The sequence below is a fragment of the Pinus tabuliformis genome, chromosome 3_2 (assembly GCF_031772625.1).
Source record: "Pinus tabuliformis cultivar Carrire ecotype Pingquan chromosome 3_2, CPIR1, whole genome shotgun sequence".
Classification (NCBI taxonomy): domain Eukaryota; kingdom Viridiplantae; phylum Streptophyta; class Pinopsida; order Pinales; family Pinaceae; genus Pinus; species Pinus tabuliformis.
Window position 1 is genome coordinate 629,098,972 of NC_142302.1, and position 144,179 is coordinate 629,243,150.

Here is a 144,179-nt window from a genome sequence, read left to right on the forward strand (position 1 = left end):
ACACTTTAATGTTCCTAGTTGGTAACAGTTAAAAATAGTGTACCATTTATCCCAAATAGGTTGATCAAGATATAAGAGAATTTTTTTTATCAAAAAAAAATCTAATTGGACACTCGAAGAAGGTGCACAACATTTCATCATCGGCCTGATAAAATAATAAATATAAGCTAATCAACAACCATTTATTAGCATAATGTCTAACTATTGTAACAAAGTATAAATTAATTATAAAATTGTCATACCATTTAAATATTTTGGTGTCATGTTTCTTGAACATTCTTTTTCCTTGGATGCTTCCTTTGGATTCTCACTAGCTTCATAGTCTATGGTTTCTGATAATAATAAATAAATAAATAAGTAAAAAATTATTAACATAGTTTCGAATTATTGAAGAAAGTATGAATTTATAAATACTATAACTAATCACATCATTGTATGTGTAACAAAAATGAAAAAGAACAATAACAAGTGTAGAACTCACAATAATAGCTAATCATGGTGTTGATTAGATTAAGGGAACCCCCAAATAATTTATTATATTCTTTTAATCGTGACTATAGGCAAGTCATCACCTACTAGCTTTCCTTCTAGCACGAGCATAAACACATTTCCAAAAAACATTACATTGTGAATAAATAAATAAAAATGTAGAGACTACAACAACATCATATTTACAGAAAAATTATCTTTTATAGTCATGTATATTCTTAGCTTGCTTTAGAAACCATAAAATCAAAACACAATGAAAGAACATTAACTATGGCAATTATTAGATTTTCTTCTAGATCTTCGTCTAGCACAAAGAAAAACACATAACAACATTGCAAGGTGAAAGAAATAGAGAATGTGATAGAATTACTTCTAGCAGAAACACAAGCATATTGCCAACAAGAATGTTGCAAAGAAAAAGAAATATTTGTATCCTAGATTTCTTTTTATCACAAACACATGGATATTGCCAATAAAAACATTGTATGGTGAAATAAATCTAGCACATGCTAGAATTATTTTGAGCACGAACACATGCATATTTCCAAGAAAAACATTGCAAACTGAAAGAAATCTAGCACAAGCTAGTTTTCCTTCTAGCACAAACACAAGCACATTGTCATTAAAAATATTGCCAAGGCAATGGAAATGTAACACATGCTAGACTCCCTTCTATCGCATAAAAGAAGATTGCCAACAACAACATTGCATTGTAAAGTAAATGTAGTGCATGCTAAATTTCCTTCTATCACAAACACAAAAACATTGTCAATAAAAACATTACAATAATAATCTTTTTTGAAACATCTCCATGCTTATGTAATTTGACATTGCCTTTTAGAGACAATGAGGTTTTAGTCCATGCCTACATAAACTATTGTTACAATATAAAAAATGTTAAACCCTAAAATGATTAGAAGGCCCTTCATATGGAATATGTGGCCTAAGAATGGGATATGGTACAAACATAAGCATGTTTCGAACAACAACATTGCATTGTGAAAAAAAACATTCTATATTACCCTCTATCACAAACACAAGCACATTGCCAATAAAAACATTGCAAGGTGAAATAAATATATCGTAAGTTAAATTTCATTTTAGCATAAAAACAAACACATAACAACATTGTAGGGTGAAATAAATCTAGCATGAGCTAGAATTACTTTTAGCAAAAATACAAACATGTTTCCAACGACAATATTGCAAAGAAAATTAAATGTAGGACATGCTAGATTTATTTCTAGTACAAACACAAGCACATTGCCAATAAAACATTGGAAGGGGACATAAATTTAAGCATTGCACACTTCCTTCTGGAGGAAAAAAAAAAAAAAACTCATATCAGCATTGGTAGGTGAAAGAAATCTAACATGTGCTAAATTTGCTTCTAGCACAAACACAAATATGTTTTGAACAACATCATTACAGCAGGGTAAAGGAAAATCTAACACATATTATATTTATTTCTAGCACAAACCTAAGTAAATAAAATTACTATATGGCTAAATAAACCTAATACATGTTGGATTTACTTCTAGCACAAACACGAACATATTACCAATAACATAATTGTAAGGCAAAAAGAATCTAGCACCCATCTTCTAGCAAAAACAAAAACACATTGCGAATAATAACATTGTAAGATGAAGAAATCTAATGTGTGTTATCTTTCATTCTATCATAAACACAAGAACGTAACAACATTGCAAGGTCTCATAAATCTACTATGTGCTAGATTTACTTCTATCACAAACACAAGCATATTGTCAACAACAACACTGCAAGAAAAAAAGAGATCTAGCGCAAGCTAAATTTCCTTCTAGCATAGATAGAAGCATATTGCAAAATAAAATTATGCAAGACAACATTTGATTTCCTTCTAGCACAAATAACTATATTGTCAAAAATAATATTGCATTGTGAAAAAAAATATAACACGTACTAGATTTCCTTCTAATGCAAATTCACAAACATATTGCCAACAACAACATTACTAGACAAAACAAATCTAACACATGTTAGATTTCCTCCTATCAAAAACACAAGCACCTTGCAAATAAAAACATTACAAGGTGAAAGAAATATAATGCATACTATATTTCCTTCTAATGCAAACATAATCACATAACAACATTGTAGGGTGAGAGGTGAGCGAGAATGGAGCTAGGGTTTACTCTACGTGCAAATGGATCTCAGGTTTCGACAACCACTTTTGGCTGCTTGGCGAGCCCGAAGAACAGACACGAAGACCCCTGTGCAAGGAAGAAAGGACTGGGTCGGGCCTGTGCGGCCACTCCTCTTGACTTACCCAGCGAGCTCCCTATGGACTACCCCCCGAGGTCATCCTCATGCAACCTCTCATTGTCCCAGATGGTTCCGGCTCCCTGACGACTATGGCAGACATCAAAAACTGGGCAGCTTAGAACACAAGAGATGGATTTTGATGGGGTTCTGCTTTTCGATTACACAAACAAACAAGCTCGGCCTTCTCTTGCCTGAGGCTGACTGCAAGGGGTTCTGCGGAGGCCACAGGGTGAATTTAGCGCTCCTTTCACCCTCCAAAAGGTTAACTCCCTTGAGTTCTCTGTGGCGGTAGGGGGACTGAACCATTGCAGGCTCCCCAAGAAGCTACAGTACAACCTTTGTTGCGATGAAGGGTTTTTGGCATACCCCTGCTCGGTTGGGCCCAAGACACTCTGTTTAGTCCAACTCTTAGCGAAGATCGACCCTCACCATCCTCCACGAATAGTCTCTACCTTTAAAGGTGGAGCTGCCTCCTCGCCCCCGAAGGATTAGTCGGGACATATGAACCAGGTAAGCCCATTCTGTTTTCAAATTTTTTTAAAAACTCTAGATGGGGTTTCAGGCATAGTTTGGGTCAAAAACATAGACACAGTTCTAGATCTGAAACAACGCATCATGTCAAAATTCAAATACCCTGGCCATTCACAGAGCTTGATTTTTGAAGGAAAAATACCACAAGACCAACAACCTTTGTCGCTATATCATATTCATGTTGATTCCACCATCATTCTAAACCTGAGAATGCACGAGGGGGCTGCATCCAAGGGTAGAACAGGGCTGGGAGGCAACACACAGTTAGGTTCAGGATCAAAACAGAATCAAGCACATGAGGGTCTATCATTCAAGAACATTCTACAGTGGAAAAAGAAAGCCCCTGAACCATCCAAACAGGCAGGAAACACTCCAAACCCCTATATAGTGAAGCATCTGAATTACAACCCAGAATTAAATATTTATTTGCCAGAATCTGATGAGCAATGTGCCTCACTTGAATTTCTAGCAATTATTTGTCGATTTGACTATTTCTGGCCAAAACCAATAGAGCTCTTCCATTGGATTTTAACAAAATGGTAATTAGAATGTGACATCCACCTATGCTCCAAAGGATTCTTTGTTGTAAAATTCCAATCCCCTAAAGCTAGAGACAAGATTTTGCAGGAAGGACCATGGTTCTGGGGTTCAACCAGCCTGTTTAACACTCCCTGGTTCCCCGACTTCGACGCAAACACCATGGTCATCTCCAAAATGCCAGTCTGGGTCCGAATGGACAACCTTCCCCTTCATTTATGGGAGGACAGAGTTCTGGCTGGTATTGGCAACAACCTTGGACAGTTCATAAAAAAGGACTCCCAAAGAATAGAGGAAAGGATTTTCACCTACGCACACATATGCGTAGAGGTAGACCTCAGCAAAGGACTTTCGGACAACATCCGATTAATTCATAATAAGCGAATTTGGACACAAAACTTGGATTATGAGAACACAACTTTTAGATGCAAGAATTGTACACAAACAGGGCAATTACACAACATGTGTCCAGAAGCCAAAAAGGACACCAAAAGGAAAAGGAATCTTAGGAAAAAACCCAAAGGTTGGTAATACCCCCCACCTGAAACTGAAGAGGAGCATGAAGCTGTGGATGAACCATCCCACAAGAGGAAAGTCAGAATCCAATGGAACCTGTTACACAAGGGGGATCTCCACAAGACTAATCAGATGCCAAGAACCACAGGGTGCAGGCCAACTTGATCCCTGACGAGGGGGACATCAGTGGGAATAAGCACAACCACACATCAGATAACTCAGATTCTGACAAGGACATCGCCAAATTTGAGGCAGAAAACCATCTTGCTCTTGTCTCTTCGACACCATCCCAAGGGGAATGGCAGAGGGTAGAGAGAAAGCTTAGCTTCCCCCACCATGTATTTTTATCTTGTTTCTTCTACTTATCTCTTGCCTATCATTTGGTCTCCAACTTGATGATGCGGTTTCTAGCCAGTACAACATGTAATTTTGTTATTTATTAATCAAAATTACGCTTTTTTTCTGGAAAAAAACATTATAGGGTGAGAAAAATTGCAATATATTTACTTCTAAAACAAACATATAAATATTTCCAATGACAAAATTACAGGAAAAAACATATCTAGCACAAGCTAGGTTTCATTTTAGCCCAAACAAAAACATATTCGCAATAACAACATTGCAAGGTAAAAAAATCTAACATGTGTTAGATTTCCTTTTAGCGCAAACACAAGCACATAGCAACATTTTAGAGTGAGAAATCTAGCATGTGTTAGATTTATGTCTACAACAAATACAAGCACGTTGCTAACAACAACATTGTAGAGTATAAAAAATCTAGCCTATGCTAAATTTTCTTCCAACACAAACACAAGCACATTTCAATTTGCAAGAAATCTAACACATGCTATATTTTATTCTAGCATAAACACAAGCACATAACAACATTGTAGGACTAAAGAAGTATAGTGCATGCTGGATTCGTTCTATCACAAACACAAGTAGATTGCAAGCTAAAGGAAACAAAACACATGCTAAATTCCTTCTAGCACAAGCAACCATATTTCCAACAGTAACATTTCATTGTAAAATAAATCTAGTGCATGCAAGATTTCCTTCTAGCCCAAAGATAAGCACATTTCCAATAACAACATTGCTAGGTGAAAGAAATCTAATGTGTTTTAGATTTCCTTCTTGTATAAACACAAGCAGACAAAAACATTGTAACATGAAAGAATTATAGCACATGATAGATTTACTTCTAACACAAACACAACCATGTTGACAACAACATCACAGGGCAAGGAAATATAGCACATGCTACATTTCTTTCTAACACACAAAAGCACATCACAGGATGAAACAAATCTCCTATGCTAGATTTCCTTCTAGCACAAACAGAGGAACATAACAACATTGTCCCTAGGGTTAAAGAAATATAACACACACTAAATTTAGTTCTAGCACAAAATGAAGTATATTGTCAATAACAACATTGCAATAAAGAAATCTAACATGTGCTAAATTTCGTTCTAACGCAATCACATGTAAAATTCCAATAACATTGCAAGGTCAAAGAATTCTATCATGTTTCTTTCTATCACAAACAACCAAATTTCAAACCACAACATTGCATTTTGAAAGAAACATAGTGTGTGCTAAATTTCCTTCTAGCTCAAACACAAGCACATAAAAACAATGTAAGGTGAAAAAAATCTAACATGTGTTATATTTACTTTTAGCAGAAATACAAGCACATTGCCAACAAAAACATTATAAAGAAAAGAAAATCTAACACATGCTAGATTTCATTCTATAATAAACTCAAGTGTATTCTTAATAACAACATTGTAAGATGAAACAAATCTAACAAGTGTTAGATTTCCTTTAGCACAAATAATAACATAACAACATATAGCTTCAAACATATCTAGTTCTTGTTAGACTACTTCTAACATAAACATGATCATGGTTCCAACAACACTGCAGGGAAAAACAAATCTAGAATGTGCTATATTTTCTCCTAGCACAACCACAAGCACATAACAAAATTGTAGGATTAAATAAATTCAACACATGTTAGATTTACTTTTAGTACAACCACAATTATATTGCCAACAACAACATTCCAAGGTAAAATAAATTTAACACAATAGATTTTCTTCTATCGCAAATATAATCATCTTAGCAACAACAACATTGCAAGGTACAATAAATCTAACATATGCTATATTTCCTTCTAGCACAAATACAAGAGCATAACAACATTGCATGCTAAAAGAATTCTAGCACATGATGAATGACAAATATTATTTTTTCCTCCAAAAACTTATTGAGTTTCATTTTCATTTGTTATTATATTGTTGAATACCTATCTAAGAATGTTTGTTGAATAAGATCATAAAATTATTGAATTATATCACATCCTGAATGATTTTAGTGTCATGGATCTTTGAATCAATGTAAATCTAGGAGAAAAAAATCTATATATTCCTTGAGGAAATGAAAAATGTATCCCTCTCAATAGGCATGTATCTAATACCTAGATTAATATTTGTGGATATTATTTGTTATAGATATTCATTACCTGATATTGCATTGCGTAGGTATTGGATTTATAGTTTGTTTCCCCCTTGAACTTATTTTCCGAGTCATTATACTTCTCCATTTGAACCACATATTTAAGAAATAAGTTCTCACTCTTTAGTTTTGCATCTAGAGACAATGTATTAATTTGATCACAATGTCAATTTTCATCAAGGGTGATCCCCTAAAAGTATCTCCCTATGTGAGGAATTCTAAAATAGGGGCATCATCATGAAAAAATATCTAGTTTGTAATATTGTTTGGTATAGAAGGCCTAAAAAATTGTTCATTAGAAAACATGTCCATAGAAAATTTTCCCAGTGGTATAAATATAGGAGTTGTGTTTGAAAGTAAATTTGCATTTGCATTTTGACTTCAACGTACATAATTAATATTGAATGTATCAAAATTAGAAATAATAATCCATGCCTCATCTATATAATTCTTAAGGTGATTAAAATACAGTGAATTGAATTTCCTAAATGTTTGATAACTATTTGTAAATCCCTATCAGTTGGAGCTATTTAACTTCCAAATCTATCACTTTTTTAAGACCTTGTATCAAAGCCTCATACTTAGTGACATTATTTGTGCATGGGAAATCCAAGCGACAACGCATCAAATATTCGTATCCTTTAAGATCTCGAAGAGTGCATCTAGACCTTTCACATGAACTCGACTTAGAGCCATCAAAAATAAAAACCATACATTCTAATTTACATCAAAATTTACTAATTTTGAAAATAACTTTGTACATGTTCTTGCATAATATATAGATTATTTACAACAAGCTAATTTGAGTGAAAGATCTTAGATTGATTACACACATCTACAAAAGGTGAACATTCAACAATAAATTTCCAAAAAAGAGAGTCAAACTAGTAGTTTGAAAGTGTAGAATTAAAGAACACAATGAACACATTTGAATCATTCAAATCAGTGATCATGTGCTTCATATACCTCTTGCTTGTTATTTTAATTTGATTAGTATTGTCATTATATGGAAGCCAAAGATGTGACCATTCTATCAAAAAAATATCCATTTATTTTTTCAAACCAATCGTAGCTTAGTAATAAAGCATATGACTCAACCACTATTTTGGATTAGAAAAAAGTTTGAGAAGTGCACACTTTAATTCACTAGCACTTTAACATTTGAGCATTCTAGCTGAACTTTGGGTGCGCTGCAATAACAGGTAAACTTTCGCGACTGGATCTCTGAATTGTGCTACTAGGTTTACACAAATTCGAAGGTGTAAAGTCATGTTGTTCACAACTTTACAAAATAACAATGACTGGAACCCAAACATCCAATGTTCACATTACACGGGCAAGGGTTGCAAAGTCCATGTTGAACAATCCCCTTCAACCTCTTCTACCATCCCAAAGTAAACCAAAAGGAAAGCATGTAGGAATGGAGTAAAATAATTATCGATTCAGTGTTGTTGTTGAACTCCTTAAACAATGTGCAGTGTTATCAAATGTGTCTAATATCTCTAAGGAAGCACCCTTGATTGATTGCTTGAAAAAACCAAAAGCAATTAAGGTTGCATCTCATAATGCTAATGCCAAAGGGAGAGGCTTAGGATTTCATCGAAATAACAAGAAGATTACTCGAGAGTCAAATATTAAAAAAGAGACTTCACCAGCTATTTGTAATGTTGACAATGCATTTGCTGGTAATGCAATCGGTATTGATAAGGAAAATCTTGTATCTCTCTCCAGAAAGGAAATCATTTTCCTTTCCTATAGGGAAATCCCTTTACTAGTGAGGGAAGGATATTCCTTTCCTCTAACTCAAGGAATCACCTACCCTGTATAAAATGAAAGACCCTTTTCTTACAAAAGATTAGAGAAATATAAATCTCAAAAATAAATATAAAAGTAATTTGAAGAATGAACCTAAGAATTGGATGAAACATGTGCTTGAGAGGATATCCTAGAAAGAAGCAAAGCATAGTTAATCATTAAAAAAGAATGACTTCTGGAGACAAAAATTATAACTACTGCTACTACAAAAAAATACTTTTGGGGGGTCGTAATCTGCCTCCAAAAGTGGGAATTAAAAGCAATATTAACATAGCTGCAATTTTTTAAAACCTCCATCACACCTCCTCCCCCCTGCCCCTAAAAGCATCACCTCTAAAATTCAAGCCCTTTAGGGGCGGTTTTCTAAGAGGTATGAATTGCCCCCAAATGTGTCACTTTTCAAGGGGATTTCCAAACTTGAAAAGTGACTTTTGGGTGGAATTTTTTAGAACCCCCCTCCCTTCAAAGCATCACCTCTAAGTGTCAAGCCTTTTAGGGAAGGTTTTTGAAGAGATAGTGTTGATGGGTAGCCAAAATGGTTGGTTGAAGCCTATCTACCAAGTCATTGGCCCTCTGTTATGAGGCGTTGGTTCAATTCTCCTTGGCTTCGTCAGGGTCAAGCCCCAAAAGTTGGGTCGATTAGGCATGAGGGCCCTTCATGTGGGCTAGACTAATGGCGTTGTGAGGACAAGCAAAAAGGTTTTTTAAGAGATATGAACCAGCCACAAAAGTGACTTTTAGGGGTGATTGAAATAGCCCTCAAAAGTCATCTTTCAAGGTTGGTTGTAAATCGCCTAAAAAAAGTCACTTTTGGGGGCGATTTGAAACCCCCTTGAAAATTGACCTATGTGGGCAATTTAAAATCCCCCTCATAGCAACGTACAAGGGCGGCTTACAACCCCCCTTGTAGCAACTTATGAGGATGGTTTAAAACCACCTTGTTGCAAAGTTTGGGGACGTTGGGCGCCCCCCTCGTACTAACTTTTGGGGGCGTTAAGAGCCCCCCTCGTGGCAACTTGTGGGGGCATTAGAAGGCCCCCTTATAGTAGACTTTACATACTTTCACATTTAGATAGGCCCCCTTATAGTAGACTTTAGATACTTTCACATTTTTAGATAGGCCCCCTTATAGTAGACTTTACATACCTTCACATTTTTAGATTGTGATACTTTCAAACTGTTATGTTGGGCACGAGTGAAGAGGATCAAAAAGTTGGGTAGTTGTATCCAATTGAGGTTGGCTTACATGATGCAACATTGAATTCATCAAATCAAGGAGAGTTTGCAAATCGCATTGAATCAACTTTGCACAAACCTTCATTTGAGCATACAATCATCTCTTTGCATTCACTCCATAATGAAAGCACTGATGAAAATGGATGATGTCATTGAATATAGTGTTGATCGTGATGTATTCTATGGGAATTTTAGGAGGTGTTTAGGAATGTTCTTTCTATTTTTTTTATTTGCACTAAAGGGCATGGGATTATCAAAGCATGAAGGGGAAAAATAATTGCATATTTCCCAATAACAACCAAGAAAGTTGAAGGACCAATCCCTCCTAGCCTCATCCGATTACCTCTTTGTGTTATGTTTCCTTGCCAACAAACCCCTACGCTTTATTTCGACAGCCTTTGGCAGGGTATCACTGGTAGTAGAGTTTGTTTAATTCTCAAGGAGCTTTCTCTCCTTAACACAAAGACATTCAGGTATATTTCCATATAATGAATTTTCATTTAGTATCCCACAGTTGGTTTGGTCTCTAACTCTTTGAGTTTGTAGTCTATTGGGTTGTTAGTCCATCTATCATATTTACTTTCCCTCCAAGTGCAGCCCTCAAGTCCAATATTTTCCCTAATGTTTTTTCTCCTCACTCTTTCGTCCCGAGGGAGAAATGCAAGGGGTGGTCAAGGTTGTAGCCAGGGCTAGGGTTGTGGTAGTGTTATAACTCAAGCTCAACCTTGAACTACCTGAAATCAAGGTCGCAAAAATAACAATGATTTAGACTTGGAAGAAACTTTGTCTTAGCAAACTAATGCACACCCACATGCTCGTCAGATTATTTTGGGTTGGGAGAATGAATTGAAGCAGGAAACATATAATGAATTGGAGCTAAATGAATCACAGGATCTCATCCCTAACCCAAGCCATACCAAAGGCCGATACACCCAGTTCCGCAGACATTAATGTTCATAATGTTAAACCTTGTGACTTATTTAGCTGAAAGTCTAAAGTATTGCTCAAGCACCCTACTCCCAACAACTAATTTTACTTTGATTATCATAACATGATTGTTTCTCATTAATTATCACTTCCCAGTTTTCTTTGTATATTGAACAAATTCAAATGGAATACAAGACCATAGCAATCTCAATTCTGGATTTGAACATTTAGAACTCACTCTTTTTGTTTGTTTCTCGCCAACTATTCCAAAGCCATTAGATTTCTATGCTGAAGTTTTAAATATCCCATAGCTTCCGTGAGAGAAAATAGATTTATGTACTGAATTTGCCTATGGATTTTAAAAATTGAAGTTGCCTCATCTTATCAAGCAACCTAGCCATGTCTTCCACCTCATACCCTTCTCAGGGAACACTCAATTTAGGCAATTTCTTCAGTCTCATAATGCAACAACAAATGTCTTTCTCTCTTCTCATGAAACACACACCTAATTTAGGCAATTTTGTGAGTCTCATAATGCAACAAGACAAATAGATGTCTCTCTTTCACCAAGTTAAATAAATAAAGAGGTAATCCAGTTTGTCCAAGTGTCTAACTTCAAACTTCAGGGATTAACTCATAGTGTGTCATCCTTATCTCTTCACATACCCTTCATTGCAGTTAAATCAAACCAGTCTCAAGCCATCTAGGAGATCTTGGAGACACACCTCCACCCACTGATCCCTTTGGAATTCCACATGCTTTGCAAAAAAAAAGTGTTTCCTCCAACCACTATCATGATTCATGGGTTTTGGCAAGCAGGCACCTAGGAGAGGACATATGTAATAACAATCCATTTACCACACAATAAAGCATGGAAAGAGTACTATGATCAAGCTTCACAGTTTTTTGGTGCTAGCAAAGGAGGTTTCCAATAGTCTACTACAACTCAAAGTGCATTAGAAAATTTGATATATGAATGAACCTATGCTTCATAGATTTGCATACATACATAATCAATTATAGGCATGAGGTATACAAATCAATTTACAACAACTCAATTTTGGATACATAAATTATTATCTTTGGATATTCAAACGAATTTATAATTCCTTGTGTATATGTTTTCATAGTTATTCATGTTCTTACTCTAATTTTTTGAAATATTTTTGGATGTTCCAACGAAGTTACATTGTAATTTTTCACAATTATTCATATTGTTACTCAGACTTTCTCAAAACAAACTATATAAAAAAATTGAAACATCAATATTTATAGTGAACACTCCACTTAGTCAAAAACAAATAGACAAAATATCTTACCCTTGCCTACAGGATTGGAGGGTGGGGTATTTTCAAACTTTGTTACATGGGAAAAAATGACATCATACTGCACATGGGTGCATATTCAATTTAAACCTGGGTAGTTATTCACATCACCCTGGTTAAATGCAAAGCCTAATCAACAAGAAATGTTGCATCAAAAGTAAGTGCAAAAAACCCAATCCAGATTCTGTTATATGAGGAGAGATAGAATCGTTCCATGTTAGGAATAAATGATAGCATCGTTGATCCAACAAGTGGTACACTAAGCCCAAGATAAATACCATTACTTGGAAATTAATGGTGACCATAAACTTCAAAGGGGGAGGTTTAAATCTCTAAGATCAAGTTCAAGGATTTGCATTACAAAGGAAGCTATAGTACAAGACATTGTGACCTTGGGGGTCAGTTTGCAAGTTATATAAATCAACTTCTGAAAAAACATAGTCCTGTAGGGTGTTACTGTAGGTTTGGAGAGTAAATTTTTGAAGGTACAAGGTGATGGTTTGCAAGTGGAAAATGTGTGATTTGTTTCAACTCTTGGAGAAGGGTTTCTTGCAAATATTTTTCATATTCTCAACTTCTTTGCATTCAATTGAATCTTCACATATATGATATGTCCATAGAAACAACCTCAAAACCCTGTGAAAATGTTCATACTAATGGTGAATATCATATTTAAAATCATGTTACAAGTTTAAGATCCATTGCGCGAGGAGATAGTGGGGATTGGGGCTGCAATAAGTATAACGATGTCTACTAAGGGCCTTACACCTGCACAAGGGAAAATTGTTTGCATATACAAGGTAACGGTGTAAACATGTGAATCACATTTGACCCCCATGTTCCCCTGTTGTGTAACACAACCCTCCCCCCCACCCAGGTATTTTTAATGTAGTTTGACCGAGTCAAAATGATTTGAGGACATGATAAGACAAGACATTAAAACATCTCTACCATGCTGGTCTATAGAGCGGCTCTTAAAGGAACTAGAAATATCAGGGTTCATGTGAAGCACATCTTAGCAAAAATAGGGCTTTCCCAAAACCCAATTTCCCAATCCCATACATTTACAACGATTATCCAAATTTTCCTATACTTTTCACACATATATATTCCCATCAAAAGTTATGGCATTCTTATGTAGACCTTGCACATATATAACAACAATGTACTTTCTATATCTAATATTTCTACTCTGACTTCTCTGTAATTTCAACCTATAACAATATAACTTTCCCCTTCCTAAACGTAACAAGTATCCCCCTTATTTGGATCTGCTAGTGGAGGTATGCTCAATTTGCCAAGCCCTTTTGCTTTTAGTCTCTCCCGGCAGCGGGGATTTGTATTGCTTGAATCTCTGTGAATTTTGCATCAACTAAAATGAAAATTGCACCCATAATCTTCCCAGAGGTCTAATTTGCTATGGACTAGGTTCACTTTAATTTTATCTTTGCATCCCCTAATAGTTTCAGCACTAGGTAGTAACACTAACTTGTATTGATTGCACCTCCATTGTTCTTATGCCTGAGGAAAGTTTAACCAAAGATTGTCACCAGTATCTTCTATCCAAAATTGTAAGCATCACCTAAAACTGGAGGTGGTCCCTATAAAAGTTCACTTATTGCTTGAAGGTGTCAAAACAAGAAACCCCTGCCACAAATTATAAAAAATGGAGCACACATTGATAGAACAACATAATAAACCCAACATAACACATATATTTATGAAATAACAATAAAATGGCATTATTTGTGAAAGAAAAAGTGAGATAAATAATGATTACATAAACAGTGGGAGGAACGACTTCCAAAAGAGATGGGTTGCATGCTGCTTGCCTTGGGAATGTAAAGAGGTACCCTACTGTAGAAAATAGGTGTGATACTATGATAATAGTTTTCAAGAAACTAAAGCATCAGTGTCCATCATTTTATTGCACATATGATGGCACTCAGTGTACAAAAAGGTTTTCCCTGTCCCAACAATTTGGATAACCACATATAAAACATGTAGATTTAGATTGACTCTAAATAAACCTGCCAAAACAGTACCCGTGTATAGCACATATCATGGAAAGTTTGATTAATGCCCAAGATTCGCCATGTTGACTTCAGGAGTTCAAGGATTCCAATTAGACAAGTTTTAAGCAAACTAGACAGAGAGACTGATCAAATACAATTCATCCTATGTAATGTCTATTAAGAGAGATTGGTGAACAATGTATGCGATTTCAAAAAATATATGTTTATATCACATCCAATAGCATGTCAAGTCTTGGTAGAATACAAAATAAATTGAAAGCATCGAACACAATATGGTGCCTAGGTCAATAGGAGCTGGACAGGAACTCACATCATCTTTACCAGTACTAAGAAACTGCTAAGGTTTATTGACATTCTCCAGCTTATATATATACATATATGGGACCTAACAAGCCTTGTAAGTAGTTACTAATCTGTAGAACATGATTCTCCATAGAATCATGAGTTCTAGACCTCACAGGAAAATAACCAATCATTTCATAGAAGTGACTCAAAACATTTGTTACAAAATTATGTCTGTGTAACCTCAACTACCTTAAAAATTAAAACCATCTAGTATGGGTTATATGTTATCAAGCTTGCCATGAGTAATATTACACCAATTTATCACTACCATAAGAACAAAGGTCATACTTCTTTCTAATATGAAGCAAAGTTTTGAGAATTCAGAACAGCAGGATAGAGCAAAGCACACATTGAGAGATATATTGTCACCAACATACACATCAATACAACAACACTCATAGATGTATTCATATATGCTATATCACACAGTTGTATACTTTTTTTTTAGAAATCTAAGTGTCATCAAGACGTGATTATCCTTGCACCTTAAGAAGATGTGTCTCATGCCGTCATTGGACACAATAGCAATTTCAGGAATTATAACATAAGGTCAGCTAGAGTAATAGACACGTATCTATGGGCAACTAAGCCAGAGACTGCAAATCTCCTCCCAACCTTAGATTGGATTGCACAGTGGTCCTCCTTGCAGTCCAATAACCCCCAATCCAGATTCTAGAGCATTGTGAGAAACCTGATGATGGTTTGCTTGGCTAGAACCAGGTCCCGATAGGGCTGACCCCCTCCAACCTCCAATTACATCATGATACTTAATTATTCGATCTCACATCCATTTTTGAGACCTTATAAAAGCTTCTACACTCCCAAGAGCTATATGTCTAAGTGTCATCCAAACCAGGCTTGGATATACTGTCATGTCAAGATGAATGAGCTTGCCACTGCATTTTCTATTAATTTTTGTTACATTAGCTCTGCATTCAAATACTTTCCAGTGAAAGTAATGTAGGTTGACTGCAATTTTAACCGGGACTAGGAAAATGGCTGCAAGGCTGCATTTATTTTCCATATTCGAGTAAATGGAGGCATGGCTTGACCCTACCCTCCTCCTTTAGGACTCCTGATATTTCTCAACAAAATATGGTAGTGAAAGTTTACTACCCTTGAACAATGAATGAAACCAATATCTAGTGGTAACAACAACCTCCAAACACATTAGAAGGCAGTGAAGTTACAGGGCTAACCTTGGCATGACAAGGGTCTCTAAGATGCATTTGGTGTGGTGAGACTCCCACAACATGTGGAGATATTTCCTTAACAGAGGCTGATCATGATGCTAGCTTGGTTCAAGGTTCATATACTTACTCTGTTTGTTCTGCTGCTAGGTATGCATATATATGCTCTTAGGTATACTACTAGATATACTACTAGAACTAGAACTGCTAGTGTTGCTTCAAAAAAATTAGTGAATTAGCAATAACATAGTAGTGAGCTTGAGTAGACCCTCAGGGGGACTCTACACCAGTTGGGATTCGTCCAAGTTAGATATCAAGCACACTTTCACAACCCATCACTGGATACTCTACACCAGCTAGGATCCGTACAAGTTAGATATCAATCACACTTTCACAACCCAACACTGGATATTCACTGAGTTTGGAAGGAAATAAACTTTAAATAGATTGCAGATCTATTTGATTGAGAAATCTTCGAAACAAAAAGCAGATTTAATTACACTACAACACATTCCTTGTTGAAAAATGATCCTTCAAATAGAATGCAGATCTATCTTATTCCCCACTATTTTCACCATCTTCCCATACACTATCAACAACTCGCAAAACAACAAGGAGATCAATACTTTTCATTTCCAGAGAAATACCACCTACCACATTATCAATAGTTTCAAAAGGGAATTAGTTTTTTTACACCACAGATGGCAAAGTTCCTTTAACAAGTACTCCTTTGGGGATCTTATTATTAGACTTTGTGGGCGGTCCATTTATTGGAAACACCAAATGAACCCTATCAAACATGCAATCTATGCCTCCTCCTTGTAGAGTTATATAAAGTGTTGTAGAACCTTTCTCATAATTCAACCTAGCTAGTTTTCTGCCACTGCATTTCTACCTCAAGATATCACTTCTTTGGAAATGGCTCTAAGGTTTGCATCAAATTATGAACCCATAGCTAAATAGGAACCTCCTATATCTCCTAATGACTTCGCATCAATACATGTATCCCATTGGATTGGAAGTACCACCGAATTGTAGGGGTTGGTTGACAGAATTGGATTCCAAAATGTCATTACCTAGTGGAGTCCCAATTTCTGGTAGGCCTTTATCATTAAGTACCTCTATCATATCATGCCATGAGTGAAACTTGATTTGATGTGCTTACCCACCATTACATGGGGGTCTTTTCCAAATTCATATACATTGTTGCAACCCTTTGCTCAGGCACAATCTACTCCACCACTTGTTCCAAAGATTCTTTCATGGTGTCATTTGTGCCATTAAACTCAATATCTTCTTAAGCTCTGCACTAATCCACCTAACTATTTTCAACATCATGTAATTGAAATAATATTTTACAGTCTATTCAAGAGTGATTAAAATCTATATTTATCTTTTTCCATAGATCAGACACTGACACACAAGACAGAGTTCTGAGTCGTCATTGTGCTCATACAAAATAAAAATTCAACCTTTCTTAGACAAAGGCACAAAAAGAGTTGACAATCGCAGGCATAATAGAAGACATATTAACATCTAGGATCACTTTTGACAAATGAGGTCCATTTGCAGAGTTTAGTTACTATCCATAAAGGAGTACACTGGTGATAAAGCTCAGTATAAGGTCATACTGAGTCATTAGAAAAAGCCTTATGGCTATCTCTCTGGAAGGAAGTACTTTTGAATGCATCCTTACTAGCACTGGAAACTTCTGCATCATATGTAGGTCCATATTTTATAAGTGCCTTTGTACTTTTTCTAGATGGAAAGAAACAATTTGAAAGTCAAGGCTATGTGCTAGTTTGTGCATTTTTTGTGGAAATGGTAATAGGATCCTTGTCACAATGACAATGGCATTACAAACAACACCAGTTAGCCTCACAGACTAAAGCAACATTAACAACTATTATATACAAGAAGGGATTGTTGCTCTCCAGTCAGTCAAGGCAAAGGCATAAATGTGGATAAATTATGAACTACAAGAGTACAAATGTTCAAAATGTTGGAGATTTTTGTTGGCATATGCATGGTATTTGGATTTTACCTCTTCAAGTTGTTATGACCTTCATTATTCTACATCAGAGCTTGGACTTGACAACATTTTCAGGGTTGGCAACCTCATTGGCAGTTACGTTGCCAAATTTCCCAGTTACCAAATTGCAACAAAAATTCCAAAACAGAATCATGGAATAAAAGGACAAAAGTACTAAGGCCACATCAGAGACATTAAAAATTAGGAGGATCTTAAAATTGCTGGCTTGGGAGACAAGATTTCTTTGGAATCTAGAAATTTTTAGGCAAGCATAATGTAGTTGGCTATAAAAATACGTTTACGCATCAACTATCACAAAATTTCTTTTCTCTGTTACACCCACATTTGTCTCTGTTTCAAATTTTGGTACATGTATGCTTATATGAGTGCCTTTGATAGCAGGGAGAATTCTTTCTGCACTTCAAACCTTTGAGAATTCTTGAGTTGACTGATATGTATACGAGATATAATTAGATATGTATACTTTAGAAAACTACAAAAATAAATATACTTCCATAAGTTACAGAAAGAATTCCCCTTGTTGTATTGACTGATACATATACTAGATCTACTCTCCACAATATTGGTGCCTATGAGTGTCTTGGTATTTGGATGGATTTTCTACAAATCTACAAGTCAGGAGCATTCATGTTCTGAATGCTAATAAACCTAATAGCATGACAGGGGCTAGTGAACCAGGCAGAGAGTAAACCCCGCAGGTCGAATGTTAAATGCTTGGTATGTTCTATGCTTAAGAGCAATTTACTTCAATTTTCTTGTTAGCCCAATATCAATTTCCAGTTTAGCAATCACATCAGCATGATAGTAAAATGCAGATAGAACATAAACACAAACATTAGAATACAAGCCAAGACAAGAGGACACAAGATATGGCACCAGCCAGGGACAAACCCCAATGTGGGGAAACCCTTGATCAATTTTTCTTATATTCTTCAATAGTTCAACACAGAGAGAGATGGTACTAATATACAAATCTGATATTTTATGACAACAACAGTAAAGCCTTCACCAGACAAGTCAATGTTGGTCAAACAGGACAGAATCTTCCTCTGAAGATCATTCATATGGCACCAACAAGATTCTCATTAAACTGAGCCAAACATGTTCAAACCTTGACCAAATACATCTCCCAGAATGTTGTTGTCTTCGTGATGAACTTTCTGTCACTTCTTCAAGAGTTAGGGAATCAACCTTCAGCCCTCATTCTTCACACAATCAATAATGCAGGCCTTCTTAAGCTGCAGTGTATCAAGGTGAAACTCCACCACTGCCACGCTTTCCAAGTATGGTTTGATTACCCTTAATGCAACCCTTCGAACAAGATTTGTTGTTGGCTATGGCCTGCGGCCTAGCCCAGCAGCAAGTTAGGCCTATGGTCCTCCATCAAACAACTTACAAACACCATCAATGTAGTAGTATCTAGCGGCTAGCCTACAAGAACTCGACTTGCTGTCAGCACATTCTAGCACCCAACCCGCATATGTATCTAGCCCTACGCTGATCTGTTCTGAACCAATAGGGAAGATCCCTTCAACATACTACCTCGCCTTATTCCTGCAGCTCCCCTACCTTGCAAACAATCCTGAAACCATGCCTAGGAACAACCTATATCACTGCGCTGTAACATTAAACTGTTACACCTTTCTTGTTCTGGTTCATGGAAGCATTAAAATGTTACTCATCAATGTTTGACTCTCTAGATGCTACACTTAAAAGGAATATCATAGATCATATGAATATTGAAAAATAATGCCTTGCCCGAGATATAGTGAACATAATTTCTTGTGAGAAGGAAGAAAGTATTCAGAGGTATGAAGCCGCACGAAAATAGGGCACTAGAATGACTATGGCAGGATTTAGTGCATATCCTCTTAGCGCTAATGTTAAGGGCACAGTTAAATCTTTTCTCCATCACTCATACTACAATAGCTAAAAGACTAAGGAAGAAGAAACTATGTATTTTGGATGGTTGGACATCTGCTTGGAATTGAGAAGCAAGGACTGTTAGAAGGTTCTTATACAATAATTTCTTACAATTTGTCAATACCATTGCAGAAACTGCATATGACTTTCATGTGTGTCAGGGAAGAGTTCAGAAATTTGCTTCCTTACAAAGGTAGAGAGGAAAATTCTAAGGCTTGCTAAAATCACCGATATGCCTGTCTGCACAGTGGGAAACAAGATAGAGACAATTACTATTTAACATTCAAGAACTTATGTTTGACTAGCTAAAAATTATTGGATTTTTTTCTCATCATCTTGAGTACAGACTCTCATAATCAACTAGATGAAAAATAAATTCTATCTTTCAAATGTTTGAACCAATACTATATCATTGATATTACATAAATAAAATAAATAATTTCAGTTTATAGAAAGGTAGCACAGTGCGAACATACTTGAATTTTTGGGGTGCTTGGAACAATGTTGTCGTGAATATATGATTCCAGGTTGTTTGCAATTTTTAATTGGCGCGATTAGCTCTAATTTTGAAACTTTGTTGGTTGTGTTGCAGGTATCATTTTGCATCAATTCTTCGCCATGCATTTTTATTGGACTCGCTAAAGGAGTCTCATTTTCCGCATTCTTCATGTGAGCAAACCTTTGATCCAGCACTGGTTTTCCATACAAACTTTCAAAGACATAAACTGGAAGTTCAAAGTAGGTTACAAGACCTCCTTATATAACAGACACAGGTGATAATGTGGCAAAAGTTTTGAACTTCAGCCGACGCTAAAGAAAAAAAAGAGCTTATGCTTGAAATCTATAACGACGTGCTTGGACAGCCTATTCCTCTACGTTGCTATCTTATGAAGGATAGTGTTTCCCTCCATTACTAACCGTTCCGATAGCCCCTGTTTCCTGGTCCATTGGTTTTGGCTTCTCCAGACACTAAAGAGCATTAGAGATTGTATTCCATTGCGCAAAGATGCGTTGAAAGAGAAAATCTGCCAGAGCATAGTATTTCATGTTGAGGTCTCAAATTCTTGGTTCCATACAAATAGAAACCGCCAAAAGATATCTACGAACCAACTGAACATTACAAATTTTCAGTCTCACAACGTTGAAGTAAATCTGTAAAGAATGTGGCATTAGATTTCTTAGCTTAGTGAAAGCCCTAATGTTCTATCCTATTTGTCAGTCATAAAAATCTCACGAAATCCTGTAAAGTTTGTGCCATTGTGTATGCTTAGCCTCTAAAATCCATAGCTTTCTATCTTCTTCTATGTAATTTGAACATAACACCATCAAATACTAGAATAATCAATGTCCATTCTCAAATAACATTGAAATGTGGAGAACTGAGGCATAAATCATTCAATCAAATTACAAAATCATGATCCTTAACACAATGCACTTCTTCCCAAACTCTGCTGTTTTTTAAACAAATTTGAGCACAACCTCCTCTAGACCGTTTATAGAGAGCCTTAATTTATGAAATCTTGCCTGTAATCCAAAATAGAGTCAAAAATTTCCATTGAAAGCTCATAATAACTGAACTAGAAAGAACCCTTGAACATATCTTAATGATATTTTTTTATCTCTGATTCTTCCACTTAAAACACTGTTTTGAGCATGGCCTCTTTCGACAGATTTAGTTTAGAGAATACAATGGATTATTTAATGAAATATTTCCAGAAATCATAAACATGGCCAATTTTTCCAATCAAGAACTCAAAATAACTGCATCAGGAGAAAGCTTATACGATTCATGACGACGACATGAAAAATAATGGCGCTTTGCAATTTTAGCACCCTTTTGCAGAAAATTACCTTTTCTGAACTGTTAACGGGAAAAATGTCTACTCAGAATGACCCTATCCCACTAAGGTGTGACAGTGACCTTAGAAACAAACAAGGAAAACTACTTTCGTATTCTTCTTTATGAACTATAAACGAAGAGGAATAGGATGAACCAACCTGTGTCTTGCGCTAGTCCTTTGATCCACTCTCTCCTCTTTGACAGCTTCCAGCTACCTGCTCCCTTACTTGCCCAGCTTCACCAAGTTCCTGTAAGATCATAGAAGAAGAAAACTACACAAAGACATGGATTTATATTCATAAATAGCTTAGGATTAGATTTAAGCTAAACATACAAATGTAACAAACATCAATGAAACACAAGCATGTAGGAGAAACTCAAATAGTTTGATTGATATAACAAGAAGCTCCAGGAGGAGTTACAACCGATGATTCTTGATCCAGCATCAACCTCCCAGCAAAGGAATCCCATATTCACCACCAACAAAGCATAAATCACCCAATACTCTGATATCTATCTCAAAACCAACAACAATTCTCTGCAATGTACAAAATTCCAGCCTCTAGATCTCTGGGATGAGGGATCCATCTATAGATGTATGCAAAGAGGATGAGTCAGCTTATGATCTGACTAGTGGCTTCTCTCTGTCAGTTCTTGCTTCCACTTGGAGACTGAGAGACTCTTACTCATCCTTGGTCGAACTCAGTGAGGCAAGTGTCATTGGGGAAGATTCTGGAAGCTTCCATTGTCTGTCCACCTCGCGGAATGACACTGACATTTGTCATTTCCCGCTCAACTCACCCTGGTAGTGCATTTAGGTGTGTTGCAACGCACCTAGCTAGTGTACTTGGGTGCTATGCAACACATCTAGCTAGTGGAGCAGCTGAAATGATCCTGATTTGACTGATTCTGAGCAGTTTCTGGTGGAGAACTTCTGGGAGAAGCTGTAATTTGTTGACCTTGTTCCTTTAGGGGCTGGAACAACACTTTTAGGGACTTAGGATCCCTTGGTTTATGGACATTTCATGCTTAGAGTTGTAAGGCACAAAAATTTCTATAACAGTTGCCCCCTAAAGTATGAGGCCGTTTATCGGGTGAAATGCTTTATTAGGAGGATCCGAAATTCTTTCAATGCTGGGAGGAGACATGTAATAAGATACAATACAATACATTATCTTCATACTATTTTCATGATGTAGCTGAGGCGGGCATTCCCATGCTCAGCTTTATAAATTCATTTTCATGTACATAGGACAGACAATCGTCTGATGGTAGGCTGATGATTCTGATAGAGCCATCATCCTTTTGGTAGGATGATTATCTGTGCTGCAATGCTGTACATTTCAATGTTTTTATTTTCCTGAATATATATTGCAGCCCGGATGGATGAAACTAGATCCGGGGTCTTCAATCTTGTCCCATCTTCACTCGAAGTACAAGTCGATCCATGTGAGAAATGTTTTGAAGTCCAACATGGAAAGACATCGCTTGATTACCAGTCAATGATGTAAACTGTTAACAAGCGCGAGAGGAATCACCGATAATGATGATGACCCTCAAGGTACTGCAGTACAATTCACGTGGTGTGAATAAATGACTTGGCGTCGAACACCACGCAAAATCTTTCGGTCGAAGGTCATTGATGTATACCTGTCGTTGGAAGTGAGAAACTTTCCATTGAGGCATGCAAGCTTCAAAGTACTGAATCAGGTGTTCCTAGATAAACTTCTTGGATAATGAGCTGGTGTTGACAAGAAGCGATCCGTCAAAGGAGGGCCTTAATGAATCCCACATCAATGACACAGAATGGAGCAAATGATTTTGATGGCGGTGAAAACAATCTGATGATATACGGTTCAGGGTGGCGGTCATGAAAAATGAAGTATAATGTATGGTAGTGGATGGGACACGGGTGACTTCTCTGGATGACTTCTCTTGAACATGTCGGCGACACTTTATGTGATGGATTGGTAGCATTTACCCCAAATGTGGATGGTATGGCGTGACCATGGTGATGTGACCGGTTATTGAAACAACCCAACCCGACTCAGGCATGGAGTGGAAGTGTCATGTTCAAGAGCGACTTGCTACCATTAAAGATTCTTTGAGTTTTCCTCCCAATTTTTCCCTAGTCATTGCTAACCAGTACCTCTTTATTTTTGTCAAGCTTGAGGAGGATAACATATGCTTGTTCTATAATTTTCCCTTCGAGAAAACCCATCGCTATGTTTTAACGAGCCTAGCGATAGTGAAACTCGTTCTCGTCTAAAGACAAGTTTGTCGCTATTAATATTTTTAATGAGTCTAACGACAAAGATAACTCGGCCCTTTTCATTTTTAGAGAGTATGAAAAGGTACGTAAAGTTAACTCCAAAATTCCTTTTTCGTCATCTAATCCCTTAAGTCCGAAAAAGTATAAAACAATACAAAAGGGATGAATTTTCAATAGTTTTAACGAGCCGAACAAAACAAGCGCTCGATCTTTTTGTGCAATAATCCCTCAGGTCCAAAAAGATTAAAATCTAGAGGGATAGCACTTCTGGTCGCTTTAACGAGCTGGAAGGCCAAAACTCGGCAATCTTTTCATATTTTACGAGTCAGTTGAAAAGAGCTTAAATAAGACTCGTCTTTTGAGGAACGAGTGATAAAATGGGTAGCAGCTGATTCCAGGTAAGGTTTGGAATTTTCCAATCACGGCAGTGTCACAAGGATGGCTAGTGAAATCACTCTTCGCAGCTGTTCCTCAAAATGGGTAAACAATCAAATGGAGGTGAATGATCGGCCAATGGAAAAGTGGAGGTGACGATGCAAACACGACCAAGGCTTTAATGGTTGAAACGCTACATTCACGGTGGTTATTTACTGGGGAATAGTTCATTTTTTAACGAGCTTAAACGCGGGTGGAATCATTTGCTCATGTCTTATGTTTATTTTTTAACGAGCTTGAACTATGTGCTAAAACTGCTCGATTAGATGGTCTCGTTTTGATTTTTTACCATAAATAGCTTTGTCCTTCCAAAGATAGTACTGTATTTTTCAACTGCTTTATCAAACTAGTCAGAAATGAACAATATTTGCTTGAAAATGAGATTAAAACACTAATATTTTACTTTGAACTACGTAAAAGCAATCAAAAAGTGTTTTTTACCTCTCATTTTACCATTTCATTTGAACTTGGTTTGTTGGAGATTTGGAGGTGCTTTTCCCCCTTGATTTTCATCAGCTGATTTCAGGAGATTCTGTGGATGATTCTCGACGCCGTTTGGACCAGGTAGGAGCTAAACCCAAGCTCTTTCATTTCATGGTTTCCTTTTTGCATTCTGTGCTTCATTCCCTGCTTTTCTGAGCCCCTGGGGTTTGAGGGATTTGTTCTGCCATCAACGCACCCTTAGTACATCGAAACCTGCGCTGAATGCTGGCCTGTATGAAGGTAGTTTGACATTCAACGCAGCTGGAACACTGCTGCAGGTGCGTTGGGCGCAGAAAGGGAATTTGTTGCACAGTTTTTGATGGAATTTTTGCCTGTTTCTCATCAAAATCAGGATCTAAATCCTCTCTTGTTTGTTTTTCTAGAGATCTCGGAGCAAGATGACCCTTACATGGCGAGAACGAGAACATGAAGAAGAGGACATGATTGCCCTACATGATCCAGTTACAGTGAATGCCCTGCAGAATTGTGGCTTGCTGAAGTTCTTCCGCATCTCTAGCATGAGACAACAGATTAACTTACTGCAGTATTTTCTCGATGCTTGGGATCCTATCAATCAAGTTTTCCAGATTAGGGGCAAATCTATCCCCTTAATTGCAGTAGACATCTATTTCTTGACTGGCTTGTCGAGACGGGGTGCTCCCATCTCTTTGTGAGGTTCGGCCCGAGGAGGTGATTCTGTGAGAGATTATGTCCGCCAGTATTGTAGGGAAGGATCTCAGCCAAGTAAGGACGGCAAGATCATCATCCGTGATGTCGCTGACAGGTCCCTTGGGACTATCTTGTTTACTTTTGGTAGGATGGCCGGTAGTGCATCTCTTCATGTAGCCAACAGATCCTATATGCAGCATTCCTTGGAATGCCTCCAACCGAAGGTGTTCAACTGGTGCGACGCAGTACTTCTTGTGATGAAAGAACAATTGACCAAGATAAAGAATGGGAGGTTGAAGAACTTTGGGTTCGGTTCTATTTTGACCACCTTTGCCTTGGAGAAGATACCGCTGATGCAGCCGCAGTACATTGCACTTGACTTACCTTCTCCTACTGAACCACGTATGCAGAGATGGGTTGACCATATGTCTAGGCATGCTGGCCAGTCTTAGTTTTTGTTTTCTGATACCTTCTTCAGGTGGTTTGATCATCAAGAGATGGTTTATGCCGAGTATCCATATGCTGGCATGGACTTCCGGGGTGATCCAGATTTAGTACTGCCGGATGGCGAGCAGTGGGGTGCTATTGGTAAAATCTCTGACCATATTTTTGTTTACTGTTTTTGTTTATAATGTCCTTGTGCTTTATTCTATCAAGACTTTAATCAAACTCATGTGTACATGCAGATGTTGGTCCTGTTCGTCCAGTAGTTCGCCTGAGAGTACCAGCTGTTTCCCCAGCAAGAGAGGCTGCCGGAAGAGTTATTCTTCGTGACCTTGATGTGGCCGAGACTCTCACAGCTGTGCAGGAGCAGGTTGAGAGCCTTACTCTCGGTATTCCAGATGTGAGGATCGACGAGCTACCTTTGCAGTTACAACAACATACTATTGGTGTGCCTAGACGATGGACTTGTCTCTTACGCATGATCACACAGGTTGTGACTTGCTATCACGAGCATCATTAGACTAGGGTGCCCCCTAGCATTTTGAGTTTTTGGGTCATGTGACCGATTTTGTCTTGGTTACAAAACATTATATGTAAACCATAAACAGCTATATATATTTTTGATTTTCGGGGTTTTATTTTGGTTGAGCTATATGATCCACATGTAAAACACTTATGATGTGTTTTCTTTTTATAAATGTTGCAAATGTCTATATAACACATAGTTCGCTAATGAGTCGGTTAATGTGTTTAAGTTTCTGGAAATATGTTGGTATTGAATAAGATCAAATTGTCTTTCCAAAATCTTAACCCTTAGGAACATGCGATAAATAGCTGGGTTTCAGATGGAATATATACCATTGAGTTGTAGTATTACGAGTTGTGAGTCTAGCCTGACAATTAGTCGGCGTATACCATGGGTGATTGCATCAGAGAGAAGTTCTATCAACGCGCTATACTCAGCGATGTTATTCGTTGATTGACCAATACATACACCTCTGAAACTTACTAACTCGTCGCTTGGATCAAAAATGGCCCAGGCTGCAGAGGACAGGTTCTGCGAACTACGACTCGCTCCATCGGCATATCCAACACATGGCTCCAAAAGGTTTGACATCTGCAATAAATGTAAAAAGGTGGATTACTCGACCAAAACAAACACTTTAGCGAAAACAAAAATATAACAAAAGCATATTGGTTACTATTTATGCATAGTAATGCTTGAGGTACAACCCATTACGAGGTTGTGCCAGTGGAATTCTGTCATAATCCATTAACTCGTAGGCTCCTTTTGCTAACACTCGTTTCACAATATAGGGGCCCATCCATAAAGACTTAAATTTACCTGCTCCCAATTTATCGGATTCTTGGTCGTAAAGCATGACCAAGTCAGCTTCCGAGAAGACACGGGGTTTGAAATTTTTGTCGAACTGCGCCTTGACTCGTTTCTTATGGGATTCATTAGCCAAAGCGGCGTCACAACGGGTTTCATACAATTGGATTAATTCCAAGAAATGAGCCTCTTCTTCTGAAGTTCCGGGGAGGAGATCAATTGCAAGTTTGAGAGACGAGATTTCACTGGACTGCTAAGACTGCTTCCAGGCCATATACCAGTTGGAAGGGTGTGAACCCGGTTGCATTCCTTACCGAGGTTCGGTAAGCCCACAAGGCTGAGTACAGGATTAGGTGCCACCTTCTTTTGTGAACTCTGATCATCCTTTGTAACATGCGCTTCAGGACCTTGTTGATCGCTTCAACTTGTCCGTTGGCTTGCGGATAATACGGAGTAGAGCTATCGTGAGACAATCCTAGTTTGGCAGCTAATTCGACCATCATGTGATTGCGAAAATGCGATCCATGATCTGTGACTATAGCCTGTGGTACGCCGAATCTGGCGACTATATGATTGTAAAAGAAAAGGGCAGCTGTTTCACCAGTATTATCTAATGTAGGCATCGCCTCGGCCCATTTGGTAAAATAGTCAACTGCGACTATGATATACCCATGCCCCCTGGTCGAGGTGGGGTTACATGTCATGAAATCGATGCCCCATTTGGCGAACGGCCCAACATCAACTATTGGCTGTAGAGGTGCGTGTGGTCTTCTGGTTTTGCTATCAAAAATTTGACAAGCATGGCAGCTTCTGACTGCAGTTATGCAATCTTTGAATATTGTTGACCAGAAGTATCCTGCTCGTAAGATTTTTTGTGCTGTAGCATATCTAGACTGATTCCCCCCACAGGCGCCTAAGGCACCTTCTCAGGACTGTATCGATACCACGACGGTAAAGTGTATCACCGACGATCATGTAGTCTTTTGCTTGGTATCGAATACATTTTTGTTCAGAGTGTGAGGTGTTTGGCCTAAATTTTTGGGTTTGGAGATAAATTATTATATCTCCATACCACTCATTTCTTGTAGATATCAGAAACAAATTCTCATCCACGATTGATTCTTCGGATGTTTCATCGTTGGACAACGATGGGAGATCGCATAATAGTTCTGCAAAAACTAGAGCTTTCTTTGACTTGGATTTTACAAATTCCAGATCAAACTCTTGAAGGATTGCTATCCATTTTGAATATTTGCCCCCCAGCAACTGTCTCGACAATATATAAGTCATGGGGTTACAATCTGACAGAAGGGTAGTTTTCTGAAAGAGGACATAGTGTCGAAATCTTTGTATCGCTTGCACAGTTGCAAGCGCTAGTTTTTCAACATAAGAATATTTGTTTTCTGTATCATTTAAGTTTTTACTTAAATAATATATAGGATGTTTAATTCCATCGACTTCTTGAACTAAAACCATTGCGATGGTCGTGTCTGTTGTAGCCAGATACAGGTTAAAATCTCTTTGATAATCGGGGGCGTACATTAATGATGCTTTCATTTGGGAATCTTTTAAAGCATCAAAGGAGGCTTGCGCAACCTGATCCCAGACAAAGGGTACCTCCTTTCTCAAAAGACGTGTATAACCTTTAGCAAGTTCGGCTTAATTTGGAATGAACCTCCTCAGAAAGTTTGCTTTCCCTTGGAGTTTCTGAATCTGAAGCAAATTTGAAGGTGGAGGCAAATTTATGATTGCCTGGACCTTACACGGGTCGAGACGAATCCCATCCTTGGAGACTACGAAGCCAAGTAAACGACCAGAACTGATGCAAAATACACATTTGTGCGGATTGAGTCATATCTTGTAGTGTCGGAAACGTAGAAATATCGCTCTTAAATGCTGTGGATGATCATTCCGTTTTCGCGAATGAGCCGGAAGGTCGTCGAGGTATGGTTGAACGATGTTTTTGATGTCATGGAAGGCATAATTCATTGCCCTCTGAAATGTCGCCCTTGCGTTCTTCAAGCCAAAGGGTAATTTTCGATATGCGAATGTGCCCCACAGACAAATGAATGCAGTCTTTGACTGGTCCTGTGGGCGGATATTTATTTGATTATACCCGGAGAATCCATCCATGAATGAAAAGATTTCGCATCCGGCGCATTCATCAATTATCTGGTCGATGAAGGGTGTAGGGTAGTTGTGTTTTGGACAAGCTTGATTTACATCTCTATAATCGACACACACTCTAATTGTCCCTTGTTTCTTCATAACAGGGACAATATTCGATACCCAATCGGTTAGAGGAACCGGGTAGATGAAACCAGCATGGAGAAGTTTTTCAACTTCTACCTTAATGGCAACGACTTTCTTGGGGTGCACCTACCTTAGCCGTTGTCGTACTGGTTTGACATCTGGATACATATTAATTTCGTGTTCAATGATACTCGATTCGATGCCTGGCATTTCACTGTATGATCAAGCAAAGGCATCTCTGAATTCGCGAAAAAGAGTGTTATATATTTCCAGCTCTGAAGGAGAACAACATTTGCCAACATAAATATTCTCTACAACATTTGTTTTAGTCGAGATATTTATGGCTATAGTCTCTTCAATGTTGGGTAAGTTTCGCTTAGAATCCACCGTATTTACAGTATTTGATAGAAAATCAAAGACTGAGGGATGATAAAGGTCACTTTGAGTCTCTCCTTCACAATCCGGAAGAAGGGAACGATGGTGGGAATCATTCCATGGTGCTCCTTCAGTTACCATAGATTGGAGAATTCCTTCGTCGGTGACATGCACTTGCGACCAAGGATCTGAAGGAGTACCATATTCTCTAGACCTATCTATCCAAACGCTTGATGAGTGTTGATTTGGGTTTTCCTCCCATGCAAGAAACATTGATTGCTATGATATTTCTATTGGGCTTGGGGGAAAAACCATTGTACGATCCATGTTGATATCGTTTTCTAAGATCTTTGTGGAAGATATCATGTTGCATGTTCCTATTGATGCTACTTCCGCCAGATTGATTGGAGGTGGAAGAGCAAAAGTTCCCATTAGTATAGGATCTTTTAGTAGGCCTACTCCGATATTCTGAAGTGCATGGGGGCTTCCATGCATCATGGGAATGCTTCCTGTAACTTGAGAACCATTGGGGAGGAAGTTTTGTTGATCGACAATTGTAATTCCTCCTGGAAAGGGGAATGCAATCTTTCTAAAATAGGTCGACACAATAGCCGCCATAGCATATATCCATGGTCTTCCTAGAAAGATGTTGTAATCAAGATTCCCATCGATGACTTCAACATCTATCTCTACCATTTTTCCCCCTAGTTCAACTTTCAAGTTATTTAGGATACCATATGGGGTATATGTCCTTCCGTCGAATGCTTTTAATGTCGTTGTAGATCGCGACAAGGTTGGAGATCCTAAAGTTTTCCAGCAACTCATTGACATAATGCATGTATATGCCCCCTCATCAATAATTGTTCGATGAACAGTTTTGTTGAGGGCTTTCACTTGAACAAGGAAAGCTAGTTGAGTCGGTAACTGAGGATCGTATCCTTTGTGGTTGAAGGATACAAGATTGGAATCCTTAGGATCAATCCCACCAATGGCTGATAACAAAGCCTGCCTTTGGGATGGGCAATTTTGTAGTACTTCAAGAGTCGACATAGCGGATGGCGATTGGGCCAAATCTTCCACTATGTTATAATGCCGTGCTGCTCTAGTGCGGGGATTAAATGTCGACTTGTGTACTACTCCCTTCGGCGGTTTTATTGTCAATTCAGGAATGGTGGGTGGTACAACTTCTGTCGAAGTTGTTGTCGAACCACTTGGTTGATCTTTATCCTTGTTGTTCGACAGCTGTGGATTCCCATAATCTTTGTTCCTTGTCGAAATCAAAGCATCATTCTGCTGTTTTGAAATCGACAACATCAGCACTTGCGATGGGGAAGCATTTCCACTTTCAACCAGATTTGTTCCTGGATTCAGAAACGGATCAGTTAGCACTGCTGAGGTTTTCAAACTTTTAAAGAATTTCTTAAGCTCAGATTTGTACGGACATTCTTTCGTCCAATGATACTCATCGCATATATGACACCCCACAGGGGGTTTCCTATTTCCAGGAGGGTTTGAAGAAGATTTTTCACGTGATGATTCATCCTGTTTCTTCTTTTTCCCTTTGCCTTTCTTCTTGCTTCCTGGTTGTTTGGTTTCTTTGCCCTTATCTGTCGATACGGCATTTACTTCCGAAGTAAGAAGTTCATCTTTTGCATTTTGATCTGAAACCTTACGGGCCTTCTTGGATGTAGCCTTTGTCGATTTCGTGTCTGTTGTGCCAATCACGCCGTCGCCGACGTGAGAGTCATTGTTCGATTTAGGAGGAGGAGAAATTGAGAATTCCGGTCTAGGGGCGTCTGGTATTTTGTCGTAGAGTGTGCCAGACTGAGTATAGATCAAGTCCAGATATTGTGCATGAACGATCACTTGCTCTTCTGTTATGACTCCCCCCTTTGCCACATCTTCCGTGATGGAAGGCAGTAATGACTTGATAAACCATTCAGCTAATAGCTGATCGGGAACACACATTTTTACCATCCTACGACGACGTTTCCACTCATGTATATGATCAGATATGTGAGTGGCTATTGTCTGTTTGAAGTTGGTAAGGAGTTATGTTCCCGTTTCATACCTTATTGGCAATTGAAAATGGGTTAAAAAGGTTGTGGCTAAGGTAATGAAGTTGTCAAACAAAGCTCTAGGTTATTAAATGTACCATTTTGCCGCCGGACCCGTTAACGTCCTCTGAAAGATGCGAAGCCTTATCAAATCATCATTTAGGGTGTTTGATGAACACCATAGATGAAATGTCATCACGTGATTCGATGGATCTTCACCCGGATTTCCATTGAATTTAGGAATATCTGATGGAAGTTTATGGGGAATCGCTGGCCACCAAGGGGCATAAGCAATTGGATTGTTTGTTAACCGGTTTAAATCAGGTAACTCTAAAGTTGCCACGAATGGTAACTGTTGATTCAGATTAGGTGAAGCATACCCAGGGTAAGATGGGATTGCCTGAGCAGTTGGTCTTTGCATGCCAGCATAATGCATTTGATGCTGGTATGACTGATAAGGTTGGTGGACATGACCATTGTAAAATGGTTGATTTTGACTGTTTTGAATGTACGGCTGTCCGCTGTTCGCAAAGATTTGCTGCTCAGAACCTTGGTATACTTGTTGGAATTGTGGTTGTTGGTATTGCACCAGCCATGGTTGAGAAGCCATGTGCTGTTGCGCTATACTAACCGTTGGACCAAGGTGTGGGGTAATTGTACCCGTCTGGACCTGTGTCGCCCCACTAGTTGGCGATTGTGGTTGAGTCACAGGGTCAAGGGGATGTTGCATTAAAACCTGAGAAATATGAGGTTGGCATACAACAGGCAGCGTTTGAACTTGTGACACCATCACAATAGCTGGTGTAGTCGGGATATTCGACATAGGTACACATTGTTGCATTGAATACACAACCCTTGGTTGTTGAGGTAGTATAGGTACCCAACCACTTGAGTTAATTCCAGTATAACCTGAATATTGTTGTGAACTCCCGTATGGATATCCTCTTGGAGGGGATAATGAAAGGGCATACTGCCCCCCATACGGTGGTAATGCAGAACTCAAGGGGATTGTTTGCCCTTGGGGACCGGACTGCCCAAATTGACCTCAAAACGGATCAATTTGTTGAGACTCAACATAAGAGTTTCTGGATGAACAAACAGGAACGGACCAGACTGTCGAAATAGTCCCTGAGTGGGCTCCTTCTAGCAATTGAGAGCTAGTCGGGACAGATGGTATGCCGACGAACATTGTCGGAGTGACAGCAGGGAGTTCTGCTGTCGCTGTGTCAGACGACACCATCCTAGATGTTGACGGTTGTTCAGACATTTCGAGTCTATCCAAAAGATTACCTAGCGATTCTACAGGAACTTCCATTGGTGGTAGACTAACTTTTGATGAAGAAGGATATAGAGTGATCCCGACTCCAAACTGCGTTAGAGTACTTGTTTGAGGATCTTCTACAATTTCTTCAATTGCAATCAGACCAGGTGGAAGGGGAAGACTGTCAGGTCCGTAAAAAATTTCTGGTGCCGAAGAAGCGGTGGAATAGACAACGACAGATGTTTTAAGAGAAAGACTCTCCGAACCAGTTGCAGATAGAACTGGTTCGGTAACACAAGTGTTTACTCTCAGACTAGGATCAGTATCACTATCCCTCTGTGGCTATTGAACTTCTTCTGTAGAGGCAGGGATTCCAGAAATGTTTGGAGTAACCGGGATCTCGGATGTCATTGGAACACTTGTTCTAACTTTAATAGGAGATTTTGAACCGGTTAAACGAGTTCGCTTTGTCCGTACTGGTTTCGATTCCGGAGACAAAGATGGTTGACTCGTAAGGCTCTGCGAACGACAGGGTTTCAATTGACTTTCTTCCACGATTGTGGATTACTCGATCAACTAAAATAAAAAGGGGAAGTATGTTTCCAAATTAAATGAATTTTAGACGCTTTTGACACAACTTGTTTTTTCAATTTTAAAGAGTCGAGAAAAAACAAAAGATGACTCTAGTCTCCTTCGATTTTTAATGAGCCTGAAGTGACAAGTGCTCAGATGGACCTTTTCCGTTAAGGAGTCTAAAAAGGAACGAAAGGAACTACTCTGGAGATCTAGGTAGAGGGAGTACCAAACCAATCGCGAAACTGCAGAATACCTTTTACGGTACGGCAGTCAATCTTCCCGAATGCTGTGTTCGGTGCATTGCGATCAATAGGGCGGCCGACACGGCTTCCTATGGATAAACGTTTTTAAGCCTATAGGGGTCTCCCAATATATACTGGACGGTACGTGGGAGCACAAGTCCGTACTGGCACTTATCGTCTCAAAGTGGAGGAATCACCCAACCATCAGTGAGGACAACAGTTACCAGGCTTTACAACGCCGGAATACGTCTCTAGCCTAGACCTCTAAATGTTGTGCGTTAAGTTCCAATGCATTGTTAGATTCATTCAATTTATTTTAAGTTGATCTTTCTTAGAAGTTTGCCTTTTGGGATCACCACGAGATGTAGATGTAATTCCTAAAATGCAATCTAAAGATGATAAGCAAACTTTTATCTCTTTTCAGCAATGAAAATCCTAGCTACAAGGGGAAAAGAAAGACACAATATTTTCTCAAAGAGCAAAGAGCACATAGTAAATGCACTTTTCCTAAATCAAGCCAAACAGACTCTCAATATGCAAATGCACATGTGCATGTATTTGTTTTTCACTTTCTTAATATTGATGCCTAAAAAGAAAGTTGATGTACAAATTTGAATTTGATTTCAAGTGACAAACACAAACAAGCTTCTTTTCGAAATCAAAAGGTAGAGATGATTACGACACTTTATGATTTTGAAATAAATACTCGTTTCGACACTAGAAAGTCACAAATTCAAACCAAAGGCAAAAGTAAAAGCATAATCGACTGTCAACAGCAAATAAACTTTCTCCTAAGATCAAAATCGACACTTACGATAGATCTAAATCAAAGGATGATAGCATGACTATTCTACTTTTCCAATGGAAAAACCGTAAATGATGTAACAAACACACAAAGAACATCTACAGTCTTTTTGTACAAAGGAGGCAGAATTAAGGCAAAGAAAAGGGGTTTTTTAAACAGACACATACACTGATTACAGGCTGGAAAAATCAGAGACAAAACTGAAAAAATGAAGCAAAGAACCTCAGCTGCACAAGGCTAGGCTGATTAGCGCACCTGTTACACAGAGAAACTGGATTGCAATGCAGGTAGCCCTCTCGGGAACTGCATTGAAATGCAGAATCTCTTCACAGAGCCTGTGCTGGGGCAGAAACGAGAATTCTATCCGGGTTTTGGGTCACGGTTTGCAGTTTAATCTATGGTTTTTGGCCGAGTAAAAGCAATCAGTAATGCATAATAAGAGGGTAGATTTAAAGGAGGCCTAAGAGCTATCACAAAGGGCAATCAGATCATTTGTGAATCAGCTGTTCAAATCATAAACAGATCCAGTGAATGGATTGAAGTAGCAGATGTCTACTTTGCATTTGTTAATGGCAAATGCAGTTCGATTGCTACTTCTATGTTTATGAAACAAACAACAAGAGAGACACAAACAAACTAATTAGACTTCCTCCCCAGTGGAGTCGCCATTTTGTTAACGGGAAAAGTGTCTACTCAGAACGACCCTATCCCACTAAGGTGTGACAATGACCTTAGAAACAAACAAGGAAAACTACTTTCGTATTCTTCTTTATGAACTATAAACGAAGAGGAATAGGATGAACCAACCTGTGTCTTGCGCTAGTCCTTTGATCCACTCTCTCTCCTCTTTGACAGCTTCCAACTACCTGCTCCCTTACTTGCCCAGCTTCACCAAGTTCATGTAAGATCACAGAAGAAGAAAACTACACAAAGACATGGATTTATATTCATAAATAGCTTAGGATCAGATTTAAGCTAAACATACAAATGCAACAAACATCAATGAAACACAAGCATGTAGGAGAAACTCAAATAGTTTTATTGATATAACAAGAAAATCTAGGAGGAGTTACAACCGATGATTCCTGATCCAACATCAACCTCCCAGCAAAGGAATCCCCTCTTCACCTCCAACAAAGCATAAATCACCCAATACTCTGATATCTATCTCAAAACCAACAACAATTCTCTGTAATGTACAAAATTCCAGCCTCTAGATCTCTGGGATGAGGGATCCATATATAGATGTATGCAAAGAGGATGAGTCAGCTTATGATCTGACTAGTGGCTTCTCTCTGTCAGTTCTTGCTTCCACTTGGAGACTGAGAGCCTCTTACTCATCCTTGGTCGAACTCAGTGAGGCAAGTGTCATTGGGGAAGATTCTAGAATCTTCCATTGTCTGTCCACCTCGCGGAATGACACTGCCATTTGTCATTTCCCGCTCAACGCACCCTGGTAGTGCATTTAGGTGCGTTGCAACGCACCTAGCTAGTTTACTTGGGTGCTATGCAACGCAGCTAGCTAGTGGAGCAGCTGAAATGATCCTGATTTGACTGATTCTGAGCAGTTTCTGGTGGAGAACTTCTGGGAGAAGCTGTAATTTGTTGACCTTGTTCCTTTAGGGGCTGGAACAACACTTTTAGGGACTTAGGATCCCTTGGTTTATGGGCAATTCATGCTTAGAGTTGTAAGGCACAAAAATGTCTATAACATGAACTCATTTTGATGGTGAAGAATAACAAATGAATTGTTGGAAGCCATGCATGAAGAGATCTAGTGGCTCAGGGATCAATTCTAGGCAATTCTTATGCGATTGCAAGCCAATATTGTTCAGATGCGGGCTTTTGAGGTCGAGGGATACATGCAATGGCAACAAACTACAAGAGGTTTTAAATCTAAGGGCAAGATATGATGTTTACTGTCCAATGATGTCATCGATGACCATAGATTTGTCCTTTAATCAAATGGATTTTCAAAGAATTTGGAATATTTTACAAATTTTATTATTTAAGCGGAATAATTTGCTTAGTTCGATGTTTTTTTGTTTGGGAATTGGACATTGCACATTATTTAAGGAGAAATACCATTGCCATACTAGGGTTTACAAGTAGTTTTTAAGGCTCAGCAATAATATAGACTATGAAAATGTACAAAACCACCATTAAGTGCTTTTAAGGTGAATAGTTGGCTTAGTGATGCTCATGAAGACCATTTAAGGGATGATTTTTAAGGCCTTAAACATTTTTCAAGGATGAAAACTGGTTCATGAGGGCCCAAAAGAGGTGTAACATAATGTTCATGGTCCATGTATAAGTCCCAAGCCACTTTAATACAACCCCTAAAAAGAAAATATTTTTCATAGATATGTTGTATGGAAAATGTTTAATATTTTCCTTCAGTGACTAATTCATATTGACTATTATAGATTTGGGAATATATAACATGAAAAAGTGTTCAAAAATTTTCATGTTATATGTTGATGCCTATTGCTACACTTGTTATCTTGCAACCTTTATTCTTCTAGAAATATATAGTTTTCTCAGATAAAACCTCAAGCCATAGGCTTGGTAACAACCTTCAAATAATCTTTACTCTCATTTATTAAATATTTTGTATTTCCACTTTTCAACTTCATTCACAAAGAAATAAAAATCTAGTTAACAATGAGTAAAATACATCAAAAGTGCTACCTAAAGTCATCGTTATTTTATCTATTAGATATGATGAAACTATTTACGAAATAGAAGATATCAATATGTGACATAGTAATCATGACCATTTATGGGAATTATTACCTATAATTATTCATCTCATACATTAGTTTGTTTCAATTACAAGAGATATTGAATAATCAACCCATGTTTATTTACCAATGATATAAAAAGTAAGATGAGATTCTACTTTCTTCTCTAGAAATTCTCATTTTGGATAGTCTTGAGTAGTGGTGTTTTATTTGAAATTTGGTATTGTTTAATTTTATATTGTAACTTCTCTCCTATACATACTTATTTCTCCTAAAATTGCAAAGAGGATCTTTGGACTACATGCACATAATTGAAATGGATGAAGGTGTCAAATGGGAGGCTGGTGAAGAACTTATACTTGCAACTTTAATTGTGGATATTAACCATGAAAGATTGAGTGGTTAATATGTTGAGAAGTATCTTTAGTCATTGGAATTTAATCTTCAAGTCAGAGGGGCCATATAAGAGCTCCACCATTTTCTATTGCACATGTTTAGAGATATTGAATTCTACATGAATTGAAAATTTTAAAGATTTGTGTCCAAGAGATCTTCAAATAAAAGAAAACGACATAGTTTCTTTGCAATGTGAGCATTTATTCATCTATAATTAGGCTAGGTTGGCATAAGATTTGTAGGGAGGATATCTCAGAGGAGAATGTTGTGAAAAAGGTCTATAAAGAACTTCAAAAGAGTGTCTTGTTAAGCTTATGGATCCCAAACTTCAAAACCCCCCAAAGAGAAATTTTAATCTCCCTCGATAGTAGTGTGACCCAAGTGAATGGAGGGAAGCTTTACAAAAGAGAGATAGAAATATTATCAATTCAAGTAAAGATTTTAAAGGTTTAATCAATAGAAAGACATGTCCAGGACCTCAAATTAAATATCAACAAAGATTCCTGAGTGAATAGACTAATCATATTTTAGGCTAATCAAAACCAACATTTCATCCTGTGACAAGGCCCCCTAAATGGCCAATAACATCATTAGATAAAAACTCCCAATGAGGGAGAGAATTCTATAGTAATTGGATCCCCTTTTCCCCATCTGCCATTGATTCTTGTATAATGACAATATGAGGGTAGTGAACTTGATTAAACTGTTTATAGCTAAGTTTTTTATATGGATGGCTAGTGCCTTGCAATTCAAGGATAAGATTTTCAATTTGAAAGAGATTCAATGCTTGAAGCTCTAAGGGGAAAAATGATATATATATATATATATATATATATATATATATATATATATATATATATATATATATATATATATATATATATATATATATATATATATATATATATATATATATATATATATATATGGAGCAAATTTCAAAGTTTGCATATTTATGGTCCATTGACAAAAAGGATTTTCCCCTTCTCTTGGGGACATTTAGATGATAATCGCTATGAGGTGCTAACCCTCTACTAGAGTCTAAAAAAGGAATGTTTGATGAGTCAAAAAAGGGGGAAACAAAAAGGAGAGTATAGCATCATACACTGTAACAAGGGGGGAGGCTAAAGAGGAGGAGGGTAGGAAGGAAAAAAAAGTAATAGGGGGAGAAGGGGGAATATAGGGGAGGGAAGGGATGAAGGAGAACATCAAGGAGGAAATAACAAAGGATAGTTCTGGGAGAAAAATTAGGTTGTCCCTAAGATCGAAGGGCAGGAAAGTGATTCATGGAAGGACACTAAAGCACAAAAACACAATAAGAGATAAATAAGGAACTAGAAAAATGAGGTTGTTGCTTGGGGAGGGAGGGCCCTACTATGAGGTTGGAGGAGCTTATCTGATAGTGTATAACAAAATCGATTGAAGTTGAATATCAGGAGCACTCTTCATTGCATGACACAAGGGAGAAAAAGAGGCTCGAGATTATGATATTCGAGGAGTCGCTTGAATGTGTGGAGTGTTGAGAGGTTTGTCATTGATGCCAAAGAAAGGGCCATTGATGGATTAGAAGTAACCCTTAATATGTTGCATGTCTCATGAGTCTTCTTGAGAAATGTTCAAGCCTTCTTAAAAGACTGTCACCAAGGAATTCATTATCCCCTGAAGTTGACTATAATCCCTTGCCTAAAAGAATTAAGGATCACACAGTGTGCTGAGCAAAAGCTTCAAGGCTCTCATAATTTGTACCTTATATGAGTCATCTACAAATTTGTGAGCATACTTTTTAGATTTATGCATAAACCATGTGAGGGACATTGGTTTGTTGCAAAAAGAGTCATGAGATACTTAAAGGGGACTCAAGATTATGGGCTTAAGTACACCAAGGTGGATGACTTCTGTGTTATTGCACATTCTAATTCATACTTCAATAGGGACAACGAAAACATAGTATCAACTTCGGGATATCTCATGAGTCTTGGATCAACAATGGTCTCCTGCATGGGGCTTCACTCAATGAACCTCTCACATCTCACATGCATTCGTGGCATACTAAATGATACCCTTAATTTTATTACATATTGAAAAACACATGTATAAATCACATTATATAACCCCATTATGAATGAACGTGGTATGGTATTGCTCCCCAAATGAAGCCCTCGTGGTCTCCTAGAGGCCATGTAAACAATTAGTTTCAATAGATTCAACAACAAAAGCAGAATATGTGGCATTCATAGAAGCAACAAAAGAAATTGCGTGACTAAGGAAAATAATTGAAGGCTTGCAAGAGAAACAAGTGAACTCAACTCCTTTACATTTAGATAATAATTATGCAATCAAGTTGGCCAAGAACCCAAGATTTTGATTGAACAAAGCACATCAATATGAAATATCATTTGATTCGATATCATGTAGAGGCCAAAACTATTCATCCAATACATTGTTCTACGACTAAGCAAATTGTAGACATATTCACAAAAGCTCTAGGAAGAGAAAAAATCGAAAAGTTAAAAATGATGCTTGGGCTAACAAAAACTCCTTCAAATTAAAGGGGAGAATGTTAGACATTGAAATCCTTCAAGATTATAGTTTAAAATAATTAGATGTAAAATTAGGTGAGGTAATGAATAATGGGTTGGGTTTTAATAATTGTCTTTTTATGTGATAAATTTGTTTTCATTTCTCTGTTAATGACCATTAGAACTATTCAATCCTCAAAGAGTACAACCTTTCAAACCCATTTCCTTTTTATCTTTCCTAAAAAAAATATCCTTCCTTAAATGACAATGAGCTTGAAAATAAATAAATAAAAAATAAATAAAAAATACACATAATTTTTCCAAAATTTAAATTTTAAAATTTTACATTCCCTTGCACCTTCCTTGTGTGACCGCAATATCTCCACAATCTGAGTAAAAGAAAAATAAAATATATTTATGCAAAATAGAGAGTATAATGATTCTAAATTATTTCCTCCAAATTTACTAATTTGAATTATTGCCTCCAAATTTATGAATTTGGTCAATTTTTCACAAATCACTAAATCACTGTGCAATCTGAATTAAACCATGTGAAGAGTTTCATATTTTTCCCCAATGAGGGAGAGCATTCTATAGTAATTGGATCCCCTTTTCCCCCTCCACCATTGATTCTTGTATAATCGCAATATGAGGGTAGTGAACTTGATTAATATGTTTATAGCTAAGTTTTTTATAGGGTTGGATAAGGACTTGCAATTCAAGGATACGACTTTCATTTTGAAAGAGATTTAACGTTTGAAGCTCTAAGGTGCAATATGATATATATATATTTCTTCATGGAGAAAATTTCAAAATTTTCATCTTTATGTTCCACTGAAAAAAAGGATTTCCCCCTCCCTTAGGGAAATTTAGATGATCATTGCTATGAGGCCCCAACCCTCTACCAGAGTCTAAAAAAGGGATGTTCGACGAGTCAAAGAAGGGGGAAACAAAAAGGCGAGCAGAGCATCATAAACTGTAGCAAGGGGGGAGGCTAAAGAGGAGGAGGGTAGCAGGGAAGCAAAAGTGATAGGGAGAGAAGGGGGAATAGAGGGGAGGGAAGGGACGAAGGACAACATCAAGGAGGAAAGAGAAAAGGAGAGTCTTCGGAGAAAATTTAGGTTGTCCCTAAGATCCAAGGGGGAGGAAGTGATTCATGGAAGGACACTAAAGCACAAAAACATAATAAGAGATACGCAAGGAGCTAGAAAAAGGAGGATTTGCTTGGGGAGGGAGGGTCCTACTATGAGGTTGGAGGAGCTTGTCTGATAGTGTCTAGCAAACTCGATTGAAGTTGAAGATCAGGAGCACTCTTTCGTGCATGACACAAGGGAGAAAAAGAGGCTCTAGATTATGATATTCAAGGATATGCTTGAATGTGTGGAGTTTTGAGAGGTTTGCCATTGATTCCAAAGAAAAGGTCATTGCTGAATTGGAGGTAACCATTAATATGTTGCGTGTATCATGAGTCTTAATGAGAAGTTCTAGCCTTCTTAAAAGACCGCCACCAAGGAATTCACTATCCCCTGAAGTTGACTATAATCCCTTGCCTAAAATAATTCAGGATCACACAATGTGCTAAGCAAAAGCTTCAAGGCTCTCATACTGCGAGGAAGAAATTGCATAGTAAAAATGAAATAGAGTATGAATAGTGTAAACATGTGTGTAGATCAATAAATAATAAACATATGTATGTCTATGTGTTGATTGTATGCATATGGTATCACAATCTCAAAGATGTGTATGGTGAACTCTTATCTAGTGGGTATTTGATCCGACCTAGTGAAGGCAGAGGAGCATTAGTCATCATGGTTGATCACATGACTTAGAGGCTTCAAGTGTCCTTGAAACACTTTGTACCTTACACGAGTCATCTACATTCTTTGCATAGAAGATGACAATTGAGGTAGTGAACACATTATCCGATGATGGTTGGATGTGATTGTCCAAACATGGGCTGGGGGATGTCACTATTTGTATAAAGTCTTTGTCAAATTACATAAACCTATATCATCGTTAAATAGCCTATGTTCAATAGACATGAGCATCTTGAGTGTAAAATCTTCCCTACTTTTACAAGAGGTTTATATGGTAGACATCTTGAAGGAATGATTTTGATTAAGTTTTTGTTTTGTTTTTTTTTTTTGTTTTTTGTTTTTTAAAGTATAGTTAAAGGCTTCGACCTAAGAGGATTGATGTCCTCATATTAATCAGGTTGGTGCTTGGATTGGCCTAAGAGGTTTTTTGTCCTCATTCAAGGTTGGCCACCAAGGAATTAACTATCCCCTGAAGTTGACTATAATCCCTTGCCTAAAATAATTCAGGATCACACAATGTGCTAAGCAAAAGCTTCAAGGCTCTCATAATGCAAGGAAGCAATTGCATAGTAAAAATGAAATAGAGTATGAATAGTGTAAACATGTGTGTAGATCAATAAATAATAAACATATGTATGTCTATGTGTTGATTGTATGCATATGGTATCACAATCTCAAAGATGTGTATGGTGAAATCTTATCTAGTGGGTATTTGATCCGACCTAGTGAAGGCAGAGGAGAATTAGTCATCATGGTTGATCACATGACTTAGAGGCTTCAAGTGTCCTTGAAACACTTTGTACCTTACACGAGTCATCTACATTCTTTGCATAGAAGATGACAATTGAGGCAGTGAACACATTATCCGATGATGGTTGGATGTGATTGTCCAAACATGGGCTGGGGGATGTCACTATTTGTATAAAGTCTTTCTCAAATTACATAAACCTATATCATCGTTAAATAGCCTATGTTCAATAGACATGAGCATCTTGAGTGTAAAATCTTCCCTACTTTTACAAGAGGTTGATATGGTAGACATCTTGAAGGAATGATTTTGATTAAGTTTTTGTTTTGTTTTTTTATTTTTTGTTTTTTGTTTTTTAAAGTATAGTTAAAGGCTTCGACCTAAGAGGATTGATGTCCTCATATTAACCAGGTTGGTGCCTGGATTGTCCTAAGAGGTTTTTTGTCCTCATTCAAGGTTGGCGCCTCGAAGAATTAAAAAACTTATATTACAAGTTGGAGCCCATATTTATAAATGAGAATGAAAGTCCTCACTATATTTAATACAATTATTATTTTTGTTCTACTTCTTATGTTCTGGCTTAACCTTTTAATGAACATAATATGACAATTATAAGAAGTGTCAATTCACCCCCCCCATATTTCGAACAAGGGTTGAGACATATTTGGGCATACCAAAGCCCATGATTATGTTGTTTATGTGATAGATACGTATTTTCCACTTGCATGTCCGCTGAGACCCTCTCTCTGGCACTGTAATTCTATAATGGTTAGAAATGGAAACAAAACTACATGTACAAACTACTTGCAATATGTTTCAACATATATTTTTCTAAGTTGATATTCAAATCTGTCACTAGGTAATTGAGAGATTTTGCACTGATTTTTTCAAACTATTTATCATTCATAATTTCAAACCCTCATCATATAGCCTATATCAACAAGCTCATCTGCTCTCCAGGGTCACCTTCAAATAATTAGGAGGTTGAGAATAAGGGAGTGTTCTCCAAATAGATTTGTTGACCTGAGAGTGCAATGTACCAATTGTGCTTTCCACATACTCTTGAGGTGGGACATTCCTTCAACCAATCTAACAAACTCTTCAAATTAGAAACATGTGCCAAGATGGTAGCTCTCATTTAATAAATCCATATCTATTTATAATGAGGTCATGATAAGCTCATTAGATTATACTTATAATGGTTGTTCCAACTTAAACCTCAAGCCTTGAAAATGCTCTTTCTAAATTCAACTTAGCTCGTAATCCTCCAACCATTGCCTCAATTATGGTGGATGTTTAAGGGTTTAAAACATGTCTAGATTGGTGCATTTCTATTCTTAAATCGCTTGATTCATCTTCCAACTTATGTTGAATCCAATGATCAATACTAGCATAAATTATTCCCTCCAAAAGACTCCCATAAATGTACTTAAAGCTGGGCTAATGTTTTCATTCCCTCCAAAATTCTAACAATTTTGAAAATACATCTCAATTTTTTAATTTATATATTTTACTAAAAATATATTTATATTACCAAGATATTTTTTTTAAAATATATATAATTAATATATATTGAATCAATAAATTTTGATTAACGCATTAAATTAAACAAAATAAAATAATTAATAAATATTAAATCATTAGATCCTAATTAACACATTAAAATTATGTAATTATTACATAAATCAAAATCGATCGGGCACTTTTCAAACAATTTGGTGGGAAAATTTCAAATTTCAAGCGCTTATGGAACAATTTGGTGTTGAAGCATTTTGGGACACTTTTCAGCAAACAGATAAACTGTTCGAGGAGCATTAGCTGGTGTACACATTTACAGGTAGATGATTAAATTCACTATCCTTGGGAGTATTGTGGAGAATTAATAGGTGAGGTGCTTTTGGCAATAACCCTTCCACACCGTAAGACATGTTTACAAGCTATGTAGTTACAACCATTCCTTCTGTGAGGCCCGATCTTCCATCGATTTTGCAAGGTGCGATATTCCATGGTTTTTGCTTAAAATAGGTATTTTTTTTCTTCTTCTCAAAAATTAGCTCTTTGAATAAATTATCATCTCCAGTAGTGAAAATGGAAAACATTTCTCCAGTCTTTCCTTGATAAGGATTACGCTTTTTCCCTGCATAAAAAATAGGCAGTAGAACTACAGGGCACTTCAATCGACAAATTTTCCTTTAAGTTAGATTGAATACACAATCAATTGCTCTAGAAATGGGAAATGTAATGCTCGAGACAATAACAGGGGTCAAACTAATTGACCCGAAGTTTAACCTTCAAAACTAGGACACCAGACAACCTGAACTTTAATCCTACTTTTGGAACAGGACACCACGCAGAAGGCACACCGGTCTAGATATGCTCTTTAGTAGTCGATGCCAGCCATACCGTCTCTCATACCTGGGACTTCCTTCTTATCCTTTAGAATCACAACAATGATGCACTCTATTGTGGTTAACCATGAAGACACACTTGCAGCATCAACCAAAATAGATCTGGTCACTTCCAAGGGATCAATAATCTCTGCCTTCACCTTATCAATGTATTCACCTTAGTCAGCATCGTAGCCAAGGTCAAGATTATATTGCTCAGTAATTTCCCAACAACCACTGCACCTTCCACACCAGTGTTTGCAACAATTGTACATGAAAACATCTTCAATCGTATATGCAGTTTGACCTTCCTGAGGCAGAGTTCGTCATTTTTTCTGGAGGCATGGTTTGGACCCTTTCCTGAAGTAATTTCGGCCTTCACTTCCTTATTTTTATGTGATGCCAATTCATGCAGATCTATAGAATGAATTATAACATCCTTGACAATCTCTTAGAGATCGTTTTCTTTGAAAAACAATGTTACCTTGGCTTTTGATGACACCTATCTGGAGGCACCATCTAATTTGTCCTCAAATCTGAGACTTGATGCTGCCATCTCTGAGATCTATTTTACAAACTTTGCAGATATGAAAATAAAAAAACAAAAATATACCTGCGAGAGTGGTTAGTCCTTCAAGCAACCAGAATGAAACCCTCTAACTGCTGGTCTTTGATTTTGGTAGTTGATCTATTGTTGTAAACCCTTGAGAATTTCAATTAGAGATGATCCTCTTATACCATGTAAAATTTTTCTAATTCAAGAGGACAACTATCCTATGTTTCTTTCTCAAATAACTCAGATCTTGAATTACTTTAATAATTGAATAAAATTCTGAACATGCAACAGTCACACATATAACTGGAAAACCTAAATAGTGGACTCAGAATAGCTTTTCAAGTACACACCTATTTCTGTCCTTCAAATCAGCTTATCATTAATGATCGAAACTTACAAGGAGATGTCAAAACTGAGGTTTTCAGCTTTTTGGACACTTAGATCTGCTCTATCTCCTTGTTGGATACTCAAACCCACACTTTACTGAATTGCTGTACAACACTGTTCAATATGGATTCTGATGTGACCTTGGCTCCTCTCCTGTGCTTTGAATCTGCTCAACTGATCTTTCTCTGATCTCGTCTTTTTGATGTTCAAAAATGTTTGCATACAACTTCTCTCATCTTGTTCTATTTATGCTCTCAGACTCTAATTGAGAAAATTAATCTCCCTTATCTTAGCAACTAATCTCTTTAATCCGAGCAACCACCTTTTCTCAACAATTATGTCTACAACTAAGATTAGATCAAATATAAATCACTAATATTCCAAAAATATCTAGAATATTTTATTTATATTTTTAAGAGTTAGGAGATCTAGTGAAATTATCTTTCACTTTTATTTACTAAGTGAAATTACAAGATGGTATTATTTCACAGTTTTACTAGGTGGTCACCAAAAGTTGTCTTGAACCACTTCTCACACATGCACACCTTACATGTGTAAGAAGTTCCTACATGAGTTACACTTATCGACATACCCTGTATACCTTGTACCCAGTTCTAAATCAAAGCAAATGTCTTAGAAGAATGCCATTTCTCACATGCTGCTGGTCACATTGGCTTCTTTAAGACATATAACAACAAGAGTAATTTTTTTTAGAATGGGCTCTAATAAGAGGTGAAAAATATTTGTTGCTTCATGTGAGACTTATTAGAGGAATAAAACGGAGATTGTGAGAAGTTCAAGACTAATGTATGCCTTGCCCATTTTGAATAAAAGGTGATAATGATAATCCATTAACATTGTCTTTAGAAGTTTGCCTCACGCTGGAGGGAGAATCTCCATCTTTGTTATTTCTAGGGTGCTACTGACAAATTCTCACACGTTGTTGAACTATTCATGCCACATGTTTATAGGCTTCATGGATTTAAGAAAAATCAGCATGGAGTTAGAAGAGCCAACTAGGTTTAAAGAGAAATTTAAGGCTGAATGGCAGCTTTAGGGTAACAAAAATTAGTGGTATTAATTTGAAATTTTAACAAAATAAAGTTTATTGTGTAAAATTGGTTATCCCACGTGCAAGAGATAAGTGAGATTGCTTGAAGGCTTTAGACGGGCTCTTAAGCTTGATACAAAATTATATTTGGGAATGTTTTCATGTGGGTAATTTGTGAGAAACAGATTCCTAGGTCAAGTGCAGTGTCCATATTCCTCTTGGACAGGCATGGATTCACATCTAAACCTATCTAGGAAATCATTTTGGGGTAATGCTTCAAAAAATGTGCCTCAAGTGGCTTCACCATGGAGCAAACTTTCATTAGTGTAAGGTGTGAATTTTGAGGGGTATTTATTGGTGCCTAAGTAATCGAATTCATTAAAAAGGGGCCATGTGTTCGAATCTTGCAAATCGGACACGATTCGTTGGGGATTCGAATCCCAGAAGGGGACATGTCGTGTCCTAACGGGACATGTATGAATCCCGTACGTGTCCCATTAGAACACAATGTGTCCCAATTATGGGATTCGAATCCCCAAAAATGAAACCCACTTAGGTACACACGCAAGCTTAGGCAACTTTAGCAAGATAAATACAACCAAATGGATCGTTCTATAGTGTTGCAAGTTAACTGCATTCCATTGTATTGTTCCCATAATGGGGATGGATATGCTTGTTGCACAATGATAACAGGAAGCGTCTTGTCAAAACAAAATAAAGTTCACTATGGGTGGCTATTGGCCAAATAGACCACTGACCACAAGCTAGGAAATCAGACTTGCATCGATACCACTTGTGACATAACCCTGCAATATCATAATACGCCATGGGGAAAAAGGGCAATATTATAGTCCAAAGGTTAAAAAGGAAAGAAATTATACAATATTTGTAAAAGATACAACATATTACATGCAGACAAGAAGATTATTGTATATATAGGATATGACAAACCCAGATATCCTAATGGATGCAATTCTACACAATAGTTATTTAAAATAATAATAATTATTAGATATATTGCATCAAACTAAGAACTATCAATGTCAATTTCAATAGGTTATTATATGACAAGGAATTCAAATGTTGAACATAAATCATACTTGAGGTCCTCAAAAGCTCTGTCTAGCCTAAGTCCACATCTATATGCATGTTTGCTTTTGGTGAATTGATTAGATGGATGAGCACTATTCAACACCTACATGAAGTCCTTTAGAATTTATTAGAAAGGCAATGATAAGAGATTAACATTTAGCTACAAAGATATTGGCCTTGTTTCCATTCATCCTTACTGGGAATTAGCAAATCCAAGGAACCATAAAGAGAAACACTAGCTTGGATTTATCCTTCATCCATCAATTGAGTTATTTGCCTCTCAAATTTGGAATTCTCCATGATGGAAGTACAGTAAACAAATACATTAGGTTACTATGAGTATCATTAATGAGAATTTGTGTAAGAAATATCTAATTTTTAATATATATATATATATATATATATATATATATATATATATATATATATATATATATATATATATATATATATATATATATAACGAATCCTACGTGTCTTGTTTTGGGGGGTCAATGTGTCCAAATCCGACACTTGAATCCCCGTATCGTACAAATCCTGAATCCCTATGTCAGGTGACTTAGATTGGCACAAGGTGTGAAATCTTAGGGGTATTTATTCTACCAAAATTGCTCAGGACATGCACCATGGAGCAAAGTTTCATTGGCGTAAGGTGTGAATTTGAAGGGTATTTATTCTGCCAAAATTGCTCAGGACATACACCCAATCTGATCCCTTTAGATCAAAGTGAGAATGGAACCCTGGTGGACAACAAAGCACTTGTTCACCTCACCAGTGAGTCAATCGTCCATTGGTAGGAAAAGCCATTTTATCCTATATATTGTTGAAGCATTTTCTTTTTCATATTAATAAAGGCTCTGTTTTGAGGGTTTTCCACAAATATTTGAATGTCGTTCTTCTTTATTGTCAAATATTCAATGTTTTATTCCAGAATTTAGAATTTTTTGTTTGTTTGTTTGTTTTATTTAGATTTCAGGTATTTCAAAACATTTTTTTTCCTGGGGAAATGTATCATAATGTTCATTATCAAGGAAAATTACATGTTGTAAATGCCATAGGCATATGCAGAAAAGTGACTGTGGTCATCTAAGAATTGTTTTGTATTGTAGAAATCTATACAAAAAACCCAAAGAAGGGTGTGTTGATAGTATCTGATCATATACATTATTATTTACATATTCATTTTTTTTTCAAAATTTCACCCATGGTGATTACTGTTCTATAGACAAAAAATAAATAACATGAATATATACGTTAAGGCTTGTCAACCCTCTGCAGTACCTGATCCATGTATGGTCTATGGAAATACTGGTAGATCTGTTTTGGTGTGTGCTCCCTGATCAACCATTCCCCTCTAGGATGATGCGTTGCCACTTTTGAAAGCCGGTCCGCAGGTTCATTGCGCTCCCTGTAGATATGAGCACATGAAACATGATCAAAATATGTTTTTAAAAACAAAACATCATCCAATATGGTTCTTAGTGTATACACATGGCATGTAGAAATTCATTGAACTAGTTAATAACAATCTTGGAGTCCCCATAAACTTGTAAATATCTACAATTTTTGTTTATAGCAAAATATAAAAGATGACGAAGTGTAAGGAGCTCCACAAAGTTATTTGTGCCACCCCCCAACCCCATATAAATATGGAAGTAATGTGTCTCAGATATATGGAGGATAATTCCACCACCACAACCCTATTCCTGTGTTGATTTGTTGAAATAGGCCCAAGGGTATGCTTTGTCTATGACCTCCGAGATGATGGTTCTAATCTTGGCAACTTGTTAATCAACCATAATTTCCATATAACAATTACAAATCTTAGGAATAGTCAAAGGCCATACTATATGCTTCCCACGAAATATGTTGTTGTTCCTGCTCATCCATATGTGCCAGCACACCATTAATGGAAGATTTCGGGATCTTGGCTTTGGAGCTTCAGCCCACCATCGGTTCCAGGTATTTAGTATACCATCGCCAATCAAAGTAAGTGATAAATTAAGAGTATGTAACACCTGCGCCTAGACCTGTTGTGTTGTAGGGCAGGAGAGAAAGAGATGGTGATTTGATTCCTCCTCCACACGACATAATACACACCATGTAGGTCCTTGAAAAGATCATTTTCTGAGATTAGTTCCGATTGGGGTTTTGTCCATAATGATGTTCCACATCAAAAGAAGAGTACCTGATGGGCCTTTTAGCTTCCATATGCTGCTCCACCAGTTATCCAAAGAATCAGGTTTAAGGCTAGCATGGATAATAAGATATCCATCCTTTGGAATATAGATCCCCTTCTGTGCAAAACCCCAAAGCAGTTTGTCATCCTCATCTGTTATGGAACCAGCTCACAAAAAGATAGAAAAGAGAGATCCACGCCTTAGAATTCAGCCTCTTCGAGGGGGCAACCTCCTTTACATTACATAAATGAACAATTCTTGGATGATACAAATGAAAATACCTCCTTTCTATATATAGGAGTCTAAGTGGTCCCAATACAATCAAAGCCTACATAACAATAATATTGTAGGGCACAACAGTAACAATGGTGGGCTTCTATGTGGCATAATAGTAACAATATGGGCACTACATGGGTACATCAATATAATAAGTGGGTTATACTAATAACAATAAGGGGTTACACTAGTAGTATAGGGGCCTAACATCATCCCTTAGTCTCACATGGGATTCAATTAAAGCCGCCGAATATCTCCTCCACTCCATATGCCACTGATCTGGTATATCTAGGTTCTCCACTGTTATATGTAGTGGTGTTGTATCCCCGATCTGTGTGATGTTTGCCACTCCATTATGATTTAGGAAGACAATCAAGCCAGGAGGGAGATGGTGTGAGTTGCCGCAACCAATCCATGGATCAGTCCCAATGCGGATAGACATGCCGTTACCGATTCGCCAAGTAAGACCCCTTCTTATGATGGGAAGGGTATTTATAACAACCCTCCAAATCACTGATATTCCTTTCCTATTCCAAGTAGTTAATATTAACCAATCCATGACTGTGCGCAACCATACGTATTTATAGGTAACCACCTTTAACCAAAGGCTCTTGTGCTTCAGGAGAAGCCATCCTAATTTGGCTGCAAGTGCTTGAGCAAAGGTAGAGAGGTTCTTGAGGCCCCAACCCCCCCATTTTTTGGGAGTTGCAATTCTACTCCATTTGACCCGCACATAGGGTTTTCCCTCCTTGTGACCCTTCCATGAGAAGTGGCAGCAAACTTGCTGAATCCTTTGTAATATACCTGGGGGATCTAGGCCAGAGACATCCAGAAGACTCGTGTTGCTTCTAGAACTGATTTAATGAGCACCAGTCTACTTGCTCTAGATAGTAGATGAAGGCTCCAAATATTTAATCTTCTTTCCACCTTGGCAATCAACCGGTCCAATCTGCAATTTTGTATCCATCTGCTTTTATCCTGAAACCCAAGTAATTCAATCGATCCTCCATTGTCAGGTTTTGGAAGGGGATGTTTTGGAGTGCATGATAGGTCTCCTGTTGAGTACAAGCTGAGAGAGATATAGCGGATTTGGCCCCATTTATTTCCATCCCTGTTGCGATACAAAAAACATTCAGCACTTCAGAGAGAGTGTTGTTGTCTTGAATGCCTCCATCTAAGAAGATGAGCATGTCATCCACAAAGAGCAGATGTGTTAGAGTGCATTGCTCCATGATATTGAGACCCTTGAGCCTCTCGGCTCTTTTTTCCGACGCAATCAGCTTGCTTAAGCTTTCCATCATAATAAGAAAAAGTAGTGGGGAGAGAGAACACCCCTGCCTGATTCCTCGCTTCGCCTGAAAGGAATGGGAGACTGATCCATTGATTAAGGTTCCAAAGGATACAGATGTAATGCAACACACTATCCATCTAATAAAAAATAGTAGAAATCCCAGGTGAGTAAGGATCATCCTTAAGAATAACTAGCTGACCCTGTTAAAGACCTTTGAGAGGTCAATATTGAGCATCACCCCTTTAAGCTTCTTTTGTTTGATGGAGTGTAAGGCCTCTTGTGCTGTGTCGATGGCCTCAAATATTTGTCGATTGTGTAGGAAGGTAAACTGTTTCGAGGAGATGTTGCCTGATAGGACCATCTTGATGCGGTTAGCAATGATCTTCGCAATAATTTTGTATAGGAAATTACATAGGGATATAGGCCTGAAGTCATTGAAGGATGGCTGGTAGTCCATCTTGGGAATGAGGGCTATATAGGTGGAATTTATAGGTTCATACATTCTGCCCGATGAACGTCATTCCTCGATCACATCGGGTAGATCCGGTCCAATAATGTCAAAGAATGTAAGATAGAATTGCATGGACCAACCATCTGGCCCCAGACTTTTTTCCTTCTTAAACCACTTCAGGGTGCCCTCCAATTCCCCCATAGTAAGAGGTTTTATGAGATCCTCCACCAAGTTAGGTTCCACAAATCTGGGAAAATGCCCTGCAATGCGAATGATATCAGCTAGAGGTGTGCCTGGTGGGGCTTTGAACAACTACTTGAAGTTAGTGTTACCCGGCCATGCCAGTTGATTATAAGTTTTAGCAATTAGACCCTGTTCCGTAGGCATTTTCTAGATAATATTGTTGGATTTCCTTCCATTTGAAAATTTATGGAAGAATTTTGTATTTCCATCCCCCGCTTGTAACCAAATTGCCTTGCTTCTGAGTCTCCAAGTTTCTTCCCGATCCAGCAGAATCTTTGATCTCTGGGTTTCCAAGTTCACAAGGTGTAGTTTTGCTGTTATAGAGGTGTACCCTCTTCCTTGTTCATCCGTTAGAGTAGCCAGCTGATTTTTAGTGTCACCAAGGGTATGTTCCTCCTTAGCCTTTTTCCTTCTGGCCCAATATATGGATAATCGCTTGAGTTTGATCAGGTTACTATAGAAACCCTCAGCCTTCTTCTGGACATTTGGTAAGGGATGGGCCTTCAAAAATTCTGAAACCAACCTGACATATTCAGGGTCCTTTAACTAGGTCGAATTAAACATAAAAGGAGCCCTAGGTTTTTTGAAGGAGCCAGCCACTTCCAGATAAATAGGGGAATGATCCGATATTCCTCTAGTGCCCACCCGCTGTCTGAAATTTGTGAGGGAAGTAAGCAGATCTTCATGAATGAGATACCTATCTAGTCTCCTCCCTAGAGTTGCATCTCCAGTCCTTTTGTTGTGCCAGGTTGGCAGCTTCTTGTTCATAGGGACATCAATAAGACATGTTGCTCCAAAAGGATGCTGAGTTGATCCGAGAGTGGATCTAGTTGCGAGTGGTGTCCCCAGAATTCTTCATGTCCGATGGAGAAATTAAGATCTCCCCATAGAATAGTGGATTGGTATATCAGGGGATTCTCAAGGAGCTGCTGCCAAAAATCCAATATATTGTGATTGGGTGCATAAATGTTCATAATATAGAGATTTTTTCCCAATTCAGCGGAAAATATATCGATACCCTTGAAACCTTGACCTCCCTAAGCCGATGTAACGTTGATGGTTTGAGGGTTTATCCTGAGAGCTAGACCCCCGGATCTCTCAGCGACATCTAGGGCTTGAAAGTGCCACCTTGGCATGATAGTTAGAAGGGTCTTAACAATCAGCTTAAAGCTACCTAGGGTTTCTTGAAGAAAAATAATGTCACAAGGCTCACAGCTCAAGAGTCTCTTAAGGGATGATTTTTTAGAGGGACTAGCTAAGCCCTATAGTTGAAGGAGAGCCACTTCATGGGGGAACATTGCCAAGGGTGTTTGGTGCTCTAAGTACCCTTTCAATGGTGTTTTGTCTGCCCTGAGCTACATCATACCCAACAATATTAATGGCTTTGGACATCTTGGAAGGCATCCCTTGAGTGGGTTTATGCTCAACATTTGAGGGTGTGATACCCAATCCAAGCGAATAAGGGATTGCCTGGTGGCAGGAACGGAGGTTGTAGGAATGTGAACCCGAAGCAGATGGCGAAATAGGATTGTGTTGGAGCCCGTGTCCAAGGACAGTTGGGGGGTGGTGGAAAAGATAGGCAATGGGTGATCAAGTGCACAGGTAATAGGAGAGGTAACCAAACAAGGTGAAGATGCAGATGATGCCAATGAGAAAAAAATATTGATTAAAATTCAGTGCAGAGGATAAGGGAGAAGAAATTCTACCCGATGTAGGAGCAACCTCCGCAATAGACCAGGATCTAGTCATAGGAGGGTAGATTGGAAACATCTGGGAAGCGTTGGATGGATGAGCAGTGACCCCAACCACATCCTTTGGAATATCTAGACCTGTGGGCTACTCATCCATAATTGGGTCTTTCTTCTGGCGATGTTTGGTTCCCTTTGTAGCAGCCGGAATAGTAGGCATGAGTAGTGGGAATTCTTTGAAGAGATGCCCAACCTTATGGCATCATCTACACCTCAAGGGAACACCTTCATAACCAATATTTTTTCAGCGAGAGAAATGCCTTCAATGTAGGGTAATCTTTTCCTCCAGGCCTTCTTTGGTGTCCAAATGAACTAGGATGCGAGCCATAGTCATATTCCCTGACGTTTCATAGGACTGATCATGTTCCAAATAGGTACCTAGTGCGTTGCTTATGCGCTTAAAAAAAACTGGAGTCCAGTATTGCATCGAAAGGCTTGGTAATCGAACCCAAATCAGCCAAACTCCCATCTGTTCCCTCTCAGGATCAAATAAGGGATCCCATCTTTTCAGCAGAATAGGGGCTAATTCGATATGCCATAATCTAGAGAGTATCTAGTCTGTGTACTCTTCCCTGTGGAAACGAAGGGCAAACCATCCTCACGCAAGCACCTGCATGGTGGGTAATTCTTTGAGTAAAGAACCCCAAATCTCGGAGCTCTAGAGACGAAGTCTCTCCACAGTATAGTTTCACCCCCGAACTCGGCCCACCAAGACCTTTGTGGCTGTATCAGCAACTTCCCCCATCGAGAGGTCTTCGCCCAAGGATAGGTTGATGTCCATATTGATAGCTTTTAGGCACCTTCCTTTCTTTAGCTTGCCAAATCTGCGAGCTGTCAGATAGTCCCAAAGATATCCTCGTATGCCCTGGTTAACCGTCTATGAGGTGGATGGGGTCGATTTAGGGTTTGGGACCGGGGAGCTGAAGCATCCAGAATGGTTAGGGGTGCTGAGAGATGGGCCACCAGGGTTAAGGGTGCTACTAGATAGTGTAGGGATAGGGTAGGTAGCAGTCCCAGGAGTGGGGATGCCAGAGGTGGAAGGGTTGTAGGGTGGGGCAGAGATGTGGGGTATATGGGGCAGTGGCACGTCAAAAGTGGGCAATGATTGTAGGCAGGTACCGAGGAGATTCAAGGTAGCCGGGGAAAGCGGTGGGCAGTCCAAGCCGGAGGCATCTTCGATGTTGATATAGGGTGGAGGATGGGGCATAGATGGCCCAGGTCGGTCCAGTGCAGAGCTAGGAGCTGACAGAGGTCATAGAGATGCGGCAAAGGACCAAAGCTTGACACAGCATGATGGCGAGACGAAATGACCTCATGGTGATTTGGGTCCTCAGTATAGCCCACCTTGTCTAGGTCCATTGCAACCGACAGGAAAATGGTCGATGGTGGTTACAGACTGCGAGGAAGGCAGGAGGACCATAGAAACGAAAAATGCTAGAGAGCCTGCAGGAAGGAGGTAAGGTTGGACGGAGTCTGGCAAGCTGTGGAGGTAAACCCTGACTGTCAGGTGCCTGGCAGAAGTGCCACATTAACTCCATTATCTCCGACCATCAGAGCTCTGCTAGGGTTTCTTTTCCTCTTCATTTTCCGCCATCTTCAAAATAATTATTTGTTTGTGTTCTTGTCTATATTTTTGTTTGGAATAATTTATAAAGATATAACAGTTATGTGGTTTCATATTTTAGTTGTTTCATCAAGTATATTCCAGTATAATACTGTATTCCAGCTTTGTTTATCAGACAATATTTGTTCAGGAACCTAACATGTCATATTTGGCCATGATATAACTGTTTACTATTTTACTATTATAGTGACTTGATCAATGGACATAGGGTGCTTGTAAGAGATTAATTGCATACATGAGATACATTGTGGGCCTGTTTGGGTACACCAAACTTTATTTATAAGATATTCAATACCCATTCAGGTACACCAAACTTTGTGTATAAGATCTCCAATAAAGAGAGTTACTTTACTTCATTGTTACTCCAGAATGAAGTCTTTTCTCTTAACCTGTCATTAACTCTGTCAGTGTTAACTATTTAACATGTTCTTTAATTTGTTTAAACCATCAGCAGATTGTTTTTGTAGTTGGTGCATTTTTAGTGGGAAGATACCATTTTGTTTGAATGCTTTATTTAGTTTATTTTTTACACAAATGTTCTTATGAACAGTATTCGATAGATGTCATGGTTTGTTAAAAGTGAGGACTCATAAATAGTGAGCACCTTATTCACATCCACCTACTCATTATTTAAAATTTATATTGAATCACAATGCAGGAAATTCCAGGGATGCTCCTCATTTTAGTGCTCTATTTTGATTACCAAAAGAACAGGGATCTTGGCAATGATACAAAATTGCCTGTTATGAGGAGCTGCAAGTATTTTTGGCATGCACTTTCAGGATATATGAATGGTTTGATTACTACTCTTGCTGCAGGAATCTTAACACGATTACCACAACCTGCACTTCTGTATTTGGTATTGATTAGCATCATGCACTTTAAACTGGATAAATTGCAAGTTAAAAATATATTTCTTTGGCATCTTCATTGTGCTCTCGTATTCCTCAGTTACAAACTAGAAAGTTTTCATGTCATTGCCTACTTTGAGAATATGAATGAACTTGCATAGATTCACCTTGAGAATATCTTATTGGGAACTTGTTTTAATTTTTTCTTGTCAGCTCACTCACTTATTTCTTCCATTTTCTTTTTAGTATCCTTAGATGAAATGGAATTTTTTTAATTTTTGGAATGGGTTATAGTTGTTAGGAAGTATTGAATAGTTCAGAGAATTCCTTCTTTCATGTATGAATGTATTTGTTTACCTTTGGACACATATTAATAGAAAGTGTTAATTCTGTCTCCAATTAAGAGATTTTTGGAATTGCCTTGCACTATATTATAATCAGTATTTTGACCTTCAATCAAAATGAATGAGTACATCGACTTCCATAATTTTCCAGGGTTCTAACATTAGAAAATACTCTGACTGCATTTGATTTCATGTATAAAATGTATTTTCCCATTGGATGCTACATGGTATTTCTGATGCCCGCCTCTGGTATTGTTGTCATTTGCAGTCAATGAGTTTACACCAGATTCTTTGTTTAGAGACTTGAGGTGTTTGGATGTTTCTAATATTGTGTAATTGCAGTGATGAATGGACCGATAAGTTTGACCCAAGTAATGGTAGAAAACTTTTGTTTAGTGTCCATTTTTGTCGATTTAACCTCATCCTATTGCCATTGAAAAATTAGAGCCTTCAAGGTCATGCAAATTTGATCCAGAAGACTAATAATACCCACAAATGTCATTTCTCATTCAAAATTTGAACACACAGTGAAGGGAATTAGAAATATGGAACCTAATTGTTTTATAGTGGTCCACTATAAGTAACGTCTTAGAGTCTGTTTATGAAATATAATGCCCAGAAATTGACACACAGACACAACACTTCATAACGGTGCTTGTATCACCATCAAACCCTAAACCCCATAAGTTGAGTGGTCAGAGCAGCTAGATCTTGTTTATGACTAGGTTGAGAAAACGTCCTCTTGCTAGTTTCAAGATAATTTTGACCTATATCATCGATCATTCCAGAGTGCACCTTTTCCAGGCCCCAAAATTGTCCCTCAGCGTTGAATTCATGTGGATTTGTTAGAGGTTCGTTGTCTACATTTCCTTTTAAAAATCTAGTGCATGAATGATTTTCCACATGTTCATGAAGAAGAGAACATCTTTGCATTTGATGTGGTCCAAAGAGAAATTTTTTATTTGGTCAAGTCTGTATTCTTCATCAATTATTTTCTTGACATCGTTTTCATTCTCGGCACTGTAGTTGTATATGTCATCTAGGATTTCATTACAGGTTTCATCAATATTTTGGGCTGTCCAACTTTGCTATTGTCAACAATAGAGCCATCTAGAGGTGGAAATGGATATGTATGACTGAAAGCTTTAATAATTGTGTGTTTATAACATACCCTTTGTTCGTCTACCAAGGAATATCCAATGGATCTGTATGACTGAAAGCTTCAATAATTGTGTGTTTATAACATACCCTTTGTTCGTCTACCAAGGAATATCCATCACATATGTCAATAACATTTTCTTCCAGATGAGTATTGACAGTAAAAGGAAGAGACTTCCCTATCCCATCAGGCTTGAGGAATAAATTCAGATTGTATGCATAAAAAATAGCAGGACTGTCGGATTCCATGATATAGGATCTTTGAGGATTGAACTATAATATTAATTGTTTCTTCACTCAGATAATAATAATAGTCACATTATTACTTTGGTGGCTTTGAAAAACCTTGAGTTTATTGACCTCAAACTATAGGAAATCATGATTACTTCCATTTATTTCTTATACGATCATGATTAACATCAAAGTGCAACGTGGGGGTTACATTACTCCTCAAACTCAAAATGAAATGTCGAGGTGCCAAGTATATTACCATGAAAGTCTACAGCTCCCTTAATTTAAGTGTCTATGAAAATAGAATTAGTGTGATTGAACTATATTTCTGTGACCTCAAAAGTGTTTTCAGGATTTAAATTATCAGCAAGGGAAGCATGATCTTCATCATCCTTTTCATATGGTTGATATTTTGGGGTAGAAACATGGTTTCTACCTGTCTAGAACTACATATGGGTTGTATCATTGGTGGAAATATTAAAAAATTCTTCATTTCCTCTGTTTATCACTTTGTCATGTAGGAAATCATGACTGGCATCCTCACAATGGTGAAATTTTTTATCATGCTCCTTGTTTTCATGCAAGTCATTCATAGAATCTAGGATAGATACATCAACACATTGTTGTTCTTTGATGAGGATGGGGTTTATTGTGGGGCCATGTTGGTCACAAGTAGCCTGTCCATCAAGAACTAATCTTGTGAATTTGAAGTGTCTTTTTCAGTGATACTATTATCATCTTCAAGAGAGGTGGGAGCTTCTTCTTCTTGTACGTCTAACACAAGGTCTTGAAAGGTATTTTCATATCATCGGAACCCAGGGCCCCAATGCTCGAGAAAGCCCTCAATTAGAGGTCAACAATAAAATATATTCCCTTTGGACTACTGGATCTAACCCAAGCCTTCTGTTTTTCCTCAAGATAGTATAGAATTAACCTCATGCATAATGTATATATATTCTTTTGAGAAGAGTATATATATTATTTTCAATCCATGTCCTTGCCTTGCAAGACCTTGAGAGGGGTATATAGATTCTTCTCAATGGAAAACAATTTCCGTTTGTATGATTTTTTATGATCTAATCATCTTCAGAATATCATAGTGCAAGGATTGTTAGGGGATCTATATTCAAAAGAAGGCTTGAAGATAATATCCACTATCAAATCAACCAAGGGTAGGCTTAAAAGATGAAATTGAAAAACATTTTACTTCTTAATTCTTCCTAAAAAATAATTTTCAATTGCAAATACTAAGCACAAATAATATTGTGTGACTAGTCTTTAACCTTGGGTAAGCTAGCTGCTACCCTCTCAAACATGATCAATGATGATGGTAAGTCTTGGGATTAGACAGATTCCAATGTGAATTCTATAATTCTACCTAGTACTTTGTCAATCCAAACATGTTGTATAGGTTTACAATGAATCCATCACAAGAGCAATCATTGAGAACCAATAATTTAAGTTATTGATGTTATGCATAACAATTGTTGTTAAATTCGATATTCTGCCAACATGCCATGCAGATTTTGTTTCTCAATGTGTATTCATGTATTAATTCAACTGTTTTCAAACTATTTTATGTGATCAATAATATGCAGAGGCACTTTCATGGGTGCTTCAGATCCTAAAAGGCTGAACTTGCATACACAGGAGTTTATATATAAAAGTGAAGATATGAGAGGAAATAAATTATGTCATGCTCTAATAACCAACTAGGGTTTTGGTGAACAGCCTTTTGAGAATATAGTCTAATGGTCCTTTTGTGTATTTGTATTCCTGTAGCAGGATAGTTCCAACAGGATTTGATTTAGACAAATTCCAAGAAAGCCATTAAGGTAATTTTTACATGTATTAGTTACAACTACAAACTATTTTAGCACACTTTGTCTTAATGCTCTTTGTTTGTCACTAAGGATTAATGAGGATCACTATTTCATTGATAGTGTTGTGCACAAACATTAATGATTAAATAGGTTATTTTAATGATACCACATTTGTGCATATTTGTTGTGATTACCCTTTTGTTCCTAAAATTGGTTAGATCTCACCAAAATCATCCTACACCTTATTCATCTTTCCACTTTATTTTCCCCAGCAAACAATTCCCTATCTAATGCATAAGGCTTATGGTGGGTCACACCATCTTTAATGACGTGAATTTGTGTCATACATTATGACAATACTGTTTCTTGTGTCACTTTAGCATAGGTGACATATCTGTCAGAGGTTGACTGCAACCAGGAAAAGCCATTTTGGGATATTGTGATTTGATGTGAGCTATTATAGGAAAGGTCCTCAAAGGCTTGCCTTGGTTATGTTGTTAAAATGTTAGGTCATTAAAGTAATGGTCAAATTTTGAAATTAGTGTACATGAAACAATTGTGTGTGGTGTAATTTGAGGGTCTGTAAAATGGCAAGTCAATAAGAGGACAAACTTGGCTACATATGTGGTGAGAGAGAGATTATAGGAAGTGAAAGGTTATTGGGCAAATAAAGAGTCATAGGAATTGGAATGTTTAGTGTTAAAAGCTCTATTATGTGTTCATGTGTTTCCAAATCCATTTTCTTTTGCTGTCTTTGTAATAAAATTGTCAGTGTCTCATTTCATAGTGTTTTTTTCTTATTGAATGATCTATGTGATCTAGTTCCAGTGATAACATGATGCTAATTTGCTTCAATTTTGACCCGGCGTCAGAACTAAAGCATGTGTTTTTGGAAAGCAGAATATGGATAGCTTTGAAATATCTAAATTGAGAGAAACACAAATCACGAGTTAATTCATAGTGACATTTGTGGTCCTATCAAAACAAAATCACTTTGAGGATCAATCTACTTAAGCATCTCTACCATGTGAGCCCTAGAACTCTTGTTTCTAGGAAAAAGCAAACTGTAAAAAATACCAGTTTCTAGGAATCTATTGAAACTGACTCTGTAGCAATCCCTAATCACTATAAAGACCTAGATACACCTGTCATCAAATATAGACCCTGAGATATATTGACTGCTCAACAAATTATGAATCTCAACAATAAATTTTATTCAAGGTTGAATATGCCAGATGAACGTATTATACTTCTGGAAAACTGAAGCCCATACATCATCAAGATGTACCCTGACAGTCATACATAATCATACTAATAGTAACATATTCTGACTTCCCAGGATATCAAAGAAACTGCTTTAATATTCTATACAGTTGTAGACATATGGCAAATACTTTGAAAACCTTGGTAGCTTTGCTTAAGCTATTAAGCAAGCCTTCGAACTTCTGATTAGCAAGTCTTCCATCTTTCATCTTCTTGCACATGCATCTTGTCATATGAGTTATCAATATTTTAAATCAGCTATACAGAATTTTGACAAATCTCACTCAAATACAAACCCTAGGCACCACCAAGAACATCGACTCTCAATCTTGATGTGCATTATACTACCCTGTAATCGTTATTTCACAATTGTGTATGCAGTAGTACTGACTCATGTATAGTGATCTCAATGTCAAGACTTTCACAATTTTCAGCCTTTGCAAAATGCATACAACACCTACTCTCAACAAATGTAACTACCTGAAAGTATTGTCAATAGAATATCTGGAGAAGCAATTGAAGTGACCTTTTGAGCTATTTCTTTAGAGAAAATGACTTGATATTTCAATCTCCAGAAGGGATATAGCAATATTCAATAGTAGTAAGCCACCAATCAATTATGATCAAGTGAACAAGGTAATCATCATAGTGTTCCAAGGGTGATATTCACAAGATGAAAAACTGAGGACATACTACCTCAAATTATATTCTTCAGATTTGAGCCACAAAGGTATTTCAACTAATAAAATTAGATCTTCAAAGATTGACACAATACAAGGGTGTGATCAACTTGAACCCCATATGGTGCTTCTATCATTTATCTTCATCCTGACGATTGTGCCATTTATATTTATATCATATACCATCAGCTACAGGGTTTACTGTGCTAAAGACTTAACCTTGTCAATGTTACTTCTATGCAAGGTTCTTGTCAATTTATAACCTAGATCTAAGGAGATCCATCATAGATACTGATTTCAGGGCACTGAGATAAGGTCGTATTATTGGAGCAAGCTATCTCTGGCTAGATTATAGTTCAGACTACTTCAAATAATAATCACAGGTGAAAGCTTGATTAGTAAAAAGTTAATGAAATTTGAATTATGTTATACTACGAGGTTACAACAGTACAAATATTTTATAGATGAGAATTGTAGTCACTATCATGGGATTTGCAGAGTATCAATTTCCATGTGTCATACCTTATCCATCGTATCATGGCCAATATGTAGTTTGAACATACCATTTTACATATCAAAGTGTTGTGTAGATATAATGAGTCATTGTCATGTGACTGGAGAGATTTGTAGTGATTCTTATGAACACCAGGCGGGCCAGGGTTTATAGAATGCAAATCATAACATGAGTCATAGAAACAATGCAGGTCGAGGATCTGAAAGGGCTGAAACACTTCTGTAATGATGAACCAAGATAATGCCAATTATTGAGAAGGTTTGATGGCAAACTGTTACAACCTTGTTTATTTTCTCCTAGACCCCTACCTGACTGTGGCCTTCCGCCAAACACCTCTGTTCCAATTTGCTAATGGTTCGGACTATTATTCAAAAAAAAGATAAGAGTCACAGTTTCCCATCCAAGAGATCCAAGGCCTGTGGCCTCCTGCCAGCATTTCAGCCTCTTGTCCAAGGCTGTCAAGGCCTACGACCTACTTTTAACACACAGCTAGGGCTGTGGCCTACTGTAGGAGAGAAAAATCCAACTATGACAAGCCCAAACATCATGCAGAACTCCCTCTCAGATACATCTTCCTAGGCTGAGTGACTTGGTGCAAAGTCACTACAATATATGTCATTTATAGATCAAGAAATGTCAAAAGATTTGCCTTGTATGGATCATACTAGAATAACTGAATTGTTTCAGAGATATGGGAATGACGACCTTATATTTTTTGACCTATCAGAGATAGCATACCAATGCCAAGCAAAGAAATTACACATTATATATGATAAGTGGGATCACCCATGACAATCTTTACTTCAACCTAATCTAGGTGAATTCGAGGGGCCTACTCTCATAATTACTTTTGAAGAGATTGTGCTAAGTCTGGAGGAAATATGCATTCTCTATCTTAATCCTCCATGGAAACTTCGAGGTCAAACCCTTAGCTATGGCTTAGGCTTACTGAGTTGTTACTTGCTATGTGACCTTCCATTGATAGTTTCTAATGGATTTATTTATTTATTTGATCCTTTGGGTTTGGACCTTAATACGTCTTCAAACCTTGGTCATTTTATACCTTCAAGATCACCAAGTGAAAAAATGTATTATTTACGAGGTAAAGATTTGCTTGGGAGGTTCCAAGATTAATTTCTTCCACTTTCTGTTCTCAAAACTCTTTCTTGGGGCTCATCTGATTCTACAATTATTTGTATACCTTCGAAGTCTAACTCTACAAAAGACGCTGTTGAAAGTGGTGATCAGAGAATCAAATGATTACTTAAAAAATTTAAATATCATGGTTTTGTTGTATTGTTGGTTTTTATGTCAGTTGAATAGGTGTTATTGTCAACTCGGGAAACAGGATTATCATTTCCATGCCAGAAATATGCTGTCTCTGTGGGTCCCATATTTTCCATTTTAAGGAGTTTATTTCCAGAAAAAAAATGGAGAAAATTTCAAATATCAAATCTATTTAGTAGCTCAAGTGTAGCGACAAAATTGCATACTATAGATGTATGCATAGTTGAAGATGGGAGCGAAATTACTGATAAATGGCTTGTTGCCATTACCCTTGGCTCCGGAAAGACAAGTGTGGCATTGGACAAAAGGTATATGTCTTACAACTTGGCTCAAATTGCTGGTGTTGCTACAAATGTGTCCCAGAATGGAAAAACTACGAGGTTTTGTTCAGATAATTGCATCTTATCCCCACTTCCATTGAATTTCTTAGTCAGCATGCTAGTGACGATCATTGTATGTTTTCTTATATGCCACAATGCGGGGCGATATCTATTTGGAAATGAAGCCTTCGTAATTGCTTTAGGAAATAAACATGACACAAAAAATCAACTTATTGCCTCTTGGAATAAGGAATTGATGGCTTTTGTTCACGATTCCTATGTGGAATTAATGGTGGAATTTCAAAGACTTAGAAAGGATCCTTTAACTTCACGTGTGGACTTATCTATTGCTCAATTTGTGAGTGGGATCTTGCAATTATCTACTGATAAAGTTTATTCATTTTGGCCACAGGAAGCCTAAAATACTATCTCCTAATCAACTTCAATCTATTGAAGGTTTTATGAGTACTTCGAAAATTCCAAATGTTGAGTGGCAATGTCTGATAAAGGGAGTTATAAGGCCTTTTTACTCACGTCTTGTTGAATTACTTATTTGGAAAAAATGTTGTTGTTTGGTTGTGTTTGTGCTATGCATAAATCTAACACGTGTTAGATTTTCTTCACCTTGCAATGTTATTGACAACATGCTTCTTTTTTGGCTCCAAGAAATCTAGCATGCATTAGATTTTTTTTCACTGCAATGTGGTTGTTGGCAATATGCTTTTGTTTGTGCTAGAAGTAAATATTGCCATGTGCTAGATTTCTTTTATCTAGAAATGTTATAATGTGTTTGTGTTTGTGCTAGAAGGAAATCTAGCATACATTAGATTCCTTTCACCCTTCTATGAGTTTATTGACAATTTGGTTGTATATGTGTTAGAAGGAAATCTAGTGTGCACTAGATTTCTTTCACATTGCAATGTTGTTGTTTGCAATTCAATTGTTTATGCTAGAAGGAAATCTAGTATGCGTCACATTTCCCTCACCTTACAATGATGTTATTGGAAATGTGCTTGTGATTGTGCTAAAAGGAAATCTAGTATGTGTTAGATTTCTTTTGCCCTAGAATGTTGTTGGTAATATGTTTGTGTTCTTGCTATAACAAAATCTAGCATGCGCTAGATTCTTTAGCCCTACAATGTTATGTGTTTGTGTTTGTGCTAGAAGGAAATATATCACACATCAGATTTCTTTTGTCTTGCAATGGTGGTGTTTTTGGCAATATGCTTGTTTGAGCTAGAAGTAAATCTAATATGCAATATGTTTCTTTCACCGTACAATATTGTTATGTTCTTGTGTTTGCGAGAGAAGGAAATCTATCATGTGTTAGATTTCATTCACCTTGCAATGTTGTTATTGGTGACATGTTTGTGTTTGAGATATAAGTACAAATAGCATGTTAGATCTAATTCACCTTGCTATATTGTTATTTGAAATATTATTATGTTTGTGATAGAAGAAAATGTAGCATGAGATAAATTTCTTTTACCCTACAATATTGATGTCGGCAATATGTTTGTGTATGGTGGAAGGAATTCTAACATGCACTAAATTTATTTCACAATGCACTATTGGTGTTAGAAATGTACTTGTGTTTGTACTAGAATAAAATCTAGTATGCAATAGATTTCTTTTGCAATGCAATATTGTTGTTGGCAACGTGCTTGTATTTGTGCTAGAATGAAATATAACTTGCATTGGATTTTTTTTTCAATGCAATATTGTTGAAAATGTACTTTTGTTTGTGCTAGAAGGAATTCTATCACGCATTGGATTTCGTTTGCCCTACAATGTTATTGTTGGCAATGTGCTTGAGTTTATGCTAGAAGTAAATCAAGCATATGCTAGATATCTTCCACCCTGCAATGTTGTTTTTGACAATGTGATTGTGTTTGTGCTAGAAGAAACTCTAGAATGTGTAAGATTTCTTTTACTTTACAATGTTTTTTGTGAGCAATATGCTTCTATTTACGTTATAAGGAAATTTACCGTGTGGTGGATTTCGTTCACCTTATAATATTGTTATTGGCAATGTGCTTGTGTTTGTGCTAGAAGGAAATCTAACATGTGCTAGATTTATTTGACCATGTAATGTTGCTTCTAGCAATATGATTATGTTTTTAGTAGAAGGAATGATATTGATTGTTAGCTTTCATTTGAGGTGCAATGTTGTTGTTCGAAATGGGCTTCTACTTGTGATAGAAGGAAAGCTAGCACATTATATTTCCTTCATAATGCAATTTTGTTATTAGAAATATGTTTGTCGTTATGCTAGAAGGAAGGTTAGAATGTGTTAAATTTCTTTCATCTTGCAGTTGAAAATGTGTTTGTGTTTGTGATAGAAGTAAATCTTGCATGCGTTAATTTTTTTCACAATGAAAAATTATTGTTGGAAATGTGCTTGTATTTGTGTTAGAAGGAATTATACAATGCATTAGATCTTTGTTCTTGTGCCAAAAGGAAAACTATCAAGATTTCACCCTGACCAAGGTTAGTGCTATGATATTGTTCTTGGTAGTGCATTTATGATTATGCAAGAAGGATACCTAGTGATTACTAACTTTCTTCTGGACACCATTACACTTATGCAACCAATGCTCTATGAGTGACATTGTTTAAATAATCACAATGGTTAGAGTTATAGCTTTTGATGTGCCTTTTTATTGAATTTGGAACAATTTATGAAGATCAATGATAGTGCAAAATAATCGTATATAAATATATGTTATTGTTGGCACTACAATTGTGCTTGAGTTGGAAGGAAAGATAACGGTATAGCTTTCCTTTTGGTACAAACACAATAATCCAATCATAATTATTTGATCCATGGAGAATAATGTGAGCTTTGTATAATTTTGAAGTTTATGAATAAATGTCTTATTGAGGTATACTATATTTTTCTTCCAATGCAATTTCTTTGCTTTTAGAATAAAAATGAGAATTATCTAGTATTTACAGTAACAAAACTTTTTATTTGGAAGGAAACCTCTAGTTTGGCTTTCGATTATCAAGTTCAAACATCAAACATCTTCACTAAGTGAAATATAAATATAATTTCTCCTTCTCATGGGGATTTTAGACATCCTATGTAGCATCGATCTTGGAATTTCTTATATTTTCCAAAGGACCATGTTTTGGTTCTTCAACTTCTACAAATTTCTTGTGATCATTATTCATACACATGCATCAAGACTACAAGTGTCATTTCTAAAGTTGAATAGGAACTTGGTGGTTTGATATGAGGTTATATTTTTCATTCTATTATATTATCTACATCTCTAATTGCCCGGTCTTCATATATATATATATATATATATATATATATTTGTGTAATTTGTATGCAAAGTAATTTTTGGTAGTAGGCACTAGATGGTGGGAAACAATGTTTCATTATATATAATATGACTACAATACTATTTAAATTATTGCATCTATATTACGTTTTTGTAAGTTGTTTTTTTGTGAAAATATAAAGTCACACTTTACATGGTTCAACCTTTTGATTACATGTTACGATTTAATTTTTGTTACACAATTGATACAAGCTACAATGGAAAATATAATTTTGGCAAAAGGGGACTATGTTGATCTCTTTATTAGTGATCAGGTCATTGGGCTAGGAAGGGTCAAATTTGCAGAGTCTAGAACTTATTATGTTGGAGAAAGGGTTAATGTAGGTTATGTTACAATTTTGATAATTGGTATCACTCAACCACATTTGATTCATGAGGATGTTAATGAAGGGGACATACATCCATGGAAGATCATAGATTTGAGACACAACATAGGTAAATCAAAATATTGAGGCATGTGTTAATTTGTTTTTTTTTTTTGTATAAAGACTATTCTATTAAGATAAAGGGAAAGAATATTTACAAAGAGGTTTGAACCTCTGAGGGGGCTGTAGCCTGCCCTCTACCAAAGACACTGTTGCAGGTAGCACATTGCCTTCCTTTTACAAAAATGAGAATCATAGAAGTGAGAATTATGGTAAGCTTGAGAGACCGAAAACTAAATTGAGCTATATAAGATCGAAGCTTCAGAGGAAGATGATCTTTTACAAAAATGCTGTGCTTTACAGTCACTATTACAAAAAGATTGAAAACCAAAATTATGTCCTGGAGACTGTAAAATTTCATGCTGATAAGAAAAGAAGCCATGCACATTGGGAATTTCACACCAAAACCAGAAATCATAAGATAACTTGCTGTCATGTCGTTGAAGCCAAGAGTGATTAAACCTACGGTGGAGAGCCTGTAGCGTTCTCATTTGCCTGGTTGGGGGAGCTTACCCAGGTTAGCATCAAATTGTGTTCAACTTCCATCATACTGCCTTCTGGAGGAAGAACAAGGTTCAGAACACTTCCAGAGAGGCGCGCAGGCTCACAAGCAATAATTTGCTCTTGAGGAGAAGCTGGCCGAGGTTGAAACTCTTCTTGTTGGCCCTCCTCGTGCAATGCAACAGAGTCATTGAGGACGACTCCAGCCAAGCTACCCTGAAAATCACTAGAATTTTGAGATTGATATTGATCCCTGGAGGTTTCATCCGAGCTTGTAAGCTCATCTTCCTCCTCCGAGAAGATAACAGTTATAGTGGCTGAGATGAGGGGCTTATTAAGCCTGCTTCTGAATTTGAACCGGGTCGTTTGAAATGAGCTGTTCAGGGTGGGTCTAGAATGGTCAGAGGGCGGAGAGGATGGAGAGGCAGAGGCTAACAGAGTTATGCGTTGAGGGACAGAGCCACCACGACCCCGAGAACCTCCACGGGACCCTGAATTACTACCACGCCTGGGGATGCCGCGACGACGGGCCATTACAGTATGAATCTGCGGATTGAAGGAGCAGGGAGACTGAAGGTGAGAGTGAAGTGGCCAGACACAGGTTAATTGAACCCAATTCAAGGACCATACCTCTGTATAGAAGACCCAAATGCAGAGCTCACAGTAGATGGAATAGACCACATGAAAAAACCAAGCAAAGACTGAATAAACCCAATGCATGAACCAGACACTTTCAGAAAAGACCAAATCGATAAACCTTACAGAGACGGGAAAGAAGAAATCAGTAGACGGGACGCAGATGGAAAAGACTAACTCAATACACCGGACACCGGCGGAGAAAACCAGAACCATATACCTGAAGCAGGCAAATTGAGACCAGTTATGAAGCCAGGGGGGCTTCCAAATTCTCTGAGCTGCACAGGGGCGCTGAGGCCATAACCACCAGAGGAGAACCAAAATGCCAATACCTGAATAACTTGGAGCAAATATGACGTGATGAATGCGCGCCATACTAGAATTACTTGCCTGCAGACCTCGAGCCCGATGATCCATTAATGCCTATAAATCACATACCCCGAACCGCCAGAGCCAGCTAAGTGGAATGCCAGCTGCCCAAGTCGCATGCACTGGCATTAACATGTTATTAATGCACCCGCATCCGGGTGCATGTGTTAAATATTATTGATAATATAGTAGATGTTTTATTGAGTAAATACTAAGCTCATTTACATTCGTTTATAGGTGCAAATGTTTCTTTTACATTTTCTATTGGAGACAAGGTAGATCTTCTACAACATGGATTGAAGTTGGGTGAGGGCTCCATATTAAATACAAAGCTTGGGCATAAAGTGCATAGAAATATGGTAAATAAAGGATGCATAGTGGTTAAAATTGAGAAGGTGTTAAAACATGATGCTTCTCTACCACATCCAACAGGATTTGAGCATACATTAAGGGGTGCATTGGAATCTTATGAAATTTGGCTAGAATCAGATTTGGAGCCTCACTATCATGATCATGCCATAAATATTCCCCAAGATAGGGTTAGATTCATATGTACAAAGGTTTCTCTTACACATGAATGCATGGGAATAAGCATGTGCATTGCTAAAGGAATGCTAGTTAATGTCTGCGAGGAGCACATTGTTGAGGGTGAAACACTAGGTGAAATGGACTTGGTATTTTTTTGGAAGAGATAGATGGAAATTGTGAGATATAAAGAATTGGGGATAAGTCTATATACTGTTTGGTTAGATGGCCAATAAATAAATTGGTGGACAACAAAGATGTGATATTAAGGGTGAAGGAAAAGTTAAAGGAGCCACCCAAGGAAATGGTGATATGGGATGTTATAGAGGACGCAAATCCCTTAAACAAATGGGATGGGTATCTTTGTAATGAAAAACATATAAACTCAATTGATATTCATGTAACAAGGAAATATAAAAGGAATAAACAAGTTATGGATACAAAAAAAATTGCAAAATGTCAAACAAAAATAGATGAAGTGAAGGCAATTTGACTTTTGGCAGCAGGTGTATGTTGTAGAAAATAGTCTCCAACATGTGGATAGGAAGGCCATTGCAGGTGCTAGGAGAGGTATGAGATAAATAAATAAAAATGGTATTAGGGAGTTTGTCTTAACTTCACTCATGTCAAACACATTCATGTGAAAGAGCCATGGCCATGGCCCTCCACCTATTGCTAGAAATGTAAAGGACATGAGATTTAATGGGAATATTATTTGTAAGAAAGCCTGGTATATGATACATAAGATTCCTCAAACCACATTTTATAACTACCAACATTATTTCCAACATGGATAGATAAAATCTATTCATGGTAACACCAACACATGCAAAGCACGAGCTCACACAGAGGCAGCCATAGAAATATTGCACAAAATTGTAATGGATAATTTAGAATTCTCACCAAACCAAACACATCAAGTTGAAGAAGATGGAACATACTCTCCTTTAAGATTGCTTCCTTCAACTTACACACAAAATTCTTTGTTAAAAGAGATCAATGAGGCTCTTCAAAAGCTCAATTACCCATCAATATCACAGTCAACAATGAGCAAGATCTGGGATACTAAGTTTCAAGAAGTGGCATTATCAAAGAACACCAACTTCAGTAAATGTGGTGAATGTATTGTGTTGAAAGCACAAATGAAGTCAAAAACTACAAAAGAGTTGGAAGAAAAGGCATGAGGTAGGTTGAAAAAACATAACAAGATTGTTATGTGTGGAAGATAATGCTACTATGCCCACATAATTATGTTAGACAGTTTCCAAAGGAGTATATGAGCATTATCCATGATAAAATGGATGAAACAAAGACTTCAATACCAAGGCTACGTGTCAAATCAAAATATATTGTAGGAACAAATTTAGGTTTGTCATTGATAGGTATGCTGACACATGGGCATAAGACAAGAGGTTTTGGTCATTTCTCTTTACCATTTGTACATATGGGATCACAATTTACTATTACATCCCTTGCAAAGTGCTTAAGGGACCTTGAAGACCCACAAATGGATATGTATGGTGATATACTTTACGAAAGTGGAAGTTCAAGAAACCCACTTACAAATGCATTACTTAACACCTCTATTTACTCAAAATGTCAAGTGTACAAGGATGATTTTATATCTCATGGAAGATCAAAAAGTCAAAATATTGATTTTAAACCTCTTCCTCGACATTAGTTGTTACAGTTGGACAATGCAGCAAGTGATAATAAGAATCGCTATCTTTTCATGTTTCTATCACTTTTAACTGCACTTGGTGTCTTCATCACTATTGAGGTTGGGTTATTGCCTATGGGGCACACTCATGAATACATAGATGGAACCTAAAGAATAATTCCTTCCAACCTAAAAAGTAAAGATATATATTCTTAACCTGAAATGATGGATACATATTGCATAATTGAAGAAAATCGAGTGTTTCCACCTATACTTATTGAAAAGGTCTATGACTTCAAAAGTTTCCTTAATGGATACACCAAGGAGGGAAAAAATGCACTAGTTGGACATCTTAATGTCTAATACTTCCAATTTCTTGTACCCAATGATGTTTCAATACTAAGGTACAAAGAATCAATTAGAGATACTCAGTAGTCAGAACAAGTTGAGTTATGGAGATGATGAAGGTTGACCTATAATTCCCATAAGGAAGACATATTTCTAAGCTTCCAAACATAATGATTATTTAAAAGAACTAAACGAAGGGATAACATCATACATAAAAATGTGGAAAGACACTATCGGGAATGAGGATTCACCAACTGTTATAGAGGAATGGAAAAATAAAGTAGTGTATTGGGAAAGAGTTCTTGATACATTAGATGGAATCTATAATGATCATAGAATAATAGATGTAAGTGATTCATCTTCTGAGGATTTCTGGCCCAAGAGAAGGCAAAGCATTGATGTTGATTGTAATACACTCCATGTAATCTCAAGTATTATTGATGGAGATTTTGATAATGCGATAGATGAACCAATATATGTTGGATCCAAATGAAAAACGCCAAAGCCAACATTCAATCCGATGATTGATGTTGAGAAAGGAAGGATGTTGCTAGTTAGATCAGGAAATGAGGATGCATGAGAAATGATTTAGATGGAAAGATCCATCTCAGATATCTTTAGGGATAATGAAATTGAGAATCTTCATGTAAAGGTTGACTAGTGGAAGCCTATGTCAGGGAAATACAATGGAAATTTTTTAGAGCAATATTGGATACCAAATCCTGATGACACAGAACTTGGTTCTATTCTAATTAATACCATAGTGTGGGCATGGATGCCAAAGAAAGAACATTGCAAGAACAAATATCTTAAGATTAGGTTTATGTGATTCATGAATGTAATTTTTTTTGAAGGATCTATTATATACATTCAAATACACTTTTCAATATTTGTTGTATATAAAATATTACCTTCATATTACTTTTTGAGTTTTATATTATTTAGTATTTCAATGTAATCATGTGTTGATACAAATTACATGACATTGCCATAAAATATTTAAGTTTTCAAAGCTTTATTTGACCAACATGACTTCTCACCATATCAAATATGCATAATCAAATTCAATAATATACTTAAAAACATCTTCTAAACTTGGTTTACTAATACAATAGTGGGGTACCTAGTTAGTATTTTATTTAATATAAATCATTTAAACACTTAATGAATAGATGCTAGACACTTGTAATAATGTTTGAAGTGAGTTTTCCTTAATATTCCTTATTATAATTGATATAAATCAAATTTGCTATTTTGTTGCACATTAATTTATAAAAAAAAATATTTTGATCATTGAACAACAAAACTAGACTTATAAAATATTTCCTCTTATAGATTTTGAAGTGGTGCCAACATTGTACTATTATAATAAATTTGTACTCAACTTAGGAAAAGTAGCTAGTGTCAATTTAAAATGGTCAATAATAGTAAGAAAAACAATATTAATATATTGTTAAAAAACATTATAGGCGAGATTTCTTTTACAAAATCTATTATTCATGAGTCAAATTTAATACATAAATATAAATATTAATGATAATAGAAATGATGTAAGGAATCTAAGTTTTAGATGAATGTTAATATGTTCTTTTCAATACAATATCCTTAAACACTATAGGAATAAAAACTAAGCATTTGTAATAAATAGTTTAGTCAATTTTCTCTCTTTTCTTTTGTATTCGAAAATAATCAAATTGTGTTACTTTGTTACTATTCTAGTTCGTGATTGATTTTAATCATTAAAATGATTAGTAATTGAGTTGAGAGGCTCATCGTACAACCCAGTATGAGGAGATGTGTAAGTTTGTCTGTCCGTTTGTGCCTCTTTAAAATAAAAATAATGTTTAAATAGAAAAATTTAAAAATGAATATGTTGTAAAGTAATTAGAAGAAAAAAAATGTGTGAATTAGATGTTTAAATATTATACTTTTCAAAAATATTTCAACTAAAGATTCAAATAAACTATTTGAAGATCTATGTTAACTAATTTATGTCAATATCAACTTCATATATATATATATATATATATATATATATATATATATATATATATATATATATATATATACATATACATACATATATATATATACATACATATATATATATATATACATATATATATATATATATATATATATATATATATATATATATATATAAAGTTTTTATAGTTAAAATTTTTATTGGTCTTATGTATACTCTATTTAGCATTCAAAAATACAGTTTCAACAATGAAAAATAACACATTGTATTTTGCACTCTAAAAATGTTTGCACGTGAAGAAATTTGATCCCTGCATTCGTACCTAAGATGGATCTATGTTGGTATATATTGGACACATTACTATGGTCATTTGTCATTAAATAATTTTATACTTAATATGTATCTTGCATATTAATCTATTATTCATTAAGTAAGCCTCAATCAACTTAGTTTTTAACACAAAAGTACAAATAATAAATAAAAATAATTTATGCTACTACTCACATTCAACATTTAATTTGATCCTAAAGAAATATTTTCTCATCAACTCTAAAATGGTGCAAATTTCCTACAATAGTATGAAATGATGATGGTGATAATGATGGTTATCATCCACTAAGACCAAATATGGTATATAAGAAGGCAAAAAGGTATTACCCAAAATTATTTCGAATTTTATTGTTATGCTCAAAAAGCATTAAAAGAAGTGTTTCAAGCTCATCATAATTTTGTTTAGTTAAAAGATCAAGAAGGTTGGTAGCGTCACAAGTATTTTGAAATTTAAATCCAATATGAGTATAAACTTGATGATCTATTTGATTTTTTAAATCTTCAACAATATTACTAGTGTTGCAAAGGTGATAGAATTTTAAATTGTGCCAACATTGTCTTAGTAATAATTGTAACTTAACACATACATGAAATTTAATATTCGGATTAGCATTAAATGGGTTAATAATAGTAAAATACACATCATTCTTTTCATAAAACAACCTTAACAACCTTATATTTTAATACAAACCATAAAACTATTAAAATAGATAATGTAAGGAATCCAAGATTTAGACATGAAAGATTTGCTTTTGCAAGTTTATATGAATTTGTTTAATGAAGTTTATCATGATAATTTTTTCACAAAAAATGATGAATATTTACATTAAAATTAGCGAACTAAGTGAATTTCTAATTCCCCATTTTGAAAAAACTTAATCTAGATAAAGTTATATATTCTAGATCCACTTAATACTTCCAAATTTAATGAAATATGTGTTACAAGCATAAAATCATCATATTACCCATAAAAATTGGTGCACAATTGAATTTAGGTATCCTACCTTGCAAATAGAAGAGCTCTACAAAAAATTTGAGTGGATTTGGTAGGTTCTGGGTGTTTTATCCCTGTGTGTCGCGTGCAAAGCCCAGTACGCCGTGCGCTCTGAGTGCGCTGCACCCCTGAGTATATGCGCCGCGCTCTTTGAAACTGCCTCCAACTCACTCAAACACGCACGATGCACACTCACACTGTTTGCAACGTTTCTCCAAGGCTTGGATTAGCACAATGACTTTTGATTTTGATGAAAACTTGTATATATAGCCTTGGTAGTGATGTTTTAAATTTACTTTTTTCAAAAATCCACTTTTCTAATGTCCTGTTCAACACTTTTTCACTAATTTTAATATAACCCTGATTTTCACTTTTCCTCTGAAATTTTAGCTCAAACAATGAAATTTTTGACACTTTTTGCAGGGATTGCATGACAGAGCATCTGGTCATGGGAATCATGAATGCACCTGAAGGAGTTAACTGTCGAATCTTTTTGAACATTTTTCACAAATGACACTATTTGACTTTTCTTCAAAACAAAGTTTTGAAGAACAATCGAAGTCTATCATCATGATGATGAAACTCAATGGATCATTACTTTGCAAGAACATCCCTCTGGCCTGCATGGCTTTATTGGACATATTAAAGACCAAATTGATCAATCCCTAGACCTAATGACCAAAAATGACTTTTGTCCATTAAAGGACCAGACCTTGACTGTTATGGACTTTTTATTTATTTGACACAAAGACATAAGCCACCAGGAGCTAGACATGAGGGGAAATAACTAGCATGACTTTCTTCGTTAGATTATGGCATGCCCCAAGCGGAATGCAGCTGAGTGAATGGAGCAGGACACCTAAAAATGAAATGCATAAAGAGTTTTGATCTCTTGAAAAGTCATTTGTCGACGCGTTTCGAACCAACCAGTGTGGTTCATCGTCAGGACAAGATGAAGAAAACAGATCTAGCTTAGCATGCTATATAGAACGAGCAGAGCCTCCAACGGCTAGTTTGACCCAACCGCTAATATTGACCAGAGGACCAGGATCAAAATAAAGATAACCAGTAAATAATCAAAAATTAAAGGTCAAATTACTAATAAAAGAAAATTAGTTGCAAAGGACCGTTTCTAAGAAAGAATTAAGGGAGAATAACAAATTAAATAAATAAATAGATATAAAAACCTGAACTAAAATAGTAAAATAAAACAATACACAAACACAGAAATAAAAATAAATAAAATAAAAGAGAAATTAAACAAAAATAGACCACTGATATGACTAAGAGTTAATCGAGAATAAAAATAAATAGATAAAATAAAGCGCAAAACAAAAATAAAAATAAAATAATAAATCAAGCGATAATAAATTAATTAAATTAATTAATTAATAATATTAACAATTAATAATATTAATAATAAAAATAATAAAAATAACCAACTAAATGAACGAAAAGTACTAATAAAACAACGAAAAAATGAAATAGAATAATAATAAATATATAAGAATGAATAACTAAAAGGGAATAAAATAAAATAATAAGCTTAAAAAATATACTAAATTAATTGAATTAATAAATTAATAAAAGCTAAAAATAATAACAATAATAAAGTAACTAACTAAATAAAGGTAAAATAATAACAAAACACGAGGAATTAGTAAAAATAAGAATGAAATGAATAAATAGAATCGAATAATTAAAAGGGATTAAACCATAACTTAAACAGTACTAATAAATAAATAAACGAATAAAATAAATAAATAATAAAAATCAAAAAATAACAAAAATAATAATAATAAATAAAATAACTAAATAAGAATAAAAGGGAAAAATAGAAGAAAAGAGTCCTGAATACAGCTAAATTGTGAGTAAAATAGTAACAATATAAGGAAATAAGTTACCACCAAGCCCTTAAATAATCAGAAACATAAAGGAAAGGCGATTAGAAGAATGACAATATGTGAAAAAACAATAAAAACCACAGAGGACGGAAAAAAGACTAGGAGGAGAGGGCAGGGACCCAGCATCTGCTGATTTTCCAACCATCGTCTCTATTGAGATTGCTAGGTCTCTTTTCAATCTCCAGAGCTTCCCTGAATTTTCGATGATGGAAATGCGGAACCTTAGCAATAACACTGGCTTCTTCGATACAAACCTGATGCTTGGTTTTCTCCACATGTTCAGCCAAAGCGGAAGACTTAAATCTCCTATGCTTCAGATCCGCTGCGTGCTCACTAATCTTCTGATTAATGGAACGACCAGTCTCCCCAATATAGGGGGTCCCACAAGAACAAGGGATCAAATAAACACCTTTCATATCTTTAGGGTCGATGGGATCCTTTACCGATCTGAGAGACGAACGAATGGTGTTCAGGGGCCTGAAGGATACCGGGATACTATGTCTCCTGAGGATCCTACCAATTCTATCAGTGGTCCCTTGAACATAAGGAAGAAGGATACCAGGAACACGATCTTTTGGCTCTCTTTTCACCAGAGAATTCTTGGAAGCTTTACGGAAAGCCCTATGACCCATGTACCTACTGTAACCATTCTCCACAAAGACATCCAGCAGATGGGATTTCTCCTTCTCAAAGCTCTTCTTGTCCGAGATCCTCAGGGCCCGAGTAGCAAGGGTACTAAGAACCCCCATCTTTTGAGCTGGGAAATGGTGGGAACTGGCATGAAGGTACTGCTCCGTATGAGTTTTCTTCCGAAAAACTTGATGGGCTAGGGAACCATCCTCATTCCTAGAAATGAGAATATCAAGGAAAGGGAGGCATCCATCAACTTCCTGCTCTTTAGTGAACTTAATGGCCGAGGACTGCCTGTTAAGATGATCAAAGAAGAGATCAAGCTCATCCTGGCCGTGAGACCAAATGACATTGGTGTCATCCACATACCTCTTCCATAGCTTAGGAAGGAGCCGGGAAGAGTTCAAAGCTTTGGACTCGAAATCTTCCATAAAAAGATTAGCCACAACAGGGGAGAGGGGGGATCCCATAGCAACCCCACATGTTTGCTCGAAGAACTCCCCTTCAAAACTGAAAAAGGTAGAAGTGAGACAGATCTCCACCAACCTAGCCGTGTCAGGATCCGTTAGGCGGTTGATCACAATCATGGCCTCATTAATAGGGATGCAAGTGAACAGGGAAACAACATCAAAACTGACAAGAATGTCCCCAGGATCAAGCTTAATGTCCTTGAGCTCATCGATAAAGGAGGCAGAGTCTTTTACGAAGGACTCGGTCCTACCAACAAGGGGCTTAAGCTTTAAAGCCAGGAACTTCGCTAGAAGATAGGTAGGACCTCCAATGGTGTTGACGATGGGCCTTAAGGGGGCACCTTCCTTGTGAATTTTAGGGAGGCCATAGATTCTAGGAGTAATAGGGTTGCTTTCAATTAGCTTATGGTGCATGGAGCTCAACGATCCAACGGACTTAATGGCCATAGCCACATTCTTAGCAACCTTCTTCAAGGGATTTTTGGAAAGCTTTTTGTAGCTTCCACTATTATGAAGATGATCCAACATCTTGCTGCGGTAATCAACCATGTTAAGAATCACGGCGGCACCACCCTTGTCAGCCCTGAGGACGATGATATCCTTGTTCTGGTTTAAGGATCTGAGAGCTAAATATTCCTCTCTGCTGAGGTTACTCTTGGGCGGCTTAGCTTTCCTCAAGGCCACCGCACAATCCTGCCTGATAGTATCCTTGATCCTATCAGGTAGACCTCGGATCCCAAACTCAATATCACAGATAATATCTTCCACAGGGATTTTTCTAGGTGCTAAGGCAAAATTTAAGCCTTTGCTCAAGACCTTAAAAACCGCAGGGGGAAAAACGACACTGGAGAGATTAATAACCTTGTTACTAGAAGAAGAAAAAGCAGTAGACCGATTTTTCATCTTAAGTTTCTGGTTAGAGAGACCATTGCTCAAAATATTAATATTATTATTATTGTTATAATTAAAGTTAGAATTAATATTGATACTATTATTGTGACAAAAGCCAACATTATGATTATCGAAAATACCAACATTACAATCCAAATTCTTGCAATGCGTATTTTCTCTATCCCGGTTGTTAATATTATTAACAACAATATTCCTAACCAAATTACTGTATAGCGTATTAACTTTATTTCTCTTGTTATTATTATTAACCATAATAATCCTATTATTATCGATAGACAAGCCACCATTCCTATGTAAATTCCTATCACCGTCATTATATAGAGTATCTAGCTGTCTTGCATTATTACTATCAAACTGAAATTGGTTATCAACGCTGGAAATAAAAGAGATTGAAAGGGAACAGTCGTTAATACCTGAGAAACCAACGCTGTCGCTGCAATTACTCGGTTCACCTGAGACAGCACCGTCGTAAGAGGGGTGGGGGGCGGTGATAGATGGCCTCCCCAGCTCTATCAACTGAACTGCCCACAGATCCACCGTTAAGCGATACTGCTGACGGCATCACGCCATTCGACAGATCTGTCCTCACGTCAGTCAACCTCTCATGAAACGATGAAGCAACAGAATGAAGCGCTGATGCATCAGAACACTTAGGAGAGCGCGGAAAAATCGAAGCCGAATGGGAACCCTCCGTAATTGGGGAGGCGGAGAAACCACCATTCGGACCTGAAGCCGGATCTGGAACGCATAGATCTTGAAAGCCACTGTCACTGCTGCCTACAGAATTGCGATCTAGATAATTGGAAACCGGAAAGGAGCGATCGAAGTTTTCAGGACCCATGATCCGCTGAGAGCAAACCGTCAATTTATCTTCTGCGCAGAGATGATCTCGAATACCTCCATCTTGAGAAACCGAACCCACTGAAGCTGAACGCAGGCTAGAAGAGAGCGAGGTGGAATCATCCCGGTATTCTGAAGGGAAACTAGAAACCCTCCCAGAATTGCTAGAAAGCCAGTCATTCAAGGCAGAGATTTGCCCAGAGGAGACTCGGCTATGGGAAGAAGCTCCAATAGCGCCATATAGGAACTCAGAATTCCCAGCTAACTTAAGAAACTTGGAGGCTTGTTTCTGCTTACGAATCTCCTCAACCCTAAGAGACTTTAAAGCAGAACAAGCATCTATCCTGGCCCAAAGGGAAGCAGAACATAAGTTTCCAAGATCCAAGTGCAGATCTAAAATGATGGTTCCCTAGCCCATCAAGTTTTTCGGAAGAAAACTCATACGGAGCAGTACCTTCATGCCAGTTCCCACCATTTCCCAGCTCAAAAGATGGGGGTTCTTAGTACCCTTGCTACTCGGGCCCTGAGGATCTCGGACAAGAAGAGCTTTGAGAAGGAGAAATCCCATCTGCTGGATGTCTTTGTGGAGAATGGTTACAGTAGGTACATGGGTCATAGGGCTTTCCGTAAAGCTTCCAAGAATTCTCTGGTGAAAAGAGAGCCAAAAGATCGTGTTCCTGGTATCCTTCTTCCTTATGTTCAAGGGACCACTGATAGAATTGGTAGGATCCTCAGGAGACATAGTATCCCGGTATCCTTCAGGCCCCTGAACACCATTCGTTCGTCTCTCAGATCGGTAAAGGATCCCATCGACCCTAAAGATATGAAAGGTGTTTATTTGATCCCTTGTTCTTGTGGGACCCCCTATATTGGGGAGACTGGTCGTTCCATTAATCAGAGGATTAGTGAGCACGCAGCGGATCTGAAGCATAGGAGATTTAAGTCTTCCGCTTTGGCTGAACATGTGGAGAAAACCAAGCATCAGGTTTGTATCGAAGAAGCCAGTGTTATTGCTAAGGTTCCGCATTTCCATCATCGAAAATTCAGGGAAGCTCTGGAGATTGAAAAGAGACCTAGCAATCTCAATAGAGACGATGGTTGGAAAATCAGCAGATGCTGGGTCCCTGCCCTCTCCTCCTAGTCTTTTTTCCGTCCTCTGTGGTTTTTATTGTTTTTTCACATATTGTCATTCTTCTAATCGCCTTTCCTTTATGTTTCTGATTATTTAAGGGCTTGGTGGTAACTTATTTCCTTATATTGTTACTATTTTACTCACAATTTAGCTGTATTCAGGACTCTTTTCTTCTATTTTTCCCTTTTATTCTTATTTAGTTATTTTATTTATTATTATTATTTTTGTTATTTTTTGATTTTTATTATTTATTTATTTTATTCGTTTATTTATTTATTAGTACTGTTTAAGTTATGGTTTAATCCCTTTTAATTATTCGATTCTATTTATTCATTTCATTCTTATTTTTACTAATTCCTCGTGTTTTGTTATTATTTTACCTTTATTTAGTTAGTTACTTTATTATTGTTATTATTTTTAGCTTTTATTAATTTATTAATTCAATTAATTTAGTATATTTTTTAAGCTTATTATTTTATTTTATTCCCTTTTAGTTATTCATTCTTATATATTTATTATTATTCTATTTCATTTTTTCGTTGTTTTATTAGTACTTTTCGTTCATTTAGTTGGTTATTTTTATTATTTTTATTATTAATATTATTAATTGTTAATATTATTAATTAATTAATTTAATTAATTTATTATCGCTTGATTTATTATTTTATTTTTATTTTTGTTTTGCGCTTTATTTTATCTATTTATTTTTATTCTCGATTAACTCTTAGTCATATCAGTGGTCTATTTTTGTTTAATTTCTCTTTTATTTTATTTATTTTTATTTCTGTGTTTGTGTATTGTTTTATTTTACTATTTTAGTTCAGGTTTTTATATCTATTTATTTATTTAATTTGTTATTCTCCCTTAATTCTTTCTTAGAAACGGTCCTTTGCAACTAATTTTCTTTTATTAGTAATTTGACCTTTAATTTTTGATTATTTACTGGTTATCTTTATTTTGATCCTGGTCCTCTGGTCAATATTAGCGGTTGGGTCAAACTAGCCGTTGGAGGCTCTGCTCGTTCTATATAGCATGCTAAGCTAGATCTGTTTTCTTCATCTTGTCCTGACGATGAACCACACTGGTTGGTTCGAAACGCGTCGACAAATGGCTTTTCATGTGATTTACGCCGAAATCTTTCTCTAACTTAATATGGATCACAGAAGCCTAAACTCTAGTTTTGATCTCTGACAGAGGACTGACTAGACCGACTCTAACAGAAACCATGAATGTATATTTCAACGTAGAGATACAAAGTGACAAAGTCTTGCAATAAGGTAAGAAGGATAGATGACAAGTAAAATGTATCCTGATTCAAAGTGTTCTAGAAGGACATAATAAGGACATGATGAAGAGAGTTGAATACTGACATTGGCAAGAACTTGAAGTGACTATGGTGTAATCAAATTTCAAATTGGGGTATATGGAGAAAAATGACTAGAATTGACACAAGTTATATGGCATCCATAAGTTAAAAAACACTCTAAAGGAGAATTTGAATATAGTAATTAAAAAAGGGGGGAGTGGGAATGTATGCACCCAAAATAATTTGAATGTATATTAAGAATCATGGCACAAGGAAAGGAGATAACATTTAAAATTTGATTATAAAGGCATCCTTTCTTATCCAATTTTTGCATCCAATAATCCATTTAAAACCGAATGTGGGAAATTTTGAGTAATACTATTCAACACCATGTAAAAAAAAAGGAATTGTGTAGGTGGCGTGGACAAAGAAATCATAAGATATGCCCGAAATCAATGATTAACAATGTGAATTATGTGACACCAAATTTGAAGTCTTCAAGGTGGAAAAAGTTGAGTTAATGGAAGTGATATGACCCCAAATTACTTGATTTCATCATAAGAAAATCATATTACTTGGTTTCATCATAAGTAATTCCTTTAACTCCAAATATTTGACAACGAACGTTTTTGTAGGAGGTTACTATGGTATCACCCCAAGTGGGCATATATGGTGTTATAAGTATATGATATGATTTCAAGGGATTATATATAGGTTTAAATGTATACGTGATATAGATCATGCAGTCACTATTGGGGAAACATATGATTTGGATGTAAGCCTATTCAACACCATGTCAAAATAATAATAATTCTGTAGGTAGTGTGGAAAATACAATCATAAGGCAAGGCAGGAATCAATGATTAACAATGTGAATGATGCAACACCTAAATTTCTTGTTATGAAATATTAATTTTTCATTAAAAGCATTAATCTAATAAAAAGATCATTTTTCTAGATCCAATGATAAAGGTTTACAATTTAAAAATTCTAAAGGTCTATGCTTCATTCTAGATACAAGTCATTAGCTTTATTCATATGCTTTAACTATGCATCATTTTAGTGGTTATGCATGTAGTAGTAACTAGATTGTAAGCAATTCTAGTCTCTCTTGTGTGATAGTATTAATTTAAGCCATAAGCTTTGTGTTTTAAGTGATGATATTTTGAGGATTTTTTTTTTTTAATAAACACACACGCACACATGCGCACACACATGCACACACACTATTTCTTACAAATTAAATTAAATAAATAAATAATAACATTATTAATCATTAAAAATAAGAAAAATGTTTTTGTAATATAACTAACAAATACAATATTGAAAAAGATATTGAATTTTCCATATGTCTAAACTTATGATTAGACATGACATTGATGTTAATGTGTTTAAAGATAATAAATTTATACATATATGAAATTAATATTAATTTGTAAAGTTGTATAATATTTTCATTTAAATCTAACATGTTCTTTTTAATTCGCATTGTATGTGAGAGATACTATAATGGAGAGGGATTCACACGGTTGAAAATGATGTCTAAGGAGGATTTTTTTCAATAGTATGGGTATTGTAACAAATTTTAACACTTTTAAACAAATAAACTAATTTATAAAAATTAAATCACATTATTATAATAAATATTAAGATTTAATTAATTAAAATTTGTATCATATTTAAAATGTAAAGTCAATATTATAATAAACGAATTATACTTTTCATTAAGTTTATTTTATTTTTGTAATTTTTATTTATTTTTTATAGATAATGATTTAATCATTGCTCATATTTTATCAAAATTATTAGCCTCACTCATACTATATTTGTTGGCTATTAGATGATTTCAAACATAGTTACAACAAAGGAAAAATACTTTACAGTACAAAACAAGAGAGGAACACAAGACCAATTCGCATTGTATGTCAGAGATACTATAATGGAGAGGGATTCACACGGTTGAAAATGATGTCTAAGGAGAATTTTTTTCAATAGTATGGGTATTGTAACAAATTTTAACACTTTTAAACAAATAAACTAATTTATAAAAATTAAATCATATTATTATAATAAATATTAAGATTTAATTAATTAAAAGTTGCATGATATCTAAAATGTAAAGTCAATATTATAATAAACGAATCATACTTTTCGTTAAATTTATTTTATTTTTGTAATTTTTATTTATTTATTTATAGATAATGATTTAATCATTGCTCATATTTTATCAAAATTATTAGCCTCACTCATACTATATTTGTTGGCTAGTAGGTGATTTCAAACATAGTTACAACAAAGGGAAAATATTTTACAGTACAAAACAAAAGAGGAACACAAGACCAAAAAAAAAAAACCAAGATATATCATCATCTAAGAATCTAACGATGTTACAAGAGCATGATTCTCTAGATAAGAACCAAGGGGGAGTAAAATACTGGAATTCAAAGTGTATATGTTTTTCCATGTGAGCCAAGCATGTTTCTACATAGTTAGCGATGTCCTGCATAAGCCATTGGTTCCTTTGGAGGTCATTAAGAAAGGAGATAATATTTTTACAATAATCATGATTTTCCTTGAGGACTCTCTAGGGTATAGGAACCGATGAGAGACTTCATTATTGATCTCAAAGTTACAAAATTATTTCCTTTCTCTTCAAATACACCTTTCAAGACAATGAACCTCCACCTACGTGCCAGGAGAAGTGGTAATATGAAAGGCCACTACCACCTCTTAGGCAAAAATCTCAGAGTAAGGCTAGATAGACCGTCTTCGCTTCCCTACACGTGAATGTACACAACCATGTTTTCATGGCATGATGAGCCAAAAAAATATCGTACTGTAAAAAACTTAATTAATCCATTGAAATATATCAGAAAAGGGACCCCCACAATAAATGAGCAAGGATTCTTAGAATATAACCGACACTAATAGAGAAAACATGGTCCTCCTTAACACACTATCACAGGGCCAATGGGTGGACCAAATCACCATAAGAAGAATTGATAGGGGCAAGGAAAATATTCCCCCACCAATTGGATCAATACAACATCCCTTTGGGGGAGGATTTTGTGGAGAGACAGAGAATTATTTCCTATCTTCTTGAAAGAAACCAAAAAATTAAAACCAATAGAGAGCATACAAATTCAAATTCAATATCCAAGACAAGGCAACAACTAACTTTATATACGAAAGGGGCTAGAACCTGACAATAATCCATCATTTAACCAAGATAGAAATTATGAACAAAACAATTTAGGGACCTAGAATTACATCTGAAATAAAATTAACAAAGAAGGGGATGCTTAACTAAAAACTAACACCAAAGTGTTGCACCTTCGGTTACTCCCAAAATGCACCATGTTTTACATAAAAATTTAATACCTTCTTGTTTCCATACTCTCAAGATTTTTGAGCTTTCTTTTTCCATCCAAAGTTCCACAAAATAGATGGCCACTCAAGCTGGAAACTTCCAACACTAGAGATAAGATCCAAATTTGGAGGGATGCATGTAATCCTACCATACCACCCTTGGAGAAACCTCACTACATTTATCAACCAATAACTAGAGAGAAATAAAGGCCCATAGAGGTACCAACAATAAAGTTAAAATTTATGTTACACATTTGGTGGATGGGGGTGCATGCCACAACACCCCCTTCTTTCTTGACATTGGGATTTAGTGGATTGGTAGATGTAGCCATCCCTCCTACATTTACTTACTTTCATAAGCCTTCTAGGATAAAAATGAGCTGAGGTCTACTATGACATTACTCAACCTACTAAGTACAATTAAGTAAGTGGAATCGATAAACTCAGACTTTACTGACGATCTACGACATCCTACAGGTGTTATATGACCCACAAAGGCTAAGAATCCATCCGAGGAGGCCAAGCCCTTATCTAAACCCAACCCTGTCTACCTTGGGCCTTCAACTACACCCACAACAAGGCATCCATGCAATTGGGAGCATCCAAATGCATGCACAAGCTTGCATCCATGCGGTTGCAACCCAAAGTCACTAGTTAGGTGCCATCGGTCCCTAATTCTAAGCCTAAAATAGAGATTCAACCTTTAGACCACCTCCCAGAACTTCCTGTAACATATCAAATGCATAACTTACATGACAACGAAGCTAAAAATTCAAGCTAGAGTGAGAAACTTAACCTAACCAAGCCTAAGCATGCGAGTCATTTCATCAAACATATTGAGAACTTGAAATATACAGGAAATGAATGCATATATGAACATAAGGGTCTAATACATATTTAATAATAATCAAGAAGGTCTAATTCCCTCTCATAATAGCATCAATCACATTTTTTAGGTCATGCATTCATTAAAAGATCAAACACATCAAGATCCATAACTAGAACCTATTATGGAACCATGCTTATAACCAACATATAAAAAAAGTAATAACCATAGTAGATAAAATATAAAGGCACATAATAACAAGTACAAATACTCATAAAATAGAAGAGGAAAAGAGATATTATTAATATATGCAAAAAAAAAACTAAGTCAAGGACTTCCACGTGCCACATGACCAAAGCCAAATATTTCTTTCAGTCAATCACTCTTAGGCCATATTCCAAGCATGAATGTGGGAATCAAACCCAAAAATACTATGGCTTCCCAAAGATTAAACCATCGCCGCCCTCATGTTTTACATAAATCTTGCTAAAATTCGTCAAGGGATCATTAGGCCCAAAACAAGAACATAAACCACTAGGATTTTCTATAATCTTGCCAAAACTAGTCAGGGGATTCTTAGGCCTAAACCAATCTTCGATGCCTCATAGTTTCTTCACCAATACCTTGAGGAATTTTCTTCTCTCCACCCTCAATATTTAATGCAATCCCACCAAATTCGATCAAGGGATTCCTAGACCCTTGGGAATTTTCTTGAGACCACCTCACTAGGTTCCAAAACCATTTGGAAATCCAAAGTTGAACCGAATGAGATAACCCCATCATGCTATGGCTACCTGGAAATGGCAAGGCAAGTTTGAAATCACTATCACACCTGGAAAAACCTATGTCCATGACAACAAAAAAACCAAATACAAGCATGCATGTACCATGCATTCACCAGCCAACTAGGAAATCACACATGCAACTTGTTATCTGCAAGTATTCCTACTGAAGTTGCTTTATCCAAAATTTCCTTGTTTGTTCCTTTGCTTCCTTTATCCAATGCTAGAGTCCTCCAAGAATTCTCTAGGTGTGAAATAGTATGAGAGAATAAAGGGAATAGAGAGATGTTTCCAAAACTGGACTGAGAAAAAGGTATCAACTAATCCTCAAAATACTTTTTATTATTGAGCCCTATATTTTCTCCAATTTCCATTACTTTTTCCTGAATTTTCCTCTCATTTAATTATGTGACTTTTCACCTCCCTTTTCTCCTAATTTCCATTATTTTCATAAATAAAATGCAAATAAATCACACTTTTCCTTCCAAATGACTTTGCCAATTTCGTTAGCCATAATAAACTAAATGAATACCCACTACGATATTTTTCCCAACATTTACCTTGGAATACATGTCACATAACCTTGGTCTTATTTTTCCTTTATTAACTTGATTACATCAAATTTTAACCCATGGTTGTTACCGACTCTTCCCCCTTAGGGGAACACCATCCTTGGTGTTCTATGACACCTACAACTAGAAAAACCGTTAAAAACATCATCATATGGCTTATGTGGCTTTCTAACGTATCTCACTACAATATTTACAATGATCAACATGTGGAAAAGAAAAACCACATGACAACAGACAACCATACTTCTTATTGGAGCTTTATAACACAACTCATTGTGGTATTTAAAATAAAAACCATACATAAATATGTACATATACCAAAAATACTTTGTCTCAACTAGAAAACAATGAAGAATAAATAGCCTTCATCTAATTAGCCATATCCTATGTAGATTCATTAGGACCAATGTGCTTCCACGACACTTTAAGTTGCTCAATTCCTCGGTTGCAAAGAATGAGTTGTTTTCATTGTAAGATGCACTGAGATTCTAGCTGGAACTATCCTTTCGTCTCCACTTGCAATACTAAACAATCAATCACATGATAAACATACTTTACATATATCTTAAGCAATGAAATATGGAAAGCATCATAGAATTTCATAGTCGGTGGCATTACAAGTCTATAGGCCACTAGTCCAATCCTCTCAAGAATATCGAAGGGCTTGCAATATTGAGGTGCCACATTACCACATGACCCAATCCTCAAGGAGCTCTTCTTGGTCTTCGCGCACAGGTACACATGATCCCCAACTTGAAACTCCTTAAACACTCTGTGTTGGTCTCCATAATTCCCTTGTTTATCATGTGCTACCTTCAAACTCTTCTTGATAACCTACATTTCTTGTTTCATCTCTACAATATGTCTGGTCCTATCAACACCCTATTCACTGGATCACTCCATTCGATGAGAGTATTACAACTCCACCCATAAACATTTCCTCAAATGAACTCATCTTCAAGGATTCTTAATTCCTATTATTGTAAGCAAACTCAACCAGTGGAAGATACTCATCCCACATCCTCTACTAGTGCATGATGTAGATTCTCAACATGTCCTCCCGAATCCTGTTGACCCTCTCTGTCTATCCATATCTATGCATATGATAAGTTGTATTGAAGGCCAAATATGTACCCAAACCTACAAATAACACCTTCCAAAACCTAGAAGTCATCTTAGCATCTTTGTCAAACACAATCTTACTAGGAATACCATGCAATCTCCCTATCTCTCCGATAAATACCTAAACTACATCACTATATAAATAAGAAGAATTATTCGCTATGAAGTGAGATACCTTGGCCAACTTTTCAACAACAGCCATGATGGAATCACGCTATACAAACCTGTGATGAAATCCATGGAAATGAACTCCCATTTCCATTATGGAATTGGAATTAGTTGTAGTAAACCACTTGGATTCTTACACTTTTCCTTGTTGACAATCCAAACACCCGACGATGAACTCAACTACCTATTTCTTTAGATTTGGCTAGTAGTATAACTTCTTAACTATTATTAGAGTCTTATGATATCCCAGATGATTGGAATATGGATTAACACGAAATTCCCTCAAGATAAGCTTCTCGAGTTTCCTGTTGTTTGACTCATAGATCCCATCCCTAAATCTCACCAAACCATCTGCTATGAGATGATAATTCACATCCTGTTCACCTGTACTATGCTATTGTAACTTGAGCCTAAGCTCCATGTACATATCATCATGTTGTCCTTCCTAAGATATGATCCTACAAATATGTCCCATATGTACTCATAGTTGTGATGTGATTCAGCTACACTCTTCTATGGAGAGCATCTGCAACCTTGTTCTCTTTACCCTTAATGTACCTAATCTTAAAGTCAAACTCACAAAGTGTGGCCGATAATATATATTGGATAGAATTTAGATTAGGATGGTAAAATAAATATCTCAGCTAATTATGATCACTCATCAACACAAACCTCTTACCAAGAAGCTAGTTCCTTCACATCCTCAATGCATGAATGATCATTTCGAACTCAACATCACATGTCACATAATTATTCTCATGCTCATTCAGTTTCATAAACTCATAGAATACCTCTATCCATTCTACACAAAGAAACCACCAAGTCCCCTCTTCCAAGCATCTTTACACACAAAGAACTCTTTATATGGATCTGAAATCTTTAGAACTAGAGCATTCATCAACAACTGCTTCAACTACTCAAAACTAGCTACACATTCCTATGTCCATTCAAATTTATTTCCCTTCCTCTGCAATGATGTAATAGGATAGGAAATTCATCAAAATTTATGTATGAACCTCTTGTAGTAACCTGCTAACCTCATACACATTCCTATGAGTTTCCCATTCCATGATATCTCTAATATTTTCTTGATCCACTATTATGCCTTCCTTGGAAGCAACATGTCCCAAGTAATGTACCTCTATCTGAGAGAAACTACATTTAGCAAGCTTGGAATACAGTTGATGATCTCTTAGCAATATCATTACTATTGCTAAGTGTTTGACACGATCATCCTCATTCATAGAATATATCAATATATCACCAATAAATACAATAAAAAACTTTTCAATATTAGGACACAAAACATTATTAATCGAACACATGAATGTAGTTGGAGAATTAGTAAAACCACATGGAACTACAACAAAATCATAATGTCCATACATAGTCTGAAAAGCAGCCTTCAGAGTACCATCCTCATTCTTCACAAACAAAACTGGTGCACTCTAAAGTGAGACACTTGGCCTAATGTACCCCTTGTCAAACATTTCCTTTAACTACAACATTAGTTCCACTAAATCTGAAGTGCTAATCCTATAAGGATCCTTTGATGATGGTGTTTCCATTGGTACAAACTCAATAGAAAATTCCACTTCCCTATGAGGCAACAACTCTAAAATATATGTTGGAAATACAACCTAAAACTATTGTAAAACTGGATTCCTCTTCAAGACTTCTACATCCTCAAGATCCATACCTTTATCATTGGAAACATACACTGCAAACAACACACACATTTTACTATTTAGCAGATAAATTAGGTACTAGGGAGTTGAGAGTGATGTGGGGGGGGGGGGGGGGTGATGGTCCATGAGATATTTCATATTCATGTGGTTGTCCTTTTTCAATAGATAATAAATTATAATTTGAATAATCACGGAGAAAAAAATACTTGACCCAACAGAGCAACAGCAAAGTCGATGTTGACTTCACTGCTTGTTGGTCGAGTGGAGGGAGGTTTGTTCTAATATTGAACTCCTCCAATAATTTATTCTAGAAATCAAGAGGAGCTCATTCAAGTATTCATGCACTTAAGTCCTTTTAATTATTATTTATTCATGCAATTAAATTTTATATTTTTTTTAAATTTAAACTTAGTTTGTCTCATTGGTCTCATGAATATGTTTAGGACAACTAGTTCAATTCAGATGTTGAAGTGGAACAACTATTGGAAGAAAATAGATAAAAATGGTAACATTACATTTAACATTCAAGAGAAGTTACTTTCAAGTTGATGCCTTTTTTCTTTTGTATAATGCGCTGCACTACTTACTGTATTTGTAGTCATATGAGTGGTAGATATTTGAAGTGGCTTGACATTTCTTCTATATTTTAAAGTGATTTTTTGTACAACCTAGTAATTCCAACCTACAAAGTTCTTTAGATAGGAAAGAACATAATGTCATTGATGGAAGAAGGTATGAGCAATGGTAATTCAAAGGTGCATTATTTGTTTTTGTTTGTAACCATCCGGTTGGAAGATGGAATAAGGTTGATATCATGAGTAGCAAGATGAGAGATACATGTAGTTATGATCTTGTGGTGTTTCCCATTGCTTGCATGTTAAATTTATATTTATTTAACACCTTCAATAGTAATATTGCAAGCATTAAAATCATTTACAGTTTTAAATTACACAACAAAGAACTTTTGTATCAAATACATTAGAATATTTTTGAACTTGCTTGATCTAGGAAGACATTTAATTTTTGCATTCTAGTACCTAATAATTCTAGATTTTACAATACCTTAATTTAAAGGGCACTTTTGAGTGAATTGCAATCTTACGATATTGTTAAGATATTAATTTAATAAGAATAAAAAGGAGTCAATTTGGGATAAGCGTTTAGAATTGATGACACCAATTTAGGTGAGATAACACTAGGTTTTTCTCATTGTATGCTTGGGTTAGTTATCTTAATAAATGATAACTAAGGTAAAAATATGTTGCATTTATGACATATAGCACATTTATTTACTGTGATTTTTTGTTTACAAAAAAATAATCTTGTTTTCACTTACCTTGGATAACATTATAAAGAGCTTGTCATACCCCTTACCCCTTTTAACAACTTCACCTTTCTATAATTGGAGGACAGGAATTTTTCATGGCTTATACCCACTCCAATGTTGTACTATATCTCACTTTTGGATAATTATAGTTACCTTCAATTGAATAAATATAGGCAATAAAGTTGCTTTAGGTTGAACATATATATAATTATTGTTATCTAGCATACGTAAGATCTCTCTAAGCAAGAAAGAACTCTAAGCAAGAAAGAAATAATTGAGAAGTTATCTTGGTGGGCCTATGGCCATAAGTTGCAACATTGTCCCAAAGCTTCCTCAATTCAGAAATTCCCTTGTGGCTTATTGCTCCAACCCAACTACACCACTTGCCACAACTGCATTAAGACCTAGACCTGCTTTATCCAAATACCACTTAATTAAGGATGGTGGCAAGGAGAAAATGAAAAATCCCATGTCATCATTATTCATTTGTTACTTTGTTTGCACTTAATCATTTGTAGAAGTAGATGAAACAAGTACATAGTTTGTTTTTAAATGCACAATTTCTATTTTTACATGTACATATCATTGTGATTTTGAAGAAGTACATAGCTCAATTTACATTGATTCTATCAAAAAACAGTCCCTTTGGAGGTGATATCTCATATGAAAATTTTGTCTGTGTTGTAGATACACAATGTTTAGATGTGAATAAAAAGGAGGCTTATGACTTGAAAAAAGTGATATATATATATATATATGAATATTTTACTTCACAATTCCAAAAAAATGTATTTGAAGGAAAACATTTAATTAATGAGAGTTCAGAGGCCTTCTCCTTTCTCATTTAATTTCATATTTTTTTGTAATGGCTATGTAGTTAAAGGAACATTTCTTGTTAACAAATATTTCCATGTAAAATGATATATTTTCAAGATTCTATGATGAAAGTTGAAAGAAATTAAAATTATGTTCATTACTATTGGTTGCTAATTTTTCTGACTTTTTATCCCTTTCCTATACCTATTTCATGTCCTTTCTAGGTCAATTTGTATTCTAAACAACAATGATATACCTATTTTCATGTCTTTGTGAATTATTAATTAAGGAAGTGTAGGCATAGGGTATTATAACCTAAAGTGACTTGATAAATTAATTTTCCTTGCAGATTTGAAGGAATAATGATCAAGACCATGATTCAGTATGGTTACTATCAAGCTGGCAAATTTATCTTTGGATATCGACTGCACCGGTGGTTCAAATTATTGACCAACACATTTTCTATCTTTGTATTCTATTGTATTTTGAGAATCGTTGTGTATTTGTAGGCAAACAATTTCTGTAATATTAGGAATTATCATTTGTCAAACGAAATGTATTAGTAATGTTACGAGGTTGGGAAAGACATCGTTGGGAGATATACAATAATTCTGAGCTTGTAACAACAAACCTTTGTAATTTCATTTTTTATTAATGAAATTTCAGATGTTCTAAGCATTCTATAGTTCTTGATCTTGCCATGTCCCTGATCAGGGAGTTAAGCCCACTCTCATGACTAGGTGTTGTTGGATTAGTGGTGTGCGTATGTTTATTTCTGTTGCATTATTTCCTTGTTGTTGTAATGATTTATCAAGTCTGTTTCTGCGAGTCTTAACTTGTTGTTAGTTTGATTGCTACTACAATTATTACTTTCTATTACACATTGTTATTTTTATGATTGAATGTTCAATACTGGGTAGGAAAACTGTGGCCTACATATACGTTGCATGATGGTCTTGAAATAACTAGTCGAGCCCCAAGTTGACAATTAATGTGGAATAGGGTGAATTGTATGATTCATATCTGAACACCAACATTTTGGCATTGTTTCTAGGGAGGCTATCGAAGGCGTGAAAGCATGACCAATATTGACCATAATACCACTCTCTTCTTCTAGGGAGGGAATTTTTTTCTACCCCGCTCTAGGTCCTAAGCATTAGTTTCTTTTGTTTCTTTCATAGTATCCATTCTCTTGTCTTGGGAAGGTAATTTTTTTTTTCACCTTGTTTTAGATACTGAGCTTATATTTTGTGGTTGGTTTGTTTTTCCTTCTTTTTCTTTCTTTTTAGGGGCCACTCTCTCATCTTAGGGAGGGACATTTTCACTTTGCTTCAAGCCCTAGGATTTATATTTTCTTGAACGTTTTCCTTTTAATTTTTGATTGCATGAACAAAGATACAAATAAAAGGGGCAGAGGAAGACCCCTCAAAAGAGGAAGGAAAGATATAGGTAGAATTACCTACATCAAAGAAATCATTTCAAAAGATGAGTCAGGGGAATCATTGCGAGATGCTGTTAGGGTGAAATCTCATACGAGATTTGGAGGCCAGTCAGTTTGACAACCAGAACCTCCCCCAATAATAGAATAATAATTTAGAGAAGAAGAAGTGGCAAGCAGAGGATCAGAGGAACTGAACATTGTGAGTTCATAAGAAGAAGAAGACTTGAGGGAATTCACTGCACCATTTGATCGAGGAAGTGTTTCTAAATAGACTCAACCACAGATTATAGGAAAACCTGAACCTGCTGATATTCCAGGTGAATATTGGAAGACACTCATGGCTCCTACAACTTCTTCGACCGAGTTCCCAATTGGAGATATCAGGGGTGATGTGCCTATGAAGCCTATTCTTTTGACAAAATTACCTAGATTCCATGGTATTTCTTATGAAGATCCGGACACATTCCTTTTTGAATTCGATATTGTCTATCAGGGGTATGACTATATTTTTGATGCTCATAAATTAAATATATTCCCCACCACTTTGAAGGGAACAACTTTGAGATGGTTCATGGGCTTAGGGGGAAAATATATTACCTCATGGGATGATACGAAGATGATTTTCCTTAAAATATATCAAGACTACTGCAAATCTTGATATGTTAAGGAAGAAATATTTAATATTATGCAGAAAGAGGATGAGAACATGGAGGCCTTTATAGAATGTTTCAAATATAGTTTGCAGAGACTAGGCCATACTGATCTGGATAAGGACATCTTGAATATAATGCTTCTCCAGGAACTAAGGGAGGAATCATTAGAACTCTTGAATGTAGTAGGAAAGGGAGATATATCAAAAGAAGATTTCAACACCATCTATGAATTGTGCATCAAGTGTTCACATGGAGCTACGAGGAATAGGTAGGGGATCAGAACACTTAAGACATCCAGTGGTGGAGTTGCAAAAACATAAATTGGAAACTTGCTGGACAACTTAAGGACAGATATCTTGAGCACATTGTCCTCACAGTTGGAAGTTTTACAGGAAAAATAGAAGTAGATGGAAGTGGAGAAGGATATGGTCATTTTCTGCCCTCAATGCAATACTAAGCACCCACTGAAGGAATTTCCACTGAACATTATGGAGACCTATGTGATATGTGACAGAGTCATTCCAATAGCTAGTCTTCATCTGTTCCTAGGCTGAAAGTAGTTTTTGAGGGAGAAAATGAAGAGGTAGATCAATTGTACTTCATGGGATCATGGAAACCATGACAACCATGACCATAGAACATGAATGAAAGTATGCCTCAAGGCCCCTCTCAATATTTTAATAATTTGAATTTTGGGCCTCATTTTGTACCTTTTTCACCTTCATGGAGATAGCACTGTCAATATCCAATGCCATGGAAACCATGGTTCCCTAAGTATGGTCCAACCCCTTCATGCTCCCAAAATTGGCATGGACCTTCTGCTCCTTTAGGACAATTCTCGCAGCCTATTCCACAACAACGGTTACAACTACCTTCTAATGCCTCCACCGATAATCCTCCTCTTCGTCCATAGGTTTCTATTTAATCCAACCAATATCCAAAAATAGGGGGCATCAACAGGTTGAGACACTCAACCTTCCTGCATATATTATTGCCTTCGCAAAATGTAAGGAATTAAATCTCTAGTCTGTTTGGGTGGTAAATACTTAGAATTCAATAATAATTGTAAATCATACTGATGATGAAGTATCAGAACAAGGACCTAGGAATTTTGCTAGAACAACTGGGGATGAGTCAATGAAAACTCCTATGGAACAAAAATCCCCTTCTCAAACAATTGTTACTCGAGGATGTTAGGCTAGTCCACCCTATCTTGAGAGACTATCCTTGAGAAAACAAAATCCTCGTCCTGAATTTGCCTTTTTAGTGGAATTGAGAAATTTATTTGTCAAAATCCCATTACTTTAGGCTATGATGGATGTAGTGATTTATGCTAGAAGGATAAACAAATATTTCTCTACGAAATTTGGATGGAAACCAAAGGATCTGCTCACTATTGACATTATGGTAAAATTAGAAAACATAATTTTGGGTAAGTCTACACTTGTTAAATACGAGGATCTAGGGAACCTGATTCTTACAGTACAGATTAATGGGATTGGTATCCCAAATGTGCTAGTATACTTGGGGGTCGCAATTAATGTCATAAATTCTGAAATTGTGATTACCCTAGGCATGTGAAACCTTAAACCAACTCCCACAATCCTATAATTGGCATATCAGTCTACTATAAGACCAGTAGGGAAGTTGGAAGATGTAACCATTTCAGTAGACTCATGACAATATCCTATTAATATTTTGGTATTACATACGCAATCCCCATCTAGTGGCCACCCTATGATTTTAGGAAGACCATGGCTTGCAACTACAGATGCTTACATTGGGTGTCAATAAGGAAATATGGTAATATCTGTTTAGTCAATTTAGTGTTGTCTAAATTGCTATCATAAATTGTCAACTAGGAGCTCGTAAGCTGATGAAGTGAGGGTGTACTATATGTACTTAAGCAACATCTTAGATCTTTTTGTCGTTTGGGGGTGTTGTTTGTGGTCAATTTAACTTCCTAAGATGGAGTGATGATTTTATAAACAGATGAGTGATAGTGTGTGTAAGGTGATTTCTAAATGAGTGAGTGTGTGTTGCTGGTGATTTCTAACTACCTTCTAAACTTTGCAAAGAAAGAGCTTGAAATAAATAACTTGAAATGAACTGAAAGCAAAGAACCACTTTCTAATGGCACTAGACACTATTCATGCTGCTGAAAATAAAAAGGTAAGAAAACCACTTTAAAAACCAATGATAATGTTCATCTCTTCCTAACTCTCTGCTTCCAACATATAGTACTATGTAAAATACGATTAGGAAGTAGTTAGAGATAAGTTTAAAAAGTGATAAAGCTCTAAATGACAAATTATAACACCACTGTGCCTTTCTCCAGCATTCTGCTTCCAACATACATTGTTATGTGTAACAAGTGAAGAAAGAGTTAGTGATATAAGTCAAAAGCTACTCAAAGCAAGCTGTAATTTATTAGTAATCTGATCTCTTAAAGATGAACAATTTATGATAAGGAGACCATCAATGTGTTAGCATACAGCTTGAGGAACTAAGCTAGAAGTAAGCTAAAAAAATCAAAGTAAAGGCAACAACTATGAATATGTCCACTGAAAATACCATCAGATATAAAGCAAATACACAAAGACAAAAACAATCCCGGGTTAAAAAAACTTGCAAAAGAACAATACTGATCAGTTTAAAATAAATGCTGGAAATGAAATGACATGAAATCAAATGGTACACTATTATACATGATGAAAGAAATAGAAATTGCTGAAAGAAGGAAAATGAAATCAAACACTATGTACACGGGCTGTCATAGATGGGGGCCCTCCATCCACGCAACCAACTTAAAAGATCAGCTACGAAAAGGTGAACAGAACAGTCTTCTTTTTATAAAACCAGCATGTCAAAATACAGTGAAAAGTGTTGTAGGAACAACCTTCTAAAACAGAGTTTTTATAACAAAATCAGCGCAACAATTACAATATTCAAAAAGCTCATCTATAAGCGTTGGCACACGCTTTATTTATAAGCACAGAGGCAACTACCCTCTGCGTGAACTAAGCAACTACAACCTAACTTATTAACTACGCAGCAACACGCAGTCTTAACTAATTAACTTGTGCAGCAAACACGCAGGCAACTCCGTGCACTTTTGAGGGAAACGGTCATCATGGGAGATAAATCTATGTTTGGATCCTGTCTTTAGCTGTCTTCGTGGCGTGGAGGAGGTGCCAGCTATAGTTCCGTGTCCCAGCTGCTCACGGCTCCCATGCCACCGTTTAGAACTTGACCGTTTGACCGAGGGAACACCTGCGTTGACCAAGGGCTTACGTGACTGGTTTGGCTCAACCAATAGCATACGATCCATGTGTACATCCAACCCAACATGCCCATGTGGCCCGTTCCTTGAGAAGACACGTGGAGCATATCAAACAACAAAAAGGCTGCGGAATCTCTGAGTAGCTGCGGAATTGCTGAACAGCTGTGGAATTGTTGTATATGTTCCAAAATTCTAATCAAACAGCCACACATTAGCATAGTTAACAAACCATGATAAAAAGACATGTAATGCAATAATTTGAACAAGTTAATGGAGGAAAAGATGGAAAAAGGAAGAAGTGAATGGAAAAAGGCTGTTGGGAAGATGGCTAAGTAAGTCCAAGGTTGAGGCTCAACATACCCCCACTTTGAGGGTGTTGCATGTCCTCATGCAACCAAAACTTGGCATAATCCTTTAGTTCATATGCTTGGATGCCTCTGCTAAGGCATCCAATCTTCTTCTCTTCCTCTTTGTTGCCAAACTTGTTCTTGGTTTCTTCACCAAGCACCTGAATTTTAAGTTGATCAACGCCCGACTCAACTTCTTGCATTTTCTCTTTAACTTTCTGTTCTTTCTTTGCCAAAGGCCCAAATGGAGCATGGTGTTGTCATGGATCATCTTGTCCAAGTTACCTTTCTCTTTCAATTTTTCATTTTCATTTTTGATGTGGCGATTTAGAACTTCTAGTTCAAATATTTCTTGCTTCAGAGATTGAACCTGCTGTTCAAGGGGCAAGACTGTGCTAGGACCAGCAACAGATTGCTCCAATGTTTCTAAATAGTCATATGCTTCTTGCTAAAAAGGGTCAATATCTGGAGTTTGCCTTGGTCTGAATTCAAATTCTTGAAAACTGCTCTCTCTTTCTTGTTGAAAAGGGCTTTCCTCTCTAGGAGGACTTGAGTCAATGTCTAGCTGAATTTGCCTCTTCTCAGGTGTGCTCAAGTCAACAAAATGGGACTGTTTTCAATTTATTACACTTTTCCTTTCTATGAGCCGTTTACTTCTTCTTACCTGTATGCTAGTGCTTTTCTTCTTGGAGATGGCAGTTTCCTGAAGTTGAGCAAGCCTATGAGCCAATGTTTGGGTATCTTCCTCGGTTGAAGGCTCAGGTGAAGGGGATGGTGTTTGCAAAATAGCTTTTCCCTTATCCCTTTTCTGTCTTTTTGTTTTTCTACCCTTTTCCCTCTCTTTTTGACCAGTTTCCAAGACGGTTTCTTGGGCAATTTCTTGAAGAGTTTCTGCAATGATTTCTTGGACAGTTTCTTCTACATCAGCAGTTTCTTCTACATCAGTATCTTGGGCAGCAGTTTCTTTCTCTTTTCTTCTACTTCTCCGGGGCACTTTAGGAGAGCTAATATAGGCTGGTACTTTAGGAGGGCTAATGGAGGCTTCAGCCACCTCCTGAAAATGGTTCCTGATAAGGAATTTCTCCCATGTGTCTTTCCTAATTTTTAACTGCTCTTCAATTAGTATTTTGATGAGGCCATGGTGGTATAGGTGTGGCTCAATGTTACCCACATGCTTTTGCACAACAACACTCATTTTCTTTAAACTAGATAGCAGGAAATAAGGGAGATTGATGGTATGTTCACCCATAAAATGCATCATTATCTTTGTGTGTTAAACATACATTGTACCAAATCTGCCTTCACATGTCAAAAATTTCTGCACTAGCAAAAGTAAGGCAGTCCATTCCTTTTTAATGTTACTTACAGGTATTCCTTTGGTGAAGATAGTAGTATCCATACCTGGATTTTTCAATATGTTCTTCCATTCTTGGCTTTCAACAGTTCGATTCTTGAACCATCGTTCTCCAGTACGAGGCAAAGCAGTTGCTTCAGCCAGGCTGCTTTCTGTGATAGTGAATATCAAGTCCCCAATCTCCACAGCATTTGTTTTCCCATCAAACGACCGAGCAAAGGCCTTGGTAACCTCTTTGTGGTATCCTTTAAATTTCTGAATAAATTTTAACCACTTGGCCTTCTGCAGGGCATTCCTTGTTTGTGGGTAACCGGCTAGAAATTTAGAACCTTCCGGCTCTGCTCTTAATAGCTTGCCCATTTCGGTTACCAACTTCTCTTGCTGCTCTGACAATACTGTTTGGATGCTAAAGGAAAGAGACTTCACGGGAAAACAGTGCTCCTCAGCGTAAATTACGGCTGGAACAGAGAACTACACGGCTACAGAAGAATGGCCGTAATGGAATTAGGAAAACAGTGTTCAGTAGTGGGTGTTACGGCTACAGTAGAATGGCTGTAATGGAATTACGAGCCTGTTGGTCAGGGTTTTTAAGCGGAGAGATGAGGAGAATGGAGCAGCGTAAATTTACGATGAGACAGAGTGGTGAAATGAACTGAGAGTGAAATCGATGAAATCGAGGGAGTGAACAGCGATAGGAATGAAGTTATGCATGCGTAGAAAGGTATTAAAGGGTAGAACGGCCGAATCCCATCGACGTCAGGTAACGGTATACACCTGGCTGCGGAATGATCAGTTGAAGAGCCGTGGTGTAACAGGACACGTCATTCTGGTACGGAGAATTAATGCAAGGGAGCAGGCCGTATCAGGTTTGAATCATAGTGATTATGGACCGTTAAAACGGAGGTGAGGTGGACTACGCAGCATAATGGACAGGGAGTGAGCGGAGATCTTGTTCAATCATTACACTAGGTGCCTAATACCATAATCCGCAAACCATACGTAATGATATAACTGTGAGTTAGAGGTTTAGAACATACCTTTGTGTATTTTGATTCCTTTGCTAATCATGATGCCAACCTTTGATTTATTGCTGCCTTTGTATATGCTGTGTGTCTTCACCCTTTAATGATGCTGGTACTTCTGACTGCAGATTTTTTTCTTTTTGAAACAGAGTTTATTTTTGTTGCAGGGACAGAGTGTATTAGCTGCGGAATTCGGATATCAGCTGCGGAATTGACTCCTAGCTATAGAATTTGTAGCAACATTTTTCTTCCTGCATCAAGAGAATTAAAAAACCTTGACTAAATGAAATAGTCCTAATAGGAACTTTATTGACGAGAATGGGATGGAGTGAATGGACTGAAAAAAATGGAATGGAATTAAGATGATGAGATGGATGAAATGAATGAGATGGATGAGATGAATGAGATGGATGAGATGGAAGAAGAGGGATTTTTTTTTGGAAAATATAAAGTGTCAGGTGACCCTGATTTTCACCTTACATTTTCTGCATAAGACTGCCAATCCAAGATTGGTTTTCAGGCTTATACAATAATTTTTTTTTTTTTTTTTTTTTTTTTTTTTTTTTTTAACTGAAAGAAACAGAGATTAGGCTGATGGAGGAGAAGAATTCTTCCCCACCAGCCTCATTGCAAAATCTTCTTTGAACAACTTGACAAATTCCTCTTTTGAGAGTGGCTTCTGGTAGATTTTCAAGCGATGGCCATTCACAATAAGAGGAGTATGAAATTCATCAATAGTTTTCACTGGAACCGCTCCATTACTAAAGACTTCATAAACCTCATATGGCCCAAGCCAATGAGTTTGAAATTTTCCTTTGAAGTCCTTAAACTTTGAATCAAACAATAGAGCCCAATATCCTTTCTGAAACTTTCTTTCTTTGATATGACGATCATGCCATTTAGATCTTTGGTGCTGAACTAGATCGGTCCTTAGAATTGCATCTTGTCTTATTTCATCTAGCTCATTTAGCTGGTCCATTCTGTGCTTTTGGGCTTCTGAGAGGCTCATTCCCAATTGGACTGCCATCTTGAAGGTCTTGATTTGGAACTCAATGGGGAGCAGGACTTCCTTCCCATAAACAAGTTCATAGGGAGAATGTCCTGTTGTGTTCCTCCATGTGGTTCGATAGGCCCATAAGGCTTCAGGAAGCCTTTCCGCCCAATCTCTTCTACGAAGATGAACAGTCTTGGTGATAATGCCTTCAAGAACTTTATTGGTAGATTCCACTTCGCCATTGGATTGCGGATGGTGTGGAGTAGATGTTCTGTGCTTGATCTTATATTCCTCCATCAGCTTCTCCATCAATTTAGATGTAAATTGGCTGCTCTGATCTGTCACAATTTCCCTTGGGACACCAAAACGAGTGAAAATATCCTCAAAAAGAAATTGAACAACTGAATTTTCAGTGGCAGAAGGCAATGCCTTGGCTTCTACCCACTTAGTAACATAATCAGTACAAACCAGTATATACTTCTTTTGCTTTGATGGTGGATTAATTGGTCCAACGAAATCTAGAGCCCATTTCTCAAAGGGTTCGATGCATACCTGAGGCTGTAGTGGCATTTCATTTGAAGGAGTTGGTCTCCCAACTCTTTGGCAGCTGTCACACCTTCTAACATACTGCTTTGCATCTTTAAAGAGAGAAGGCCAATAATATCCTAAAGAAAGGATTTTATAGGTTGTCCACTTGTCAGCAAAGTGCCCGCCGCATGGTTCATCATGACATGCCTTAAGGATGTCAGGCATTTCATCTTCCCGAACACACCTTCTGATTATACAATCTGGCCCTGTTTTGAACAATTCATTAGAAATCCAAGAATAATGTGAACTCTCCTGAATGATTTTCCTTTTCTCATTAGGAAATAAGTGTAGAGGTAGCTTCCCTGTAACTAGATAATTAGCCATATCTGCATACCAAGGAGTCTTGGTAGTTACTGCAAACAAGTATTCATCTGGAAACTTATCTTCTACTGGAGAATCTTCATTAGTGTTTTGGATTCTAGACAAGAAATCAACTACTGTGTTTTGTTTTCTAGGTCTATCTAACACAGTAATGTTGAATTCTTGTAAGAGTAAAAGCCATCTTGTAACTCTACCATTAGTAACAGGTTTGTTCATTAAATATCTTATGGCAGAGTGATCAGTATGGACAAAGGTTTCATAGCCGGTTATGTAGTGTCTAAACTTATTGATCGCATGTACCACAGCTAAGAACTCTTTTTTTGTAACAGTATAATTTAACTCAGTGGGAGTCAAATTTTTACTGGTGTAATAAATGGCATAAGGGATCAAATCCTTTTGTCCCAAAATAGCTCCTAGAGCTTTATCTGAAGCATCAGTAGAAATGTGGAAAGGGAGTTTCCAATTTGGCCCCCTTAAGATGGGTGCTTCAGATATTCTAGTCTTTAAAGCTTCAAAGGCAGATTGACACTCAGGATCCCATTTGAACTCACAGTCTTTGGTAAGCAATTTGAAAAGAGGAGATGCTATCTTAGTGAAGTTTTCAATAAATCTTCTGTAATATTCAGTAAACCCAAGAAAACTTCTAACATCTTTCTGGAAATTTGGAACAGGTAACTTAGAGATGACTTCAACTTTGGATCGATCAACCTTAATCCCATCTCCTGAGATATGATGTCCTAAAACAATCCCTTCAGTAAACATCATAAAACACTTTTCATGACTTAAAGAAAGATTTGTTTCTTTACATCTTATCAGTACTTTTTCCAAATTTTCCAAAGCTTCTTCAAATGTATTACCATAAACTGTGAAATCGTCCATGTATACCTCTACACAATCATGAATCAGATCTGAAAAGATTCCTAGTACAGCCCTTTGAAATGTAGCGGGTGCATTGCACAATCCAAAAGGGAGTACTCGGTAGGCAAAAGTTCCCCAAGGACAAGTAAATGTGGTTTTGTCTTGATCTTCAGGTGCTACCTAAATTTGATTATACCCACTAAAACCATCCAGGAATGAGAAATACTTTTTACCTGCTAAAGTGTCTAGTACCTGATCAATAAAAGGTAGAGGGAAATGATCCTTTAAGGTTTCCTTGTTCAATTCTCTATAATCACTGCAAACTCTCCATTTACCATTCTTTTTGGGCACTATAACCAAGGGAGAAACCCATTGGTTATCTGAAATGGGGTAAATGAAGTTTACCTTGAGAAATTTCTGGAGTTCTTCTTTCACGATTTCCCTAAGGTTTGGATTCATCCTTCTTTGTGGTTGCCTAATAGGTCTGTTGTTTTCTTCAATATAGATGTGATGAATACAAGTCTTAGGATCGATTCCTTTCATGTCAGTGTATTCCCATGCAAATGCAGTGGAATGTTTTTGCAAAAGTTTAGTTAATTCTTCTTGTTGTGGTCTTTCCAAGTTTTTGTTAATGTTCAATGTTTTTCCTGGAAGGATTTCAACTGTAGAACTACCAAACTCTTCCATTGAGAAGAGAGACATCTGTCTAGAGGAGAGATATTCAATGTCCGCATCTAATTGAAACTGTGTAGAGTCATATTCTAAAGGTATTTAATAATTTTCTAATGTATTTAGAATTTGACTATCCTCACTGATCTCAGAGATGGTTAGAACAGGTTGAATAGTATCCTCATCATCAACCCACTCATCTTCTCCTATTTCTGTTATTGCCTTTGCTGGAGGATACAAGTTGAATTTCTTGGAGGAATTACCATCTGATATATACATGTCCCCAGACCTACAACTGAGAAAAGCATCAGCTGTTGCTAGCCAAGGTCTTCCTAAGATAAGAGGGTGTCCTCCTAGATTGTTCTTGGGAGTTAAAATCATAAAATCAACTGGATATTCCCAAGAGTCTAGGGAGACTGGAATGTCTTCCAATACACCATCAGGTTTAATGATTGATCTATCTACAAGTTGCAGTAAAGTAGGTGTAAAGAGAAGGTTAGGAAGCTTTAACTGATCCATGGTTTGTCTACTCATGATGTTGATAGCGGCTCCTAAGTCAATCAAAGTATTTGGGATTTCAACCCCATTAATATGAGTCTTGACAATAGGGTTACCGGGATCCACATACTTTTGCATGGTAATCTTACCCATCATAATGTCTGCAATTTTTCCAACTAGATGTATCCTTTTGGTATCTCTGGTTCTTTTTCCTGTTTTCTTCAAACTCAACTCCTTTATTGTCTTTGCTAGAATGGGAATTTCCTTAATGGCTTGTAACAAGGGGATCTTGATATAGACATTCTTCAATTCATCTAGAAAACTATAGTCAGGCACCCATATTTGCTTTTCCACTCCTTTGTCAATTTGTAATCTTTCAGGAAAAGGAGGTGTAGCTAAAGGTGTAGGTTGCTCAATTATGGGAGTTGTAGAGGTAGATTCTTTTTCTTTTTCTTTTTGGATATTTTGGTTTTGAAGTGATACTTCAGAACCCTTATTGACTTTGAGAGATTCTTCCTCAGAAATGCTTGGTTGTTGAACACTTGTAGAAGGTTGATCTAAGATTCTACCTGATCTGAGTTGTACTTTATTGAGAGGAACAACCATACAGGTAGGGAATGGTTGACCTTCCATCGTGTAAGCATTTTGAGGGTTCCTATTATTTGGATTTGGTAATGGCTGAGAGGGAAGTTGATTTGATTTCTGCTGGGATTGAAGCGAGAGTTGAGAATTTTGATTTTGTGGAGGAGGTTGTTGTTGTTGAGGGTATGGCAATGATAGTTGTTGACCTTGATTTGGAAGTTATGGAGCCTGCTGATTCTGAAAAGATGGAGGATATTGATAGAATTGAGAAAATCTCCCATAAGGATTTTGCATGCTTTGCATCCATGCTTGAAAAGCATTTTGAGGTTGAGGCCAAGGTTGTTGCCAAGGATTCCAATTTGGTTGGGATTGAGAATTCATAGAGTTGTTAAACCCTTGATTCTGTTGCCCTTGCCAAGGTCTCCTTGCAATAAAACAGAGAGATTCAAGTGTATTTGGATCCTCTTGAAAGACTGCTTTGAGGCCAGGTATTGAAGGACAATCCTTAGTCTCATGAGTTTCTGAGCAAATTACACATGTTTCTACAACGTGTGCGTCCAAGGGACATTCTCTTAAAGCATGTTTCTTTCTACATTTCGGGAAAAAAATGGCCAAAGCCTCAGCTTCTGCTTTTTGTTTATTGTGAATCTTAAGGGTATCTAGTTGTTCACTAAGACTCCCTAAGATGTCAGTTTTGAATTCATCAAGCATATTGCCGATTTCAGCCCTACTTACTGATCCTATTGCAGATTTATTTGCTCTAAGGAGAGAAGGATCTCTAGGCCCTTTTTGAGTTTTTGATTTGCCTCTTGAGAGATGGATACAAAGTTCTGCTATATCATTGAGTGAAAGTTGAGAAATATCCCCTTTCCCCATCATGTTTAAGATATCTATCCATTCATCCCTAATGGCTTTTAATAAGAGGGCTTTTAAGGTCTCTTCATCCAAGCTACTCATTTTTGCTCTTTTCAAGTTATATTGAAATCTTTCAAGTAAATCTTCTAAGCTCTCATCTTCTCTTTGTATCATTTTAAAAACCTCGTCCTTGTGATTAGTAGGCATACAATAGTCCAAATACCTATCCAAAAATGTCTGTTTCATTTCATCCCAAGACCTAATGGATTGAGTGAGTAACCCCATGAACCATTTCAAGGCTTGATCCTTCAGTGTTGAAGGGAACAATTTGAGTTTCTGAGAGTCATCCAGGTAGTCATAAGTTCGACACACCACTTGAAACTCAAATAAAAATGTTTCAGGGTCCTCTGTCCTTAACCCATGGAAATTTGGGAGGACAGATGGTGATATGTTTTTAATAGTGGCTCGGGAATCCTCATTAACAATGGGAAACCCAAATGAATTATCCCCATCTCTATTTCCTCCTCCAAGGGGACCTCTACCCCCATTATTGTTGTTGTTTCTTCCTCCTCCTCTACCTCTACCTCTACCTCTACCACCTCCTTCTTCCTCTGCCATGATTGTTCTCCTAGGGATTTCAAAATCTTTGGTTCCTCTACAAAAGGTAAATGAGAAGAGATTTCTCCTTCTTCTTTAGATGATTCTACTTCCTCAATTACAATTGGTCTTTCTGTAGGAGAAAGAGAAGAGTCTCTTCCTGGTTCAAATTCAATAGAAGGTGTGGGAGAGTCAACTCTTGGCTCTTGAATTCCAGGAATTCTAGGACTAGGAGTGTCGGTTGGAGATAAGGGAGGTGTCTCTTGTCTATCCCTTGAAGCAAATGGACTTGTAAAAATTGAACTTCGAGCTCTAGCTAAAAACCTTCCCCTAGAATCTCTAGCTCTATGCATGTCATTTTTTATTATTTTTCTTCAAGTCAAGTTAATAGTTCTTTTTCTGATCTTCCAGATCACTCTAGGTGCAAGAAGAGAGCATACTCAAGAAACTACCAAATCAATAACTTTCTCTTTTCTGATCCTCCAGATCACTTTGAAGTGCAAGAGGAGAGCATACTTTGATAGGTTATCAACTTCTTTCCTTGAAATTTTTATGTTTTTTTTTCTAAGAATATGGCTACTTAATTTCACTTCCCCGGAAACGGCGCCAAAATGTTTAGTCAATTTAGTGTTGTCTAAATTGCTATCATAAATTGTCAACCAGGAGCTCGTAAGCTGATGAAGTGAGGGTGTATTACATGTACTTAAGCAACCTCTTAGATCTTTTTGTCATTTGGGGGTGTTGTTTGTGGTCAATTTAACTTCCTAAGATGGAGTGATGATTTTATAAACAGATGAGTGATAGTGTGTGTAAGGTGATTTCTAAATGAGTGAGTGTGTGTTTCTGGTGATTTCTAACTACCTTCTAAACTTTGCAAAGAAAGAGCTTGAAATAAATAACTTGAAATGAACTGAAAGCAAAGAACCACTTTCTAATGGCACTAGACACTATTCATGCTGCTGCAAATAAAAAGGTAAGAAAACCACTTTAAAAACCAATGATAATGTTCATCTCTTCCTAACTCTCTGCTTCCAACATATAGTACTATGTAAAACATGATTAGGAAGTAGTTAGAGATAAGTTTAAAAAGTGATAAAGCTCTAAATGACAAATTATAACACCACTGTGCCTTTCTCCAACATTCTGCTTCCAACATACATTGTTATGTGTAACAAGTGAAGAAAGAGTTAGTGATATAAGCCAAAAGCTACTCAAAGCAAGCTGTAATTTATTAGTAATCTGATCTCTTAAAGATGAACAATTTATGATAAGGAGACCATCAATGTGTTAGCATACAGCTTGAGGAACTAAGCTAGAAGTAAGCTAAAAAAATCAAAGTAAAGGCAGCAACTATGAATATGTCAACTGAAAATACCATCAGATATAAAGCAAATACACAAAGACAAAAACAATCCCGGGTTAAAAACCTGCAAAAGAACAATACTGATCAGTTTAAAATAAATGCTGGAAATGAAATGACATGAAATCAAATGGTACACTATTATACATGATGAAAGAAATAGAAATTGTTGAAAGCAGGAAAATGAAATCAAACACTATGTACACGGGCTGTCATAGATGGGGGCCCTCCATCCACGCAACCAACTTAAAAGATCAGCTACGAAAAGGTGAACAAATCATTCTTCTTTTTATAAAACCAGCATGTCAAAATACAGTGAAAAGTGCTGTAGGAACAACCTTCTAAAACAGAGTTTTTATAACAAAATCATCGCAGCAATTACAATATTCAAAAAGCTCATCTATAAGCGTTGGCACACGCTTTATTTATAAGCACAGAGGCAACTACCCTCTGCGTGAACTAAGCAACTACAACCTAACTTATTAACTACGCAGCAACACGCAGTCTTAACTAATTAACTTGTGCAGCAAACACGCAGGCAACTCCGTGCACTTTTGAGGGAAACGGTCATCATGGGAGATAAATCTATGTTTGGATCCTATATTTAGCTGTCTTCATGGCGTGGAGGAGGTGCCAGCTATAGTTCCATGTCCCAGCTGCTCACGGCTCCCGTGCCACCGTTTAGAACTTGACCGTTTGACCGAGGGAACACCTGCGTTGACCAAGGGCTTACGTGACTGGTTTGGCTCAACCAATAGCATATGATCCATGTGTACATCCAACCCAACATGCCCATGTGACCCGTTCCTTGAGAAGACACGTGGAGCATATCAAACAACAAAAAGGCTGTGGAATCTTTGAGTAGCTGCGGAATTGCTAAACAGCTGCGGAATTGCTGAACAGCTGCGGAATTGCTGTATATGTTCCAAAATTCTAATCAAACAGTCACACATTAGCATAGTTAACAGACCATGATAAAAAGACATGTAATGCAATAATTTGAACAAGTTAATGGAGTAAAAGATGGAAAAAGGAAGAAGTGAATGGAAAAAGGTTGTTGGGAAGATGGCTAAATAAGTGCAAGGTTGAGGCTCAACAATATCCAATGAGGAAGTCACAAAGAATATTATCCTTTATCCCCCTGTAGAACCGAGTTCATGAGATAAACCCGAATTTACCTTAATACAAAAATCTCTACCTACGAAGGGAATTGAACCTAAAAGTGAAGAAATTAGACCAATTCTTACAGTTGGTGATGCCCTTTGTTTTAAGGATGAAATGGAAAATGATGCTATTAGTACCTTTATCAGAAGTCCCAACTCCGTTTCTAATTCAACCCACCAACTATTAGAATCTGTTATGAGTTGCAATGTTCAGGAAGCCATTGAACTAAACACTGAAGTTGAAAAAATTCTTGTAATTGTACCCCATAACAATGTTCCTATAGAAATTGAACTAGGGAGAACACTAAATGTTAATCCTAACCTTTCACCTTCCCACTCTGAACGGTTGCTAAAAGTCCTTTAGGGATAGAAAGAAGCCTTCATCTGGGAATATACAGACATGAAAGGAATCCCTTCTGACTTATGTACCCATCAAATATACAATAAAGAATAATGTTTACCTATTAGGAAACCATATAGAAGAATGAATTTTTCCTTAAAGAACATTATCAAATATGAACTACAAAAGCTATTAGATGTGAGATTTATTTACCCAATCACAGAAAGTCAATGGGTGTGCCGACTAGTCATTATTCCGAAGGAGAATGGAAAGTGGAAGATCTGTTTTGATTGCAGGCAATTAAATAAAGCAACTGAAAAATATCATTTTCCCTTTCCCACTAGGTCCTTGATACATTAGCTAGAAAGAAGTTCTCCTTTTAGGATGGACTTAGTGGATACAACCAGATCCAAAAATCTCCCAAGGATGAAGATAAAACTACCTTCACATGCCCTTAGGGAACCTTCACATACTGAGTCCTCCCTTTGGTATCTACAATGCACCCACTACCTTTCAACGTGAAATATTAGGAATTTTTTATGATATAGTCAATGATAGTGTTGAAATCTACAAGGATGACTTCACCCCATAAGGAGATTCTTTTGAAGAAGGTCTAGAAAAATTAGAGAAAGTACTTAAAATATGTAATCAAACACATTTTCTATTAGTACAATGAAATTCCACTTGATTATGGAAGAATGAATAATTCTGGGACACCTTCTTTCAGCTGCAGGAATTCAGGTTGATCCTGCCAAGGTTGAGGTAATATTAATTTTTCCTACACCTAAGACATCAAGAAAGGTGTGTAGTTTTATCGGTTATGCTGGTTATTATAGAAATTTTTTCTAAGATATCATTCCCACTTTTTCAATTGTTTCCTAAGGACGAAAAATTTGTGTGGACAGATGAATCTGAAATAGCCTTCATGGAAATCAAAGAACTATTTTGCAAAGCTTTGATATTATGTGGTTCTGACTGGAAGCTCCACTTTCATATCTCTATAGATGCTTCTCACATAGTAGTAGGGGAAGTCTTAGGAAAACATGAGGATAATAAACCTTACATGATCTATTACCTCAGCAAGAACCAGATTCCTGCTAAACTGAACTATACGGTAACTAAAAATGAGTTTTTGGCTATTATTTATGCTATTAATAGGTTTCAACATTACATTACAGGGTATCTAACTTTTGTGCACACTGATCATACAACCATCAGGCATCTGATGAATAAACCACTAACTCCTGGTTATATTAGAAGATGGTTATTGTTAATTCAATAATTTGATATTACCATTGTAGACAAGCAAAAAAAAAAATTTAGTTGTAGATTTCCTGTCTAGGATGGATACTAGTGATGAAGGTACACCTATAGAGAATATTTTTCTAGAGGAAAATGCCTTTGTAATTTCTACTCACACTCCACGGTATGCATATATTACTAACTATCTTACTACAGGAAAAGTACCTCAACACTTGATATATAGAGATTAGTAAACGATTATCCATCATAGTGCCTACTATTCATGGATAGAGGGATACCTCTTTTATACATGACCTAATCAGTAGATCCAACGTTGCATAGTTGAAGATAACATCTATGATGTCTTGAAAGTTTCCCATGATGTCCCCTATGGAGGGTATTTTGCGGATAAGCGGACAAGTCATAAGGTGTTACAGATGGGGTACTATTGGCCCTCTATTTTTTGTGATGCAAGAAAATATGTTTGAGGGTGTGATAGATACCAGTGGATGGGTCAGCCTAGTCGACAAGATGAGGTGCCACTACAATCTCAACTAGATCTTAATCCCTTTGAGAAATGGGATATTGGTTTCGTTGGGTCATTTAATCCACCTTCAAATTATAAAGTTCACACTCTGGTCTGCATGGATTATGTGACAAAGTGGGTAGAGGCCAAGGCTATTGCAAAGGAAACATAATAGGTTGTCTCAGACTTCTCATTCAAAGAATTTTTTGCTCGGTATGAAGCTCCTAGAGAGATAGTTTTAAATGGAGGGGCACAATTCACATAACATCTGATAGTAGGACTTATGAAGAAGTATGGAATCAAGAATAGGGTGATGTATCCATATCATCCTCATGCGAATGGTCAAGTCGAGAGTACGAACAAGGTGCTAGAGAATATCCTTATAAATAACATAGCAAACCATCGCTAAAGTTGGGCCAAAAAGCTTCCCGAGGCACTTTGGGAGCATAGAAGAACATGGTGGAACAAAATAAGGTTTTCACCACACAAGCTTATCTATGGGAAATATCCTTTGCTTCCAGTATAATTTGAAATTAAGACACTTAGGAAAACCATTGAAGTAGGTTTGGATCTTTCAAAAGCCCAGAAACACCGACTAGAATAGTTGAATGAGTTGGATGAAATTCATTTGATAGTTGTCCAGAACTAAATGGCATGAAAAATTCATGAAGAAAAAGGTGTTTCAAAAAGGAGATTGGGCATTGCTCTATGACTTTCGGTTCAAATATTTTAAGGGAAAACTCTATTCGAAATATATGGGACCATATGGAGTTGAAACAACATTTGATAACGAGACTATTAGACTTGTAACAATCGATGAGGCAAATACTCCCCTGATTGTCAATGGACATCTCCTCATATTGTATCACTGTCCATCTTCTAAAGACTCCTTTTTTAAACATATCTCTGATAATTATGGTTTTGAAGTTGTTATTTCATATAACTCTTTCTCTTCACATCTTGTTTAATGTAATATATATAAATATATATATATATATATATATATATATATATATATATATATATATATATATATATATATATATATAATAATAAAATGTTGTTACTACTCTATCATTATTTTTCTTGCAGGAACTTCACTGGTGTTGTTGCTCCATTGATGTTGATTCTGTCTAAGTACTTCATTAGTGCTGCTCCATTCGTGGCGATTCTATCTAAGTACTTCACGATGTTGTTACTCCTTCGGTTTTGTTACTCTGTCAAGGTAAGTTGTCAGGTATGTCCTACACTGATTTTGTGGATTTGATTGATATTTCACCTATGACATGACTAGACATGACTGTGGAAAATCATCCCTTAGTTCGAGGGAGGTATCACATTTAATGCTAAATATGTCATATTTAATAGAAATAATGATGGATCATCATTTCTATCAAACTTTGTGCCAAATCATACATCCCACTATCAATACTCCGATCCCCACCATACCTTGCACATTTATCCATAGGCATTGGAATTTGAATCATGTATTATATCATTGAATTAAGGTCTTTTCCAATGCATTGGAATAATTGCCATAATTATGATGCTCTACCATGGATTCCCCATAACCTTTGTTCGAATTTCCCTCTCACCACATCCTTTGCCACTTCAATCTCTATCATCGCAACTTTACTGACTAACACTCTCCTCAATGGTTTTTCTGCTACTCCGAGTGCTGCTACAGAGTAACTGGCAGAATGGGTGGGCAAGCTGTTAGACATGAACCAAAAGATATAGCGCAGGTCCGACTCCATTTGGATGTATGGAAGGTTTTTCAAGATTAGGGATGGCACACCTATTTTGAGAGGTTGTAGGGATTCAATGAAGCCTTTATAGTCAAATTTTCATTGAATATGGATGGGAATTATTCCAGAGTTAGTAGAAAGAAGAGCTAATATGAAAGTGTCTAAAATATACAAACAAATCAAGGTAGATTGACCCACACTAACACTTTCATGTAATAATTATACCAAAGGAGATACTATTATAGGAGTAGCCTCAGGCACACCAATCACAATTTTCACTACCCAATAACCAATTTGATCCCACGTGGACATTCCCATCACTAAAGAAATCATCTCGATTGTTAGTAGATTGCTGTAAGGAGGAACAAAATGGTTCGCCAAAAAATCATTGTTACCAGAATTTTTGGAATTATTATTGCAGGCATGAAAAACCGTGGTTCATAAGGGAAGGGGACATGATAAAAATTCCTTGCTGCATCCATGGGACGAGGTCGCATACTTCATTATGTGATACATTACTTGTAAAGGTCGGCTCTCTACCTTGTTCAAATATCCTTTTAAACTTCTTGCATGCATTCGGTTCCATCATGTGTATTCTCCGGATATGCCATTTTTCTTATGGCATCACCTTTGGTTAATCGAACAATATTCTCGTTGGTCGCACCAAGTGTTGGTGGTCCTCACAAACCATGGGCTTGTCAGGATGCTAGTGGTGCATGTCCTGTCAAATATTTCTATGGCTTGGCCACAATGCACTGAACTAGTAGGAGAAGAAATTGTGGCCACGATGCTAGCAAGAGAGGAAAAAGAGTTAGTGGTAGAGTAATATCAGGCCGCATATGACACTATTACATAAGAACCAGCGCTAACTCATGGACAATTGGAGGAATTGGAAATAGAATAGGCAACAAAAAAATTTCCAACAGAGGAAGGGACCATAGACAACATTGTTACACAAGAACCATCATCAACAACTGACTTAGAATCAAAAGCAATGGAAATGGAAGGGAGTGCAGGCGACGATGTTACAAAAGAACCAATGTTGACTACTGAATTGATGGAAGAATTGGCGGAAGTAGAAGAAACTGTTGGCAATGCTCTTACACAAGAACCAACATTATCTGCCGTAGTGGTGGAGGAACCGTTGGGAGAAAAAAGACCCGTAATTGACACTGTTAGAAAAGAACAAGCATCGAATGCCAAGAAACAAGGAGATATAGACTAATAGGTGGCAGAAGAAGCACATGAGGGAAAGGAGAAGGAGAGCACAAAACATGGGGTAGATAAATGGGAAGGAGATAGAACTAAAGGACTTGAGGAAGCAAGTGTTGAAAGGATGGAGATTGAGGAGGATATCCCTCGTTCTTTTCTTCCCACTTCCTTGCCAAGAGGGGCAAGAAAATTTCACTCCCCTTATTGCCCGATAAGAGAAACGATCTCTCCCCTGATATTAAGATTTGTAGGGACAGCTAGAGGCATCATCGTCGACAATGTCACATAAGAACCAGTGTTGACTGGTGGACAAATTAGGCAAATTGAAGAGTTGGTGGTCGAGACTATCACACAAGAACCAGTGTTGAGCAAAAGGAAAGTTGAAGAAATCATGGTTGATGATACTCCCACAAAGCCGTTGGAAGAAAACATCGCTGTTGGTACCGACCCACAAGGGCTAGAACCAATCTCTTAGCCAATGGAAGGAGATGATTGGGTAGCAGAGGAACCATAGGGAAAGGATGTTGAAGATGTTACTCCGTAGGAGCCTGCAGTGGTTCTGAAGCCATTTATAGAAGATATGGATGTTCCAAGACCTACAGAAGAAGATGCTAGGGCCGCACCCTATATTGTGGAGAAAACAGAAGAAATAAGGGTGAAAAAATAGTCGGTTGGTGAGTTCATTGATGTAAATCCACCAAATCCAACACCGGCTGTGAGACCAATGGAGGAGGTAATTATTAAACAAGAATTCATTGAACAATGTGGAAGGAGAAAGGCCCCCATCTAGGATAGGTACTAGTTGCAGTTTAAAGAGAACATGCAATTAAAAATGGAAATTATTAAGCTAAGGACGCAAGTGTTGCGCTTATAGAGAGAGGTGAGGAAGAAAAAGAGAAATGTTCGTTGGGCTACCGTGAATCTTAGAGCCGAAACCACTTTAGAAACACTGTAGACTGAAGATAGGTCTATGAGTTTAGCATCCACACAGACTGAGTCATTTTTTCATCTGTTTAAGTCATGAGAGTTCTTGTTAATTGGGAAAATTTAGAAATGGTAGTCTACTGCATCTCGCCTTTAGTTGGGGTCTATCCCTTTGGAATGCCACCAGGAAGGAGTCAAAGGAATTCAGGAACAAGTTGTGAGAGTGGTAGCTGATTACATGACCCAAATAGAGAAATAAAAGCACAAACAAGAGAAGCAACAGAGAAAGATTGAGGAATTAAAAGAGAAAGTGCAGCTATTGAAGGCTGATAAAGATGAAAGGTGGACAAGGATTGGTTGAAGGATTTACTTCAAACATATGGATTTAAAATTCCCAAAATATAAATGGCCATGAGGTATGACCTTGCAAAACTTCATGCTGACCACAATAGCTCGAACCCAAAGCTGCACATAAGACGAGTTGCATGAGGACATGTAAAAATGCTATTTGGGGGGAGATGTTGGTTGCTAAATTTTCATACTTTTCACCCACATTTTTCTCCCTTTCCTATACCTATTTCATGTCCTTGTTGGGTAAATTTGTATTCTAAATAGAAAAGGTATACCTATTGTCATGTCCTTGTGAATTATTAATCGATGAAGCGTAGTCGTAGGGGATTATTTCCTAAAGGGACTTACTAACTTAAGTTTCGTTGAAGATTTGAAGGAATTATGATCAAGACCATGATTGAATATGGTTACTATCGAGCTGGAAACACTATCTTTGGATATCGTTGCAATGGTGGTTCAACTTATTGACCAGCATAATTGCTATCTTTCTATTTTGTCATATTTCAAGAATCCCTGTATATTTGTAGGCAAACAACTGTTGTAATCTTAGGAATTATCAGTTTCAATTGAAATGTATAAGTAATGTCATGGGGCTGGGAAAGCCATCATTGGGAGATATATGAGAATTTTGAGCTTGTAAGAACAAACCTTTGTAATTTCATTTTTGATTAATGCAATTTCTGATCTTCTCAGCATTCTATAGTTATTGACCTTGCCACAACCCTAATGAGGGAGTTAGGCCCACTCTCTTGACCAGGTGTTATTGGATTAGTGGTGTGCATAGGTTTGTTTCTATTGCGTCATTTCCTTGTTGTTGTAATGATTTATCAAGTGTCCTACTGTGAGTTTTAACTTGCTGTTACTCTCATTGGTGCTACAATTATTACTTGTTGTTACACATTGTTATATTTATGATTGAATGTTCAATACTGGCTATAGATATAGAGTTGATTGGAGTTTAACAAGAAATAGGGAATTATTTAATCCCTTGATGTCGATAGGAAATATAGAGGAAAAGTGTATAAGCCCAAAAACTAGAAAAACATTCCCATGGTAATTCTAAAATAGCCTAATAATTAAATATAAGGTTAGTCTATACGTGTTATGAAACCAACTCACAAAAAGATAGAAAACGTAGATCAACACCTTAGAATTCTGCCTCTTTGAGGGGGCAACCTCCTTTACATTACAGAAATGAAAAATTCTTGGATGATAAAAATGAGTAAACCTCCATTCTATATATAGGAGTCTAGAGGGTCACAATATAATCAAGCCGACATAACAATAGCAACATACGGGCACAACAATAACAATAGTGGGTTTCTATGGGGCACAGTAATAACAATATGGGGACAATAGGGGCACAATAATAACATTAAGGGCTACAATGACAATAGTAATGGGGGAATCACTAGTATTATAGCGACCTAACATGCCCCTCTCCTTTCGAAAAGTGTTGTCCTCAACGGTTGAGTAGTTCTGGATGCTTCTGTATAAAATTGTCATCCTCCCATGTACAATCTTCAGTGGATAAATTATTCCACTTTATGAGATACTCCGGAATTGATCGATTTCATAGTTGTTGAGTTCTTGTTTCTGTGACTGCTTCTGGTTCCAATATGATTTTTCCTTCCTCGTCAAGTTCTGGCAATATTGTTTGAACTAGGAGCTTGTCACCTATAACCTTCTTTAAACATGAAACATGGAGAACTGGGCGCACTCAGGAAGCTACAGGAAGCTCCAATTTGTATGCCATAGCACCAATCTTTTTCAACACCTTGTATGGACCATAATACTTTGGTGATAATTTATTATCCTTCTTAGCTTGCTTGAGGGACATTTGTTTATATGGTTGTAGCCATAGGAATACCCAATCACCTACATCAAAACTTATTTTGCTGCAATGTTGATCTACCTATTGTTTCATTCTATTCTGCTCCAACGTGAGGTTATCCTTTAAGAGTTGGAGAACTTGTTGTTGATGCTTGATGTGATATTACACTGCTTGAACCTTAGAATTTTCTTTTAAATATGATGCGATGGATGGTGGATGATATCCATAAAGTGCAATAAATGGGGTCATTTTTGCTGCAGTATGGAAGGAAGTGTTATACCACCATTCAGCCAGAGGAAACCATTTGACCCATTGTGTTTGTTTATCAGATACAAAGCAACGAAAATATCCTTCCAATTTGTTTACTATCTCAGTTTTCCCATCAGATTGAGGATAATAAGATGAGATATAAGCTAACTAAGTACCGAGACAGGAAAATAATTATATCCAAACATTTCCAGTGAAAATGGGATCTCTGTCACTTACAATAATCTTTGGGTTTCCATGTAGCTTTTGAATTGTTTCCATAAATGCAGTAGAAGCTGTAATGCCTTTAAATGGATGCGATAATGCACAAAAGTGTGCATACTTGGTAAGTCTATCAACTACCACCATGATGACACTCTTTCCTTTGGACTTAGGTAAACCTGTGATAAAATCCATTGAAACCTCCTCCCAACATTGTCTTGGAATGGATAAAGGTTGTAATAGACCTGGGGTCTTAATTGTTTCAACTTTATTTTGTTGGAAAACCAAACATTCCGCCACAAACTTTTGAATATCCAATTTATGTCCATCCCAAAAAATTTCCTTCTTAACCCTGTGGTAAGTTTTTAAAAAAACTGAGTGCCCTCCTAAGGGAGAAGTGTGCAATTCCATAAGAATATTTTGTTTGAGTTGGGAATTCTTACATAGGTATAAGCGATATTTTTACCATAACGAATCATTTTTCCAGCTAAATGTATCAGATGTACTGGTATCTTGTTGTAAATTTAGAATGAGTGTACACAATTCTTCTTCATTCTTCTATTCATCCCTTTCTTCATTTATCCAATATAGTTGGATAATATAAATTATGCACAACAATGCTTCGACATCCTCATCCTTTCTTGAGAGTGCATCTACCACAACAATTTTCTTCCCTTTCTTGTAGATGCTTTCAAAGTCATAACCCAACATCTTTGTGACCCATTTTTGTTGCTCTTCAAAGGATAATATTTGTTCTAAAAATTATTTAACACTACCATGATCCATGTTTACCTTGACGTGTCTTCCCATTAGGTAGGGTCACCATTTCTTAAGTGCATGTAGTATTGCCAACATTTCCTTCTAATAAATAGCTTTGCATAAATACTTGCTTTGATTGGACGACTTTCGAAATAAATGGGTCTTTCATCTTGAATTAAAACAACACCAATTCCATTTCCTAAAGCATCACATTCCACAATAAAGGTTTTTTTGAAGTCCAACGTAGCTAAGACCGCTGCTTGGCACATTGCCTCTTTAATATGTTTGAAGGCCTTTGTTGCTTCTAGAGTCCATGAAAATGCATCTTTCTTCAATAATGTTGTTAGAGGTGTTGTTATTCTCCCATAATTCTTATCAAACTTGCGGTAATACCCTGTCAACATGAGAAACCATCGCAGATGCTTTATGGACCTTAATGGCTTTAATTTTGCTAGGGTCTACCTTAACACCTTCATGGGATACCATATGATGCAGATATTCCATCTCTTGTACTCCAAAGAAACATTTGAAGCTTTTTACATATAATTGTTTCTCCAATAGTTTGAGCACCTTGTCAACATGTTGAACATGATCCTTCCAAGACTTGCTATAGATTAGTATATCATCCAAAAATACTAACACAAATTTTCTAAGGACGGTTTGAAAATGGAATTCATCAAACCTTGAAATGTAGAAGGTGCATTGGTAAGGCCAAAAGGCATGACCAAAAATTCATAATGACCCTCATGAGTTCTAAATGTTGTTTTCAGAATGTATTCAGTCTTCATTCTCATTTGATGATATCCTGAACGAAGATCCAACTTGGTGAATTAAATTGATCCATGCAATTCATCCAATAATTCATATCTCCAGAGAAATCAGGATATGTTGAAGGTAGACAGATAACTGACAGCATAATACTCACTCAGGAAGTTCTGCATTCTATGAAAACATAGAGGATTCTAGGTATGCTCATTTAGCTTGACCTCTCAAAGGCCTTTAATAAAATTAGTTGGATCTACATTAGAGAAATCCTCCAGGCTTTTGGCTTCAGTCAGATTTGGATAAATTGGATAATGGAAATGGTCTCAGGAGCATTCTTTTCAATCATGCTAAATGGAGGACCCATATAACCCTTCCTTCCATCCAGAGGTATAAGACAAGGAGATCCCTTGTCGCCTTTTCTCTTTGTTATCATGGCAGAGGGTCTGTGAAGATCTCTATCCCAAGAAAACCAAATGAATCAGCTTAAAGGAATCAAATATGCACATCACGTCCCCACAGTAATGCATCAACAATTTGTAGATGATACAATGCTCATGGGATCCCCCACAGTGAAGGAAGCTCGAACCTTCAGCAAGGTGTAAAGGACCTTCGGAGAGGCCTTAGATATGGAAATCAATCTCACAAAATCCAAATTGTTTTTCTTCAATAATTCTATTCCCATACAGAGAAATCTTAGCAAAATTCTTAATATTCAAAAGAACTCCCTTCCAACCAAATACCTTGGCATTCCAATCTCAGAATATGCCCCCAAATCCATGAACTCGGAAGATCTCCTTAACAAAATGAAGGCCAGGTTAAGTAGCTAGACTCATAGAGCCCTAAACATGGCCGACGGACTGGTTTTGGTCAAATCAGTTCTTCGAACAATGTTGGCCTATCTTCTCTGGGCCCTAGCAGCACCTAAAGTGGTTTATAAATCCATTCGAAACATCCAGTGGCCTTTCCTCTGGAATGGAGTTTTTAAGAAATCTAAATGGGCTCTCCTCAAGTGGACAGACATTTGTAAGCCAAAATTTGTGGGAGGATTGGGCCTAAGACATCCTGAAATCCTAAGCAAGGCTTCAGCATTGAGAATCTCATGGAGATGGGTGGAAAATCATAATTCCCTCTAGGGCACCTTATGGAAAGTGAAGTACACGAATCAAGTCAGAGACAAAGACCTTATCAGGCTCACTAGTAACACTCAAGGACCGCACATCTAGAACAAAGAATTGGAAAATCGACATATTGTTTAGAGGCACAACTTCTGGGAAGTGCACCAAGGCAACACCACCCTCCTTTGGGAGGATCCCTAGTAGCAACTCCCCACCTTGGCCACCCAGATTGGACTACTCTTAAAAGGGACATGCAGAAAGTAGGGTTAGTGATTGTAGCATACTACTGGCAACCTAGGACACCGGCTACTACATGGCAAAAATGAATATGAAAAGAGCAATGGCTCAACCAAGACCACAATGAGAATATAGACTCTCTTTTACAAGAACTAGACAAGCGCAGAATCCTCACATCGAATAGAGAGGATATCCTTCGGTGGGGAAATAATCCTAAAGGAACCTTCAGCCTCAAAAAAGCCTACAAAATCATGGTTTCCTCTCCTGACTCGCAACCAAACCCCAAATGGCACACTCTATGGAACAGAGGAACTTGGCCCAAAATCACCCTGTTCTCCTGGCTGGTCTTGCATAATAGAGCACTCACATGGGAAAATATTCAGAGACAGGGTTTCATCAGGCCTTCCCATTGTGTCCTTTATAAGAATGATCAGGAAACTCTCAATCATATTCTCAACATCTGCCCCACTGCTTTCTCTCTTTGGGATGACATGGCCATCGTCTTCAGACAATCTGACAAAAATAGGAACTCTATCTGTCATACACTAAGCAACTGGAGATCCTCCATATGTTCTAAAAATCTGGGCAATAGAGCATGGAATCTCAGTCTGGGAGCCATAGCTTGGATCATGTGGAAAGAGCGCAATGCAAGAATCTTCAAGAATTCGGTGATGGTAGCAGAAATGTTAAAAGGAAATATGTGACAGCTCATCACAGAATCGATCCATTACATGGATATATTACAAGAAGAGGGAAACACATCTCCAAATGACCGAAGGATAATCCAGATCCTAAATCTCAAAGCCAATATCACTCCCATAGGAAGGAACCAGGCTTCCTTTGCAACGACGCAGGATAGATGGTGTCTGCCTCCATTTCAAACGTTCAAACTGAATTTCGACAGGGCGTCAAAGCAAAACCAGGGAAAAGCCGGTTATGATGGAGTAGTCAGGGATCATGCCAGTAACATCCATCTTATATCTCATGGCAATCTTGGTGTGAATACCAATAATGCTACAGAGCTAATTGCTCTCATCAAAGGCATCACCCTGGCTAATTGCTACAGACTTCTACCTTTATTGGTGGAAGAAGATTCAGAGATTGTCATCAAGATGATGCAAAAACTCCAGAATGGCACCCAAGTGGACAAGATAACCCCTATTTGGAGGCTCTTGGCAATCCTGAAGGACCTACAAGGCCACCTTAGCAACATTCAAGGTGCCACCTTTCAAGTGGATCGAAGAACAACAAATAAGTTGGCCGACGCCATGGCCAATGCTGGCGTTCAGTCCAATCTTGAAGATTATCGCATCCTTTGGCAAGACCTGGAGGAGGGGGAACTCAAATCTAAGTGCAATACCACAAACAATGTGGACCATCGAGCCATGTAAACATGTAGAGCATGACGGTCACAGTTTTTTCTTTGATTCTTCTATGTATGCATCTATATTGATAATTTTACCGGATGTAAGTGTTCTATTAAAAACAGAGACAAAATATTTGATGGGTCCTGAGACTAGACTAGCAAAGCTTTATAAAGGCAGACACAGGGAGGTCCCCTTGACTCCCACTCTGCATTATGTATTCTACTGTATTCTATTAAAATAAAGTCCCGCTTAACCTTCACAAGAAAGAAAAAGAAAATTGGAAAGTGAGTTATATACTTGGTTGTGTATGTAGATTATTTGATGATAATTGGAGATAATGATGACTATATAGCATCTGTTAAAAGAGAATTATTGAAATTTTTTGAAATGACAAAATTGGGTTTATTACATTATTATTTAGGATTTGAAGTTGATTAGAAACCCAAATATATTTTCATTTCTCAGAAAACGTATATTGGATAGTTATTGGACAAATTTGGGATGCATGATTATAATATTATTGCTACTCCTATGGAGAAAAAATTGAAACTTACTTCCACTGGAGGAAGTATGTTTCGATATCCAACAAAGTACAAGAAACTTATTGGAAGTTTTAATTTTCTAACTACTACTCAACCAGACATAACTTTTGTTGTAGGGATACTTTCTAGGTTCATGCATCAGCCATGTGAAGGTCATTGGAATGCAACAAAGTGAGTTCTCAAGTGTTTCAAAGACACTTGAACATATGGCATCAAATATTCCAAGGTGGCGTATTTTTATCTCGCTGACTATTCAAATTGAGATTTTGATGGAGATAAGGAGAATGGGGTCTCTACTTCTAGTTATTTGATGAGTCTTGGATCATCATCCATCAATTGGAGATCATGCAATAAATTTGCTCATGCTAATTCTACCATTGAAGCCGAATATGTTGCAAAAAATCAAACTACAAAATAAATCATTTGGCTTCACAAAATACTTGAAGATTTGTAGGAGAAACAAAAATATTCAACTCTACTACTCGTTGATAATTCTTCTGCAATTCAATTTCCCAATAATCCCAAGTTTCATGATTGAAGTAAGCATATTAAAACCAAATATCACTTTATTCAACATTATGTAGTGGTCAAAGTTATTCAACTGGCACATTGTCCTACTTCATAGCAGATCGCAGAAATATTTACAAATAAATTGGGATGTGAAAAGATTGAAAAGTCTAAAATGTTACTCGACATGTCAGATGTCCCTTTGAATTAAGAGGGGAATTTTAACTAATTGTTTGGGAATATTATTCTATAATATGTAGTTAGTTTTACATTATTTTTTTATGGTTCATAAGCTATAGAGACAAAATTGTCTCGTACGTAGATTACACATGCATAAATAAGTAATATTATCATTAATACAATGCTCTTTCATTGTGGAGTTTATTCGGGCTTGTACAGTAATCAACGAAGTAGTAAATGTATTTCTAGTAGAGTTCAATGATATTTCCTAATATAGATGCAAGGGAAGGTATTAAAAAGTAATTACCTTGTGAATAGTATAATATCATGCTTAAAGGGAACATTAGATAAAATAGGATCTGATTTAAGGCAATATTTATTAAACATAAAACAACATTTCTGCGAGCAACCTGTTTAGATAATTTATTTCGCACACAGAGTGATGAATAATGCAAGATTATTATTGATTTAGTCTTTCAAAGATTAAATTCAATGAAAGAACACTTATTTTCAAGGCCAATAATCTTAGTCCAGTATAGAAACCAAGAAAAAGAAACATCGTCATATTTAAATGAATATTCATTGAACTCCAAACAACATTTGTGCTAGCAAGACCTATGGCAAATTTTTCAATGGCAAGTTGATGAATGATGGGAGATTGTAATTTTATTCAATATTTAACAAATTAAAGGAAATTGAAAGACATTTAATTTCAATTCCAATAATATATAAATAATCATGAATATAAGCTTATACTTAATACCTATAACAACAAATAATATCTTCATTTTTTTTTCTCAATGTCCTTAATAAAGAAAGGGAGATAAAAATGGATTAATTTAGGAAAATCTTCATTTAACTTCAAGTGACTTTTGTCACAGCAAGTTGAATAAATAACCTTTTAGTGACATATTGATGAATAAACAATTCCATTTGGTTGATTTGTTCTTGTGCTCTTCCTTACAATTTTGGCTCTACACTTTCAGATAGTTATATTTTATTTTTATCAGTATTGTTGATGTTACCTTCTTGATACAAAGGTTTTTATGATTATCAATATAGCAACTATGTTTTGTTTTAGGATTTCAAGTGCTTATATTGTTGATTAGGGTATTTACATGTTTGTAGCTAGATGTGATAGTTTATATATACTCTGTTAATAAGAATGATGAAAGACAATTTGATTATGTACTACTTTTATTAATCAAAATATTTGTTCTTTTTACAGAAAAAAGAAAAAAAAAGAAAAAAGAAACCATAATTTTATTCAATCTCTAACAAAATTACAGGCAGATAATAATTTTCAACACCAATAATAATAAATAAATAATACTCATATCTATCTATCTATCTATCTATCTATCTATCTATCTATCTATATATATATATATATATATATATATATATATATATATATATATATATATATATATATATATATATATATATATATACTTTGAACGTACTATAGATAACCTAGAAAATATCATCTGAGCTCAGAATTGTTTCTTTTCCATCCTCAAGAATTTCCAGGATCGAGAAGGCTCATAGTTTTCTAAAAATTCTAGACCAGTTTATCCAGGTCCAAAAGAAAATAGAACTCTATATTCATACATTTAGCCTTTTCATGAAGGGAATTCATGTCCAAGAGGATATTTTTCAATGAAACCTCTTGCAGAAAGTTTTGTTTCTCATTTATCACAGAATCATCAAATAACTTCTGACTATACCATAGATTTTGCTAGAGCACTGACCACCTAAATTCCACTTCAACATTGATAGAAGAAAATGTAGAATCTTGGTATTGACTTAATATATGTTGAGGAAGCATACTAGACTGAGATTTGTCATTAGAAGGAATAAAATAATCTTCGTTGTAGCTTTAAGCCCCATAATTCACTTGCTAATAGTCTAGATAACCAAAACCCCACAAGTCAAAATCATTATCCTAATAAGCCTCCCAAATAATGAAAAAATCCTCAACATTGAACAAATTAACCTTATTATATTTGTGAGGTGTATGAGCATCACACTGTCGATTGTCCATTATGACCTTAGGTGCATTAGATGTTGGGTTGGAAGAGAATAAGTAGCGTGACTTTTCCCAAGCTGGGAATTAGGAATGGGATTCATTCGATTGAAAGGGACTATGAATTGTATAAGCAACTGCTCATGGGTTCGAGGTTGGCGTATAATTTTCGGTATGTTATAATGCTATCTCTATATCCTATGTTGGGGGATGATACTTGGTGGGCCCCAGTATTGTAGCAATAATGCTACAACTCCTGGAACTCCCTTCTTTATTTTTATCAACCCGGTAGTTCGTAACAAACTTGGAAGCGACGGTGCTGTATGCACAAGTACTAGCTCTTGCCGCAGCTGTCACTTGGTCAGCTAGCACAAGTCCGCTAGGGTGTCAAGCCAACTTCTATGAGCTCTTAGAAGAGGCTTTTTAACTAATGGATGAAAGCTAACTCAAAGGAAGCTAATCTACTTGTGGAAAGAAACTGAAAGCCAAAAAGAAATACAAACCCTAGCAAACCCTAGCAAACCCTAATTCTACCAACTAGTCCTATTGATGCAAAAATGAAAATGCAAACTACGAGAAGAGATGCCATTACTTCTAGGAAGGTAAAATGCATGTGTCTAAGTTATCACTATCTGAAGAAAACATCTTTTTGTATTTTTGCTTAAGTTGTTAAAATTATCATGCATGTGCTTCTAACTATTTTTGACTGTGCAAAGGTGGATCAAGGAGGAGAAATGATTGGGAAAGGTTGGAAAGGTTCAGAGAGGGCCTAAGGGGTCCCTAAAACCCTTCCAGAGAGTCTCACAAAGTTTGGCTGCCACGAAACCGTGTTTATGAGCTTCTATAGGAAGTCTGCAGGGGTTCTACAGGATGTTCAGAGATTTCTACAGGATGTTCTGAAATGGGATTTTGGAGCATGGGTGAGTGAGGGAAGATGCATGAGTGGATATGGAGGTAGGATAGGGGTCTTAAGTGGCCTAGGAACTGATGGATGGAGCTAAGGAATGGCGAGGATGGTTCAATTTGTTCAAGGGAGAGTGAAACAATGTTGCACAAAAATTAGGGTTTTGGGAGCGAATGGCAAACTTGAAGCAAGGGTTCTAAGTAGAGGGTGGAGTGGATGGTGCTAATGGAGAATAGGCAGGTGAAGGAGTGGTACAGGTGCTCTGCAAGTTGTTTTTCCAATCTTAACCAACAAAACTTATAAATTCAAAGACCTAGTTACGTTGACGTAATTTGCTAGCTGTTAGTAAAGAGAATGAACAGAAGTGTGACCTGCAATGAAACCATGTATTTTAACTCATGAAAATAAGAAAATGAAAGTTTGAACTTGTAACCAACTTCTACATATGAAAGTAAAACACTAGTGATTGCATGGCAAAGCAAAATCAGTGTTTTTGTGGGCAGCAAAGTCATCCTAGTCACAGCTCCTGATCCCACTAAGGGAGAGGTGAAACCACAAATGTTTGATGGCCCTTTTCTTGAAGCTTTTTTGTTAACAACCTGTCAACTAAATTTGAGCATGAAAAGCTATTTTACACATAAAAAAGCAAACTAAATAACACAACAAGAGTTAGCTCCAAATAGCAGATTTTATTCTAAGAATGCAGCAAAAACACATAAAGATAATCAAAGGAGGTATTGGGCGCTTGAGATGGGCCCAACCCCAAGAGATACAACCTCCTAAGAGAGATTTAGAGCTGGTGCAAAGCTGGATTCATCTTTATTGATCAAGAAATGAAGAGTTACATCAAAAATGTCCACAAGAAGAACTTGAACATGAGCTGAAAGCAATGCTAATCTATTGCATAAAAATCGAACTACAAACTAGCTAACTAATGGCTAAAACAAAATGACTAACTGGCTAACCCCAAACTAACTAACTGAAATGAGGTCTTAAGCCCTCTTATTTATACAATTTGAGGACCCAACAATCCTCCTAGAATTTAGGGACTCGGCTGCCCAAAACTTGGAGTTAACAGCAGTCCTACTTGACTTGCTTGGCTGCCCTTGTGTTGATTGATTCGGTGGCCCTTGAACTCCGAGCTGATGGTGGAGAATTCAAGGTAAGGGCCCATAAATGAAGGGGACACCTTCCTACAAATCCTCTAGCTTGTTCTCCCATGAATTTGGTTGCCAAGTGCTCATTAAGACCTTCAATTTTGTCTCCAAGTTGACCAAAAAGGCTACACAAGCACCCATTAGACTTGTTGGCATAATGACTAACCAAATTCACTCTATTAACATAAATATAATAAAAAACATGCAATAAACTAATGAGAATGGTGGATTCAGTCAAATTAGGAGGTTGAATGAGCCCAAATAATTGTACATTTTTGGGGCTCATCATCACCCCCTACTGAAAGTGTTGCTCATCCTCTGAGCAATTGATCTATCTCCTCATCTTTGATGGCCCTGGTGGCCTCCCTGTCATGCCAAGCTTCTTAAGTGATGTCCTCTTCTCGGTCATGAAATCATGCCTTTCTCTCTGCTTCTTCCCACTGCCTGTTCTCCTTTTCCTAGAGAAATCTCAGCTTCCTGTAGAACTGTCTCAACATCCTGTAGAGAGGCCTTTGTGTCCAACATTTTCATTCTTTCTCTCTAAGTGGATGCCTTCGGACTTCCCTATTCATAGCTGATGGATATATTTGAAGGAGGCTCCTCCTTTTGTTTAGCTTTTGTGTCCTTAATGACAATTTTCTCCTTTGACAGTGGTTTGGGTTTGCCCACTTTTATCTGTGTGCTCCTTTTTCACTTTAAAGTACATGAAGGTTTGCCTCCTTCCCTTCCTTTTTGGTCTTGGAGGTGTGCTAATGGTGGCAAGCATGGCTGCTGCCTCCTTGGCCAAAATCTCAGGCGATCTTCCCTTTTTGTTCCTCTGTTTCTAGACTTCCTGTAGAAAGTCCTGTGCTGACTGTTTTCTGTCTTCCTGTAGAAACTGCTTTCTGGCTTCCTGTAGAAACTGTCTTCACTGTTTTGGTCTGCTTGGTTGGGGGTGTCTTGCCTTTAATTGTGGTGTGGTTGCCTTGGTTGTGCCAACTCCCATTTGGGCTTTCTTGGCCTTTTTTTCAACCTTTTTTCCTTTTTCGCCCTCTTTGTTTTTGTTGTTGTCTCCTTTTTTGTCTCATGCTTAGCGGTCATGTCAAATTCGTCTTTTTCCTTCTGTTCTTCCTCTGTTTTACCCTCTGCTTGAATGCCTTGTGCTCCCTCATCAATGTTCTTCTCAATTTCTTCAGTTGGCATGGTGTTGAGTTTGTGTTTTAACCAAAAAAAGGAAAATTGTTCATGGGAACAATCATTTCACCGCGGCAGAGGATAGCTGAATTCTCTTCTTTTTCTGGGACCAAATAAGGAATTCTTCATGCTCCTTACAACATCAAATGACAGTAATTCCATTGTGTTAAAGCTGTTGTCACCTAGAATTGGTCTGTCTATTTATGAAATAAATTTTTTACAGAATAGAGCATAAGGACATTGATTTTTTCCAACACATTGATAGATATGTAAATTCAGGTTTTTCCACACACACAGGTCAGTCTCTACTGCTGCATGTATTCTTTGCAAGGGAATGTTTTATTTTCTTCTTTTTCTTTTTAAAACTGATGAGGAGATTTCGGAAGTAGAATAAAAGAATGGGTAAACTCATTGAATCATGCAGGCAGACTTCCACTGTTCTCAATGCACAGGCAGACTTTTTACTCTCATTTTTAAAATTTAATTCCATGTTCAATTCGCCATTTTGCACCAACAAATCATGCACAACGAAGCTTCCCCACTCCTACCTTGTTTGGAGCTTGAAATTCGCCGAAAATCCCAGGTTTTCTTTTTGCATGGTTGTTTTCTGCGTTTCCTGTAGAAGACTTCCTGTAGAAACGCCTGTAGGGTGTCTCTGTGCCTTTGAATGATCTTGGTATGCGGGAGAATTTTTAACAAGCTGAAAAACTTGGCGAACGACGTCAGTTTAACATAATTCAGAGGCAGAGGATTCAGCTGAAGAGGTTTGCAAGTGTAAATGAATCAGCAGTTAACGTGAGTCTTTAGCCAAGCCGTCTTTAATTGCTGCATGATTTGCGTGAGAGAGTGAAGTGGCCAAGTGTACGTGGCCACATGCAACTGGAAGTGTTGTTTATGAACTATGTGCTTTCCCCTTGTAATCACTGCCGTGAATTGAACTGAAGTTTAAACAACCAACACTCCTTGTTGCTTTAATTTTCACGTAAGTCAGCTGTCCATGCGTACTGTGTGAATTCCAGCTGAGTGCTAGAGAAGGAAATTGACTTAACCTTGCTATATTCGTGGCTTAATTCCACCATTCCATTAATTCACACAGTTTTGAAATTAAATTTATGCAATAGAAGAATGAGTTTGTCACATACCTCGAAGTTGAATGGCTGCCGTGAGCTGCTGTGGCCTGTCATTGCTGCATGCAATGGTTTTTCTGATTGCATGTGGCTTGGCTGCTAATCTTTGATTGATTTTCCTTGTGCAGGTGTCCTCTGGCTGGATCTGAGCTGCATGCCATTGTTTCCACGTTCATATCTGCACCTTCAAGCTGTTGCTGCTGCATGGTCACAAAACCAGAACTTGTTTTTGCCATTGCTCTCAAACGGTAAACCGGATTGATCTGAAACTCGGTGAGCATGTTCCTATCATCATTATGCATCTCCCATAGCAAAATCGTGATCAATGGATGCATGGATTTCGAAAAAAATGGAAAATGACTGAAGATTTCAGAGCTCGATTTCTCGGAAACCGTGCATCGAAATCGGCTGAAACTGGTTGGGTAGGTTACTATCACTCACATTCATATCTAAATGAAATAGGTTTTGAAACGGATGCACGGTTATGGATAAAATGAAAAAATGGATGATGGTGATGGAGACTGATTCCTTGGAAACCGTGCATCAGAATTGCATGAAACTGCTCAAGCGTGTTGCCATCACCCTTGTACAAGTCCCCATAAAACGGTTTGTCAAATGGATGCATGGTTTTCAAGTTATGGCAAAAACAAATTTTGTTCTATGGATTTTTGCCTCAAGGCACTTTGCATGTGTTTGCATGGAAGGGAAAACTGAGCTTGGGCTGTGATGCAGGTATGGAGATGATGAAGGAGGAGTTGGAAGATCGCCTGAGGACTTCTGAACCCTTGAGGAAGCTACCATGTTCGCCAAACCACTTTTTGAAATCCATGACTAGTTTCCCACAATTTCTACAGGAAGTTCCTGTAGAAGCACAATGAGAAGCACAATGAGGTGGAAAGAATGATGGAGAAAGGCAAGGGATGGACACACAAGTGCTTGTAGGCCTCATCAACAGATTCCCACCATTAGATTCACTTTTGAAATTGGATTTGGCTCGTCCAAAGGTTCTACAGGATGTTTCCTGTAGAAATACAGAGCTTCCTGTAGAAGGCAAAAAAAATTCCTTTGACCTTGATTTGAGTGCTCCTCCTGTCATGAAACGTCCTTCTTGCAACCTGCAATGTCATTGCTGCAACATGAAATTATTCAATGGAGATTAGCTTTATTTTTCTTTTTCTTTTTCTCTTCTTTTTTTTTGAAAAACAACTAGGGCGCCTCATGGAGGTTTTCACCCTAATTTCCTGCCTTGGGCGCCTCCAAGGGAGGTTTTGACCCAAAGATCTTATTCTCTTTTCTCTTTTTTCCCAACCCATTGACCACCTCATGGAGGTTTTCAATCAATGAGCCAATCTAAGGTGCCTCCGAGGAGGTTTTCACCTTAGATTTCTATTTTCCTCTTTTTTCATTTTTTTTTCTTTTTTCTTTTTTCTCTTTTTTCTTTTTTCTTTTTTTTTCTACCCTACCCTACTTGAAAAAAAAAATCGTTCTCAAGTATAAGAATACTTCCAATGGAGCCATGTGCACATCAAGATTAAAGACAAAATGATGTGAAGGCTCGGAATGCATGCTTTGACAACTATCCAAATTTCAGAGACAAAATGATCTGACTTTGAAAGTACAAAACATAGCTGAGGAAGAGAGTACAGCTGCAACTTAGTGACTGTCTGGAACCATGTCTCAATATGGCTTTGATATCCTTGGTCCTTTTTCTGATCTGAATCATGTTTCATGTCACCTTCTAACATGACTTTCTCTTCTTCCTCTTCTTGCTGATCCTTCTCTTGACTACATGGAGGGTTTGATATTAACCATGAGGAAGCTTTCTTGATCTCTGATTCTGATCTCTTCACTTGATCAAGTGCAGCCCATGGTTCTTTGATTTCCTCTTTTGAATCTTCTTTTGCTGGATGTGATCCTTCAATGCTTTCAAGATGATCTCTTTTTTGCAATGCTTTTCCTAAGCTTTGGTGAACATCATTGAGCTCAAGAGGAGTCATTTGCACATGTTGTGCCTCAGCTTTGCAATTGGGTTGAGCTGCTCCAATGTGTGGATTTGGAAATGGTGGTATGGGTAGCTGAGTGGAAGTGTGAAATTGAGATGGAGATGGATGGAATTGTGGTTGGGTAGGCATTTGGGGTTGCCTTGGTGGAGGAGGAGGCGATGGTTGTGGATGAGCAGGTGGTGGAGGAAAATGAGCGGGATGAGAGTTGTACTGGGGCCTCCACTTCTGATAAGGTGCATTCCACTGAGGCTGTGGATGAGCATAAGAGTGAAATGAATGAGCAACTGGTTGGGCATAATATGGATTTGGGAAGGAACCAGGAGGAGGTGTGAACCATGAAGGACGCGCAGGGGGACCCCAAGAAGGCATGAAAGTGGCTTGATAGGGGTCATAATAGGTCTCGGGTGTCCCTTGCAGTTCCTGCTGGTAAGATCTAGGTCCATGCGGCCAACTTTGGTTCATGTAATAGAGTGATTCAATGGCTCCTTTGGCTCTCTGATATGCAGCTTTGAATCTGGGTAAGGAAGGGCACTGCTCTGTAGGATGGTATTCTTCACAGACAAAACACACTTCTATGGAGTACAATGGACATTCGTTCCTAGGATGCTTTCTAGTGCACCTAGGACAAAAAATGACCAAAGCCCTCTTGGCTTCCTCTTACTTCTGTTGGATCCGCAAGGTATCCAGTTGCATGGCAAGAAACTGCCTCATATCACTCTTGAAATCTTTGATCTGATTTTCAAATTCATCTTTGGACAAGATGTTGCTCCCAGCATTTCTACTTGTAGCCATTTGCTCCAGAGGAATGTTTTCTTCTTCTTCTCCCCTAGAGGTTCTTTAAATATGCCTTGATGTCCACCCAGGGGTTCTTCAATCATAGCCATCGAAGAAGAGAGAACGTTGGCTGTGTGAAGCAGTGGGGGTGTTGTGCAATCATTTTTCTAACTTATCTCTACTCCTACAAGACATGAAATGAAATCTTTTTGATTGCTTTTTTTCTTTTTTCTACTTCTACAGGCAAAACTGAAATAGATTGAACTGCAACTAACTATCTTGCTAAAATGAAAATGCGGAATTGAAATGAAAGCAGGAAAGGACTAATCTATTTTGCTCAAATGAAATTGCAGGAATGAAATGCTAGGCTACGCTTGCGGAATTGAAATGCTAATCTACGCTTGCAAAAATGAAATTGCGGAATTGAAATGCTAGGCTACGCTTGCGGAATTGAAATGCTAATCTACGCTTGCAAAAATGAAACTGCGGAATTGAAATGCTAATCTATGAAAGTGGGAAATGCTAATCTACTTTTGCATAAACGAAATTGCATAATGGAAATGAAATAAACTACTGAGCAGAAGATTGTAGTGAAAAATAGAAGAAAAGCGACAATCACCAATACTCCGACGCTTCCCCGGCAACGGCGCCAAAAAGATGGTGGGCCCCAGTATTGTAGAAATAATGCTACAACTCATGGAACTCCCTTCTTTAATTTTATCAACCCGGTAGTTTGTAACAAACTTGGAAGCGACGGTGCTGTATGCACAAGTACTAGCTCTTGCCACAGCTGTCACTTGGTCAGCTGGCACAAGTCCGCTAGGGGCTCAAGCCAACTTCTATGAGCTCTTTGAAGAAGCTTTTTAACTGATGGATGAAAGCTAACTCAAAGGAAGCTAATCTACTTGCGGAAGGAAACTGAAAGCCAAAAAGAAATACAAACCCTAGCAAACCCTAATTCTACCAACTAGTCCTATTGATGCAAAAATGAAAATGCAAACTACGAGAAGAGATGCCATTACTTCTAGGAAGGTAAAATGCATGTGTCTAAGTTATCACTATCTGAAGAAAACATCTTTTTGTATTTTTGCTTAAGTTGTTAAAATTATCATGCATGTGCTTCTAACTATTTTTGACTGTGCAGAGGTGGATCAAGGAGGAGAAATGCTTGGGAAAGGTTGGGAAGGTTCAGAGAGGGTCTAAGGGGTCCCTAACACCCTTCGAGAGAGTCTCAGAAAGTTTGGCTGCCACGAAACCGTGTTTATGAGCTTCTATAGGAAGTCTGTAGGGGTTCTACAGGATGTTCAGAGATTTCTACAGGATGTTCTGAAATGGGATTTTGGAGCATGGGTGAGTGAGGGAAGATGCATGAGTGGATATGGAGGTAGGATAGGGGTCTTAAGTGGCCTAGGAACTGATGGATGGAGCTAAGGAATGGCGAGGATGGTTCAATTTGTTCAAGGGAGAGTGAAACAATGTTGCACAAAAATTAGGGTTTTGGGAGCGAATGGCAAACTTGAAGCAAGGGTTCTAAGTAGAGGGTGGAGTGGATGGTGTTGATGGAGAATAGGCAGATGAAGGAGTGGTACAGGTGCTCTGCAAGTCATTTTTCCAATCTGAACCAACAAAACTTATAAATTCAAAGACCTAGTTACGTTGACCTAATTTGCTAGCTGTTAGTAAAGAGAATGAACAGAAGTGTGACCTGCAATGAAACCATGTATTTTAACTCATGCAAATAAGAAAATGAAAGTTTGAACTTGTAACCAACTTCTACATATGAAAGTCAAACACTAGTGATTGCATGGCAAAGCAAAATCAGTGTTTTTGTGGGCAGCAAAGTCATCCTAGTCACAGCTCCTAATCCCACTAAGGGAGAGGTGAAACCACATATGTTTGATGGCCCTTTTCTTGAAGCTTTTTCTGTTAACAACCTGTCAACTAAATCTGAGCATGAAAAGCTATTTTACACATAAAAAAACAAACTAAATAACACAACAAGAGTTAGATCCAAATAGCAGATTTTATTCTAAGAATGCAGCAAAAACACATAAAGATAATCAAAGGAGGTATTGGGCACTTGAGATGGGCCCAACCCCAAGAGCTACAGCCTCCTAAGAGAGATTTAGAGCTGGTGCAAATCTGGATTCATCTTTATTGATCAAGAAATGAAGAGTTACATCAAAACTGTCCACAAGAAGAACTTAAACATGAGCTGAAAGCAAAGCTAATCTATTGCATAAAAATCGAACTACAAACTAGCTAACTAATGGCTAAAACAAAATGACTAACTGGCTAACCCCAAACTGAATAACTGAAATGAGGTCTTAAGCCCTCTTATTTATAAAATTTGAGGACCCAACAGTCCTCCTAGAATTTAGGGACTCGGCTGCCCAAAACTTGGAGTTAACAGCAGTCCTACTTGACTTGCTTGGCTGCCCTTGTGTTGATTGATTCGGTGGCCCTTGAACTCTGAGATGATGGTGCAGAATTCGAGGTAAGGGCCCATAAATGAAGGGGAAACCTTCCTACAAATCCTCTAGCTTGTTCTCCCACGAATTTGGCTGCCAAGTGCTCATTAAGACGTTCAATTTTGTCTCCAAGTTGACCAAAAAGGCTACACAAAGCACCCATTAGACTTGTTGGCATAATGACTAACCAAATTCACTCTATTAACATAAATATAATAAAAAACATGCAATAAACTAATGATAATGGTGGATTAAGTCAAATTAGGAGGTTGAATGAGCCCAAATAATTGTACATTTTTGGGGCTCATCACTACTCATAATAAGCTTCGTGTCCAGAGCGGAAAGGAAACACTGGTTAAATTAACAGTTTCTTTGATTGGTGATATTTTCCTTCTTGAATATGTAATGTTGATTTCTATATTTTTTGGCAACATCCTTTCTCGCATGGGCATGTTTAATGGTTTCCATTTTTTTCACATGATGTTTCCTCTAAATGTTGATAATTAGGTTCCCCGTTTTAAGCTTGAATTGTCTGGGCAAGAACTGTGGAGAGTAAGGGTTCTGGTAAATGATCACGGCCGAGTCTACGGAATTAGGGCTCAAGGGTCCATGGGGGCCTGCGTTTTTATTCTGGTGATACCTCCCACTCCTGGATGGTTACTGTTTATGTATTCTTACTAGCCCGAGTGGTGGAATTATGAATGGACACAATGTTGTCTGCTACTTCATTTGATTTTTTGGTCATACATTAAATTAATGCTTGTCTTTTGGGTGGTTCTCTACGAAAATCATCTTCCATATCCCCCTACATTGTATTCCCTTCCGACCTCTATATAGTGGGATGGTTTACGAGTGTGGGAAGGTGGGAGAAGGGTTGAGAAAGCAGCCATGACCTTGGCATATATGGTGAAGTCTTAGCCTTGCGATGGAGCCTCAATTCAAGGCAGAACGGGTTGAAGACATTAGGAAGGCAAAGGAAAATAAGTTTTTTCATCTTCCAATTGGACTATGTGGCATATCTGTTGGAAAATGAATTCTAATATTCCTCCAGCCACAGTTCAGACATACTACAAAGGGACCCCGAAATAGAAGAAATAATTGATCGCAACCTAGAAGGCAGAGTTGAATTTGAAAGATGGGCTTGAACCACCAGCTGAATATTGGGGGGACCTAATCACGGATAGCATGTACACCTGCAACCGTCTCGCCCTGTTTAGATAGTCTGTTCATCTTCACTCGTTAATGAAATGTGTTGTGGCCAAATAAATGGCTACGACCACCAATACAAAAACACAAATTGAAGCCAAGATAGGTCTATGAGAGATTCATAAAGAGCTCCAAATTATTCAAATTCAGTTTTAGAATCAAAATGCTCGCCCAGGCCGCATTGAGTGGCGTATCCCATGACTACCATAATTTGTATTGCCAGGATCAAGTGCTAAAGATCTTGCTCTAGTGGAATCGTAAGATGATTAGTTTGTCAAAGTTATTCCTGTTAATTTTGGCTTAATTTTGGTTGCACATGTCGGGTAGCATTTATGTTTTCAGTGTTATGCTCACTAGTTGGTTTCCAAAATATCGGTCATATAAGGCTTGGTTAAATCGACTCAAACTATTTATTTTTATGATGGCTTATAATTTGATTCGATGGGAAATAGACCTAGTTTCCCATTGGGCAAGTTGAGGCCACTAAACGACTTATAAAATTTTGACCCACATGTTTATAGATGAATCAATGAAAGGTACTGCTAAGCTTACAAAAAAACTTTATATTTGTATTGCAAAAAACCCTTCCAAAAAGTCTCATTTCTGCCTAGATATTTCTTTTACATAAAGATGGTTTGTTCCTTTATGGTGACATTTAGAAAACTTTCAAGTCTAAATTCTTTTAACATTATAATTTTGTAGCTAAATATATATTTTAAAAATTACACAAGCACAATTTATACATAATGTAGTGTATTCTAAATATATACATATATATTTTTTCCCTTTAGAAAATTGTATCTTTTATTATTTGTAGAACTTATTTGAATTGCAATTTTGCACATCTTTGTGTTTGTAATAAATTATTTTTTCATATTTGTGAAAAACAGAAATATGTTTTAAAGAATACAATATCTCTTTGCACATTCTCTCTATATAATGAAACACACACACACACACACACACACACATGTATATATGTTAGTTATTGAATAGAGGTTTTTTTCATGAATCTACTTGTGTCAGTTTTGTAGAGGAAGAAAATTCGCCTTTGAAACTTCAGTTTTCATAAAAAATTATAAACAATATCAAAATGATTGTTATTATTATTTTAATTGGTCCCAATTAAAAAGTTACATTTTTTTTTTTAATTTAAATAGGAAAGTTAATTTTAAAAGTAAGCTTTAATTTAAATAAAAAAAGTAATTTTCAATTAAATGTGTGCAAAGACAAGTTCTGTCTTCTCTCATTAAAATGTATGAAAAAAAGTAAAAACTAACTTATTTTCTACTCCCTTTATATTGGACTCAAATATATTTCCTTTCATTCACAATAGAATAAAGGACAAAATATTTTACATAGTAATTGGAATAGATAATATTTTATGAGTACACTTATTTGAAAACAAAACTATGTTATAAAACCAACTCACAAAATGATAGAAAAGATAGATCAACACCTTAGAATTCAGCCACTTTGAGGGGGAAGCCTCCTTTACATTACACAAATGAAAAATTGTTGAATGATACAAATGACTAAACCTCCCTTCTATATATATGAGTCTAAGGGGTCATAATATAATCAAGCTGACATAACAATAATAACATAAGGGCATTATAATACTAATAAGAGTGGGTTTCTATGGGGCACACTAATAAGAATATGGGGACAATAGTGGCACAATAATAACAATAAGGGCTAAAATGACAATAGTAATGGGGGAATCACGAGTATTATAGGGACCTAACATTCCCCTCTCCTTCCGAAAAGCGTTATCCTCAACGGTTGAGTAGTTCTGGTTGCTTCTGTATAGAATTATCATTCTCCCATGTGGAAAATTCAGTGGATAAGTTCTTCTACTTGATGAGATACTCCAAAATTAATAGATTTCATAGTTGTTGAGTTCTTGTTTCTGTGACTTCTTCTAGTCTCAATATGATTTTTCCTTCCTCATCAAGTTCTAGCAATATTGTTTGAACTGGGAGCTTGTCACGTATAACTTTCTTTAAACATTAAACATGGAAAACTAGGTGCACACGGGAAGCTGCAGGAAGCTCCAATTTGTATCCCATAGTACCAATATTTTGCAATACCTTGTATGGACCATAATACTTTGGCGATAATTTATTATCCTTCTTAGCTTGCTTGAGGGGAATTTGTTTATATGGTTGTATCCGTAGGAATACCCAGTCACCTATATCAAAATTTATTTCATTGTGATGTTGATCCACCTGTTGTTTCATTCTATTCTGTGCCAACATGAGGTTATCCTTTAAGAGTTTGATAACTTGTTGTTGATGCTCGATGTGATGTTCCATTGCATGAAACATAGAATTTTCTCTTAAATATGATGTGATGGATGGTGGATGATATCCTCAAAGTTCCATAAATGGTGTCATTTTTGTCGCGGTATGGAAGGAAGTGTTATATCATCATTTCACCAGAGGTAATCATTTGACCCATTGTGTCTGTTTATCATATACAAAGAAATGAATATATCCTTCCAAACATTTGTTTACTATATCATTTTGCGCATCATATTGAGGATGATGAGATGAGCTATGAGCTAACTGAGTACTAAGACAAGAAAATAATTATTTGTAGAAATTTCCAAAGAAAATGGGATCTTTGTCACTTACAATAATCTTTTGGGTTTCCATGTAGCTTTTGAATTGTTTCCATAAATGCATTAGAAAATGTGTTGGATTTAAATGGATGCGATAATGCACAAAAGTGTGCATACTTGGTAAGTCTGTCAACTACCACCATGATGACACTATTTCCTTCAGACTTGGATAAACTTGTGATAAAATCCATTGAAACCTCCACCCAATGTTGGCTTGGAATGGATAAAGGTTGCAACAGACCTGGGGTCTTAATTGTTTCAACTTTACTTTGTTAGCAGACCAAACATTCTGCATAAAACTTTTGAATATTCGATTTAAGGCCATCCCAAAAAAAGTCCTTCTTAATCGTGTGGTAAGTTTTTTAAAATCCTAAGTGCCCTCCTAATGGAGAAGTGTGCAATTCCATAAAGATCTTTTGTTTGAGTTGGGAATTCTTACATAGTTATAAGTGATCTTTGTACCGTAACGAATCATTTTTCTAGCTAAATGTATCAGATGTACTGGGATCTTGTTGTAACTTTTGAATGAGTTCCCACACTTCTTCATCATTCTTCCATTCATCCCTTGCTTCATTTATCCAATCTAATTGGATAATAGAAATGGTGCACAACAATGCTTCCATATCCTCACACTTCCTTGAGAGTGCACCTGCCACAACATTTTGCTTCTCTTTTTTGTAGATGATTTCAAAGTCATAACGCAACATCTTTGTCACCGATTTTTGTTTCTCTTCAGTGGATAATCTTTTTTATAAAAAGTATTTAAGACTATCATGATCTGATTTTACCTTGAAGTGTCTTCCCATTAGGTAGGGTCACCACTTCGTAAGTCCATGTTGTACTGCCAACATTTCCTTCTCATAAATAAATTTCTGTAAATACTTTCCTTTGATTGGACAACCTTTGAAAGTAATGGGTCTTTCATCTTGCATTAAAACAACTCCAATTCCATTTCCTAAAGCATCACATTCCACAATAAAGGTTTTTGTGAAGTCTAATGTAGCTAAGACCGGTGCTTGGCACATTACTTGTTTAAGATGTTCAAAGGCCTTTGTTGCTTCTGGAGTCCATGAAAATGCACCTTTCTTCAATAATGGCATTAGAGGTGCTGCTATTTTCCCATAATTCTTAACAAACTTGTGATAATACCCTATGAACTTGGGAAATCATCATTGATGCTTTACGGATGTGGGGATATTCCATTGCTTAATGGCTTCAATTTTGTTGGGGTCTACCTTAACACCTTTATGGGATACAATATGACTTAGATATTCCACCTCTTGTACTCCAAAGAAACATTTGGAGTTTTCTGCATATAATAGTTTCTCCTCCAATAGTTTGAGCACCCTGTCAACATGTTGAACATGGTCCTTATAAGACATGTTGTAGATTAGTATATCATCAAAAAGTACTAAGAAATTTTTTCTAAGGAAGGGTTTGAAAATGGAATTCATCAAACCTTGAAATGTAGAAGCTGCATTGGTAAGGCCAAAAGGCATGACCAAAAATTTATAATGATGCTCATGAGTTCTAAATGTTATTTTCAATGTTCAAGCCATAAAACATCACACAACAAATTCTTAAATCCATGCCATGTATTTTCACTTGATCGCATCAAGTTACATGAGAACATAACACAGTAGCAAACACGACCAAAAGTTATGGAGGAAAATTGGTATCCTTCAAACCAATGACATCAATGATATTGAACAATTATTTCAAAATATCACGTGAAGATAAGTGGTGAGAGCATAAAAGAGAAAACCTTCCACTAATTAACACCTACAACAAGTATTCATATCCTCCTATTGAAAAGAACAAAACCCTATTTTCCCTCTGGTATTGGCATTAAAGATGGAGCATATTGAATTTATGCCACAACACTTTCCGACTGTTCTCTGCCTCCACACCTCTCTTTTCCTCCTCAACGTTTACAAGGTGTTGATAATTGGAAACCAATCCCTTCATGAAAATTCTCATCTTTTCTTAACTCAAGACTTGAGTATAGTCTGAAATGACATCTAGCCATAGGGTTAGGTTTGAGTTGTTTACTTTGTACCATTGCATTTCTTGTCTCAGCTCAACCTGGGGTATGACATTGCTAATGTCTAAGGGCCGGTGGGTAAATGTATCAACTACCTTTTGCTTGGCCTCCCAAATAGTCTCCAATGTCGTCTGGTTGTATAGAACTTAAGCTGGGTCTCCTCTGAGTGATAGTTGAACCAGATCATATGCAAATTCTTGAAGCAACATATCCACATATTTTTCAGTATTGTCAATCATCTCAGAACCCATTTTAGGTTGTAATGATCAAGACAATTTGTTTTTGTCTTACGAAATGGTTGTTGTGATTATGTAATATAAGATAATATATATCTTTTAAGCAAAATATGTTGGTAGAAATCACATAATAGAAATTTCTGGCTAATGTGTTTTCAAGTGATACACAAACGATGATGAACCACACTTGTTGGTTCGAAATGCATTGGTCAAAAATTTATCTTATGTGATTTCTATTGAAAGACATTGCTTAATTCATTATGGATGAAAACATAAAATAATATATATCCCCTAAAATGTGGTTGACATCTAATGATGTCGGTAGGTTTATTTTAATTATTTTTTAATGATGGGGTTGCCATAATTAATTGTTATAAAATATCATATTTATTTTCTTTTTTATTAAGAATAAATTGGTCATGGTTTATAGTTAGTGCATTAATTATCTTTAAATTTTGGTTAAACTAGTTTGAATATGTTTGATTTTCTTTAATTTTATTATTTACTTATTAGGGGACATTCACCATAATAATAGAAAACATATTAAGAATGATGATGAATTTCTATAGTTGGCATTTGACATATGTTTGTTTATGTTTGTTTATAGTTAATGAGGTTTAATATGATTAAATATAATAGACTATGTTTCACTATAGTTAAAAATGTTTGATCGTATTTTATTACGCTTTATTTTATTTCACCATAATTGATATTAGTGGTTAACGGGTGACAAAAAATTTAAATTTCATTACCATAGTATTAGACATATTTACATTTAATGTTCTTTAGTTAAATCTCATTGAAATTTGTTGTGATAGTGTAACCTGTTTATACAGAATTTTCTCGAACCTTGCCAAATTCCATAAAATAGCCATATCTCTATAAAAAAAAATGTTCACAGAAATTGATATCTAATCAATTCCATATGAAAATATGAGCCCATTTGATTCAAATGTTTTCTACGATTTTTTTTTCTTTATTCATGAATATGTTGGAATTGTGTTTAATAATTATGTTTATGAGTAATTTTGGTCAGTCATACTCATCAATTTGGTTTTTGGCTTAGCCATGACCTTATTCTTATATTTATTTACGATGTAACTTTCATGAGTATATATTCCATTTAATGATAATATACTTATTTGAGAGTGATTTTACTTTCAAATGTACTAATCAAACCCCTTCTCTTCAAAGTTTTTTCTTCCTAGGTTTTTATCCTTATTTCTTTCCATCGGTCCACAATTTCTTCATGTATATGAGATGAGATTTCAATACATATGGGTGGGTACAAATTGATGATGGTCTCTCATGAAAGGTAATGGATATGCAAGCCCAGAAGAAAAGAATCTACTAACTTGTAGGAATGATTAGAGATACTTATACAGTAAATTTTAAAATGGTTTAAAAATATAAAAATGTAGATAAATGAATTATGTTTTCAAATATATATTTTTTCTTCATATAAATCGTGTCTACTTATTTGTATTTTGAGTTTTCCTATCATTAATATGCTATTTTTCATGCAAACTATAATGCATATATTTTTGTTAGTGCAACCTTTGATTATCAAAATGATAGAATCCTAATACAAAAAATTGTAGGGTTAGAGAAAAAATAGTGTGTGCATATCTACTTTTTGAAAATTTAAAATCTTACGTTTATATTTATTTAAAAACTGGAAATCTATTATAGCCTAGAGATTAGAAGGCTGCTAATGTAGCCTAAAATATCCTTAACATTATTTAATATTCCTTTTTTCTTAGATTATGGGCGTTAATGTCCTTTAATCAGCTATATAATTTGTTTTTAAATGGTTATGAGCAAAAAAACATTATAATGGAAATAAATAAGGGATATATTTGAATAGTTTGATATATGGTGAGAGAAAAATGTATGAAATATAGTAAACATTATTACTTTTTTAAAAATCATATATTTAGAATGTACATGTATTATTAT